General features: G+C 41.8%; 2 protein-coding genes across 3 annotated transcripts; one reads left to right on the forward strand and one right to left on the reverse strand.

Moving 5' to 3' along the window:
* Positions 1-1,821: 1,821 nt before the first annotated feature.
* Positions 1,822-32,329, reverse strand: NSUN2 (NOP2/Sun RNA methyltransferase 2). 2 transcript variants are annotated; one of them, XM_063085925.1, is made up of 19 exons: positions 31,978-32,329; positions 31,709-31,866; positions 31,024-31,128; positions 26,743-26,848; positions 24,206-24,277; positions 23,082-23,166; positions 21,478-21,670; positions 19,413-19,487; positions 18,283-18,413; positions 13,949-14,022; positions 13,112-13,242; positions 12,568-12,664; positions 9,016-9,200; positions 8,590-8,682; positions 7,621-7,756; positions 6,717-6,797; positions 6,269-6,407; positions 4,913-4,952; positions 1,822-2,792 (listed from the first exon to the last, which is right to left on the reverse strand). In XM_063085925.1, exons 1-19 carry the CDS (start codon positions 32,305-32,307, stop codon positions 2,510-2,512), a joined length of 2,514 nt encoding a protein of 837 aa, XP_062941995.1. In that variant the 5' UTR covers positions 32,308-32,329; the 3' UTR covers positions 1,822-2,509. The 2 variants fall into 2 exon arrangements, with proteins under 2 accessions (XP_062941995.1, XP_062941996.1); XM_063085926.1 differs by lacking the exons at positions 1,822-2,792; positions 4,913-4,952 and adding an exon at positions 4,973-5,077.
* Positions 32,330-32,392: 63 nt separating this feature from the next.
* SRD5A1 (steroid 5 alpha-reductase 1) lies at positions 32,393-57,946 on the forward strand. Its single transcript, XM_063085927.1, has 5 exons — positions 32,393-32,879; positions 43,222-43,388; positions 45,609-45,710; positions 50,333-50,483; positions 55,990-57,946. Exons 1-5 carry the CDS (start codon positions 32,599-32,601, stop codon positions 56,054-56,056), a joined length of 768 nt encoding a protein of 255 aa, XP_062941997.1. The 5' UTR covers positions 32,393-32,598; the 3' UTR covers positions 56,057-57,946.
* Positions 57,947-110,964: the final 53,018 nt, after the last annotated feature.

Raw genomic sequence — 110,964 nt, forward strand, 5'->3', positions numbered from 1 at the left:
AACACACCTACTACCAGACCTTGGTTTCTAACTACCAAGCTCCACCACAAAGAGCCAGGGCTCCAGGAGTCACCCCAGGATCTTTCTCAATGTGCCAGAAAGTAGAAAGATGGGTGCATATAGGACACTGGAACCAACTGTAAGCAGCTTCCACTGGACAATTCTGGGACAATTTGAGCATCAAAATAAATAATGATAATAACAGATTAGAACTGACTGAATAAAATAGAATCCTTGAACCATACTGCTAAAAGCAAATGAATAAAGGAATAGGGGAGAGGGAAGAGTGCTTAATGTATGTAGAATGCAAACTAATAATGTAGAAGAAATGATAAAAGTGGAAAATCAGCATTTTGCAGTTATCATGGTAAAAACTGGTTAAGGCAATAATTATCAAAAGATGCTAAACCTGGTAAAAGTTTGATGTTTGATGAAACAAAAGTTAAAAGTTTGATGAGAAAGAGGAATACACAGTCTTGAAATATCTCCCTGCAAAATACTCACTAATTTTTTGCCAGAGAAACATGGCAGGCAGACACTAACTTAAAGTAAAACTTGCCATCACCATAAGGAGGAAACCAACATCATGAGCCTGCTGACATGCTGCGGTGAAAGAACACAGCACTAGCTGTCATACTCTGGTCAAAAATGCATAAATCACAGGGACATCAGACAAACCAAAACTGAAGGACATTCTGCAAAGTAACTGGCCTGTGGCCCCCAAAACTATGTGTCACAAAAAACAAGGAACTGTTCAGACTGAGTAACTCAATGGACAAGACAGCCAAAGGCAGCACATGTCTCTCTGGCTGCAAAGGACACGAGTGCGCCACTAGCATGAGCTCACTGGTTAGATGGTGGCCTCATGTCAATGTTGATGCTGATGCTTGTACTGTGAGGAGTTCAGAGGCCCTTTGTTTTTAGGAAAGACAAACTGAAGTATTAAGAAGTAACAGAACGTATCTGCAACTTACTCTCAAATGCTTCAGGAAAAAATAAGACTAACATACACACACACAAGAAAGAAAAACGCTAATGTAAATGTGGAAAAATATCAACTGGAGAACTTACACAAAGGTGAAGAGGAGCTCTCCATACTACTGAGTGTGAAAGTATTTCAAATAAAGAGACTCTGGAGACAAACCAACCAAATGCAATGGTCTGTGGTCCATGTTTGTACAGACCAATTAAAAAATATAAGATGAACAGGCAAATCTGAATATTAAGTTACTTGGTGTGAAGTTATCTATGTTACTCTTTAAAAAGAAAAAGGCTCCTTATCTTTGGAAATGCTGCCGAATGAAATGCTAGTGTATCTGGGATTTACTTCAAAATATCAGGGAAGTGGGGTGGGGAAAAAAGCAAGGATGGTAATGAAATAAGACTGTTCATAACAGTTAGAGCAGGGACAAGAAAGCTCACCACTCCACTCTACTCTTGTACTTCAAAACTTTGAAACTGTCTTGATAGCTGTGTCACCCGCAGCCAGAAGCCATCAATAAGCATGATTGACTGAAATGGTCCTGCAGCTCCTACGTGATTAGCATCACCTACAGGCTCTCTAACCAGTACCTGAGAAAGCCCATCCCAGGACTGGAGACTTTCCTGTTTCCCCAGTCGGTTTCCTGCCCTCCAGGTGGCAGGAAGAAACTGCCCCAAGTGCTTCTCACCAGAGAGCTGACTGACCTTACTCAACAGCAGCCTTAACAGTCAAATTACTTTTGCCAGATAAGAAGGCTTTGATTCTAACGTTTCCATTTAGTCAAAAACCAGGTTGCTCTTTCTGCCTCAGGGAGCAAAAACAAGAGTCATACATATGTACACGTTATTTAATATAACCCTTTTATTTAAACATCCCAGACCCCATTTAAAAATAAAATTGCAAAGCACTACATTTAACAAAGCACATAAGACCCCTCATAATTAGCATCACACTTTGCAATACAGCTCTTACTCTAAGAACAGCCTTTTTTACCCTTTCTTACAACAGGCACAGAAGTCATCTGAGGCCTCAGACATTAACCCACTGCATGTTCTGTCGCACTCAAATGTACGACTCATACAATTATTAAAGCTTACAGTACAACTTTCCAAGAATTCATAAGGAGTTATAGATTCTTTCTATAAATAATTTTTAGAAATACTGGACCTTAAGACCAATATAAGCATAATGAAAGGGACCTGAAATTTCTGTAAGGGCAGTTTCATTCCTTGACAGAAGCATGACTTTAATGGTGAAAGTCTATTACCAGCAAGAGACACACTAGACCCAGCTTGGCCCAAGAAACAAAATAAAACGATCAATTTCTACGATGTGAAAAAAATACTAAAAGTTCCATGTTAAAGCAGTACTGATCAAAGACTTCCCCTGTCATCCCATCAGTTTTTGGTCTTTTAAAATACACACCTTTCAGGTCAGAAGTAGTTCTGGATACGACTTCGGACACCAGTGACCAAGGTGGAGGGCAGTTCATGTATGCGGGGTGTCTCCCTGGCTTCCTCAGCCTTCTCATGGGGACCGGTCAGCTCCAGCCGGGTCACAGCCTGGCGCTGTGTCTGGGCTGTCAGCCTTTTCTGTTCTCTGTTCCTCACTCACCTCGTCCTCCAGCTGCCCAGAGCTGGCTGCACTCTCATTTGTTAAAATAACCCCTTCTTTCTTCTTTTCTCCCAACACCTCTAGCCCCATCATCCTGAGATAATGAAGCCGTTCATTCTTGGGCACAAAAGTTCGAATTGAGGCCTTTCCCCGCCATCCACATAACACAATGGGACACTGAAGGGTATCTGGATTCCTAAAAATAAAAATGGTTTCATGTAAATATTAAATGTTCTCAAAATTGCATCTAAAGAGACATTGATATGCAATTTCTCAAACAAAGAAAGTCCCACAAAAAACCCCCAACTCCTGGGAGGACACTTTAGATTGAGGTCCTATGGTGGGTCTTCTCAAAGGAAGATCGGCCCTTTCTTCACGTCTTGAATAAGATCAACACCCTTGGGTTGGCCAGTTTTTCCTTCTGAAAGTTCACGACTAACCCCCAGATCTGCAGATTTCACAAACACCGTATGTTAGAATTTCTATAACCTTCCTCCTCAACTTTGAAGTCCTACGTGTGCCACCTCATCCTACTGAACAAGAGGCATTTCTTCACGTGCTCCTCAAGCTCACCCTGCACTGTCCCAGATGGACAAACTGAGGTTCCTCAGAGCCTGGTGCCTTTGCCCAAAGTAACAATGCCAATCAACAGAACCAGGACTGGGACCAGCACTGCCCATTCTTTCAGTACGCAATGCTCCACGTCATTTGGTCTCTAGCGACCCCTCGTCACGATCCAAGCCCTGCCGGGCACACTGCTTATTTCTGCTTCCAGCATGCCATGTTCTCTATGTCCCCACCTTCCCGAACCTGCTGGATACTACCGGCACCCTACCTTATGGTCACTACTTACAGACTCACCATCTGCCCCCCCCCCCCAGGGGGTGTCAACTCCTCCCCTAACAGAGACATATATTATTCAGATCACCTCTTACCAGGTACTATGCATACTGTTATTTAATTTCTTTCATACATGACTCTGGTCTAATGTTTAGGCTCCTAAAGGCTTTAACACAATGTCCCAAACCTACTTTATACTAGGCACCAGTGACACAGGCTGAAGAAGGGACACAGAGGGTTTTAAATATATTTTTAAAAATATACATTTCAAATATACATTTAAAAATAAACAAAAAGAAAAGGACCTGACCCAAGAAAAGAGAAATAAAACCAATAAAAAGAGGGTACTACATCAGTACCTTTCCATTTTTTCCTGCTATAAAGCAGACAATAAAATGATGAAAAGTCACAGGAAAATACAAGAAATTCCTAAACTCATATATTTTTCTTTTAAATCTAATAATTATTCCTGAAGCTGTCATCTCACCTGTGTACTTCAATTAGTAGAAACCAGTGTTTATATGTGGAAAAATGAAGCCATATCTTAAAATGTTTTCCATCTGGGCCACATGGTACCATTACTTTTAGAAAACATTTCGGGGTCTTCATTCAAACTGTGCTGTAAACAGCCTGGCAGGTGCTGCACCTGCGGTCCTCTTTCATGTCTTCCCGTCAGCACGCAGGCACGCCCTAGCCTCCCCATCTTACGCTTTCCCTGCCCCGGCGCCCTCACCCACAGAGCTCACCACTGCCTTTCACAGAGACCTCTCAGGCACTGCCCACACTGGCTCTCCCTGCGTGCCGCTCCTGGGCCATCTCCAATCAGTGCCCCCATCTCTCCCACTCCACTGACCGCCACCCGCCGTCACAGCCTTGGCGGGACGCCATCTGTTACTCCCAGCCCCCTAGAACCTGCTGCCCCTGGTGTCCTGGCTCCTCACTATCACTCTTGTGGTTTTACTCCTGAGGGCATCCATGTCGCTCCCATTTTCACTGACTTCTCTTCTTCTAACGTTAGCATCTCCCAGTGCAAGATCCTGAACGGCCTTCTCTTTTCTAAGTTATCTAATCAAGCCCATGGCTTTCTATAGGACCTATGTGCTCATGAATGCCAAATGTTTACAGCCGGGACCAACTTACCCCTGAATTCCTGATACTTCTATCCAGCTTTTACCCTAATGTCTACTTTCATATCAATTCAAGTATTTCAAATTTAGTATATTAGTTCTTCCTTGTTTCCCATTATAGGAGATGACAGATGCTCAACTCAAAAACCCAGATGCCCCTTCCCTGCCCACATACAATCCACCGGGAGAACATCCCAAGGGGCCCCACGTGCACTGCTCTGCCCCCGTCTAGCCCTGTCATCGGTACCTGCCTCCCAGCTGGTGTGTCTTTGTTCTTACACCCCTCACACCCTCCCCTCCAGATGAGAACACTACATGTCTAGTGACGACCAGGCGGGTACTGACTTACGCAGAATCCGGTTCATACTTCAGCACGATGCTGCCCTTCGCTGGAAGAGAAATGGACACGCATTTGCCAAGCTTTCCAGTTAGTGGCACATTCATGTGCCCAGCACTGTGTTAAGTATTTGAGGGAAGAGAACAACAAACAATCCACACTCTTGGTCTCAAGGATCTAGGTGGAGAAAAGAGGCCTGCTGAATACATGAAGGCAAGTCCAAAAGACATGGTGAAGACAATCCACAGGAGGACTGAGGCAAAAGCCACCTAGGGAGTCACAGTGAAGCTGCTTAGCAAGTCACTCTCAGAAGCACAGAGCCTAGGGATTAACTACTGATTAACTCTCCAAGTTCAAGATTGATTAAACTGCAGCTCCAATTCCTAGAAACAGCATGAAATAATACATAAAAGTTGTCAAAAATGATACTGCAATACTAAATGTAGGATTAGATGAAAAAAGTCCAGTCAGTTCCCTTATCCTCTAAAATCATCTCCACTTGAAACTGTGGTCCTTGCCTGAGGAGACAACAGGCAGAAGCACTCAGCTCAGCATGTTTTATAGCCTGTAGGCCTCCAGTTTTAAATATGTGAGAGATACGATTATATAACTACAATAACTGATTTGTGTAGTTCTCATCAAATTGAGCCAGAAACACTGAACAAGTTGTAAAAAACAAACAGGAATGAAAACGAAAGAAAAACAAAGTATAGCTTGGCACAATTACTTTCACGCTTGGGGGAAAACATCACTAGAGTGATATGAAATGAAGTGTCCGAAATATGAAAGCAACAGTGCAACATGTAATCTATTTTGGTTGGCTAGCAGAACAGCAGGAGCTGGTGGTAAGACTGTATTATTTTGATTTAACAAGGGTAGTTAAAATGCCAAACAAACCAGATACCTTATGTTAATTGTTCTCGTGCAGCTTACAACACAGATGAACCCAAGCGCCACAGACCTGCTTACACTTGCCCCTACCCCTGCCCCCGTCCAGAGCTGTGGCTGGTGGGATTGCTAGGCCTGCTCACACAGGCCAGGCCCCTCTCTAGCCCCACAAGCTGCCCCAAGGGGCTGCTCAAAAGAAGGCCAGCCCCAACCACCTGGTAGACTCACTGTGGGCTGCTGGGTAGCAACAAGGGACCTTGCGAGGGCCTGGGGAAGTAGAGCAACCCCAAAAGATGCCTTAGGTACCGAATATTTTGAGATGTCAATTAGGTTTCTACAAAGCCCTCTGGAAACTGGCACAGTCAGCAGAAATACATTGAAATAAATTAAGAAATATGCCAAAAAACAGAAACACATAGATTTTTACTGTCTTTATAAAAATAATACTAGTTACACCTCTCTGCAATTCACACTGCTTACCCAGGTCCTTGGCTTGACTATACGTCTCACTGCTGAGTTTTCTCAAAAATGGGTTTTCCTGGGTCAACAGTATCTTAACATCTTCCATTGTCACAGTAATAATTCTTGAATTAATAAATGGATACAACGTATATATTCCCTGTGGAAATAAAGAGAGATCACTGTAATGCCATTCATGAATGACAACAATCATCCACTCTCAGAGACCTTCTGTGTACAGTGTCCGGCCCTCGCCACAGCCCCTGACCTTGGGCAGGTGCAGAACCCACCCCTCAGAGGGCACCAATGCCCTGGAGGAGCAATAACTTGTGAGGGTCAGATGGCGAGCAGGTGCCAGTCAGCTCTGAGTCCTGCAGACCTCGTTTCACTGGCTAGAAAGCCCCATTTGCTCCCAACTGCTTCACATTTATTCATGGCCAGTGCCATTCAAGTCTACTTCCAAAATTACCTCCTGCGCCAACCGGAAAGCACAATCAAACTCTTCACCACTGTTATTTCGACACCAGACTTTTATCCCTGTGTTAATAACCTGTAAGTGAAAAAAATCAGATAGAACACAAAGACAAACACAGGATAATTAAAACGATCCCTTGTACTATAAGGAGGCAAGGCTGTATGTAAGCAGCTCCTGAAGGGGAGAGGGGAGGGAGAAACAGAAAACCTCTGAGAAGCTGCCTGCCTACAACGGGGGTTCTCAAGACTGACTGATACTCGAAAATGGCTTCTGTTCACATGGCTCACAGAAACAAATAATTACTACAGTAGAATTAAAACTGGGAAACTCTGAAAACACAAGAACACACCAGCACACAAGCTGTCAAGGGCAAAGATGCTGTCACATGTCGTGTGTCCCCCCACCACCCCTAGCAGACACCCAAGAGAGGAAAGTGAAAAAGGTGGATCACGTCTCAGCATCACTATGAAAACAATTCTCAGTTCATGAACCCCAGCTCATACTTGGCGATCTGCTGCACTAAATAAACAGGCGAAGGGGAAATGTACTAGAAAAGTAATGAAGTAAATAAAAAAAGAGGACTAAAAATGGCAAAATTTGAAGGAAAATGTTTGAAGGGATGAAATCACCAGGGCCCACAGGAGCAGTGGCAGTCCGGCCTCCAAACCCTCTGCACTTTCTCTCCCAAGAGGACCAGCTGTGAGAACTTCACTGAGGCTCACCCAGCTGTGAGAGTGGCACAGAAAGGCCACCAGATCCAGGACTCTGGGAGGGACTGCTCAGCCCTGTGCTGCCAACAGCTCTGAAACCACAGGACAGGATCAGGGACCCTCGCTGGGAAGCAGTCACCTGTCTGTGACACAGAAGCACACCAGTCACCTGTCTGTGTGGCTCATACCTTCATCCTCTCGCTATTATTCAGCAGCACATTTCTCAGCTCCTTAGAAACCATGTAGAGTTGCCTTTTCTTCCCTTCCGTAGTCCGAGTTAACAAATTCATCTTTGGGAATGAAGGATCCAAAGCATAAAATTTTCTGTGAACAAAATAGTGCTGTTTTAGAAGTTTAGTTCAAACTTTGGGAGACTGTCTCTAAACCCCTTACTCTCCCCCTACAGAATTCAATTTCTATTAGTGTGGTTTAAGGGTGGGCAGCTCTGCTCCAGACTCCCATCTTCTCAACCTAACCTACATTCACCTGAAACCTCCAGGCAATACCTATTCGGGGCCCAACTAGATCACGGACCTACACGAACAAGTGCAGCTTCTCCCCTCAACTGCCAGTCCTATGACAATGACCTGAGAACACTACTTTTGAGGCTTTTTAAGAGAGATTTTTTACAAATGTATGTAAAGAACCAGTTATCAAAAAAAAAAAAAAAAAAAAAGTGGCCATTTTGGTCAATATATACTAAAATTTAATTAGTAGGAAACAGATGAAGCTGAGACTGTTATTCTAAGCACTTTCCTCCCTGCTGTGCCTACAGCAATCCTAATTAAGTTGTCCCCACCCCAACCAGACCTACTATGCTTCACTTGCCAAACAGGAACTGAATTGGGCAGCCTCGGGCCACTGGTCTTCTCTAAACTCAATTGAGTAGTTTACATTTGGAATCACAGTCCGGAGTTTTTTCATCTCTATATCATCTTTACCTTTGTACAGTTTCTCTTCCAACATAAATTGGAAAGTTGACTAAACAATCTCTTAAGTTTCATCCTGCTCTAAAGGCAGTTAAAAAGGAAAAAAAAAAAGAGAAAGCTATACACAGTTAAATATGAAACAATGGTTAAATGTGACCAGTTATGCATTTATTACTCTACAGTCAAATTCTTTAAATAAAGTATTAAAAAGGATGAAATAATCCTTACTCAATAGGTGGAAATAACGGGTCATCTTCAGGAATAAACACAAATGGATCTTCTTTAAATCCAAATAACTTCATTTTCTTTGATGGAGGAGGACTAAGAAGGGAAGAAGGATGAGATAAATGAGTCTGTAATCTGGGAAATAATGTCAAAAACCAAAAGCACATTCCTCCATTCCACCCAAAGCTCACCCTAGACCTGTGCACCTGGGTTCTGTCCACGTCTCCTGTGCCCGGGCAGACATGGAAACCTCCTAACCCCCGCCACACACACAGCACTCGCACAGCACATGCATTAACACCAAACGCAGACTGTGTTCTCAACCCACCGTGCAAGACCACTACGGCAATGGCTCGGGGACCCCATTTAGTCACAGAAAGCCGTGAAGACACTAGATCATTAGGATCGAGATGGAACCTTTTTTCTCACCCACACACGCCATCTTTCTTATTGCCATTATTCTCTAAATTCTCGGTTGTCTGAATTGTTTCTGGATCACCAGTTCCAGTGACTGATTGACTGTCCAGCTCGGAAGTGTCTGTGGGTTTCCCTTCTGCGGCATCTGCAGAGATCATCTGTGTGGTTTCTCTGGTCTCTGCAGATTTACCCTGGAGCTGTCATAGGGGACAAGTCATTTAAACACAAAGAACATACTTTGGACTACTAAAAGAAAATTTAAAACACCAAGTTCACAAAAACAGTTATACAGTAGTCCCCCTTATCCAGTTTCACTTTCCACAGTTTCAGTTACCCATGGTCAACCATGGTCCAAAAATATTAAAAGGAAAACCACAGGAGTAAACAATTCTAAGTTTTAAATCTCGTACCATCCTGCTCGGAGTGTGAATCATCCCTTTTCCGGCATATCCATGCCATCCACATATGCTACCTGCCCTTTAGTCACTAGTGGCCTTCTAGGTTATCAGATCAGAAAAACACAGTACATTTGAGGTTCAGTACTATCCGTGCTTTCAGGCATCCACTGAGGGTCTCAGAACGTATCCCCCGAGGACAGGAAAAGATTACTACACTACACAGCATCATATACTCAAAAAGTTCATAGAAAGATTCATATTATATTTTAATCCCATTTTCCCACAAACTTTTTGAAGTGCCCATGTATATTAAAAAAGACAATAGATTTTTTTTTTTAATGTGTCATTTTAAATCCATTTGCTATTATAAATGAATTCATGAGTACTGTTTTCTCGGGGTTAAAGATCATTCTACCTTAATCCCATAAAGAGCATACCCAGGCTCTTTCTTAGTGGAGGCCTACATCATCAGTTTGTTTTGATCTAAAAATGCTGACTGTGCCTCTGCTCTGTGTAAGGGACAATAAAGGACACAGTCAAACATGAGTATTAAAGCATTGGGCAGGGGCAAAAAGACAAGTACATAAATAACAGCAACGTAAGAAAGGAAGGTGAGCACGGTCCCAGACCGTCTGGATGAACTGCTATGAATTAGGAGAAAGACAAAGCACATCTCCAGGAACCAAACACCTGTTGAATGAACTTCTGTTTTAGGGAAATAATTTGAATTTGGACTTGAAAATAAAATATTTTACTTACATTAAAAAAATCTTTGAAAAACATATGTCCTTTCTAACAGGTCACAAGATTGGTAAAAGCAGTAAATTTCCAGTCCCTATGAAATAAGTTTACAACCTGGGGTACTTCAGCACAAAGCAAGTTCCAAATTTTCCCCGAGGTCACAAACCTAATAAGTGGAGGAGCTGGGATCTGATTCACAGTCTGAGATACTAAGCTCTTAATACTATGCAACACTGCCTCCCAGACTATTTGTTCTATTTCTATGTTAAAAACAAACAAACAAAAAACAGAAGAGAAAATCTCAAGGCTCTGGACAAGGTTAGTGATGGTATACATCCTTACTATCCTAAGCTCTCTTCTCGAAATGTGGCCTTCTTTCACAGAGCTGGTCTCAAAGATTCTCCATGATGCTTTCTCTGTCCACCTCAACGATCTAATACTGCCTCCCTGGAAATACCAGAGGCACATGTCAGGAGGAGTCTCCCTGGCTTGAGCTGCAGCTGTGTATTAACCTGCCTCACTACTTCAACAAGATGATGGCACCTGAAGACCAAGACTCTTTCTGCGTTATCAGTAAGGCCCCCAGCAGCACAAGCTAGGCGCTAACACGCAGGGCAGGTGAACAAAACATATCTATTGAACTAAATGAACAGGAACTGGCATAACAACAGAAAAGGAAGAGGAAGTACTAACACGAGGCAGCTTCAAAAGTTATGGAAGGATTTGCATTATCTTTTAATTCGATTTTTCCACAAACCATTTTTTTTTTTTTTGTCTTTTTTTTGACCGGCCGCACCACGCTCAGCCAGTGAGTGCACCGCACCAGCCATCCCTACATAGGATCCGAACCTGCGGCGGGAGCGCTGCTGCGCTCCCAGCGCCGCACTCTCCCGAGTGCGCCACGGGGTCGGCCCTCCACAAACTTTTTTAAGTACCCTCACACTTAAGTGAGTAAATGACAGCAAGTTGTTCTAAAAAGTAAGACCACATCAGTGGCGAATTGATGGAAAAGTAAAAACCCATTTACACAGGTAGTAACCTGACAAAAATGTCAACGTAGTCCCAAATGCAAGTGAATCTAAAGTACTATACACACATATAAGATAGGCTCTGAACCTGTGCTATGCAGTTCTGTACCTACTGGCCACATGTGGTTACTAACCAATTAAAATGTGACTAGTGCAAAGTAGGATGTATCTTAAAGTGTAAAACACATGCTATTGTTAAAACTTAGTATGAAAAATGCAAATATCTCATTAATAATTTCTTATATTGGTTACATGAAAATAGCATTTTAAATACACTGAAATAAATAGAAAGCATTATTAAAAGTAATTTCACCCTTTTCTTAATGTGGCTGCTAGAAAATTTAAATTACACATGTAGCACCCATTCTACTTCTATTAGAAACCCTGCTCCTGATCTAAACATCCACAGCTCTACTCTTGAGAGGGAAGAGTGGGATTCACCAGAGTTAAGATGAAGAGACTTTCAGACTCAAACTAAAATGTTTTCTAATCTAATAGGAAAACCATGGTGACTTTGCACCACATGTGCAGTTTCTCCCATTAACCAGTTTGAGGCTGTACATTCAAATGTTAATCTGGACTAGCGGTGCCGTAGAGGACTGCTGGAGCTCTTTGAGGAATCGTTTCCTTTCTGTTTGTCCAAAGGCTAAGTGTTACTTGTCCTAATTTTCAAGTTAATGGAAATTAAAGAAATACAGCTTTCAGACTTTGGTTCCAGGTCATGTTCTACAACCATGAAAGGCTGACTTATGAGCAAATACAGTAACACCAGGGCTGATAAAGACGAGGACAGCACACGGTAAGGGGACCGTGTGCCAAGACTAGGAAGGCTGCTTTTTCTTACCCACTCTGCTTCGTGCCATCCTTAAGAAAGGAACCAGCAGGCAGGTTTGATTCATTACAAACAAATGAGGTCACAGCTTTTTAGCCAGGCCTGGATGCAGTCTTTCAGTACTCCTCATAGCCAAGGGGAAGACGGGCTGGCCCGAGGTCAGTAGAGTTCTGTGATTTTTTCACTAATACTGCCACAATCAGCTGAAATGATCCACCCACAAGGTACTGGAGCACAGAAGTAGCGGAGTAGGACCTTCAGCTTCTGAGCCGCAGAGTAACCTTTATGTCTTTTCAATTTGTATTAAATAATTGGATTTAAGATGTAGAGGGAACACATTTTCCAAATACCATCTTTTCCACTTATCTATCCCCTATGAGAAATTTCTGCCTTTTGGAAAACTCCAAATTTAGATGAATTTCCCCTTGTTCAGCCTCAGTCCTCTCTATCCCCACCCCACCCTGAAAACCTCTTTGCCTCTGCACTTCTACTGAACTCCTGTTAGCTTTTAACTTAAATGTACAAAAAGATCAAATATTATGTTATTTTGAGAAAAAAACCTTACCTTTGGTTGACGTTTATTCCATGGCATTGAAGATTTTTTCACTAATACTGCCACAAAGAACCCTCCAGTATTCTGATGATGTGGCAATATTCTAAGGCTAAAAAACAAAATAAAACAATATATATATATATATATATATATATATATATATATATATATATATATAAATTGATCCAAAATGCATTCTTTTAGTATTAAGGCAAATACAAAGATGATCTGAAAGAAAAGCCACATCTTATTGTAAATAGTAAGGCAACCCTCACTCACAGAGGGGCCAACATGTAATCTTTAAAAAATTCATGAAGTATCCATTTAGGTTCTAACCAATTTCACTACTTATAAACACTTGATGCCAGTGACTAACAGGCACCGAGAACGTCTTACTTGCTGGAAGGCTTCAACATGTGAGGTTGGCCAGGGTGCTGGTTAGGCCTTGCATCCACATTACCTGCTGCCTCTAACTCAAACCAACAAGGCCACTCAGCTCATCAGAGAACTCGGCCTTACCCACCTTCCCAAACCCTGGAGAGCCTCACAAACTTACCACCGCTCCAGGTGCATTGCCTGTAACTTTTCCAGGTCCTTTGGTGTGAACATGGTAGGTCGAATTTGGGTATGTCTGCTGTGAGGGACACTATCCCAGTCTGCAAACCACTGTCCATCTTTCGTCATTACCTGCAAAACGAGCGGGCACATTTCTACATTAACAGCACTACCTAATAATAAGAAAACTCACAGGGGACTAGTATAAATGCTCTCAAACATAACAAATGGTGATTCTCGTGCTCTCCAAAGACAGGAAAACCATGTGCAAAGATAAAAACGAAAACAATCTTTCTAGAAGTTCCCCAAATTACATATAAACAAAGATGAAGACATTTTCATTCCAAAAACCATGACAAATAAAAGAACATTTTCCACACATTTTTTTTTCCCCTTTCATACAAGCCTCTGTAAACAGAATTGTTTCATACTGGAATCAAAGCTTGAATCCCAGCCCACAAAAAAGTAAAGCTATACTTACGGGAATGAGAATAAGAAAACTGGCTTCTACAGGTGGAATAAAGGCAAAAAAACTTCCATTGCCAGAGAAACGCATTTGTATAATCATACCATTAGTCATTAAATATAATTTTGAAATTGATACTAAATTGCATAACCAGATGTAATATTTATTCAAGTTATCCAAATGTGAATCCTCTAAAATTTTTATGACTCTAAGTCTGTTAAGCTGTCCCTGCTCTTTTGAATTAGTTGCCACAGGCTGGCTGGTTATTAGCTCAGTTGGTTAGAGCACTATGTTTTAACACCAAGGTCAAGGGTTCAGATGCCCATACTGGCCAGCTGCCCCCAAAAATAAAAGTTGCCACAGAAAGATTACCTTCCACTGTGTGATTCCAGGCATCCATTTCAGTCCTGGCAATTCAGAAGACACATCAGCAAGCTCCAAAGCACCTATATAGCAACAACAAGAGGTTGTTTTTTTCCCCACAAAAAGGCATGGCCCAGTGAAAGAAACCAGACACAAAAGATCATGTATTACATGATTCCATTTATAGGAAATGTCCAGGGAGGGCAAATACAAGTACAACAGAAAGTAGATCACTGGCTGCCTGGGGCTGAGACTGGGGCGGTACATACCAGTTAGATGATTTGGGTCTTCCTGTCTTTATGTCAAACATCCCAGAACCAAAAGGCAACACTTAAAATGAACTTTGGAAATTTTTAAACATTCAGTTTTAGGTCCCAATAAGTTTTCTAAAACTGCCTATCAGGACACAGACCAATTTTAGAAGAAATGGAAAAAAGTTGTGAAAACCTTAAGTGTTTAAAACAGTGAAATTATAAGAATCTTCTAAACCAGCTACTATCACAGATACCGATTTGACAGCCTCACAGAAGAGGAAAATCCAACAAAGCTCCATGGACAAGCAATGAAAATGTGAACAGTTACATAAACAAAGCAAAAGAACCCTCAAGGTAGACATGGAACATTAAGAAACCTTTCATGCCAGTACCTTACTGCCTTCTATTATTTCTGAATATTCTTCCTTTTAAAAGCTAACATTAAATAGGAATGCAGGTACACAGAAACTGGTGTTTTCAACTAAACACTGCTCAGGGGCCTCATAAATGAGCAGGGGGGCCTCAGGAGTGACCTCCTGCCAGCACCTGGTTAGAAGCTGCCAACACTGTGCAGCATTTATAGACCACGTTTATCAGCTGATATTGGAATGCTAAGTGAAAAAGTACATTATAAAATTTGGAGAGACACAATCAAAACTCTTCAGCACAGTAAAGGCTAGAAGACAATGTTGCAAAAATCAATGCAGTTACTTGAAGGATAGGAATGCATAATTTTTTTCTAAATAAGAAAGCCCACAAACATAAAACCAGCTGGCCTAACAGTACTGCCTGATCTCTGAAACCTCCTCTGTGGAGGCAGAGGCAAGCCCCTACCAAGAACTCCCCCCAACAGTGACCCCTCATGGTATCTCCCCTGGGACCCTGGAGAGCTAAAATGATTCCTGAATTTGGATGAAGAACCTGGCATACTGTCTGCTTTCTCCACTTTCTCCTCCCAATTTTACAGGGGAGACTGCCCTTAGAACAAAGGTTTACCGTATACCACAGTCTAGCACTTCCTGTGACCTGTGAAGGGGAGGGAATAAGCCTAATTTGAAAGATCAGTACTTGAAAGCACATTTATCAGCTCTGTTAGTAACAAAGATGCAATTCTGGCCTTAGTCTGCCCTGCTCTGTTATCTTGTCAATTGGTTCAGAACCTGGACAGGGAAACAGAGTGTTATTTACTGGGCTCTCAAGACACCTTCCCACTTCTCAAATATGCACGTGGAGATAAAGCGAGCTATAGCCTAGAAATTCAGTGAAGTCTGAAAGATTCTCAAGAGTCCGCTCAGACAAACAGCCATAAGATCCTAAACATACAAAAAGGAAAAGCCAATCTGAGAATCAGAAAGACCAACAGAAATCCACAATTAAAAGAAGTTTTGGACAGGAAGAGGATATGCCCATCATCGCCACATGACTCTCCCAACATCTGCCTGTCCCTCCTCACCATCCCCCCACCTCCAATATTTTCACTTTCTTTCTGGAGCTGCAGCTCTCCCCCACTCCACTTTGCACTGGATCGCTCCTGCTCAGTCTTAACCTCTAACTGGGTGCAGCATGTGTGAGATTTTCTTTACTCACCCACCACACATCAGTGGGTTTTCAGGAGAATGATGCTTCCCTGCTGTTGCAGTAAACAGACCCACGGGACTAAGAACTAGAACTTGGATTCAGTCTACTTTTAGATGACACCCTCTTACCTAGGCTATTCTTTCAAAAAGGTGGCACCTTCAGGAAACAAATGATGATGGCAGAAAGCACATGGAGCTCCATAAAACAGCTAGCCCACGGAGCACACAGGTTTGTTCTCTGTTTGAGTGGGGACCATTTCGTGGAAATAAGGTATGTGAATGGCAAACATCTCAAATGTAAGAAGGCAGAGCTGGGCAGGCACGAGGTGGAACAGCAAGCAGTGCAGGCAGAGAACGCCGCCACCGTAAGTTACAGCAGACCTGGTGATGACAAGGGCCTTTTTTCTCCTAAGTAATCAGGAGACCTGGCCTTTGGCCCCGCCATAAGCTTAAAACAGAAAAAGGAACAACAATTACATAGAGTATTTAATCAGGCAGCAGAGACTTACCAAATGCTTAGAGAATCTACAAAAATTTTAAGCAAAGCATTCCAAGATGAGGCTATGACCATCTACTCCAAGTCAAGAAAACTGTTCACCAAGAAAGCAGAGGAAGTCATTTTTTAAAAAAGACAAAGGTCACTAGTGAAGAAAGCAGTTTGAGAACCCACAATACTGGAATTTGAAAACAGTAAGTGCACAGTTAATTTTCTGTTTCTCAGAGATGTAAGACCAGACAGTGGTGTGGCAAGGGATACATGAGATGTTTGTGTTGTTCAAGCTACCTGAAATCAAATTTTTCTACATTCCTAGCTAATGCAAACAAAAATCTGATAAGGATTCAATAGTTTTAATATCTGACCCAAAATACCTATAGGTATGATTTTATTACAGTTAAACCAACTATTAAACTATATCTTCCATAGTTCTCCTCACATACCTTTTGAAATAAAGGAGCACCCAAACCATGGAGATCACTACCATACAAAAAACATCATTCAGAAATCACATCTTTATGTAGGTCTATGTAAGCATGGGAAAATATAAGAATTGGGAAACAAAATAAACACAACATATAAATTCCAGTCTAAAGGACTCTAAAGGCATGAATAATGAGGGGGCTTACAGCAGAGCCCAGACCAGTCAGCCACTGGGAGAGCCTAACCTTCGGGACAGCAGGTGATGGACACTGCCTCAGGAAACACACCATATTTTCACTAGTTATGTTTCAACTTCCTTTACACACACGGGTGCAGAATATTTGGTACCATTCTATTATGGAAACACAGTAAGTTTGAAATTTCTCATTATTTGCTTCAAGGAGAAAAATTTCTCATTTACTTTAAGGAAAAGTTAACATTTCAGCAAAACATAAAAGGAGAAATAATATTTTGCATCAAAACATTATGAAAATTGCTGTTTCAGAACATTTTATACTATCTGTCTGGTCCCTCAGTATAAAACAGTGTGATAAGACCTCACACCCATTAGGATGGCTACTAACAACAACAACAACAACAACAAAACAGAAAATAACAAGTGTCAGCAAGGACGTGCAGAAACCGGAACTCTTGTGCACTATGGGTAGAAATGGAAAATGAAGCAGCTGCTATGGAAAACAGTATGGTGAGGCCTCAAAAAATTAAAGACAGAATGACCATATGATCCAACAATTTCACTTCTGGGTATATGTCCAAAAACATTGAAACTAGGGTCTCAATGAGATGTACACCCATATTCATAGCAGCATTATTCATAATAGCCAAAAGGAGGAATGAACCCAAATGTCCACTGACAAGTGAACAGGTAAACAAAATATAGTTTACACATACAGTAGATTATTATTATTCAGCCTTAAAAGAAAGGAAATGTTGACATATGCTACAACATGGATGAACCTTGAAGACACTATTAAGTGAAATAAGCCCGTCACAAAAAGACAAATACTGTATGATTCCACTTCTATTACCTAAAATAGTCAAAATTATAGAGACAGAAAATAGGATGGTGGTTTCCAGGGGTGGGGGAGAGAAAATGGGGAGTTTAATGAGTCCAGAGTTCCAGTCTTGCAAGAGGAAGTGCTCTGGAGATGAACGGGGTTGATGGTTACACAAGAATGTGAATATACCTACCTAACACTACTGAACTGCACACTTAAAAATGGTTTATGTTGTGTATATTTCATAGTTTATGTTGCGTATATTTTACCACAACTAAAAATTAAACAAAAAAACAGTGTGATAAGGATATGACATAATCTTTTAAACTTACAAAAACAAAAGTGGCAACGCTCTGTTTGTTTCCAAACCACCAAATTCCGAATAATTCACAAAATATGACAAGTCCATTATATAAACATGTTTTTAAGTAGAACCTCTGATTTAAGGAGCTATGATTACAGATTAGTCATATAAGCAAATGCCCAGGAAAAGGTTTATAGAAATACATACCACAGCAAAACACATTTTTGAAAAGCACACATTTTTATTAAAAGACTTGTCAAGTACGCCTACCTTCACTTTTTTCCAGTAAAGATGCTATCACTGCTTCATCCTCAATGGGGTTCAGCGAGCATGTGGAGTAGACCATCCTCCCACCTTCAGCCAGCTGTTCAGCACCCCGAGTTGCAATCCGTAGCTGTAAGCTAAGGGTTCACACTAGGTTACCATGAAACTGAACACATCCATACAGTACATAAAAGGAGACTTCAAAAAGTTCCTGGAAAAATGGAATTAAAAGATAATACAAATCTTTCCATGAAGCTTTTGAAGGCCCCCATATACTTGTAAGCACCTACTTATTGTGTCACACAGTTATGACAAGTTTTTATGACATTTATGTAAAAAAAAATCTTTAAGGCTCTAAGTTCAACTGATGTTCAGATACTGTTTTCATAAATTTTAACTCTTGCCTCTGTGTCACAAAAATGGTAATAAGTAATTAATAGAGAAACAAAATCTCCTGCTGAAATTTCTTGTGGTAAATATTCATCAGCACACTTTAGATCATCCAGTTCTACATTTAATGCCTAATTTCTCATGTTAAATGAAAAAAGAATACAAAGCTCTATAGACAGTACGATTGAAACTATTCAAAACAAGTATTTAAAAAATCCCTATAAACAGAAAAATCCTTACAACATGCCAAACATTAACAGAAGTTATGACTGCATTATGAGATTTACTTTTATTTTTTTTAATTTTCCAAATTTTCTTTAATGAGCATTTCTCCTATCATAAAAATGACAACCAAAAAATATTTCTAAGAGATCAAAATGTCATGCAAAAAAAATACTCAACAAAAAAGAACAAAAAAATGGGGAGGAAAAAGATTAGTAAGACATTAAGAAGTAAATAGTCATTCCATGGAAAAAACACGTTTGTAATGTTAACAGAAATTTTTACAGGAGGCATTTTTAATAAATGTGTATCTGAAATGCATACAATTTGCAATTACTACTCCTGAAAGTTTTAAAAAACAAATTCTGACATATAAGCAAACGCTCATAAAGGTAGTCATTAACTATCACTCTGATGTTTGTCATTCTACAATTAAAGACCTGGATGTTCAGTTACATAATTTAACAATAAATCTTTAGTTAATCTATTTGTTGCAGTATTATCAGTTATAAAGTTTTACTTACCCATGTAGCTGCAAGCTATTTAAGGTGGTCCACTTTTTCCAAACATCAATGTTTTTTCTCATAGTGCCATCTCCACTGGGAAGAAAGATATTTAAGAATTTAAAATTCTATACAAATACATGATTAAAGTTTAACAGATGTTGTAGTCAAGCTAAATTACAGAATAGGTAATATAAATACCACTTAGAAAACAATCTGAATTTTCACAAACTACAATCAATTCTCTTTGTTTTAGAAACCCTCAAATATATTACACTTTTTAATTATACTTCAATTTTCAACCAAAAAGAAAATAATAGACTTGAACAGGAAACCCCACTCAACACTTAAAGAGGTATTAATTTGCTTCCATCTGGGAAAAATACCAGCAAAATTAATCTGCAGACCCAGGACACAGAACTTTGAATACTACTATTTAGAAATTCAGTTAATCGACAATGATAATCTAATCAGATAAATAACTCTCATAGATGGTTTTCCACAGCAAATTCAATTAAACTAATGTAATACCTTTAACTAAATTTTCCGTACAGTCACAGTTAAACATTTTTCACTTTCTATATGAAAATTATTCTCATGTTTTTATTAACGGAAACTATTTCCATGTATATTTTATAATAAAGACTTGATTCATTAATCTTCTGTCTCTGTCTAATTTTATCTACCCGGTTTTTCCAGGAGTAATTCCTGCCTTTGTTGGCTTTCTCTGTAAAGTTTAATTTTCCTTGGCGGTCTGGTCACATATGCTTGAAGTGAAGAAGGATCCACAGGATGGAAATGTCCTATGAGATATAGTTCCTACTTTCAAATGACATCCCTGGCTGTATGCCATTGGCTTGTATGGTGAAAACGTCAACATAACTTCAGGAATTTCTTTAGCTTATAACCTGCTGTTCATAAGGTCACTTCATTCTCAGAATATGATACAACTAATGGGTTATATTTCTGATCACTTGAACACAGGGATAGGAAAGCATAGAACTCCAGGGAAAACTAGAAAACTGCAACCTAGAAAAAAAGGAATTTAGTTCATGACCTATTTTAAATTTTACTTTAAAAAGGAGTTTTTCAGGTATTTTAACACTCAGCCATATTCAGTGCTACCAGCTGCAATTTTTCTTTCTTTTTTGGCAGCTGGTGGGTACAGGGATCCAAACCCTGGACCTTGGTGTCACCTACACCATGCTCTAACCAACTAAGCCAACTAGCCAGGCCTACTGGCTTCAACTCTCAGAGTTCTGCCACACACAATAAATCTGCCACTTGTTTAAATAAAATGGAATTCTTCCATAATGAGGTACCATTATCAAAACACCATGTTTAGTCCTAACAAGTTTTGTGGCAGTTTTTGAACTCATCCCAACAAATTTACTTTTCAAAAAGTATTAACACCTGGGATCACCATTCATGCACTGCCTCTGGGAACTAAACAGATGTCTTAAGCTGTGTTTTTCTTTTCCTTTTGGAAAAACTGTTATTTAGTTATGCCACAAAATTCTTTTATACATACACTCTAAATATTTAAAATTTGTTAATTATAACTTGAAGGTATAAACACACAGATAAAATGAGTTTCTCAAAAGTTTAAACTTCTAAGTTTCTTTTATTATACTAAATAACATAAAACTTATCACAAAAACCCAATGTGATTATGAATTATTCTATGACAAAGTTTTTTACATACTCATTGAAAGAACAAATAGAAATACCTGAGATACACAAACCATTCGAAGCAATAATATCCTGAAATCCACCACAATGAGAGTTTACAATTCTGTTTTCCCCTCAGGTATTTTCTTTATATCTTTTTTAAGACTATCTATCCAATCATTCCTTTCTGTATCTCGGTTCTGTATCCCATGTCTGCTGGGCCATTTATCACTAAATCTCTGGGCATCCACTTGCTGGCCAGGCTCACCATTTCTCCCTCTTTGGACTTACCTGTGGCCACAGGAATCACCTGTACAATTATGCATGTATTTGTGCACAGCTTTACTTTAGTCTATGTCTGAATTGCTTGCCTTAGTGGCTTTTGGGCTTTCTGGCCTCTTAATAATATAAATACCTGCAAGGAACATCACATAAAATTCGATCATAGAAAAGAATCTCCTTCCTTCCGTCCACATCTATTTGGAGTCTCGGTATGCTGGAAGCATCGTGGTTTACTACCATGATGCAGGGACTACTTAATCTCTTGGCCTGATGAACGAGCAGATAGCAGCGCTTGTTGTCCACATCATTAGCAATAACAAATCCCTCTGAGAACATAAAATTGCAGTGTGAGGTGAAACAGCACAAGTGGAATAATTTTCTGAAACACATAACCTCTAGGTCAACAAGTGAGAAGCAGCAATCCACCAAGCTTAAGACCCAACATCAAGATTGTGTAGAAATCCGTAAGTGATCCAAAAAAAGGAACCAGTTGGCTCTGTACAGATTTTATGGACACACAAAATTTCAAGACCTCAAGATTCATCTGTTCAACAATTATTCACTTTGTACCAATTTCTGTGCCAAAAATGTGCTTCATTAGTAACTATCAATTACAAAGGAGGGTGAAAAGAGAAAGGTGTAGAAACGACAGAATTGCCTGAGAAGTGTTTTAAAATACTGCACACGTGCAAGGGCTCTGTTCTAGACTGTGCAGATACCTGGGGTAGGGTGTAAACACCTAAATATGTCAGCTGTTCCTCGGAGACTCTGATTGGTCCCTTGGGCTAAGAACTACTGCTAGCAAGGGAAGTGTGTGATGCCTCTGCTCATTTCTGGTTCCTCTCACACCCCCAGCAAAAAGGGCAAATATGTTTATAATATTTTTGATCAAGATCACTCCTTGAAACAATATGAAATGCAAAACATCAATTATACAAAGAGGAGAAATTTCTCCTGCTGGGAAAACAAAACTCTTTACTACTGATTTGGAGAAATAATTAAAAACAGGAAAAAATAAAGAAGGTTGTTTGACAAAGATATTACCATTAGGTAATATAAGAAAATAGGACTTTAGAATAGTTGACTTTAAAAAAAAAAAAGGAAGAATGAGATGAAGGCTGACTCTAACACACACTATGGACAGCATTTCTTTTCACTAAATAGAATCCCTACAAAGGGGCACGAGTGACATTATAATCAGCTGTCATTTTCTGAGCATTGTAAAGTCTTGTAATATCCCCACAAGGTAGGCACTGATACCCCATTTCATATGTGATGTTTAATACCATCACATGACTTGCCTATTAAATGGTGGTGAAATTTGAACTTAGGGGGTCTAACATCAGCTTTAACAACTACATTCTAGAGCCTCTCACATAAGGCACTTAAGTAATCAAAAAGGGGAGAGGGAGGACTAGGGGGAGAACTGTTACTACCGAAAATTCAAACTGTGAAATCTATCTGCTATACGTAGGCTTGATAAAGAAACACCATTTGCTTTTACAGAAAACACACAATGCTAAAATATAGGGACCCCAAAGTATAAGGGTGTTGGCTTGAGAACCATTGATAATAATGTGCAAACATGTCCTGTTCTACTTTCAGTAGATAGAAAACCCATCTGATTGTCACAGGAGACTTCAGACCCCAATTAGCAGGAAATGTTAGGATCTCATCCTCATCTACAACGCACCAAAGCAGCATTCCTACCTTTCCAAAAACAAGTTCAATGCATACCTGGAAAAGGGACATTCATGTCAGCATGTAGCATTTCAATTAATTGTGTGGTCTTTGAGCCAGGTGCTGCACACATATCTAGGATCTATTAAAGCAAGAAAATGTTTGATGTTTTTAAAAGTTAAATATTCTACATTTAATTTAAAACAATTCTTTGAATCATTCTAGTTCTCTGATTTCTATTCCTAAATATATTTCCTAAATACATTTCCTAAATGTATTCCTTAAGACCTAAATACATTTCTTTATAGAATGAATCTATAGCAAGACATATTTTACTTACAGGGATCCCATAGTATAGTATATAATGCCTCCAAAATCACAGAATGATAAAGGTAGTTTCCACAGGGGTTGGTAACAGAACAGCAACAGAAACCAGTGAAAGCCACAAATTTAGGGATGAATGAGCAAGTACTGTGACAATGTAATGCTAAGGGACAGAGCCATCTGGGCTCCAATCTCAGCTCAGCCACGTACTAGTTCTGTAACCTTGGGCCAGTTACTTCACTTCTTTGTTTCCTTCTCCTCAGCTGGAAAAATGAAAACAGTGATGGCATCTACCCTCAGAGGGTTGTGTGGATGATTACATGAATTAATTCACACAAAGAGCATAAAACAATGCTTGGCATATAATGAGCTCTCAATACATGTTCACTATGATTTTCAACCTGATTCATCCAATTAAGATCACTAAAGATAATCTGTATAGTAAACAAATTAATAAACTTTAAAAGAGGAGAAAATAGTTATCTTAATTATAAACATTTAATTCGACAAAAATGCAAAAAAAGAACCTAAAATAAATCGTTCTCTATCCAAATTTTTTAAAAAAAAAGAGAGAGAGATTAATTTTTTTGTGTGTGTGACCGGTAAGGGGATCGCAACCCTTGGCTTCGTGTTGCCTGCACCACGCTCAGCCAGTGAGTGCACCGGCCATCCCTATACAGGATCCGAACCCGCGGCCGCAGCGCTTCCAGTGCCGCTGTGCTCCCAGCGCCGCACTCTCCCGAGTGAGCCACGGGGTCGGCCCGATTAATTATATTTTTAAAAAAAGGTTTCAACAAAACAAATAGGACACTGATAACAACCAGCCCACCTCCACATCTTCATTTAATATACGCTACCTTATGATGAGGTTGAACATTAAGCAGCAGTGGTGGGATCATGCTAACAGCTTCTTGACGACTGATATTTCCCTTGGAGGAAGAAAATCAGCAGCAATAATAACAAAGAATTTCAATACTGGGCATTATTTCAAGTGCAACAGAAAAAGACCATATAATCTTACATGGAACAAAAGAATTTGTACCATCACACAGAATACTAAATGAGTACAGATTTTAATACTAGCAGATAAATGATTGCTACCTACTGGCTAGTTAATTTAGGATGACCATTAACACGAAAACTTACCATCAGAATATTAAAAATTGGGTTACAATACTGAATTTCATAAAAAAAAGGGGATTTTAAGCATATAGAGTCCCAACTCCCCATCTTAGGAAAACACAGAAGTTGCAGGAGCATCTCTTGAAGGTAGACATGCTATTTAAGCACCATCAGCAGTAGGAGCAATCAGATTAGCACAGGACAGGAAGTCACTGTCAGGCAGTTTTTCCATCTTGACTAAAATCCTAACCAGTTTCTCAGTTCTCCTATGTTTTCAGGAACAGCCTGTGTCCACTTTCTGCTCCTCACAAGTGCCTTTCAGAGAGGGAAACATCAACCACTGCTCCCATCTTTTGTTCTCTGGATATTCAATATCTAAAATTCCTCACTAAATTAACCATCCTTTACATCTTCTCTAGTGGGCCAGGACATCTGTTAAAATGTACAACTGTTCAGATTTAGACAAAATTCTCTCGATGTACTCCAGCACTTGCTTCAGTCACAACTCTATTTTAACAGCCATGAAGCTATAACACACCAGCTCCCATGAGGCTTTGCTCATGACAAACCCAGTGTTTTGTACTTGAACACCCATCCCCTATCTTAGACTCACACATCTGATTGTCAGAACCTGAACACAGACTTCTACATTTATACCGGTTAACTTACAGGGTTTTTGGCCAGCAAGGAGTCCATGGTGACTACCTGAATCTTGATTCACTCACTAGGCATGGTAATTCCAAGCTCTAGGGTTGCACGTGTGATCCTGATATGCCTGTCGTGTTTCCAGCCATGTTTTCAATTAAAGCATTAAGTAGAATGGGGACATCAGACTCTCGATCACAGACATCCCAACGGTTAGTCACTTGATCATAAACACCCTTTGAAGAAGTTTTGCAGCCAGCTTTGAATAACCTGAAGGTTACTGCTGTTAATCTTCAGAGCTCTAATAAGGCTGGCTCCTGATAAGAAACCTAGACTGGCTGCCTACAATATCCACTACCAACACTAAACTCCCATCTCCTCCACCTTTTCAAACCTGGCTCTGCAAACCTATCCAAGTATCAGACTATTCCCCACAAACTCTCTGCCCTAGTCAAAGTGCAAACCTGAACTTTTCTCTAAGTCTGTTTACCCTTACTTGACCTGCCATCTAAATTAAAACCTGAGCAAGAGAATCCTTTCTTGTGGCCAACAAGTACAGAACAGGGTATATGCCAGCACTTAGTTCTTAGTTCTTGTTACTACTCGGGTAGGAAAAATCAGGCAAACAAGAGCCCAGTTTAGCAAGTTACCTAAATAAACAGAAAGCCACACTGATAGAAAACAGCCATGAGATGAGTAGGGATTAGAACTGAGATAGGTCAAGTGTTTCCAAATTTGATTAAGGATTCAGAGAAGAAACATGGAAAGCACACTATTTCTGTAAGTTCAGACTAAAAAAGAAATAAGCATAATCGGGTGACACACAGAGGTTTACTTGGTTAGAAAGTAGCTTGGAAAATAGAAAGGAAGAAACTTCTGATTTTAAGTGTGAGGTTACAATACTCAAATTTTATGGGCATTTGTGTAATTATTTATTGCATGAGAAAACAGTTATTTTGTTGGGAATGGTTTAATGCTAAAGGTAAGAAGTTCAGCAACTGAACTGCCCTCAAGGAATAGGGGGTAGCAAAGAAACAGAGAAGATGAAGATAGCTATCTGTGAGAATTAAAGTTGTATTTAGGGGACCCATTTTGTTGGAAAAGGTAGAATACAGGTGCAATGTGTTGCAAAAAAAGAGAGATGATAAAAGTAAAATTAAAAGTTTCATTTTATAAGATAAATTAAAAAAACCTAAACTCCACTAACACTAACATGGTCTAAAAAACATATTACTTTACATGTACAACAGGCATCTGGAATGTGTGTCTAAGAAGGAAATGACAATAGACTAAGTAGCTATCTCCCAAATAACACTCTATCAAGCAAAGTGCTGTGCTCACCTCAATTCTACAGCCACCCAAAGTCACTAGTGAGAGAAAACAACAAATCAAACTGACAGCTTGGACTGATATCCTCACTAAATTGCATGTTTGGACAATTTCATGTTTAGGTAGCACATTTACAAATAGTCAGAAAGTAAAAGTGGTGAGTACACTTACAGGTGTCCTTACTGTGTGCCTTAACTACCTATTGATTCCAGTGACAAGTATAGTATACATAGAACCATCATACATCTGTGCATTTAAAGCTTTTAGGAAAGCAACATATCTGAAGAAATCTACTTACAGATTCAGTTTCGCTAACCAGAAACTGATGAAACTTTTCCAGCTGTGGAGACTTTCTCAAAATTTTTCGACTTAAATTCGTGTGCCAGGCAAGTTCTTCAGGATACCTAACCAAAAAGAAAGTAAAACATTTATGGATTACATATATAACAAAGGGCCTTCTTGACAACTTGTTTATAAAGGTCATATACCAAACAAGACACCCAATTTTGTTCTACTTGCTTATATCCAGAATCCTCTCAAGTAGTCAGCAACACTCAATAATGTCCCTGGGGGCACAAGGAGCACCACTCTATTAACTACGTCATGGCTCAGTCAGAAATGGGGGAGTGGGGGGGGGTTATAAGAGATATAGGCATATGACGTTACTGTAAAACCATGATGATGAGATGTTCAAGATCCGATGAAAAAGTGGAGACTCCTCTGTGCTTTACTATGGTAAGTGAACAATGCCATAGTTTCTTTTCATTAGAAAAAAAGACATAAGATAACAAGTTACTTAAAGATGACAAATTACTTAAAGAACTATAATTGCAGAGAATCAAAATAACATGCAGTAGGGCAGGTGTTGAAATGCTTGACAAACATTTGGTTAGAATTTTTTAAAAATATATTTTTCATTATTTCTACAACAAACCAGCTTAATAATGTACTGAAATGTCTCACATACCAAAAAAAAAAAAGCCCTTGGAAACCATCACTCCATGAGTGAATTAGTTTGGGCTCAAGGTTCATTGTCATCTACACAGATCTAAGAATGAAGCATCTCCTGCCATTTCTGTGAATATATTTGAACTCTCCGTGGCCTGTACCTATCTACTAATCTGCAATTGAACAAGTGAATACAATGAGGTGATTCATGGCACCTCAATCAATTAATCCAACGCCTTTCTAAGCATCACATGTCACACAATGATAAATCTTACTGCAGCTTTAGCGTTCATCGTTAAGTCTAAGGTGCAGTAATGATCTCAATTTAACAATGCAGGGTCAACCTTTCCAGAAATCAAATTGTAGCTAAAGTGTTCCGGAATCATGAAAATAAAATTGGAATGTTTGGAAAACATAAATACATTTGAGTGTTTTGAAACTTTGGTTGATTATCTGACAGAAACAAACTCAGGCCTTAAATGTTTAAGACACTGCTCAAGAGTCATAATAATATTACAAGATACATTTGAAAAGTATTTTCTACCAGATGATGATTAAACTGCCTGAATCTGTTCATGGCCACCCTCTCAAAGTCCACAGTGCTTTGATTCTATTTCCTATGCCTGGCTCCCTCTTCAATGTTTAACTTGTTTAAAAAATATAAAGTCAGAATAAAATCATATTTATCAGGCAACTTAAAACAGAATTTAGTGTAGTAGACATACACTCAAATTCGGCTTTCCACTGTAGTATTCAGCAAAATCTGCTGTACCATTGTGACCTCTATTTGTGAATAGCCAAATGGCCACTTTCACATAATTTTTGGCAACCCTGAACTTGCCTGTGATCAATTACAGTACCATCATGGAAGTTACTACCTTACTAAATCATCAAAACATCAATATGAATACCGCATGCCACTTAGATTTATTGTAAATAGCTGAATTTTCATTTTCTTTTTTTTTTTTTTCTTTTTTTTTTTTGTCGTTTTCTTGTGACTGGCACTCAGCCAGTGAGTGCACCAGTCAGTCCTATATAGGATCCGAACCCGCGGCAGGAGCGTCGCCGCGCTGCCAGCGCAGCACTCTACCAAGTGCGCCATGGGCTCGGCCCTGAATTTTCATTTTCAAATACAGCAGTCTAGTTTAGTTCATTCAAATTTAGCTTATGAGTCTTATTTACGACTTTTTCAAGCATAAATGTACCACTGTCACCTTTGCACATCAGAAATTCTCAAGGGGAAAAAACACTTTTACACATCTGTAAGATCTTAAATCCAGACATTAAAAAGAACATGAACAGAAACCCAATAAGAAACTGTGGTCTCAACAACTGACTTTAAAAATAAGGCTTTTATTAGAATACTCTAGGACAATTCTTTACCGTTTTGAGTCTATGGAAAGAAAGGAAAAAATGAAATCTGCCTGAGCTATGCGTAAAACAGTTCTGAAATACACCTTCCTAAATTATATTCCACTACGTACCAATGGGTTAGGAAGAATATATGATCTGTTTTTGCATTTTGAGCAGTACAGACCACCACCAAAAGTCCTGGAAAGTTTCTGCTTTACTTGATTAAGAGATTTATGAGTATTCCACAACTTACAAGATAATTTGATTGAATAAATGTTTATAGAAAAAAGCTGTCAAGAAACTCAGTGACAATGAAAAAAGTTGAGTACTATATTGGGAACTGAAATCATATCATGTTTTGTTCACACTCATCAGTTGTGTGTTCAGAAAATTAAAGCAAAAAAATAATGTACGAGTCACCGGCTGTTGGCAGAAAGTGACTCAGTTTCATTCTCCAACTACAGACAACCTGGGATTTGGAACTGCTTTGTCAGGTACCCATGCATAAGGTGCAAGAATATGGAAAAGCAGCTGTTAAATGTTAAAAGGCTGATCAAAACAAAAATTTAACTGTAGTTTGCAGAGAATAAAAAATGGCAACTTATTAACAACCCATGGCTTCTCAGATTTTTGGAAACTGCAGAAGAAATTGACCACAATAATGTGCCTGGAGAGCATACCTCTTTCCCTACAGATGCGTGCTAAAACGCTCCTATTTATCGGCTGAGAACAGAGGACAGAAACTTCCTCTTGCCTTCCTTACCTCATCACTGCACTTCTAGACACAAGGTTAAGGAACAAATGTTTTCAGGTGATTGTCTGAAGCAACAAATACATGCAAAACTACTAGAAACAGAAATATGCCCAAGGACAACCTTAAACCTGCTTTTGAAAATATCAGACATCTACTTCAAGCAGCTCACAAGCATCAGTACCATCCATCAAATCCTCAAACCAAGACATTCAAGAGGAGATAAATCTACAGCAGTTACTACAAGGGAGAAAAGCTTTAACCCAAAAGGCCACCTCATCTCATATGCAGCAACCACAGCAGCTGAATAACATCTTCCTTTTCCACTGAACTCAGTACAGTGGACATGCAATTAGTAACCACCAACAAAAGCAAGCACCTGAGTCATTTCCCTGTAATGTACCTTTCAAGCTTTTAAAATCTGAATAAAATGTGTAATTTAAAAAGCCATCATTGAATTTTTTTGCAGATTTACTGTTGTATCTCAAAAATATATTGGGTGACATTTGGGTTCAATCTTGGCTGAATTTAGTGTTTGACCACTCAGCATTCACTCTAAATGTATACGCTGTGCATGTCTGTGACACAGACACTGAAAATCTAAATGGGCAATGAGAGAAAAGCAAATTTAAGACCCCAGGATTAATGAAACCAAATCTTGCTTTGTGATCACTGAAGGGTATCTAAAAAGGAATGATAATGTCATGAAGTGGAATAATCAAAACCTCAAAAGCTACCAGAAAATGCTTTGCTTCTTAAATTTACCTTTTTATAGCAATTACTTGAAGTAATTTCTTTGTGTGAGAACTTTCAATCCCTCAAGGTTAATCATCTGAAATATGGAACTAACACAATTTCCTTCACTGACTTTTATGTTTATGTTAACTGAGGGCTTGACATCTCCAGCCTGTGCTCTAGTACTCCTGGCATTTTACAAGATAGCCTCTGCAGCCGGCACAAAGGAGACCTTCACACAACTGACACTTGAACTGGGCCATGAGGAACAAACAGGTAACCTAGAGGACACCTCCAAAACAGGCAAAGAAAAGGCTAGCATGAAGAACAGGGATATGCTTGGGTTCTGGAGACAATGAAAAGAATCAACCAGCACACTCTGAATGAGGAAGTACTGGGAGATAATCTGCAGAAGACTGGGGGTACCCTTTTTCAGGTTGGTTATCCTTTTGCTGAAGGTAGAGAAACCATTCAGCAAGTTTTGATGGGAGAAAACGATGGCTGTAAACGGAAATGGCAGAAGTGATAACGTCAAAGAAGGAAAGATCCTGGATCCACTAGGAAGAATTAACTGAACTCAGTGACTCAACACAGAGCTACAAAACATATACAAAAACTTACATGCAAACGTTAATGTCGATAAAAGCACTGTAAAAGAGCATTAGGATGTCTAGTACATGCATTCAGGCTCTCTCAAGCTAATAGCAAATGAAGTATCAGGAAATATGTTCAAGTGACAAAGACTAAAATCCCAGAGAAATGTCCAACATGATGAAGCGCTGTGGTACCTACCAACTCAGTGGCTGTGGAACTTCAACTTTCTGCCCGTCTACCTCCAGGTCTTCCAATTCCTTGAAATACTTGTTTTTTAAGCAATGGAGAATCTCTTTTGCATGGCTATTGAAAAATAAAAAAATTTCAAAACCGATCTAAAAAGCTAATTTCATGCATTTTATCTTTATTATCTAAACTGCAAGTGTTTCAAAACTAAAACAAATTTTTCATGGAGATAAGACGTTCCTTAGTCAAGATCTTTTTATTACACTACTTCAATAAATTAAATAGTCCTCCTTATCTGATTGCTAAAGAATGATAAACAACATGCAACACTGCACTCCTTCCCTCCTAAATATACCTAAGTTCCACTTTTACTTGCAACTCATCTTGGAAAGAGGTAACTACAACGACTGGGGAAAATAAAGACCCACGGGCTTTATGCAAGTTTGATATCATAAATTCTCTTATATTTTCCAAAATGTAGGATCCTCAGCTCACCAATCCGCAGGAGTCAACCCTTTCTCAGACTGCATTTGCATTTCGTGTGCTGGCCTCCCAGCTGCACGACCTTCCTCGACTATTTCACTGGACCCCTGTCGCTCCGTCCTCAATCCTCTTGAGTCCATACCGATGAAGTGGAGCATTAACCATAGATGTCCTAGCCCCAACTCCCAAAGAAATAAAAGCACAGCTCCCCCACCTTTTATAACCAGTAATTCTCAAAGTGGCCGGGAGGGGCTCCCTGAGGGAGTCCATGAACAGGTCCCACTCGCCGTCGGGCACGATCCCGAGCTCCTTATAGTAGTGCTCGAACAGTTTGTTCTCCTTGACAATCTCGGGGTACCCACCTTCCCAGCCCTGAGGAAAGAAAGGGACGTGGGACGCAGGCCTGAGCAGCCGCCCGTCAGGCCTCGGGTCGAGGAGGCCCACGCGGGGCCCCTGGCCCGCCCGCCGCGCCCCGGCTCCTACCGCCCCGCCGCGCTTCTCGGAGCCGTCCTCCGCGCCCTCAGGCCGCTGCTGCTGCTGGAACCGCCGGCCCCGCGACCGCCGCCCCATGGCCCACGCGGCCGCGCACGCTGCGCGCAGACACCGGCCCGCCGCGGAGCGGCCGCCCGCGGACTTCCGGCCGGAGCCCAAGGCCCCTGCGTGTCCGGGCGCGGTCCTTTCAGGGACCTGCAGGGACCGGCGAGGAATAACCCTAATGCGCCACAACACGCCCTCCCGGAAAATAACGAGCGAGGGAAAACCGCGGACAGCCCTGAGGGGGAAAGCGGCTCCAGGGAGCAGACCCCCAGGCATCCCCGCTCGACGCGCCCCCGGTTTCCACGCAGGCTCAGGCAGCTCCGCGGACAGCCCGAGTTCTGCGCGTGCGCAGGGCGGCGCGCGGGGGAGTGGCCGCCCCTGAGCCGGGCACGCGCCCCTCCCCCCGAGAGCCGCCGCCCTGCCAGCGCACGAGGAACTGGGGTCCGGGTCAGGGGGTGTCGGCGGCCGAGCGGTCCTCAGGTAGCCGCGCCTCCCGCCTCCACCCGCCGCCCTATATGCTGCCCGCCGTGCCCGCCGGGCCATGGAGCGCGCCGCCAGTCCCCGGGGATGGAGCTGGCCGAGGAGCACCTGCTGGGCACGCTCGCCTACCTGCAGGGCCTCCTGGGCCTGCTGAACTTGGTGGTGCTCCCGAGGGTGGGCTCGCCCTACGGCCGCTGCACGTCGGCGCGCTTCGGCCGCCCGATCCCGGCGCGCGTGGCCTGGATCGTGCAGGAGCTGCCCGCCCTGGCCGCGCCTCTGTGCGAGTGCGCCCGCGCGTCCGCCCAGCGCCTCCGCAGCTGGCCCAACGGCGTCCTCCTGGCCATGTTCTTCGTCCACTACGTGCAACGGTACGGCTGCCCCGCCGCGTCCCCTGCGCCCCGGCACCCGGCCTCCTCCCCTGGCCTTCCCTCGGTCCCCTGTGCCCTCTCCCAGCGGTGTCCCACCACCCAGGAGCCCTCCCGGCCGGCCTCTCCGCGCCGCTCCCTACCCCTCAGTCCTAGGTGTCCTGTCCCTGTGTCCCCTGGGTCCTGGGGTTCAGAAATAAGTAGGCATGAGTCTGCAAAAGGCCGGAGACGGCTAGAAGGGACTGAAAGGGGGGATTGAAAAAGAATCGTGAAACTTTGATCTGGAAAGTTTTAGCGCTGCTGCAATCCTGGGTTTTGTTCCCATAGATCAGGACCTCAGGGTCCAAGAGATAGAAGTTGATTGCTCCTCTTCTACCGTTTCCCCCGTGGGGATCGACTGATGATGGAGCTGTTTTCTCACGGGCCGGGTGACCCACCCAGCCGCAGCTTGGAAACTTTGTCTCCTGAAACTGCTCTGTGGTTTCCCCAGAATGGACTTGCTCATTTTCGGAGACTTTCACCTCCACATTATGCAAAGGGCCCCAGGGCTGTGGGGTGGTTTGCCAGGCAAAGACCTTAAACGCAAGCTGAGGTCTTAACGATGACTCTGAAATCTTTGGGGGCGGGGGGGTTCATAAAGATTTTTTTAAATGGCTGTGTCTGAAATCTTAAAGTATTCTAATAAGTTGGGGCTCTCTCCAGTCCTCATCCTTTGGGTTTTACATAGGTGAAGTAAATAGCTGACCTAAAGTTTAAAATCACAATTTAAATGTTGAGGCCGGCCAGTTAGATCAGTTGGTTAGCTGGGTGTTCCAAGGTTAAGGGTCTGGATCCCCATACTGGCCAGCTGGGAAAAAAAAAAAAAAGTAATTTTTTAATGTTTTCATTCAGACTCCAAAAAGCTGCACAGTTAAAAAAGTTATCTCTGTATCTCAAGAATTTGAGCTCACTGGGTGTGAGAAAATGGGGAGGTTACTCTACCTATCTGATTTTGAGTCCCACCTTAAAACACCCACTTCCTAGAAAGTTAGAAATTATTAAATTTGTGTATTAATAAGCCTCTCTTCTCTCACCCGGTGTCTTACATTCCAATGAGGAGAAAGGTCAGGCTTTGCAACTAGGTTCCCAGAGCGAGTGTTTGGGACCCAGTATGGTCTCAGTTACATGAGTTACCTGGTTATTAGCACCTTACACCTCCCCTGGCACAGTCTGCGTCCCCAGTCTGCTTTTATGAAGGCACTTTAAATGGGGGCAAAGTCAGTGTTCAATACAGGCTTAAAGAGTATTGTGTACCTGAAACTCTTTTAAAGCGTATTTCATTAAGCAAAGTTATTGTCACACTGCTTGTAATGTGACTTACAGAAGTTGTTACTCAACTTGGATATCAATCAGACTCCCTTGTCTATATATACTTCTTCATACGTGCCAAACCTGTTTCTCTCTGTCTATCTTGTAGCTACATCAGACTGCTAGTTGCTATCACAACCCCATCAATCATGACCTCAGATAAGTTACTAAGCTGCTCTGTATCAGATCCCCCCCCCCCCCCCCCCCCCCCGCCACCTGTAAAATGGGTGTGGTGATGGTACCACCCTATGGGACTGGCGTGCCTATAAACAAAGGCAACTTCCTAAAATGCTTGCATGTTGCTAGCACACCTGAGTTCTGAGTAAGTGACAACTAACACCATTCTGTATTGCTGTGTGTATGGCCATATCCACGTCCGTGCTGTGTGTCATTTGTGCACACTGCTGCCAGCCTTGAGTGCCAGTAAACAACTTTGAAGACATGGCATTGAAAACAAAGGGAGCACTTTACAAAGTTTTGTCTGAAAGCCTGAGTTGAAGCTTTTTAACATAAGGCAGCATGTTTAATTGTACCTAGGCTCACTGAAGTGGAAGAATGAATACAGCCCCCCAAAGGGCCAGAGTCATCTCTAGTGTGATGGAAATTGAATAGATCATTTTATACAGATGAGAGCTCTGAAAAATAGCATGCAGTTGTTTTACCCAAGGCTGTTGGTTGAGGGATTGGTGGGACTAAAACCCCTGATTCATAGACCAGTGATTTTAAAAATTGTCCCAAGAGGATTTGCTGAGTCAGGTGTAGTTTTCAAAACTGCTGGGCTATTTTCTTTAAAGTTGTACATGTTACTGTATACTGAGTGTGGTTTGTGGGCATTTTAAGTTTTCCAAGTAGAAAAGATAAACATTTTCCATCTTACACGAGTAACTAATTTATTAAACGGTCATTTGACCTAAGTTGGTGAGCACTTGGAAGAAAACCAGAGTGGAAACAGCGTTTGCACTGGTGATAAACCATCCCAGCAGATCCTGTAAGTGTTGTGGAGCCCCCTCACTCATCCAGGCCACTGCAGATGACACAAGACCAAGTGGGAGAGGATGTTGTACAGATACAAGCCGGAATCGGGCCAGTGGCAGGAGAAAGCCAAGTCTGGGAAGGCCCTGGCGAGGCCCAGCTGGTGGCACCTTATAGAACTTGGCCAGTGTCCACAGAGGTCCTACACTGAGCTACGAAGTTGCACAAGAGAGAGGCACGGACCTGCCCTGGGGGAGTTTGAGCCTCTGTGGGAGGGTGAGGACCAAAGTCACGTCCAGGAACTTTCCACAGTCGGGAAGATGTGAAGGCGACAGCAGAATGACAGCTGTTCCCAGAGCAATTGACAGTCCAGGGAGCAATGAAGACGGGCAGCTAGCTGGAGGAAGGGGGAAAAGGAAAAGAAAGGGTGTGCGTGCTTGTAGGATACAAGAGACCTGTGTGTTTTTATGTGTTTGTCCAGCAGCATTTACTGAGGATTGATTTACGGACCTGGCACTGTACTGGGGACATAGAGACAAGATATTCCCTTACATAGTTGAGGCATGGAAGACAGGCTGTGGGCCTAACTAGTTCCCCCAAGGAGGGCAAAGGACATTCTCAGGAATGTCTTTAACCGATGACAAGCACCGAGGCAGGGTTGCCTGCATCCTATCTGCACTGATCCCAGGGTGTTTTGGTTCCTGAGGGCACAGGCAGCATTTCTCTCTCCAGCCTTAGTCTTGCCACATGTGGAGCAGTGGCCGCCATGCTGCCAGCCAGCCAGCCAGCCAGCCAGCCAGCCAGCCAGCCAGCCATCCCCTCAGCAGCAGCCTCCCATACTTTTACCCTGGGTCCCTCCCTCTGCCTTGTGCCTTTTTCTCCCCTCTGCTCTCCTCGTTACCCACGTCTGACTCTGTGGTTACAGTGACTCTCTCTTTGCCTCCCCTGTGTTCGTCCTGTTCCCTGCCCATCATTTGTCCCCATCCATCTATTCTGTTCTGTCCCCATCATTCTTTCCTGGGCTGGGGCCTCGCCCAGGTGCTCCTCACCCACTTTGGTTCTTGCCGGGCTTCCTCCCTCTTCCCCCCTGGCCCTTCCCTCTTCTCATTTTCAATCCTGCTGTCCAGTGTTGGGGTTCCTGGTCCTGGGCGTGACTCCTCAAACTGCCGCCTGACCTGATGCTCTGCACTCTCTTCAGCCGAGCAGTTCATTCAGTATCACCTGCCTTTGCTCCCAGTGTTCCCTTCCCACTCTCAGATGTGAATTTGGGGGTGATTTCTTCAGTGCTGGTCAGTACAACAAGTAATCACAAAGCACCGGAGCACAAGGCACCCCTTGCTGCAGGGCCTCCGTGAGGCCTCTGTGATGACCAGGGTTGTGGGGGGCGGGTTGCAGAAGGACATAGTTGCATGACCCAGAGCACAGCCCTTCATGTGCCTGTGAGGGCTGCTCTTCCCAGCACCTGCCCCAAGGTTTGTACTCAGCCACATCCGTGACCCTGTGTGATTTTTTTTTTTTTTTTTGGTGTGGGGGGTTGGAGCTGGTGAGTACTGGGATCCATACTCTTCACCTTGGTGTTATAACACCGGGCTTCAACCAGCTGAGCTAACCAGCCAGCCCTCAGTTTGCTCATGTAGTAACCCAATGTTCTGGAGCCATCTCAGCCTAATGACCTTCCAATTAATTTTTTTTTTAGCAAGGGCATACTGAATTCTTGGCTCCTCCCTTGTCAATTAGAATACTAGAATCTGAGAAAAGAAAAACTTTTATGCAAAAGCGTAGAATGACGGAAAGTGAAATATTATAACCATAATGTTGCCTGAAAGAGCAAAGTGCTTATTTAAGCATGCAGTTTTGTTGGGGTCTGTGCAATTTGGTCGTTACTGCAAGAGGGTCTCTTACAGAAGGAAAGATGAGAAAAAGGAGCAGATCCAAACCTATGAAGTGCTATAGATTTCAGTGGTCTCAAATTGTTGAGAAAAAATAGTAAAGCCAATTATTAAAATTAACCACTCTGAGTTTTAAACATTTAAAAATGATTAAATCTACCATGGCCTAAATTATTCCCAAATCACCAAATTAGACATTTCATTGTTCTCAAACTTGGGGTTGCAACATTATAGATGGTCCTGGGAGGTGATGGCCCATTGCTTTTGAGAGTCAGGTTACTTGCCAAACGAATGCCTTATCTGTCATTGCAAGAAAATTGAGGCATTGCTTTTGTAGTTTGTGGCGAAAATATTTTAAGGGATAATTCTTTAGTTTACTATGTGAATTAAGCAGGCATGGAACTCCTGAGGTTACAAAACCTGAAAATCTTAGTTTGAATGTTTGAAGAATAGTGAGTCCAAGGGGGTGCCTGCATTTTGACCCTCTGGAAATGAACACTTGTCCTCGAGCCTTTCCTCTTTTGAGCAGATCACATCCAGCAGATGAGCATGGACAGTTAGCTGATGAGCATGTACCAGATAGCTGAGTTCAGGATCGCCATTAATCCTGCGGGTCTGAATAGTCCCATAGTCTGAGAAGCAGCTGCAATGCTGCTCAGGAGGCTGAGGCTCAGAGCTCTCGCTGCCCCTCTTTGGTGCCAGCCTGCAGCTCCTGCCAAGAGAGCTGACTTGTAGGCTCACTGTGGTGATTTTGTTCTTCTCAATCATCCATTTTTTCTTCCTCAGTTCTTATCGGGTACTTTTTTCCCCTTAGATGCAGAAGCTTCCCACAGGTGATCTTTGTGTTTGCTTGTTTACTAATTTGCCTGATTCTCTCTGAGCCTTTTCAACCAGCAGTTGCAGGTCTTCAGCCCAGGAAATATAATTTCTCGTCTCGCTCATCCAGTCTGTTTTGAGTGTATTAGGTGCCAGTACTTAGGATATCGCATGCAAACAAACCTACAGTTGAAATACATGCTCGTAATACAGAGGAATTTAGGGAAGACAATAAAAATCACCTGTAATTCCGTCACTTAGAGATAATGCTATTTCAAAATATCCTTTTTTCTATGTCTTTCATTGTTCTTAATAAGTATTTGATAATTTTTTTCTAAGCACTAAAGATTTACTACACACACACAAACACACTCAAAATCTTGTAACCTACTTTTGGCACTTAATGTAATAAAATAAGTATACTTCTGACTTAGTAGAAACACTTAATAAAAATGACTTCTAATGACTATTTCATATGCCATGGGCCAGACCTTCCTACTCCTCGCCGGGTCCTTGTGATGTGATGGAGGGAGCTCCTGGGAAGGTGATCTTGCCTTCCCACCCTTCCACTCCTGTGCAGTCTCCATTGTCACGCCACCTGATTCCTCTGAGCCTCCCTGTCCTGACCTGCAAACAAGAGAAAAATGTAACAGTTTTGAAGTGTAGAAGAAGGCATTTAGTGTAGGACTAGGAATTATTAGAAACACTTTTATCAGGGACTATTAGAAACACTTTTGTGTAATGTCTAAGCTTATAAACTCAACCAGAAGGGAGAGAGATAGCAAATTGTCCTGGCCATCAAAGCACCAAAGAGATTCTGGCTTCATAAAGCTCTTGGTTTATCTCTATCATCAAACACATCCCACATTCCTGGTTGCCTCACAGATGCGAAGTTTGCAGTTTCCCTGGGCAATAAAAACAACTTGATGGAAACTGAGTCTTGCTTCTTTACATAGAACAGAAAGAAAAGAGAATAGGAAAATTGGGACAGGACAGAGAACAAAGTGTCATATTTAATCTTACACTCATTAGTTGCAAATCTTGTTAGTTGCAAAGAGAATCCCCTTGTAGCTCCCTGGGACCTGACTATTTTGTATCTTTTAGCTTGTTATCAAAACAGCAAATGGATTTATAACACATAACTGAATGAAGTACTTTTTAGTCCAAGTGTTTCATAGTTGCTCTTAAAGATGGCTTCCATCTTAAGGGATTTTCAGCTTTTTCTTCAGTGGTTTCCCACAGTTCCTGTGTGGAAGGGAGATTGTGATATGGGAAAAGGCCTCTGGCTGCTCTTTTGCTCAGCTCCATTGTAGCTGAGATGTCCTGGGCCCCAGACTGCTGTGCAGTCTAGGTCCAGGCAGGTGCACCCACCTTTCTTACTGTCTGAGACTGGCCCCACGTTCCTAAGAGAGACCCTACAGTTTACCCTGATAAACTGCCTGATGTCTGCTGCAATCTTTGAGGTGCTATTGTCCCTCTAGACTCTAGACGAAGACTCACATAATAGCCATGACCAGAAATCTCCTTCCCTGACCCCCATTCTAGTTCCAAATTGGCCCAAGCCAAAGAAAAACCTTTGCTGACAACAGGTATGTAGATTCCTAAGAAAGGAAAATAAGTAAAGCTAAAGAAAATGATCCAGAAGGAGAAACATAATCCTAAACATGCCAAGAGGGAGCTGAGTGCTCCCCTGTGGAAGGCTTGTTGCATCTGGACTGCCTGCCTTGGTGAAGCCCTCAGCCACTGTGTCTTTAGTGCCAGCAATGCTTGGTCTAGGTCAGCGCTCTCGGGGGGAGGCAGATCTCCTCTTCAAGCTTTGAGAGCATAAGCACCCAGCAGACATGTTCTCCTGTGGACTTGAGTGGTTTTATGGGCCTGTGGGCATCAGGGTTGCCGCTGTCCCCTTCTAGCGCAGAGATGAGAGAGCAGCATAAGAGGCTTGCACCAGTCTTGACAAGGCCAAGTTTCTAGTCCCTGCCACTTTTCTGATATTCACATTAGACCAAAGAGAGGGGCAAATCTCCCGAGGCACCTTTGTGACCGATTTTTCTGCGTTCCCCCAGGGCACACACTGGAGCAGAAGTCATTCTGTAACTAGACACACAGAAGTATGTCCTCACCCCCAAAGCGCAGCCAAGACCCAGACTGCAGTGGCTGCCTGCAGCCTAAGTGCTAGCACCCTGAGCATGAGCATTTTCAAAGGAGGTCAAGGTGATCTTTCCAGAATGTATCACCTGTTTTAATCTAGACAAATGGTTAATGAACTTTTTCTGGAAAGGGCCAGATAGTGCATATCTTCAGCTTTCTGGGCCAAGATTCTGTGTAGGTATTTATAACAAGAAAACAAATTTTTGCAAAATTTTTAGTGACTGAATTCAAAATATAATATTTTAGTGCAATTTTTGTAAGGCAGGTCTAATGAGGAGAATGGATTTCTTTTTTTGGTTGAGGCCAACATTTCGCTTATTGGGGTTCAAAGTTAGTGTTCCTTATTATCAAAATCTATTATAAATGTTCATCTCTTGTGTTGATCTGCAATGAGACTTTATGTATTTTATCTTTTGAAATGCAAATATTGATACCAGTCCACAAGTATATGATTTTAACTGAGCACATTCATCACTGGAAAGGCTCTCGTGGGATCCTGTCAGAGTCTTGTCTTGATACTTGCCTTTCTTTCTTTTTTTTTTTTTTTTTTTTTTGTCTTTTCCGTGACCGGCACTCAGCCAGTCGAGTGCACCGGTCATTCCTATATAGGATCCGAACCCGCGGCGGGAGCGTCGCCGTGCTCAGGCTCGGCCCGATACTTGCCTTTCAATGTGTTGTTATGTTGCTGACTAATATCTTCCTCTTGAAGATTAGGTTGCAACTTCTCGATTATACAGTTAAATGGATTTTGAAATATGGAAATCCAGGTTCACAAACCCCTGATGCAGCTGCGTAGTTTGAGCTTAGAAATTATATCCACTGCAAATTTATGGGAGAATGAAGATTTCACTTTTTCTTCTAATTTTAACAGCACAGAAAGTGCATAAAGCAGTTTTGACATGACTTGTGATTCCAACAGTGTTATTGGTCATTGAAGTGACTCTATCACAGAATATGTTTTACACATAGGTGCTGTTTTGCCTTGTAATTTTAGGTTGAATTTATTAAAATACATTATCAAGTCTACAGCAAATTCTACTTCCCAGAGCTCTTTAGAACGCTGTAATAGTGTTCGAGGGCAGTTCTTGTTTAGAAGTTTCAGTCTCAGCTGTGAGGTCAAAATAATGCAATAAAACCTTACTAAGTCATCAAACTGCTGTGTGGTAGGACAAATCAGAATATTTAGCTTATCCCTGACAAAAATGTACAGAACTGATGTTAATTTCATGAGAGGGATTGTTACATTCATTGTTGACACTAGTGATTCAATCATGTGCAGTAGTTTTTCTGCAAGACACCCGCTGATACCAGGAATAGCTTTATTTGCACAAGCTTTGCAAATTCATAATTTGTCCCTTTTTCTGTTTCATACATTTTTACTACCATCAATTGTAACATCTTATTTCATTTCGGGTTAGTGCTTTCTCAACTTTGAAAATATTCTCACCTACACTTGTTCCACACAGGCTGTTTAACAAGCCTAATTCTGTAGTTGCATCACCCCTGACTGACTCCTTGAATAAACACCAACTGATTGGTATCAGTAACATCCATGGGTCCACCACGAGCCAGGGAAGACTGCTCCATCATTTGCCTTGTTTCTTAATCAAGTGTCGATGCTGCTCCAAGTGTCCTTACTCCTCAAGCAACTGTTTTCACCAAAAGTCTGATGGTCTCAGACAAGTTTATATTCTGTGGACATGCTTCTTTGGCTGCTGCAATTAATAAACTCACCATTGATATACAGCTTTCCTTCACAAACAAATGAACCGCTTGAGAACTTGCTTTGGTTGCAGCCTAATTTTCATTTCCTTTGTGAAGAAATTCTGTGACGAGATTGTCTTAAATTTCTAAATTTTCTAACCATTGCTTTTCCATGAGTTGGGAATATTGCAATGAGCACTTAGTCTGGTGATAGCAACCTCTGTTACATTCTTTTGGCAGAGCTCTAGTGCCATTGCATGCTGAAGAATACTTTGCCACCTGTTTCAGTAACAGCAACTCACACTCCGCTGTGCTTTCAAAGCGTGACATTCAAAGCCCACTTCTCTTGTTCTGACATGATGCGTATGCACTAATAATAAAATAAAATAAAATTCTCTTGGTCCTCTTTTGCCCCCAACTCTTGTTTTGCCTTTTCTACATTTACAAGTCTAAACTCTATTTCAAAATCAAGTTATAAAGCAGTAATATTCCCTTAGAAGTTTCCCTCCTGCCTCTTTGCAGTTAATCCCCCTCCCCTGAATCTAGTTTTGCCTTTACTAGAATCTGATAAATCTAAATTAATTTCTTACATCAGGAAAGTCCTATTCAAATTGTCTATTTCTTTTGGGGTCAAGTTTGATCATTTGTGTCTTTCAAGGATTTTGTCTATTTCACCAGGTTGTCAAATTTGCTGGCATAAAGTTGTTCATTGAGTTTCTTATGATCCTCCAGAGATCTGAAGGGTATGTAGTGATGTCCCCTCTTTCAATGTATTACACACCGATATTAAAGAGAAAATTCAAATGCAAAATAAAATTTTGTATCCCTTTTTTCTTTATACGTTTCTCATTTCTTGTTCTTTTATTTTCTGTCTTAAACCTTTGGAAGGGTGCCAGTGGAGTATAACAAAAGAACATGATCTTTGAATTGCCCAGAATTACACTTAAACTCAGCCACTCACTAGCCCTGTGACCTTGAGCAGATTACTTAATCGCTCTCAGTCTTAACTTCATCCTCTGTCAAGTGTGGGTAGCTGCACCTCCTGCCCAGATAGCTGGAGGCCTTGCAGGTGGTAGTGCTCAGAGAATGGGAGCCATTACAGTGGTGATGGAGGATATGGCAGGGTGCCCCGAGTCCTAGTGCTCAGGCTAGAATGAGTGGAGGGTTTTAGGAAGGTGGAAATTTTGAGATCCTTTTGAAGCCTCTAATTGTCTTTCACTCACTCAATGTATCTGTCGCACATTCCATATAATTAGACTCTTCAGTTTGTGCACTGTAGTGTACATTATTGAACCATGGTCAATTCTTTATCTAAAAATTCTGCTTTGGGGATAGATACAGTAAATCAGTACAAGTGTTACTGAGGATGACATTTGTACAAGGAAGTAGGATTAAAAACCCAAAACGTTTAAAACTAGAATTGCAGAAATGATTTTTTTTTTCATTTTTTTCTATTTCTTGTTTCTAAGGTCCTTGATTTTCCCATTTCTGATTCGAGGAGGAAAGCCAATGCCACTGTATTCATGTGTGGCAGCATTCCTGTTCTGTACCTATAATGGCTACCTGCAGAGCAGATTCTTGAGCCAGTACGCAGTGTATTCTGATGACTGGGTGACAGACCCCCGTTTCCTAACAGGTGAGTGTCCCCAGCGATGAGCTCCACCTGGTTCTAATCATCACTTTTGTTTTCATGTCCCAGTAGTTTCTGGTTAGGAAGCCCAAACTGCTTGAAAGAACACAGAGTCTCTGAAGATCCCTGAACTCCCCAGGGGGGAGAGTGGCAGGGGGTCCAGAGCCAGCTGGAGGGAGAGGCAGGCAGTCTGGAGGCAGCTGAGGCGGAGGTGCAGCTGCAGGGTACTTTCGCCCCCTCAGGCACTGAAGCACAGACTGCCTGCTCCTGCAGAGAACCTCAGAAGGCAAGAAGCTCCAGCAGAAGGAGCAGTGGACTCAGACTGAAGATTGACTTCGGGGCTCATTGCTTGTCTGGTCTAAGATAGTCCTTAAACCTACCGCTGCTTCTGTGATATGAGAAAAAGTCAGCATTATCTTTCAATAATGCAATTTGACTTTTATGATTATACTAACTTGAATAAACTTTTAGATTTGTGAAGTTTTTGAATTTTTTTCTTTGTATCAACTAATATGAATTAATGCACGTTTTCAAGTTTTAATGATAACCTGACAAGTTGTGAGCAAAAAATGAAAACAAAACATTAGCAATCAAAAATATTTACAAGACTATTAAAAATACATAATCTCGGGAATCTTGTATATGTAAAGTTCTTCTATATATTTATTTAGTCTTCCCTTCTTGCATTTAGACATTGTAGTGTGTTCAGATGTCACTTACTCCATGGTGCAGACTGAGACACTGTAATGGCCCACCCGGGTCTCACGCAGCCCTGCCATACTTCACCTAAGCTTCATAAAGCGACCTTACATTTCATTCTGTTTTTCTCTGTGTGTGAATGTGTAATAATAGAAAAAACTAATACTTTGAAGCGTTTGAAAATGAAAAAAAAAAAAAGCCAATTAGGAAACAATCTGTTACCATTTTTGTATTATATTTATTTCAATTTATTGTTTTTGTGAGGAGACAAACTTGAAATTACCTGAGTAATTATGATAGCTTTGGTACCATGAAGAGCTAAGCAAGTAATAATAAAATTCTAACAAAAAGTTTTCCATAACAGTAAAAGTAGTTAGCCTAAAAGATTTTATACAGAGATTTGAGATCCCTATGAATGCAATTAAATTTTTAGCTTAGATGAGCACAAATACTAGTTTCCTTCCAATCTAAACAGTAAAGGAACTTGTCTCCTAGCTAGCTGTGAAAAATTATTCAGTGTCACTGGGATAAGTGATAAATCAATAATATTGTTACCCCAAATGTACATTTCTTTAATATTGAAATGAACACCACCATTAAACACCATCTGCCTTTCACAGTTTTTACTGTCTCAGAACAATCAAATTAGCCTCTTTTTGTCAGAATTATTTCTTTTATCAAACACCGCTTTGGCATTTTGCTTTCTCTTGCTGAAATTCATTGAGGTGATATTTAAGTGATGAAGAACCCTGAAGATCTGTAAACTGGGTGAGGAAACACTGGGGACACCGTGGGATTTCAGAAAGAGCTGGCAGCCGGCAGTCATTTCTGTTGGGAGCTGAGGAATTCTGAATGATGAGTTAGCAGGAAATCAGCAGTGGGGGAAGCCACGGTTAAGGTGTTCAGATGAGGTTGTAAAAAAGAAGAGAAAGCACGGAGATGAGGTCCTACCACCTGCCACCTGCCACCTGCCCACGGGGCTGTGCCCAGCAGGGAATGAATGAGGAAGCAGGAGCTGGAACTCCTCTCCTGGTCTGGTGTGTGGGATGCTGCTGGAGGCATTGCCTCATGCAGTGTTTGTGAGGAGTAAGATAAGCACAAGGATGTTTCGCAAGGTTCATGGAAAAATAAAATAATAAGATAATGCACATCTGTACATGAACTGTTGTAGTGCCCTCGTGTATCTGATGGACTCATCCCCAAGTTCCCACAGCTTTTCATAGAAAGAATCCTTGTGTCAAAGTTGTTAAGTCAGATTCCTGATCATGACTGTCATCCTAAGAACAGATTGCAGCCATCAGGTCCCAGTATTTGAAGTGGCTTTGGTCACTTATTAGGGTTAGAACAACAAAGCCCTATTTAGTATACCTGACAGCAGTGCTTAATGACTTTGGTACCAGGTGCAGCTAACATGTTGCACCAGTAATGATACCATGAAGTGACACATTAACACCATTCAGTCAGCCTTGGGTTTAAAGGTCGTAGTTCATTAGCCATAATAATCTTGTTTTTTTTTTTTTCCTTTAGGTTTTATCTTGTGGTTGGTGGGCATGCTCATAAACATCCATTCAGATCATATCCTAAGGAACCTCAGAACACCAGGGGAGACTGGATACAAAATACCAAGGGGTATGTACTGGAACTGTGAAAGTGAAGAATTTATTTCAAAACTGCATTGCATGGTGCCTTGCTGTCTTAGTTTTGCCAGTTCCAGTAAGTAAAGCATAGTATTTATTAGCTGCAGGTTATCAGCATGGGTCAGTATTATTAATAGCTGTCACTATTGTTATTATTTTATTAGAATTACAATGGACCCAATTCTGGCTAACTAAATCGTTAACAGGCAAAATGGAAACTACTACCCTGTGTTTGGAAAGAGGATGAGGAAGAACTTAAGGTTTACAAGGAGTGTCTGATACTTCTGCTTCTAGTAATGGGATGTAATTGATACCTTAACTGACTCTCCCTTTGAAAAGAATTTAAAATTTTGGATGAAATTTGTTAAAAATCTTCATAAATGTATCAGTATACCACCAAGAAAGGAGAAATCCAGAGAGTATCTCATGAGAATTTGTAGCCAGTAGCTGACCCTCATGCTGGCTTGTAGCCCAGATTCGTACTGCTTAGATGGTCTGAAAAACCTCAAGCCATTAACTTCCACATGGTCCTGGGGAGGTGGTGGCCCTTGGCACCTGGCCAGGAAAGCTCAGATCCCCAAAGGGACCCCCCTTCAACCCGGGCTGCAAAGAACCCAACAGACCACACTCCACAGAATAAGAGGCACACCCAAACGTCTCAGAACCCACAAGAAAATATGGCACCATGAGTTAGAGTAAAATAAAACTTGAAAGATTTCAGATCTCAGAATTAATAGAAACATTATAAAGTGAGTACTATAAAGTATTTTTTAAAAGGGAGGGATCTCGGGCCGAGCCCGTGGCGCACTCGGGAGAGTGCGGCACTGGGAGCACGGCGACGCTCCCGCCGTGGGTTCGGATCCTATATAGGCCGGTGCACTCCCTGGCTGAGTGCCGGTCACGAAAAAGACAAAAAAAAAAAAAAAAAAAAAGGGAGGAATATCAATTATGAGTAAAGGAGTAATTACTATAAAAAGGATTGAGCAGATATAAAATAAAACTGATAGCACTTCACTTCTGAAAATAAAAAAATGTGGTAGGTAAATCTAAAACTTTCACAGAGAAGCACACGACATCAGTTGGTCTGGGCTCCTTTTACTTATGTTCCTGGAAACCATTCAAGAATAACAACAAAACCACACAAATGAATAAAAAAACCTTCAAATCTCCAATTACTCAAACTGTGGCCCTGAGAACCTGGAACTAGCAGAAGCTATCTGCAAAAGTCACAGTCACATGGCAGAGGTGGTGAGAAGGGAGAACAGGAGGGTTGTCCTGGAAGGTGGCAGCGGCTCACTCAGCCCCAGGACGGAGTCGAGAAGCAGTACCTGTTGGCATTCAAACTGTAAGCTGACAGCACCCTCCGGTGGTCATCAGAAAGCATCCCTTACTCCAGAGGGTGCAGCCGCTCCCAGAGTACAGGGTGACGGCCCCTCCCTCCCTGACTCTTGTGTGGTGAACGCCATAATTCCGAATTCCTCAGCAGGGTTTCATCCCCAGAAGGAGAGGGCCCTGTCCCGAAGAGGAGCCACCACGAGCCACACTGAGAAGGGAAAAGGCACAGGCCCCAGGGATGCAGAATGAAAAGCTGCAGAAGATGCCAGCCACCACAGAATGGCAGATTTGAGAAATGCCACTGAAAGAGAGCATCTGCAGAGAAAGCAGGATCCCAGTGGGAGGGACCTCCCTGGCCAGGTTGGTCACAGAGTGGCCAAGAGGTGCTGTATGTGAAGGAGCCTGTCACCCAGACCACAGCAGCAGAGATGCCACAAAACCATCTCCTGCTGTCAGTGGCTGATCCATGTTCTAATACAACATATTCAGATAATGAGGAACAAAACAGTAATAATCACAACACCATACGAACACACTGTAGGAGAAAAAACACAAAAGCAGCAAAACTTGTCTGAATGGAAACCTGTTTCACAAAGCAGAAGAGAATTGTAATCAGAATTCCAGCATGAATTTTAACACGTGAACGAAACAGTTGCAGTGGCAGCGCCCATCAGTTACAGAGTTCCAGGAAAGAGCCTGCTGCCTACACATTTAGCTTATTGCCTGCTGCAGTATGGCCCCTCGGTGTGCAGCCTCCTTCCTGCAATGAGTACAGACCCGCCTGCTGATGCTGGGCATGTCCCTGATGGTCTCCAGCCGCTGGGCAGCCCTGAGGACAGGCCAAGCAGAAATGCAAAAGTTTGGCTGGGATCCCCAGACGGTGGGACATGATGACAGACAGTGGGTGAAGACAAGATGGAAACCATAGATTTAGGGAAGAAACCGCTTTCAAAATTCTGTATTTTAATCATTACATTAAAAGGCACACAAGGGAGAAAAAAAAAAAAAAAGACACCATAGAAATGAAAAAGCAAAGAAAACGGGGCCTAAGAGCTTTTTTCTTCAGTGATAGCTGGAGAAGGCAGGGGAGGGAGGCTCATCGTGTGCACACTGAAGTCCCTGAACAAGAGACACAAAACACTGGAACAGAACACGTTTTAAAAACTAACTCAAGAAAGCTTTCGAGAAGTTAAGCAAGACTCAAGTCCGCTTTTTGAAAGTGCACATATTATAGCAGGGGAAGTCAACGTGAAAGTCACCAGCAAGAACCCTCTGTGCAGTCAGCAGTTTGAAGGGAGAGTTCATCAGATACCCGATGGCAGACTTCAGTGCCAGAGCTCAGGAGCAGCACCGCAGACCATGAGGAATGTGGAGGCTCCGAACATTCCCTAGCAGGGCAGTCCTGCCTATGAAGCCCAGTGCTGGTCTCGAGGACTCGGGAGTGTAGGGAACGTGGCTGCCGCGCTCTGCGAGGGTTCCGCTGGGTCTGCTTTCCAGCTGGCCACCTCTGCGTGCTCTTGCTTTTGGATGACATCCTCACTTGACACCCACGTCTTCTAACCCACAGGTTGGGCCGTCTATGCCCAGTGACTGTGTTACATCTTTCAGAAACACTTCCCAGAACTCTGTTAACATGGCACAACAGCTTAGGGTCAAAGGAAGGAGGTTACAGAATGATCAGATTCAGAGAGTAGATGCCCAATCACCAGGACACATAGCCTGAGTTAGGGTACAGGACAAGTGCCATGGGCCTTGTGTGACAGTATGGCTCATTGTCTTGCGATGTGGTGTCCTTAAGCCACCCTTGTGTTAAGGTGGCATCTTTTAGCAGATTGGCATCCACCAAATAATGTGCTGTCCAAACTGGACACCTGAAGGGAGAGTTCACAGATTAGGATGCAGACAGAAAGACAGTTGTCCCAGCCCCCATGCCCTGGCCTGAGGCTCTCTGCCTGTGGGTTGACAGGGCATTTGCAGGACAGGATGCAAATGCCCTCCCACCGCTGGGATTCAGATGCCCAGGACCCTGAGGAGATACAGACAATAAGGACATAATTATGTAGAGAACTGGGACAGTCACAGAAATAAGGTAAATAAGAAGATGTAATTGACCTAAATTCTAAGGCTTAGAAGGAACACATCTTTGAATACTTTGGGGAGCGTCCTTGCAGACACTTCCGCGGGCACACACACCACACGTTTCCTACGAATCATGTTAAGTTTATTATGCATTGTGTTTGATACTTTTACATTTGATATTATAAAAAAGTTGGAAAGTGAATATTGGCATTATTTTTACAGTCTGAATTATCTCAAGCTTACAGAAAAGTAGTGAGCACATTTTTACAAACATCCATGCACCCTACCTTCCTCAAATTTAAAAAAAAAAAAAGGTCTCAATAAAACCGTTTTCTTTCTTTTTAAGTAGTAAACCATCTCAACTCCAGCCAAAGCCTCCAAGTACTTCAGTTGCTGTGTTCCCAGAGATGCAGTCTCTAGGCTGTGCTAGAGGATTTGTTGAAACATGGGCCAGCCACTGCTCCCTGGCTTCAGGACATTTGCTGCAGCCCCTTCTCCTGCCCAGAGCACTCCTGCCCCAGTGACTGCTGGCCCAACAACCATCTGCAGCCTTGGGTGGACCCTCACCTTCCCAGTGAGGCCTGTTCCCAGCCTCCCTCCACCCCATGCCAGCACCCAGCCCCTTGCTCTGCTCTGCCTTACAGCCCCCCACCCTCTGCCTGCCATGTGCCCTCCTTGTCTATTACACTGGAGTTCCTGGTTCTAGACATGGGGAGGGGTCTGTCTGAATCCCCAGGCAGGGCCTGGCCCATAATACAAACGATGCATTTGTGAAGATTTGGTAAATGAATGAATTTTTGCCTGAAAATATTTTCTTCAATTGTTGGTCTAGGGTTCTACCTAGGTTGATTGTTTTAAGCTAGTTCATTGTTGTTACTCTGTCTTCTCTGTGCTTTCCTAGGTTCTGTCAGCGAGTGAAGTGGTATATTAGAGTCTTGCACTGTAACCGGAGACTCATGTATTCAGATAAATAGACAGATATTGATGTAGATTTGTGATCAACTACCAGAAGTTGTGATATAAAGGAGTAAAATTTGCAATGTTGAATGTGTCTCATAGATTAGCATTCTATAAATGCTCTCTTTTTCCATAGTTGAATTTGTGTTCTACAAGCGAGTATTCACTAGCACCTCTCAAGTCAGTATTTCATTAGGTATCATTTTGTAGTAAATGCACACTTTGGCCTCTGTTTTCTTCTAGGAGGCTTCTTCGAGTATGTATCTTCAGCCAACTATTTTGGTGAGGTCGTTGAGTGGTGTGGCTTTGCACTCGCCAGCTGGTCTGTCCAAGGTGCAGCTTTTGCTCTGTTCACATTTTGTTTTTTAGTCACTAGAGCAAAACACCATCACCAGTAAGTTTTAAAACACTTTTAGTTTTTTTAATTTGTTTTTTGACTTTATTATAACAATTTTCAGGTTAGATTTGTGAAATGTTAATATTAATTGGAATTGCTAAATCCCAGTTTATACCATGCTTTAGTTAAACAAGTACAGAACCAAGCAAATGTCTGTAGAATAACCCAGCAATAAGGAGTTATCAGATCCACATCAGCACAACTGTCTTCTTTACCATGTGCTTAGCCTCTTTGAATTTATTCTGTTGGACTCATTGGTCAGGTTAAATTATCAAGCAGAGGATTCAGGGATCTGAATTGGAAAACACTGATTAAAATTGAGAACACTGGCTGAGCTGTAGCAGGGCTGTGAACACTGTGGTTAGAGGAAGCCCTGCAAGTGGAGGTAAATCCCAGAGGCAGTTGACACTCGCAGAACTCACACATGCAAGAGCTATCTAGCTGGGTGGTGGCTCAGACCACGGCTCTGAACCTAGGGTCCCTGAGGGGCTGCAGGGGTTCGCTGCACCCCCGGAGATAACATCATTTTCCAGAGAGTGAGTCCCAGCTTTTTGAGATCCCCAAAAGGGCCTGTGATCCATTTGACAACAAACTCATAAACAAAATCAGAGCATGTCCAAGCTGAAATGAATTTAGGGAACAGTGTTCTAATACAGTAGATGAAGAAACTGAGGGTCAGGGAACAAGGTCCCAGGCTAGTCAGGAGGCATGTCTACTCACGAAGGGAGAGATCTCAGCAGCAGGCGAGACCCCTCACCCGCCCTGATGCCGGCACATGCCCCAATGCCAAATGCTGGAACTTTGTCTTAGTGAGCGGGTTAGGCTGGTATGCACATTTATCACTGGTGTCTGCTGTGCTGGAGAGGCCACTGTGTCACTTGCCTGGCATCATGCACTCAAGACATTTCGTGGAAATCTCCAATGATAATGATGTGAGGAGGCACATGGAAATGTACACCATCGTCCCACTCACAGAGTTTGTCATCTCCTTTGGGAATAAGGATGGGATGAAAAAGCTAAAAGAAGAATAGATTGATATCATGGTGTAGAGGAAAAAGTACAGTAGTCCCCCCTTAATCTGTGGTTTCAGTTACCTGCAGTCAACTGTGGTCCAAAAATATTGAATGGAAAATTCCAGAAATAAACAATTCAAAAGTTTTAAATTGCATACAGTTCTGAGTAGCGTGATGAGATCTTTCACCATCCTGCCCCTTTCTGCCTGGGATATGAATCATCCTTTTGTCCAGCAGCATGAAATTTTATCATAGGTATGTATGTATAAGAAAAAACATAGTATATGTATGTAGGGTTCAGCACTCTCCACGGTTTCAGGCATTCACTGGGAGTCCTGGAATGTGTCTCTCTCAGATGAAGGGGCTACTGTATAGACTTTTTAGAGTCAAAATACCTAGGTGTACTTCCTAGCCTTATCATATATTTAAAGAATCAAATCATTTTATTCTATTTATTTATTTATTTGTTATTTATTTATTTATTTATTTTTGTGGCTGACCAGTGTAAGGATCAAGCCCTGGACCTTGGTGTTATCAGCACCGTGCTCTAGCTGAGCAACAGGCCAGCCCAAGATGTAAGCATTATTATTGGAGATGGTGAAGGAGAAAGATCATAGCTGGAGTGTTTATATGACTAATGTTTGAAGAAATTATAGTGTAAGCATGAGAGTTGATGAGATTCCTATAAGAAGCACCCTCCGTTTTTTTGAGACACTCCATTGTGCCAGTGAACTTAGTATTTTTACTTGTAGACAGTGAGGAGAGGGCTAGATTGGAGAGCTGCGCCTTATCTGAATCTTAGAGCTGCTAACACAGGTGGAGGAGTATGAAGAAAGTCAGGCAAGTGCCAGAGACAAAGGGGGCTTCCAAAAAGGGGCTGCAATGCCAAGAGTGGCAGAAAACACTGGAGGTCAGGGACAACTTTGCTGGTGTAGGTCAAATCGTGTCCACCAAAAGGACATGTTGAAGTCTCACCCTGGTACCTATAAGTGTGGCCTTATTGGAGAATGGGATCTTGGCAGGTGTAATTAGTTAAGATGAGGTCATACTAGAGTAGGGTGGGCCTAATCCACTATGACCAGTGTGCTCATAAAAAGAGGAATTTGGACACAGACACAATACACAGAGGAGAAGACCGTGTGAAGATGGAGGCAGACATTGGAGCCGTCCAGCCACAAGCCATGCATCACCAAGGACTGGTGGCAGTGCTGTGACCTAGGAAGAGGCAAGGAAGGAAACTGCCCTGGAGCCTGTGGAGGGAGCATGGCCCTGCCAACACCTTGATTTCAGACTTCCAGCCAGCATAACTGTGAGACAATAAAATGCCACACAGTTTGTGATCGTTTGTTATGGCAGCCACGGGAAACTCACACACCAGCCTTTCAGCAGTTCTACACTGACTGGGCCTTAGGCAAGTCGAGGCCATGAGTATGATTTTTGAAGCCCTCAGCGTTTTCCTCTGCAAGATGCTCGATGCTAGATCACAGGCTTGGGTGAAATAATATGTTACCACTTTAAAGGAAATATACGTAACACAGTCCTAGAAAATGAATGAAACAAAGCTTGGTTTCATGCCATAACAGTGACAACAAGAGCCAGCTAATCTCGGCCACCTGGGGATCCTTGGGGATCCTTGGGATCCATCCTCCTCCTGCTAGCCCCAGCACCAGCTGCAGGCAGCCCACAGGGACCTATGGCCTTCTTGTGGCTGTCATCACCTCTGGGCTCCTTTACATTCATAATATTTGACGTGAAAAAGTGAATAGCGGCTCCTTTCTAATAGCAAAGACAGATGAGATAACATGGATATTTTTAGAAACTGAGTCAGAGTAGATTAAACAGGAGCACAAGTTGGTTGTAAAGACGTTTTCTCAGATGAAAGCAAGGAACAGGAAAATCCTTCTCGAAATTTGAATATGTGACATACAGAAATGGGGAAGAAATAATTACATTTTCCAAGTGAAAGCAAGTCTCTTAGTGAAAACCTGAAGGTGTTCTTTACAGGAGCATTCACGAGCTGAAAGGGCTCTTTGTTATTCATTGGCTGTTCTAAATTGGTGTCGGTGTGAAAATAATTTTAAGTCCTGAAGAATTAATCAATTCAGTTTTGTGGAAGTATATTCAGAAATGTTGGATTTACAAGCTGAGGACAAAGTAAAAACTATCCTTTTTTAAAAAGTAATCCAGTAATCCCAACTAATTAAATCATCAGATAAATTGATTCCAAAAGAAAACACTCCGTAGAGCTGTTCCTTGGACTGTATTTGACTTATTATAATGTTCTAGAAGCAATATTGTATTACAATGAAATTCTATAACAACTAATATTTAAATTCATAAATGGTGGTATTGATGGTTAAGCTCTTGGTCAGAAACATTGGAACAACTGTGTTGGGTTGCTGACAAATATTCTCTGCTAAGGGAAGAATTTGAAGGCATTCTAAGGAGGAGTGTTTCCATGTTGAGGTCTTCCTGCTGGCTTCGAGTGGCCACGCATATCTGTCTCCTTGCATGACGCCCCCGCTGCCAGCTCCTGGGGAAGCTCCCAGCAACTTGCTGGTGACTCATGGCCTGGGTCCCTGGCAGGCCCTTGGAAGCTTTCAGTGGCAAGCACATTGGTGTGTCTGTGGTGCATGTCACGCTCTTCACGCCAGCTGTTGTCGCAGCCACCCATGTGCTGGGCATGCTTGTGTCATGCTAGTGTCCACGGAGCAGCGCCGAACCCTGCCCCTGTGGCTACAGAAACTGCTACCACTGCCTTCCCAGAGTTTTTCTTCTCCTGTGCCCTTTGGGGTCCACAGAATAGCGTGAATACCAGCGTCTGGTCCGGTGATTCTGAATTTGTGGATGACCTTGTTAGACTTGTCTGAACTGGCAGGATTTTGCTAACTCCCTTTCAGTCTGTCGTCTTCCTACATTTCCACCATATTAACAAATAGCTCCTTGCTTTCTGTCATGGCTTTTGGTGTGTTTAGCATTCTCTTGTGCTTGTGAAACTCCTTTTTTCTGACTATTTCTCCATCTTGTCAAATTATTTTTAAGTTTTACTCCATCCACTTCTTTGCCACCCTTCTCAGCTGGCCATTAGTCCAAAACAAAGGATTGTGCCTTTGCTGGAATAAGTTATGTCCAAACTGAGAATGCTGTTTTTTCTGAACACGGGGCTGAATTACAGACTCCACCTACTGTGTTTTCCCAGATGATACTGAATCCTCGTTAAGAGCTGACCAAGGACCCCTGGCACATGATTAGGTTCCCATTCTATAGCCCCTGGGTCCTGTTATAGGGGCCATGCAGCTCCTGGCTGAGGCTCCCCAAAAGAGACACCAAACTCACAGGTCCAGCTCCCTGCCCCCAGACAAAAGCAAACCACTTAAAAGTCACATGTTGGGGAAAAATGGAAGTCAGCTTTTATTCAGGAATACCAGAGACCTGAGGAGAATGTTAAGCTAACCCATCTTTCCGATAAACCTCTAGGAGAACGGCCAGACTAAAGCCATCTCCCCATGGTAAACCTGAGGAAGAGTGGCAAGGCTAGATCCATCTCAAAGACTCTGGTTTACTGAGGGGCTTTTAAAGGGGGTATTGAGGGGATGGAACATGCGAAGTGAAAAGCAGTAGAGAAGGAGACGTGAGCTACAATGGGTCCGTGTCTGTGAGTCAGGTCCAAGGGCTCACCAAGGGCTCATCTGGTTTCTGTTCTCATCTTCGCTGTTGTCTCGGGACCCCATAAGATTTTGATTTGCTCCAGAGTAGAATCAACTCTTCTCAAAATCTTTTGCGTTTTGTCACTTTGCAGAGCTCTGGTTGACTTGGCTGGTGCCCGAGGTCAGCTTCCAGTCATTCGACCTTGATCACTTCTCAAAACTCTATAAGTCTCAGAGAAAGAAATATTAGCCTTGGCCATGTACTGATTAGCTTCTCAGCCTTGTTTTCCTATTTAGCAAGCAAGATAAGAAAGTCAGGGGGTGGGAAGAAAGAGTGGAGAGAAAAATAACCATCCTTTTTGAAATCCCCCCCACAATGCCACCCCATAGCCCAGGCAGTTTTAGGTCCCAACATGGCTTCAGTCCTGCTCACTCCATCAGTCAGGCCGGTAGTTCTCTCCTGGAGACTGGAGAAAACTGTTAGGGTCAGAAGAAGATGCTCAGGAAACACCTCCTCAGTCCCTGTCCCCTCTCAGTCTGCATACTTCCCCTGCGTTCTGGAAAGATTCCTCCCCAGTCACGTGCCAGTAATTTTCCTTCCCAATAGAAAGATGGATTTTATGGGTTACTTCTTCTGAATCACACTTTATGATTAGATATGTTTAAGCATTCATGATATAGACCAAATTAAACTGTATCTGAAATTCCAGCATTTTTATTGTGACTTTTAAAAAGCTCAGTATTCTTTTAAAATGAAAAATATCGTCACTTTTCTTAGCATCTGCTAAATGTTTAAGTGACAAAACTATTTCATTCTTTTAATTTTTTTTCTTCTTATTTTAGGTGGTACCTCGAGAAGTTTGAAGATTATCCAAAGTTCAGAAAAATTTTAATTCCATTTTTGTTTTAAGTGCATCGTCCGTGAAATTATTTCAGCTTGGAGTTTTTCAATGATGTTTCTTAGGGACTATGTAAATGAATTATCTCTGTGTGATTTTCCTGCTACTTTACCGTTTTCAAGATATTCTCTAGGAATATCTTGTAAGCTACCTAATAAGAAACTAACCAAACCGAAATGCAGGTTGAAGTACCATTCTACACACGTGGCCAGAAATTTCCAACTCTAATTACTGCTGACGATCTTTCTAATTTTGAATTTACTGCTTTTGGCTATATATAGCTATGTGTATAGGAGACCAGAATTTACCGTCTCTTTCATGCCCTCTATGGAACAACAAATTTCATTGTTTCTTTTACAGCCCCCCAACAATGATTCGTTCAAGGTCAAGGGCAGGTGGCCCCTCCCTCCATAGAGATGTAATCTGTCTTGGAGCTCTCCCTTGTTGCACTAAGCCAGAGGGGCCTGGGGTATTCCTGCAGTCACGGCCTGGGATATTCTTGTAGTCACGGCCTGAGGGCAGCTTGCCACTCTCATATCAGGTGTTTTGTGTAGAACTTGGGGGCAAAGAAGAGAGCTCTGTGAGGCCCATCAGGCTGGGCAAAGGCATCTGACACTTGTTCCAGCCTAGCTCCCTGGGCAGGGCAGGTGCTGGTGGCAGTTTATAAGGCACAAGCTGTTCCGTCCCCATGCAAGGGACTCTCTTGAACCCTCAAGTGGGAGCGGGTCGCTCTTCAGTGTTCTTGGGTCTAATGTGGTTTTTTCTCCCCCCTTTAGTCTACATGGAACTAGAATTTTCTAAGGCACTTTCTTTTTTAAGGTACCTCTCATATCACAAAACAATATCTTGAAACAGAATTTCTTGCCCTTTTTTGGTTTTTTGGCGGCTGGCTGATATAGCGATCAAACCCTTATCAGCACCATGCTCCAACCAAATGAGCCAACCGGCCAGACTCAGACTTTCTTACTTCAGATGCACACTAAAAGTCCATGGAGATAAGTGGCAGTAATAAAATTTACCACTTAAGGAAATAAAGATACTGCAGAGAAATGTCCATCCAGAAGGACGCCAAATCGTGTTGCCGTTCAGAGAAAATCTCATGAGCAGCCATAAGGGGCCCTTCCCGCCTGGAACAGTGCTGCCACCTGCTCGGCATTTGCTCGGCGTGTGCCCGAGCAGGGCGGAACCAAAGAGGAGTGGAGCGGGAGAGACACTGTGTTTCCTTTATGACCCGCTAATGGTGCTGGGGAGGCCTCCAGAGCACACCCGCAGTCACGCCGGACCCTTCCCTGCCACCTGCCCTCCCAGGCCGGCCTCCCAAATCATGCATCAGGGCTTCTTCCCTCCTCAGCTTCTATATGTAAACTCTAGCCTCTGTCCTAGTGGGCTTTAGAGTCCCTTAGATTTTAGAATAAACACAGAAAACTTTGCCTGCTATGGCTGTTTTACTTTAACAAAAACAATGGTTTTACAGAGGAATTTTATTATTAAATGAACTTTGGCCCTTTCTCTGACCAGATAATTACTTCAAACCTTAAGGCAGTAAATATTTTGGATCCCCTCAGGAAAACTCAGAAGCTTGAGGTAGTCTTGACTGACTTGGGCCCTGCGTTCTGGAAGGCCTACCTGGCCACACGTGTGCTTGTCTGAGACCCAGAGAGGCTCGCTGCCATTCAGCCTCTGCTGGTGCCTCCTTGGTGCCTGGGCGAGCCACGCGTGCAGAAGCTCAGGCTGCCTCGAGGCTGGACGCCCTGCTGCCGTGGCCACACTCCGGAAGAGTGATCACCATCGGAAGAACTGTTCTGTCTCATATTTCACTGCCCTGCATTGCTTAAGAACCGTAACCTTTTAAATTGTGTTCACTGGGACTATTAAGGAGGTTAATAAAAGTACAGTAAAAATTCCAGTCTTTTTTGTTGGTTTCCAGGGTAAGTCACAGTGACTCCACTCTAGAAATTTGGACAGTCTCATGATCTTCAGCCCTGAAATCTGTGGCTCACCCGCGTCTCAGGGTCGGTATTCTTTCACCATTCTCAGTAGAGCCGGGTAGCATTCTTTGTATAAATCTTGTGCATCATCATTGAAGATTATTTTTAGATATTTGGTAATTTGTTTATTGTGAGTGAGAATTTGACCCCTAATACATTTAACTAGGATAGCCCAAAGTTACTGATGTTTGTGTTTTTGTTTTACCTAGCTATGCTACTAAAATGATTTTAGGAATTCCAACCTTTTTCTTTTGTTATTCTTAGGATTTCTAGCTTTGCAGTCATAATCATTTGCAGATATCTTACATTCATGTTTTGCAACATTTGAAGCTGTTACTTTTGGTGTTTGCTTCTTACAGCAACAAGAATTTTGAGAACAATATTGAATAATAGACATGATTATCAAGATTCTTGTGTGATTTTAACAGCAATGCCTTTTTGGGGATTACTATTTTGAGCATTCTTTTGTTTTCTTACACGGTTATTGGTCAGTTTTCTACTTTAGCCACTGGGATCTTTTCTTTGCCTTTTTATTTTTTAAATTCTTTCTTTCTTTTGAGATTTTACAGTGTACTCTATACAGATCAGAAATGAGAGAGCTTAACAACAGGTGTAGAGGAGATGGAAAATTACAAGAATATGTCCACTCTGACATTCTGATCTTGTGGGTTATATTCTTCATTAGATTTTCTCAAAGTTTATCTTTTTTGTTTTAGTATAAGCTAACTTTTAGTCTGGTAATTCCCTTTGTATCATCTAACTTATGTATTTCTGCTTTTATCTTATTGTCACTGTTCTAATTTTGGGTGTATATTTTTGTTCTGTTCATAACTGCTTGGGAGAAGTACTTCATTCATTTATTTTCCTAGCAAGCCCATCTTTAGGTTTTGAGCTGCATATTTCTTCCAAGTAACACTGACCATTTTTCCCTAAGTTTAATAATATTCCCGTAGTTATCATTCTAAGTAATCTCCAGTTGTACTTCTTAGGACTTCTTCCATTTGGGGGATTTTACTTAAAGGTTTTTTGTTCTTTTTCTCATGTGTGGATATAGTAGAGATTATTTTTTATAAAATTTCTCCTTTGCCAATTTTGAGATTGGTAGCCTAAAGAATAATCACCTTTTATAACAACAGCAAGACCACTTTTTAAAGTTTACCCTTTTTGTTTTTTGTTAATTCAAGTATTAATTATAGTGTTAAAAATCTATGCAACCTCATTTTTTCCATGTCTAATTTTTCTTCTATATATAATATTTTTTTGCTGCACGTTTTGTTGCTGTTGCTTTGCAAAACTTTTCACCTTATAGTCTGTACCTGTTATCAATATGAAATAATTTTCCTGTTGAATGATGTGCTTTTTTTTTCTTTTCTTTTTTTTTTTTTTTCTTTTTGGTGGCTAGTCAGTCAGTAAGGGACCAAACCCTAGACCTTGGTGTTATCAGCACTACGCTCTAACCAACTGAACTAACTGGCTATCTTCTCATTTGAAGTTTTTAAATGTCATTTGTTTTCATTGTTTTTCACAACATAATAAGTGGACCTTGTCATTTAATAAGTTAATTCAAATTCTTTTACTATGCTACCCTGAAATATTATTGTTTTAAAAAAATCATGTTTTCTGTTTTTATACATGTATTTATTTTTGCAACTTCTTTTGCTTATTATATATAGTGACTTGGAAAGAAGACTTTCTTTGGGAAAAAAAAAACAGGAATGGCTTTGTTAGCAGCCTGAATGGACTAAGACAGGATGCTCTTGAGAGCCTCCAGTACTTAGAAGTACTCTTGAGAGCTTCTAGTTAAATATGATGAACTGAACATATGTTCTTACTTCTCCCCTCCCTGTCCTGACCCCTGTTAAAATCACTGTGAAGGAATTTGGGGTGGGAAGAGGATGGATGGCCCCGCAAAGAGAAAGTCATGATTGCAGATTAACCGCAGTGCAGGAGGGAATGTGGGGACTGACATGGCCAGGCAGGGGAGCTGCGAGCACGTGGCCTTGCCTCGTGGTGGGTCCTAACCACCAGGGCTGACTGAGGGCGGAGCTGGACCAACTGAATGTCAGGACACAGAGCAGACTGCAGGGTCCCTTGCACTCCCACTGCCCACAAAGAGCACGTAACAGCCCAGAAATGAGCTATATCCCCTTCCCAGAGAAAAACAAGGTGGGCAGGGGGTGGGGGGAAGGGGTCTTTCCTAAAATAAACATTAACTGGGGAGAACCAGGGCAACCAGATGTTGGCATCCAGAAAAAAATAGTCTTCACATTTTGGTCTTTAGGGATCCTGCCCCATGCCGCAGAGAAGCCTGGGGTGGCACAGTCTCCCCACAATTATAGGCTCCCACTCAGCTTTTCTTGTCCTTTTTTAAAATATGAACTAAGACCAAGAATCACTGGATACTTGGAAAAGTCTGCATCATGAAAGAAGAATAAATGCTTCAGGAGAAAATATCATTCCAGAAACCAAAGCGAAATTTTTTTTAAAAATTGTAACTCCCGGGAGATTCGGCATCAACTATGACACATCCTAGTCTAGAATACTACTCAGCAATGTGAAGGAAGGAACCATGATGTGTATATACAAATCACATATCTAATAAAGGTTTAGTATCCACAGTATGTAAAGAACAATCAAAATTCGATAAATATTTTTAAATGCTTTTGTTAAATGGGCAAAAAAATCTGAACATACACTTCACCAAAGAAAACATACTAGTGGCAAAGAAGCACGTGCAAAGATGCTTAGAACATCGACAGTATGAGAACACCGGTCAAACCAAGTGAGATGTCACTTCACGTCACTCGGCCTTTCACAAAACTCTGTGACGTTAAATGCTGAAATCCATAAAAATTCATCCTTAAATGTAAAAATCCCCCAAATATGACCATTTTCTCAATAATATTCATAAGTCATAACTTCCCTCCATTAAGTATTGTTAAAGGGGGTTTAACCCCCCCCCCCAAAAAAAACCTGCAGGTCTACACACAATGGCAGTGCTCCAGGTAAAGTTCACACCCATTTGACCAGAGAAAAGCAAATGCTATTAACTAAGAATACAATCATTACTAACAGAAATCAACCTTATTTTATTCATTTTTTTTTTTAAAAAGCTAGTCCAAAAATGGTCTTACTTTATAAAAATGCATCTTTTCCTTTTTTTTTTTTTTTTAAAAGATGACCGGTAAGGGGATCTCCACCCTTGGCTTGATGTTGTCAGCACCACGCTCAGCCAGTGAGCTAACCGACCATCCCTATGTAGGATCCGAACCCGTGGCCTTGGTGTTATCAGCACCGCACTCTCCCAAGTGAGCCACGGGCCGGCCCTAAAAATGCATCTTTTCCTAATCATAGTGAAAGAGACCAGTAATTTTCAATTTTATTTTCTACTCTATATCCTAGAATTCCCTCACAAAATTGCTCTGACACACCAGAATGGCATCTGCAGAATGTGTTATGTCGACAACAGCATATAAGGCTGATTGTCAGGCACATTTTCAACAAAAGCAGGAGGCGGATTGTCAACATATTAAATTTTTCAGATGTTCAATGGTTGCATGCTATGCGTTTATGTAGAATACTGATTCGCTAACAAAAAATGCACAACAGCAGCCAGGCAAATACCTGGTTCAGTGTTTAAAGAGCTAACTGTTCTTCCCATTTTCTGCAAGCAAGTCCTTTATATTTAGAACTCTTATGGCCCGTAGACTCTGGCATTTTCCCAAGGTGTTTGCCAACAGCCCACAGGAACAGTAGATAGGCTGCAACGTACGACTTTCCCATTTATCTACACCGATTGGTGCCCAAGAGGCTGGGGCCAAGGATCAGATGGGAGCGCACGTGCATACGCAGCGAAGTGAGGGGCAGCTTGGCCTGTGTGGCTCACCTTGTACTTCTACTGGACAGCACCACCCTAGACCATGTCTTGCCAGAGGGCAGCGACCACATCTAGGACGTCTGCCACCATCCGCCCTGAGACCTGGAAGGAAACCCAGGACATAGTCAGGACTCAAACATGTTTGCTGATCAAACAAAAAAAAAAGATTCCCATGTTGCTTCTCACTCAAGAGAAGACCAAGATAGAAAGAAGCTCCATGCTTTAGTGAAAGTCCTGACAGTAAAACGCAGCCTTGGGATCTGGATCCTGAAAAGGAGCCTGCTATACGCGTCATGTAGGGAGGAAAGGCTGGAAAAGAATTTTGCCTGTTACTGTCTCAGGCTAAATGACACTCAACTCCATGTTCCCAAACATAACTAGCCTGTGTATTTTCAGATCCATAACAGTCTTGTAACTCTGTCTCCTTGGAAGTGAATTAGTGGGTGCACCAAGTGGCCTGTGAGGTGTCTTCTTAGGGGGCCATTCGGGCAGAAGCTACTTCCAGAAGCTAAAGCCCCCCTCATCTGGTTTGGCATCCGTGCATCTGCTGCTCCACTGTTATTTGATCTTATTCTCAAAGTGCTGACTCAGCTCTAGCTAGCAGCACCAATGATGACATTTGGGAGTATTTTGAGATTCTGATAAAGTCCAAGATTGCCAAATAAATTGTGATTTTAGAACCAGTAGCTTAAACCTGACCCAGTTGTCTTGGGTTTCTCCAGCCTTCTTTTGTGCCTTCTGGTGACCATCCTGTCGTAGTCCATTCAGGCTGCTAACAAAATACCATAAACTGGGTAGCTTATAAGCAACAGAAATTTATTTCTCACAGTTCTGGAGGCTGGGAAGTCCAAGATTAAGACCTGGCAGATTTGATGTCTGGTGAGGGCCTGCTTCCTCATTCGCAGATGGCACCTTCTAGCTATGTCCTCACGTGGTGCAGGGGGCAAGGGGTATCTTTTGGATCTTATTTATAAGGGCACTAATCCCCTTTATAAGGGCTCTATCCTTATGAACTAACCATCTCCCAAAGGCCCTACCTCCAAATACCATCACAGTAGGGATTAGGTTTCAACATACAAATTCAGGAGGACACAAACATTCTGTCAACCTGAATAACAGAGAGAGACTCTCTAAAAGAATAATGAGTTTAATTGGGAATAGAACATTGCAATGGGAATATGTGTTTCATAGTAAACTATGTGCATGTTCAGGGAGGTAAAGGAAGAGACAAAGGTTTTTATTATTTTTTTTTTAATTTTTATTGAATCAAAATTGATTATACATGTTTTGGGGGTTCAACATTGCGATATGTTGATCGAATCAATATTACTAGCATATATATTGTTACAAATCATAATTATTCTTTATGCCCCTTTTCCAGTATCTCCCCAACCCCTCTCCCTCTCCCCTCCCCCCTCTAATTACCCTACATTTCTTCTCTCCTTCAGCAAGAATAATGGTTACTCTGTTCATTTGTTGCCTAGATGATCTGTCCAATGCTGAGAGGTGTGGTCAGGTTCCCCAATATTATCATAGAGCAGGTGCTTCTTCTGTCATTCTGGAATGGGCTTTGTGGAGAGAGACATCCTCTTCTTTTATCTCTGCTGGTGACTCTCCTTATGTCAGTGCACTCCAGTGGCAGGTGGACCATCGGCGTGGTGTTTGTGGTGTCTAGCCACTTTCACGTCAGCCATAGTTATGGTGGTGGCTGTGGTGGGCCACCCACATGGAGGTGATGTTTTTGGCATGCTCCTTGGTGCTGGCAGTGTGCCTGGTTGTGGAGAGTGTCTGGTCCCCAGATCCATGCCTCGGGTCCCCGGGCAGGCCCTAAGGTGCTGGCACAGTGTGCCTGGTTGTGGGAGGGGGGTCCAGTCCCCGGCTCCATATCTTGGGCCACCAGGTGGGCACCAAGGCACTGGCACAGTGTGCCTGGTTGTGGGAGGGGGGTCCAGTCCCCGGCTCCATATCTTGGGCCACCAGGTGGGCACCAAGACACTGGCGCAGTGTGCCTGGTTCTGGGAGGGGGGTCCGATCCACTTCTCCTTGCCTCAGGTCCCCAGGCAGGCCCTGAGGCACTGGCATGGTATGCCTGGTTCTGGGAGAGGGGTCTGGTCCCCTTCTCCCCTGGGCGAGCCCTGAGGTGCTGGCAGTGTGCCTGGATGTGGGAGGGGGGTCCAGTCCCCGGCTCCACGCATCTCCTTTGGCGGGCCCCAAGGTGCTGGTGGTGTATCTGAGCCAGAACTAATTTTTTGTCCTTTGCTTACTTCTAAAATGGGGAACTTCCTGTGGGAACCAGTACTTGAGCTGTGTTGTTGAGCTATATTGCTGCTTTGCTGCTGTTTCCCTAGGAAAGGCTTTTTGTTCAGCTCAGGGTTTAATGGTTGACTTTATAGGTACTTCTGGCTCTTCAGAGACCCGATGCACCCAGGTTGTATAGAAACTCTGATCTGGGCCTGAGTTTCTTCATCAAACTGCACCCCATGCAATTCTGCATTGCCGACCAGTCTCCACTGAGTGGTCCTGTGCTGATTGGGGGGCAGATCAGCTGTCCTTGCTGTGCCCCAGTGTTCTCCTGGTGGGCCTGTCTCTCCCACTGTCAGTGCTCCAAACAGTTCCCATGGGACGGGCCCTGTGCCAGTCCCTTGTGATGACTCACTGGCCTCTGAATGGCTCCCTTTTATAGCTGTTCTGGCTCCTTGCTCCTGCGTGGGTCCATGGGAACCCTATTAGTGGTCTTGCTGACCTGGGGGCCACTAAGGCCCTCTTCTCCCCTGCCACTTCCAAGTAACTCCATCTGAAGGGCACAGCTGTGGCTTCTATCGGCTCCTGCTTTGTGTGCTCAGCAGCTTGAGCCTTAAAGCGGCAGTGGCCTGAAATGCTCCGAGCAGTTTTTTCTTTCATCGTGGTTTCTCCCACCTTCATGAACTCCATAGGTCTCTCCTCCTCTTCCCCTGAGCTCCAGTGGCCCCAGCTTGGCTATTGTTATATTTTTATAGTTGTAAATTGGTTGATTTGTGGGAGAGAGTGACTCTGAGGACCATCTATTCTGCCATCTTGACCGGAACGCCAGAAGACAAAGGTTCTTAAAGGCAAAAGAGAAAGTACACATAATTTGTTTTGAAACACAGAGAACACTGATTACAGGGATTTGCCAAAGGAGTTGACTCCCATTTGATAGTGAAGACAGTGTGTCAGGCAAGTATTCTTGTGTATCCAGCAGTGTGGTCTTGTGACTCACGGAGCAAGCTGCAGTTTGAAAATTCCTTGGCAAAATTTCTTATTATGGACACGTGTGTGAGAGACCTTCAGAGAGTCTTTGTAATGGTTCTTATCACAGGCGTGTGTGCGAGGACCTTCCTCAGTGTCCCAGCTTTCCCTCTTTCTTTATTTGTTAGGGTTTTGACACAGCAACTCCATTTTTATTCTGACAACTTTTACATTTTCCCCTTTTGAGTAAGATCTTTCTCCAGAAGCATCACCGATCAATAATTTTGTAGTTAGGTTACTTTTGTGTTTTGTCTTTTTGTTTTTGTAGTTAGGCTTTGATTGTCCCTCAGCACCAGAAAGGACCTGTCCTGGGTGGCTGGTCTGGCCCCACACAGGAGGGAAGTGATGAGGAGTCATTGTCAATACCCTTTTAGCCATATTTGAGCAACACAGAGGTTTTGAAGGAGTGCTTTTCAGGCTAAGTCTGTCTGATGTTCATTGCAAAGTTCAGTTTTGTCAGTTCCAAAGGGGTCTGTTATCATTTTGAAACACTGGATCAGCATTACTCTGTTAGGAGTTATACTTCTACAAAAATTTAACAAGTGACAGGTACAAATTTTGAAAAGGGAAAATATAAAATAAAATTAACACAAATTGAATAAATCAAATAACCATTATCCTGCCAAGTAAAAAAAGTAGGCATTAAGAGGGGTGAGAGTCTCATTATAATATGGAGTCCTAATCTGACATCTTGGGAAAAGCTGTCTACAGCATTAAACCATTGACTTATCTTGGTTTGCAGTTGGAATGTCTCTAGTTATGGCATCATTTTGTGAACTTTCTCTGTGGCCCATATATCAGGAGTGAGACTTGCTCCTTAAAGTTCATCTAGTTTCAGCACATAGAGCTTCAGAACAGAGCAGTCCCCGTTTTTAGTAATTCTGTGGAAGAAAGTTGGATTGGAAAAACCTAGATGAATTTAGAATCCAGTCCAGTCTACAGGTAGATTTTAAAAATGGCAAGTTCAATGCACAGGGCTACAATCTTAATGAGTGTATTATAGGTATTTTTAAAGACATAACTTTTTCTCTCTACATTGATCCCATAGAAATCTCTGATTTGTATACCCCTTCAGGGAAGGAAGCCAAACCAAGTCAGAATTTAGATTTTACTTACAGTCTTAAGGATCCTAGGGCTGCCAGGCAGTAACTATTTTTATTCATTCACTGCAAGGCTGGGAACCCTTGAAGTCAGGCATTTTATGCACATTCTCAAATATGACATTTCAGTCAAAGCCTTATAGTAAAACCAGTATTTCCAATTGTATTTTTTCAAAAAGACAACAGATTGATATTGATCTTATGTAAGCAACTATATTGCCATAAAAATTTAAGAATGCTCATGAATAGTTTCTGAATTTTCAAGAAATAAGACCAGGAGAAAAAGTATGTTATCACCTTTTTTCACAAAAATACATTTTGCAAAATTAATATAAACCGTTGTTAGCTTTTAAAAAAAAAAGTTTTCTTAAATCTGGAAACAAAACATTTACATAAAGAACTGACAATGTTTTAAGTAAAAGTCATTAAAACATGGTCTTTATCAGTTATTCCATCTCATGTACTTAATTTTTGTTCTGTTTGATTTTGATTAGCAGTTTTCTGAACCCATCAGTTTCTTCATTAGAGTTTTGGGAATTTTTGATCTTAAAGTTACTAGAAACCTGTATTTAAGAGTACTTATTGGAGTCTTTTTCATGAATCTGGTTGTAAATGTTTTTAGAGAAGAATTAAAATGGTGGATGACAGAGACTTGAAATAGTCATGGTTAAAAATCTGATGAAAATGTATAATAATTGTCAACTGACAAGGAAACCCAGTTGTTTCTGTTGCATATAGGATTTCAGTTATAGTTGTGACTAACAATGTCACGTCGGACCCATCACACTTCTATAAATTTCACATAATCTCACGTCAATGACATACCAATATGAAGATAACTTTGAAGATGATTTACTGTAACAACTGAAATTATGATAATGACATATTAGCTTCTTAAGAATTTTGCACAATTTTGTAACATTCATATCAATAACATACCCATAAATGTAAATGAACAATTTAGGATGACTTATCATTTGATGATGCTTTCCATACCAGATAAGCCTAATTATTCAATACTTCTACAAGATGAGGGAGACATCCTTTGATGCTCTCCAGGGGCCCAGTGGAAAATCCCAAAGTAAATTTTAGGTTCAAAAGACTTAATTTAGAATTTTGATACTGGAGAAACTGATCAAAGATGCCAAAAGGTTTAAAGCACTTGATTAAAACGGGATCACAGGTCACTGTGGAAATAATAGTCATTCATTTAAACAAAGGGATAGACTTTAAAAGCAAAACAGAAGGTTAAATGGATGTAAAAACCTTAACCCACACTTTTAAATCTCAGTTTTCCTAATTAATCAAAAAAATCTCATAAAGACAACATGAAACACAGAAAAATACAAAATTTTGTGTTTTAGGCCAGTTACCAAAAAGATAAAGAAAAATCTCCTGCAATGTGATTGCCTCTTCTTATGGGAAGCCCGTTTAGATAACCTGAAAGTCAAACCTGGTGAAAAGAATACTAGGATTTAATCAGACACAGAAGAAGGTGTCCAAAGTTAAAGAAGTATACCATATTGTACAGAAATGTGAACAAGAAAACTAGCACCTTGAGCAGAGGAATACATGGCTCCTAGTACAAGCACGGAAAGTTTCCTGGTGACATGGAACAATTCAGACACATGAATAAAAGCCAAGAGACAGAATCAAGTTATACTCGAGGAAAACATTGCTTTTCTAGGTCTTTAAGACAAAACATTTCAGTGTCAGGTCACAATAGCAGAGTTAGAACTAGAGGAAAATGTTACAGGAACTGAAGAAAAAGCTGAAAGAGCGAGTTATCATCTCAGAGCTTATAAGGGAAGAAAGAGCTGAAAGCGATGACATATGACCTGCAAATCACACACAGTAAGACATAGCAAAGCTAAACTTCCAAAAGACAAACCTGAGAAGCTTCGAGAGGAAAGCTCTACCTCAAGAAATGATAATACCATTTTAAATGAAGATAACATTCCCAATCTGAAAGTAAAAATGGATCTCAGGAAGAGATGTGGCGGAAATAAAAAGTGTCTGCAGTTTAGAAGACAGCTGATAAAGAAACAGATTTTAGAATTCAAAACCAAAGCCTTTTGTAATTTTACTATGAGTAGAAAACCTTGTTCTAATATGGGGGACCATGTTTTTAGTTTTGCATCAGAGTATTTTTAATATCAAACTCAATATGTAGAAAGACATAATTCCCTTCTAATCATAACCAACTTTATCACACTCAAAGTTTCCTTCATAAATTCATCCTTCATGGACCTTATCCTGACTCACTCATACCTTTGACAACATGTTTAGGACTTTCTGCTTTGTCCTATCCTTCCTTTTTCTGGAATAACAGGTCATTTTATTTTAGGACAAAAACTTATACCACAAGATTCTCATACAAAAATATTCTTTTTTTTTTAGACTTTTTTAAAATCAAAAATACATCTTTACACTCATAACTTTCTTTACATCTCTCTTCTCTCCTACTTACTGACTTCTTTATTGTGAATTTTTCATTTTCTTCCTAAATATATTTTGAAATAATCTTTACATAACCTTCAAATTAGACAAAATTACTCTTTTTTTCTCAGTAAAGAACACATTTTATGTCTTTCTTATAATTTTTCTCATCAAAAATACATCTTACTTTTTTGGTACACTTTGTATACAGAATTGCATATATTAGACTTTTAAAACTCTTGGTAACCTTAATTTTCAGTGAAAACCTGGAAAAAAAGCAATTTTGAACTGTCTGTAACATATCAGTATTTTACCTTATTTGATAATGACCCAGATATTTAATGATTATGTATCATTTAATTTGACATAACTTTAATATTTCAAATTACATGAAACTTTTCTTTATAAACACTTACCTCATTTACATTTACCTAATTTATTTTTATCAATTATACCTAGATTATTTACGAAAACAGAGATATCAGACAAAGCCAGTCATCAGTACAAGTTATTTTCCTGTTAACTAGTTTCATGCCCAGTGAATGAGTATCAGGTGTTTGCCTGAGAAACTTAATGTTAAATACATGGATATTTTGCTAATAACTCAGAAGATGCAGCTGTTTTTATTTACTAAACCAACAGTATTAAATTAATCCTGCTTATCAAAGAGTTACACAAAGATCATTCTGTTACAAGCTGAGTTCATAGTTATATGACCTTAAAACATCTAGCAGAGACAAACATAAATCTGGCTGATCAGTAAACCCAGACAAAAATGTATGTTGACAATTTTGAAGACATTTCTATTTTGTTTTATTAAGAAATTTAAAACCAGCTTATTTATCAAATATTTTCCTAAGTCGCATGAACCAAATGGCATTTGGGCTAATATACATTTTACCAATTTTTTTATGAACACCACTTATTTAAACCAATTTGAATAAAATTCTTTAAGGGATTTCTGGCTGACTATGCTGTATTTTACCATGTGCACACAACATACAACATGTATAAACACGCATACACACAAACAAAGATCTTATAACTTTCATTATAAAATTTTAGCCACAAGACAGTAAAACATAGTAATACAAACTCACCAGTTTATAAAAGACAGTGGATCCAAATTGTATTTCTGAAAAAAAAGGGGCCTGTTCACATGGCTAACCTTTATTTGCCCCACTAGATAATCTAATAAAGGCTATGGACCAAATTTTGAGTAAAGCGGTTTCCATAGCAGTTTAAAATAAGCCTCTTTTATCCTTTATTTTCTTTCTTCAGTCTCAAATGAGATTAGGAGTTAGTTCCTTGGTATTTACATTTCATTAGAATGTCACAAGAAAAACAGATGGGCTTTGCCCTGTTTTTGTTTCAGTTTATAACTATAGGGACAGTTGCAACAGTAGTTTTTATCTTAATATAAATGGGGGAAAAAAAAGGTCAACAGATTCAGAGTAGTAGATTCAGAAAAGAAAAAGAGAAATAGATTAGAAGCCTCTACAGGTCAGTGTTTCACTCAGACTTTTTAACCCTATAGTTGCAGTTTCTTAGAGAGTTTGAATAATGGTGATTTGAGCCCTGAATTTTTTTTTTTTTTTTTTAAAGATGACCAGTAAGGGGATCTTAACCCTTGACTTGGTGTTGTCAGCACCACGCTCAGCCAGTGAGCCAACTGGCCATCCCTATATAGAATCCAAACCCATGGCCTTGGTGTTATCAGCACCGCACTCTCCTGAGTGAGCCACGGGCCAGCCTGAGCTCTGAATTTTTTATTGATGTAATGTGCCTATTCATTTAAAAATGTTCATGGGCCGGCCCGTGGCTCACTCGGTAGAGTGCGGTGCTGATAACACCAAGGCCCCGGGTTCGGTTCCCATATACGGATGGCCGGTTCGCTCACTGGCTGAGTGTGGTGCTGACAACACCAAGTCAAGGGTTAAGATCCCCTTACCGGTCATCTTTTAAAAAAATAAATAAATAAAAAATAAAATAAAATAAAAATGTTCATAAGCATGGACAGTAATATAGCTGGCTGGAGTCCCCAAAAGAAAGGTTTTTGTCATGCCTTAATGTTTAAGAATCCCATTCCATTTCTTATTAATCTTTTGAAAGCAAAGAAAATCCTGTAAACCCTGTCCAGAGTTTGGACTGGATTTTTAGATGGTGGCAACCACTCTAATCACCTCTGCAATTAGCCATCCTGTACCTACTATTTAGAATGTTTATTTTTGCTCTCAAAAGATTTTAATTAAAAGAAAAGAGCTGAATCATTTACAGACGCGTGTAACCAAACCAAAATGAAGCCAATATCAGAGTGCTCACAAAAACTTTAGCCCAGGCATGCAGCTCAAAGAGACTAGTAAACCAGGCATGCAGCTCAAAGAGACTAGTAAACAAGGCATGCAGCTCAAAGAGACTAGTAAACCAGGCATGCAGCTCAAAGAGACTAGTAAACCAGGCATGCAGCTCAAAGAGACTAGTAACCCAGGCATGCAGCTCAAAGAGACTAGTAAACCAGGCATGCAGCTCAGAGAGACTAGTAACCCAGGCATGCAGCTCAAAGAGACTAGTAAACCAGGCATGCAGCTCAGAGAGACTAGTAACCCAGGCATGCAGCTCAGAGAGACTAGTAACCCAGGCATGCAGCTCAAAGAGACTAGTAACCCAGGCATGCAGCTCAAAGAGACTAGTAACCCAGGCATGCAGCTCAAAGAGACTAGTAAACCAGGCATGCAGCTCAAAGAGACTAGTAAACCAGGCATGCAGCTCAAAGAGACTAGTAAACCAGGCATGCAGCTCAAAGAGACTAGTAAACCAGGCATGCAGCTCAAAGAGACTAGTAAACCAGGCATGCAGCTCAAAGAGACTAGTGAACCAGGCATGCCGAAAGTAAGTGAGTTCGCCAGAAAAGACATGACTCACAGACAGCACATAAACTCTGTAGAAATCAGAGTGCTCTAACCAAAAGTATACGTGTTTGTTTGTTTCTGTTTTTGTTTTTGCTTTGCCAGAAAGAACATGCTAGAAAAGATAAAATGTCTCTTATCATCCTTGGAGGAAGGTAAGGCCTTTATTTAAGGCAGCCTAATAACCAAACCAGATCTCAAGTAAAGTAAAAAAAATTTTTAAAAAAAACTCTACCAAAAGGAGTGAGGCTCACCCTGAGGGAATATTTACCAGGGCAGAAAGGGCAAGCTGTGGAAGTGGAGAGTACAAAGGACTCAAATGAGGACTGCACACCAGTTCCAAGAATCACCAGTTCCTTCCAAAGGTGATCGTGCTTCAGATCCCACTACTGACACCATTTATGTCAACCTAAATACAAACAGAGAAGGACTCTCTAAAAGAATAATGAGTTTAATTGGGAATAGGACATTGCAATGGAAATAAACATGCCATAGTAAACTATGTGCTCATTCAGGGAAGTAAAGGAAGACAAATGTTTTTAAAGGCAAAAGAGAAAAGTACACTCACTTTGTTTTGAAGCAAAGAGAATATTGGTTACAGGGGCTTATTGCAGGAGTTGATGCCACTTCAGTAGTGAGATGGTGTGTCAGGCAAGTGTTCCTGTACTTCCAGATAGTTCTCATGACTCATGTAGCAAGCCATAGTTCGAAAAGCCCTTAGCAAAAGTTCTTGTTATGGGCATAGGTGCATAAAAGCCCTTTAGAGAGTCTTTGTAATAGTTCTTATCAGGGCATGTGTGCGTGGGGCCCTCCCTTCTCAGCCTCCCAGCTTTATATGTTTATTATTTTGTTAGAATGTAACTCCATTTTGATTCTGACAACTTTCACAACTTAGACATCACAGGCTCACTGTCTTTGTTTTTCCCACCTGAAGGTGTGTCCCCCACCCTTGACCATGGCCAGCTGTTAGTTATGAATTCATTGTGGGGACCCTGGCTCCACCCATTATTGCATAGCAGTCTTGGCCAGAGGCCACTCCACACAGAAATGGTCCTGTGTCACTAGGGCTGAAGCCTGTTCCTCAGGGAGACCAAGGCCTAGCCTCTCTCTGCCCCTCCACAGTCCTCCCTCGTGGTTTGGGGTCCTCAGGGAGCTCCAGGTGCTGAGCCCCCAGGACTTGGCCTGGCATGTGAGCCCCTGGCCTCCTTGCTCCAACTCTGCATCCTTCAGAGCTGCCCTCAGGAGTCTGCAGGCAGCTTTGGGCCTGCTGCCTCCTCACACACAGGTCCTCCCTCTGCCTGTCCATGCCAGGGATGAAATTGTCCTGAGCTGGCTGTCCTGGGCTGGTATAGAGTCAAAGTGCTCCCCTCAAGTTGTCTAACCCTCTTCTCCTTCCTAGGCCAGAGTCAGACACAGGAGATCCAGGTCCAGTGTCTCACTTTCCCCTCCTCCCCACTGTTCCACAGGACTCCCAGGGGCTGGCTTCTCTGTCCTCTCTTGCCTCGCTGGGACTTCTTTCTGATGCCTGTCTGACCTCAACCTTGTGGTTCAGCCTTGATGTTGGACAGAGTTCAGGAGTCAGAAGAACTAGCTTAGCAGGTAGAGGTTTAAATCAAACAGTTTTCAGAAAGTGTAATCTTGCTGCAATTACCAGTTGCCTTAAGCCCAAGCACTCTCCCATCATCCCCTGATGGTCTCCTCCCTTTATTGATCCAGAATTTCCTTCAACAACACACCAGGGATCAATTCTAAATCCTCTCCCTGCTTGCCGTGGTTACGATCGGCCCTCTCACTGGCAGAGACTTCAGGGATGCCGCACGTCACTTCTCCTCTTTTACCTGCCTTTCTCTCAGGCTTCCTCCTTCCCCGTCTCCTCCCTCAGACTGGCCCCGTGCCTCAGTCACCAGAGGCAAAGAACTTATGGCTGCACCCATCTCCTCCTTAAAGTAAGATTCTGCATGGCCAGAAGTGCACGTATTTGTTTATTCAGCAATATTGACCAAGCACTTACTGTGTGCCAAGCATGGTTGTGGGTGTTGGGGACAAATAGAAGGATGAAGCAGTCCCTGCCTGGGTGGAGTGACAGATAAGTGATAACTAAGCAGCTAAAATAATGTCAAGTAGAAAAAAATGACAAAAACAGAAACGAAGCAAAGGGAGGGGACTCTGATCCTCAGTGGGGTCTGACAGACATAGCCATAACCTCCACCACAAGACACTGCTGTGACCAGACGTCACCCACTTTCCCAGACATTGATCAATGTATTCCAGGCCCTCAATTCACCATTGAGCCTCTTGAGGAGCTGCCTTCAATATCCTGTCCCCCTTGCCTGTTTGCAGCAAACACAGGCATCAGCACCATGCATTCCTGCTAAACTCCTCCAGCGACGTCCATCTCCAGTGGGTCCAGGGTGGGATTCTGCCCTGGATTCCAAGGTACTGCAGGTTGGATCACCCCGCCCCGCTGATTCCACCTCTAGTACCTCCTGTCCTGTTGGGTAGAATCGTCTCGATGTTACAGATCAAGAATTACTGGAGGGGCTGAATGTCAGATGCCTCTGATGTGGGGAGGCTGTCCCCAGCAGGCAGGTCCACTCTCCTCTGGCCAGCCTTGGGAGGGGAGGGGTGTCCCTGCTGATCAAGCCCACCCCAACACCCATTTGCAATCTGGGCTCTGAGATTTTCAGTTACCATTGGGAGTCACAGAAAGGACTTTCAGCTCTAAATAACTCATTTGAACCAAGTCTTTACAAATTTCAGATTCTATAAGCAATCAAATCCAATTATTTAGAAATCCAAGTGTATTTTAGAATCACTAGGGGCAAGAAGAAGACATCAGATATGATGCAAATAAAAACGTGAATTCATAAGAGATAAACTTGCTTCTTGCTTTTTTTCTAGAGATGTCTGGGGCTGTTTTGAAGGACCCAGGAGAACTGGCCCTCTGAGGGTATGCTGCTCAGTGCCTTTAGCCAAATTTGTCACAAGTCAAGGTGTCGTGCCTTCCTAACTTGGCCATCCTGATGGAGCTTGCATTCTGTAAGCCTCTGCTGCTGCCTGCGACCAAGCACTCTGATAACTGGTTCCTTTGTCCCACAGACAGCACAGTCATCTCATTCTAATGGAACTGCTCGGTCTCCAGGGGTCTGGTCACCTGGTACTGCCGGTCCCAGCTCCTCGCACTGGTCACACCTCTTCATGCTGTTCCTCACTGGGGCTCCACAGTCCTGATAAAATGCTTCTACTGCCACCAGATCACCACCTTGTTTTTCCCCTGTGTCCCAACCTGCCCAGTCATTCTGAGTTTCAGGGAGCATGAATAAACTTAATTAGAGGAGACCTCTCCCCCACCTCTCCCACCACCAGCCTCAGCCCCCAACTTAGTGTAGAGTGATAGGACATGCAACAGTTCAAAGCAATCACCCAAATCCTCAACCAAGTGACCTAAATATTCTGTGCCTCAGTTTTCTCATTTGCAAAACAAGAATAATGATAGCATTGACCACCTGGGGCAGTTGTGAGCATCAGGGGAATAACATTTAGAAAGTTCCCAGACACTGTCTGGCACATGGATGTACTTAACAAATGTAAAAAATAATAATAATAATAATTGCTTTGTAGGTGCACTCAACCCTTATAAAAGGGGTTTTCAGAAAGTTCATGGAAAGATTCGTATTATCTTTTAATTCCATTTCTCCACGAACTTTCTGAAATACTGTCATGTTGAATACATCAATATAGTGCATTCAACTCTACCCCCATATACTACTAAATTCACGCGTTTATGAGAAAGATACTCTACTGTCCCATGGTTTTAGCACATTGATTTCTTTTTAAATGTATGGACACCTTCACCTTATCTTGTGCTTGTAGAGTGACACTTTTCTGTGTATAAGTCGAGATCTGATTTATAAGATATATTATTGTAACAGACTGAATCTACAGTGGTCCCTGTGACCCCCCCACCTCCTGATGTTCACAGTCTTGTGTGACCCCTTCGTGGCAAAAGTGACAGGACATAGGTGATAGCGATACAGACAGTTGTAACATGCAACTTTCTAGGAGATGCTCCCTCCCTGGCTTTGAAGTAGCCAGCTGCCCTATCCTGAGCTTCCCTGTATTGCTGAGGATGGCCTCCAGCGAATACCCAGCATGAAACAGAGGCTCCAGTCCTGCAACCTCAGGAGCTGAATGCTGCCGACAACCACAAGAGCAAGGATGCAGACCCTTCCCCAGCTGAGCCCCTGATGCGACCAGACCCCTGCTGACACCTGGATTGCAGCCTGGCAAGACCCTGAGCAGAGGACCCAACTGAACTCAGAAGTTATGAGATCACACTTGTATCCATTTTACACCTCAAAGTTTGTGGTCCTACTGATATGCAGCCACATATAACTAATACAACAATAAAGAGTATGATAGGTTGCTTTGTTTGAAAACCACAATTGACAGGCGACAGAAAATGTTTCAAAATGGCCAAGACAAATATCCATGTGTCAGGACATCAGTTTTACCTCACAAAGAACCAAATGACTTTTATTACAAGGCCTCCTCGGGTCTGTGTATTTGCTCTAACCCCGAGTGGTGGGAAAGTCCTCCGGAGCGTTATCCTAGCTGGTTTAGGCCATTTCAAAACTCATCTTGTCAAAAGAAAATAAATGGAACTGCTAAGTCACTGAAACAGTTTTCCTGAACTTCTAGAACCTTTTTCTAGAGTGATAAAATCTAATTAACACTACCAATCAACTGTGAACCAGTTTAGAAACTGTTAAAAATAGAGCACTTTCCCAGGTTATATTTTTTAATGATATTTTCCACTTTTCTCTGAAGAAAATAGAGCTAGAAAGTCCTAACTATATCACTGGTGACTAAAGGAATTCAAGAGTAATATCTCAGAACATTCACCGTTCATTTATAAAAACTTTGTCTGTGAAGTGAAATACATATGAAATATTATATTGTTACTTCTTCAATTCCTGGCTCTCTGCTGTAGACTGGATGCCCCACCCCCTTCCCCCATCTCACTGAGGCTTAATCCCCACTGTTAACTGTTGAGGGTGGGAAATCCTGTGGGGCCTTGAAGAGGTGATTAGATTATAGGACCATGCAGTAGTGAATGGATTAAAAATGGTGGTCAGGGGCGTGGTTTTAAAAGGAGAGTGAATGAGGAGGTTAGTCTCTCTCTCTCTCTCTCTCTCTCTCTCTCACTCACTCACTTTTTGCTCTCTCTGCTTCCTTTGCTTCCACTGTCTTGCAATGTGAGACCCCTGGATCACTGTCACCACTACCAGATGGACTTTGGGATTATTTTTGATAAATTATTTTTTCTTTCTAAATTACTCAGTTCCAGATAGACTAAAACACTCTCCTAAAGCAGTTTTTATAAAACAAATATGTATTTAATGGAGCAATATAAATACGCCCCAGCATTTAGTGGTCAGTCTGGACATCTGTGAGCATATGGGTAGGTGTCTGACTATAGAGCAGAATTCGAAGAGTTAAACACCATTGACCTGATTTCTGGAAGGATGGTGGTCCTCTTTATCCCACTGGAAATGAGAGGGAAGGGCATTCAGCAGGTAAAACAACAGGACTGGTCCACCTGGGCTGCAGCAGGGGTGGTTGAAGGAGAGCATGAGCATTAAGATGAAGACCTGAAATTTGCATCTTCTGAGCAACTACCCCCCTTATGAGGCACTGTTTCTGCTCCACATGGAAAAAAAAAGGAGGTATTCTCCATCTCTCGGGGACCATGTCTATGCAGCCCTCCTGGTAGGAGAAGGAACCTGCCCACAGGCACCCTTTTCCTAGTTTACTGTCCTAACTTGGCATTCCTTCTAGGAAGATGCTAAAAACCAGATTACTTTATGGATTATGCTGGAAGAATGGGTTCTTCAGTGTCTACAAATGAACTGGTTAAAAAAGAACAACTGAGATTATTAAAAACTATATTTTAGTGGAAATATTTGCAAAGCTTTATGTGAGACTCAGAGCTGAGTGACACTGAAGTAAATGAAGGGTTCTTGGGCCAAATACAAACACTAGACGGTGTTAAAAGACATCTAACTTCCCATCTCGCTCCTTAGGGTGATGCTAATAATAGATTGGCCCGAATTAAGACGAAGAGAAACAAATTTCATAGTTGAGCTCGACACAGAGTGAGTGAATTTAGGAAGAGTCTGACCCGGACTCCTGAAAATATTGACTGGAAAAATTTTAGAGATGTGGAAGCTCATTATGTCCTAATGCCTAAGGAAGAAAATAATTGAAGGTGTAAATCAGGAGAGACTTGACAGACGGTACTGTCCAATTCACTGAGTACTGCACCCTCCTGTTTAGGATCTCAGGCTGACAGACACCAGCCTCTGTTCACACAGTTCCACCAAGGGCAGTTCCTTCTTTAGGGTGGCACATTTCAGAGCATACAATGCTAGTCATCAGTGTCAATCTGCAGATTGAGAGAGCTCAAGTGTCATGGGCAAGCTGGACATTGAAACTCCTGGTTGTCCCATTATTTTTGCAGGTGCTGGTGATCCTTGCCGTTGTCTGTCTATCGATCCTGCCTTCTCAACACAACTGTAAACTCCTCAAGGTGAGGAGTTTAAACTCCTGCTCTGTGGCTCTCCTGCGGTGCTTGACATGGTTGCCTTAAGATATATGTTCATTCCTATGTCTTAATAAATATTGGCTTAGGGAGAACTTGCTGGAGCAAGTACAGACACTAAATTTTAACTACTTCAGTTTGATAGAATTAAAAATAAGCTGGCTCTCTCAATGAGATGATGATTTCCTTTCTTAAAATCTAGCTGATTTGGTCCCAAATACACTCATGGGAGGAAGGATTGGAGAAATATCTCAAATTAATTAGTGTCTAGATCTTTGCAAAGTATTCAACAGTCAGGGCTGGTTGCTTTCCCCATTGCAAAGCAGCAAAATTTGGTCTCAACGGCACTATGTGGCTGGGAAAACTGTGCTCCCTACTCAGACCCTCTGGAGAGGGCATCAATTGTTACATGTTGATTTTAGCACTGATTGTGCTATCTAATTTGAAAGCATCTAATAAATGATACTTGGCAATAGTATCATTCCCATCACTTTTGAAAGATGTGTTAAGAGAATGTTGGGCCCGTTCAGTCTAGAAACGTATTTTTCCTGTAACTATAAGCCAATTTTTATTTATTTATTTTTTGCTTTGAACAGGAAACATCTCCGTTAGGCCATGGGGGCTGGGGATAAAAACAAAACTGAGTGAACAAGCATATGAAAAGAGGCTCAATATCATATGTCATTAAGGAAATGCAAATTGAAGCAGCAATGAGATACACAGTTATTAGAATGGTCAAAACCGAAAACTGATGTCATCAAATGCTGGTGAGGATGTGGAACAACAGGAACTGTCATTCACAGCTGGTGGGAATGCAAAATGGTCCAGCCACTTGAGAAGACAGTCTGGCAGTTCCTTACAGAACTGATCATACTCCTACCATATGATCCAGCAGTTGTGCTCCTAGATGTTTACTCAGAGGGGCTGAAAACTTTCGTCTACACAAAAATCTGCAAGTGAGTATTTATAGCAACTTCGCTCAAAATCAACAAAAATTGGAAGCAACCAAGATGTCCTTCAACAGGTGGACAAAAGAAACTGTGGTACATTCATACAATAAACTATTACTCAGAGACTTTTTAAAAAGAGCTATCAAGCCACAAAAAGACAAGGAAGAACTTTAGTGCATGTTGCTAAGTGAAAGAATCCAGTTTGAAAAATCTACATACTATATGATTCCAACGATATGACATTCTGGAAAAGGCACTGCTGTGAAGACAGTGAAAAAGATCAGTGGTTTCCAAAGTCTGGGTGAAGGAAGGGATGAGCAGGCAGAGCACAAAGGAATTTTATGGCAGGAAACTGTCCTGAATGATGCTGCAGTGGATACAGAACATTATGCAAAACGCATAGGATGTACAACATCAAGCGTGAACCCTAATGTAAACTATGGACGTTTGTTAATAATCATAATATACTATTATTAATTACTTTATCAGTAATTTATTTTACTTTAATTATTATTTAACATTTTATTTAATTATCAGATTTAAATGTTATTTGATTTTTACTTGATCTTAATTATTATCATTAGATTATTAATATCATCAATTGTAACAAACGTACAACACTAACGTAAGATGTTAATAGTAGGAGAAACTGTTGGGGAGAGGCAGGTATATGAGAACTCTGTACTTTCTGCTGAATTTTTCTCTAAAGCTAAAACTGCTCTAAAAAATAAAATCTATTAATTAAATTAAAAATAACTAAGTGGAAAGAGAGTATTTTGCTCATTTGACAGACTTTTTGTCCATCCATGTGATGCAGTCAGCGTGTTGGGCGTAAACCTGCAGAAGGCGCAAGAAGCCTCTGGCAGCCTCAACCCTGAGGTCTTCATCCTCCGATGCTCTGTTTTTTTTCACGGTTATGCTCCACTGCCTCCTGCTAAAGTAATTCAGTAAGCTGCTTCTCAGTGCCTTTGAGTTGGGCAGATTCTCAAAGGCAGGAGCAGCAACTACCACCAGAGGCCAATTTCCCAGGAGTCAGACTTCAGTCCACATGAGTCACCCCTCCCACATTTGAATCCTCTCCCAAAGCTGGCTCCTGTGTGAGGGGAGAGTCTGACTTTGCTTGTCCCCTTGGCTGCAACAAGCTCAGGTGGCATCTTGGTGCAAATGATAAAAGACCCTTCTGTGAGACACTTCACATCTACCTGTCAGAGACTTGTCACAATGTTCTGATTTTTTTAGACAAGACACTTCCATCTGCTAGGAAACTGCAGATAAATACACACCTGTGATGTTTGTCCCTCTGACGGTGTCTCTAGACGTGGTGTGTCCACCTCCACCCGGCCTCCTGGGAGCCAGTTCCCTCTGTCTTCTCTACCCCTGCACATGACCCATCCTTAGGATCCAGCAGATCCCTCAGATAACGTTCAGAATCTCTTTGTGCAGCCTCATCACGAGTCCTTTGTTTCTTAGAGTAATAGCGAATGAATGGGTTATTGTTCCTCATTTCTATGTATGCCCATCAGTTAATTGGAAATAGTTCTGCCTGAATAGGAAGGTTTTCTATTTCGGGCTCCTTGAATAGACAGGCCTTGGAGCATGATCCTAAATCATCCAGGGAGAGACTCCGTGCACATCACCCTCCCAGTACTGAATGGCAACAGGCCCTGAGATGCTCCATTGCCCATATTTTAAGGGCTTTTTTCTCTATTAAAAGTAACAATTTCATTCAGGACAAGAGGTGTTACTCAAAAATGTATAATTAATAGCCTCTACTGAGAACTTTCATTGTGTAGAGAATAATACACTGGGAAATGCTAAACCACCAAGTGAATGCCAAGTACGGGGGCTGGGGAAGGAACAGTTTTCCCCCTTGAATAAATGGACAAGAATAATGATGCTTTCATTTTTATCAGGAAATATGTTGTATGATAGCCCCTAATTTTTCTCTTACTGCAGGTTGAGTATGCCTTATCCGAAATGATTGGGACCAGAAGTGATTCAGGTTTAATTTTTTTTTCATATTTTGGAACATTTGCATAAATGACTACTGGTTCAGCCTCTCTAATCCAAAAATCCAAAATCCAAAATGCTCCAATGAGCATTTCCTTTGAGCGTCATGTCAATGCTCAAAAAGCTTTGGAGTCTGGAGCATTTCAGACTGGGAATGCTCAGCCTGATATAGAGGAACCCCATCCTACTCTGTGGACAGGACAGACTCTCAGGATCCGTTCTTAGCTTGGCCCCTCCCATCTCAACATTCATTCTACAAGCATCCATTCAGCCTGGCGCCTGGTACTGAGGCTATAGAAACAAATACAGAATAGTTATTAACCTTGAGGGGCTCACTGCCTGATAAGCATAAAATAATTTTTAATGCAACATGGTAGGTGCTACAATACAAATTATGTACAAGACACATGCCAGTGGAAGGGAAAATGCCTGATTCTACATGGAGGTTTCCAAGAAATCAGATAATACTTTATATGGGTCATTATGGCAGAAATAATTCAGAAATAATTCTAATTACTCTCAACCTTTTATTTCTGTTCCTGGACACCCAGGAGGATGACATTTACCAGCTCCCTTGTGCTCCAGTGCAGCCATGAAACTACTTCTGACCAATGTGGAATGTGAGCCAACGTGACACATGGCACTTCTAGGCTAGCCCATAAAATATCTCTCACACCTGCTCCTTTCTCCTCCTGGGGCAAATTTGGAGTCATATGTTTAGGGTGACAATATCTGAAAATGTAAGAAGCCTGGATTGCTGAGTCACTGCCTGGAGGAGGATGACCTAATTGGAACATTCCTAACTGGAACATCTTCATTGGACATCAGCTGAGTGAGAAACAAACTTTTATTTCACTGAGTCACTGAAATTTGGGGGTTGTGTGCTACAACTGACATGATTTACTTAATTGCTATGGAAATCAGTATCATAAAATGGGTTGCTGCTGTAGCAAGCAATATGTGGCCATTTTCTTAGCAGTTGAGCAAGAGGTGGGGAGGAAACTTAGCATCTTGGGTGGCTGACATCTGTGTTATATAGTGACAAAACACTGGGCAAAAATGGTCGCCCACAGAGACTTGGAAGGCAGACCCCATCACTATAGACTCATGGGGGAGTTTCTGGAAAATGGAATGTTAGAAGTATGTTTTAACTGGAATTGATTCTGTTTGGAAAGGCAAGAATACAAGAAAGAGATGGGCTATTTTGTAAACAGAAAACCAAAGGTAGTAGAGAATCCAGAAATTCAGGGCCTTGTAGGGATTGTAAGAGGTAGCTGCTTCTAGACCCCAAACAGTAAAATATGGGAGTAAAGAGTTACTTGCATTGACAGAGATCTAGGGATCTTTCTGAGCTAATTGAAGTGACTCAGAGCAAAGATGTGTGTAGGGCTATAGACTTCCCACTCCAGCCCAGTGGCATCAAAGAGGCTGCCGTTATGTTGAGAGAGAGGAACACAGTGGTGAGGAGTCTGGAAAACTGAGGAAATTAAAGAAGAAAGTCCAGAAAAGGTCTTTGATATGGTTACTGGTACATGATTTGACTCGAAACAAATAGATCATGAGTCACTACAGTTTTGAGAAAATAGCACTGCCCCAAATACCGTGAATCTGCACACACACAAAAAATCCTTTGATTGTTTGACACTTAAAAACAGTTTTTGAGTACCTAATCTTTCCTAAACAGGAAATGAGTTCCAAAGCTGCACTGCCCCAAGGAGAACACACTACCCGACTTCTATTCCTATGTGGCTGTGGGTAATAAAAAGCAAGGAAGAGCCCCTAGAAGGTGAAGTCTGGGGCCAAAAGAGTGGGGTCCCTGAGAGCAGAGTTTTCCTTGCAGCCAAAGCGAGGAACCTCACCATGCATGTCCTGCAGAGCTAAGGTACAGCTGTGGGCTAGAGACACACGTGAGACATCCATTCTTTCCTTTTCCAGATGGGAGGATTTCATGTAGTTCTGCCCTTAATCCACCATCACATATGGGAAACCAGGGAAGCAGGGTGGCAGATGATGTTTATCTCAGATCATAGGAGACCAAACCAAAAGGAGCTGTTCTGTTTCTGGTGAAGAGGCCTGAGCAGTTCAGAGGCTGCATGCTGTGATGAGATGGGCGCTGTGTTCTCTTCCTTGGGAAGAGAGTGAGCAAGTTTTATTAAATGGGAAGAAAAATAAAGCAACCTGGTGGCTAGAAGGGTGGCCAGCGGCAGAGGCAATGCTATGTCTTCATTAAACTTTCATTTTCTTCCTGGAATCCAGGAGACATTTCCTGGTCCTGTTGCATATATATGGGTGGGACCAATGATTAGTTTTGACCAATATAATATGGGTATAAATTATACGAGCCTGTAATGTCTTGTGCTGTAACATGCATGCTTCTACATGTAATCTTTCTCATCCTTCCCTTCTATAGTGATCTTAGAGGTCATGTTTGAGCATGGCAGTGTCCCAAGACAGAATGAGCTTAGATCCCCAAGTCACCACTTGGAGGAGAGCTTCTCAGGAGAGCCACCCAACCGGAAGCATCTACATGAGACTTTGCGTGAATGAGAAATTAGCTTTTATTGGGTTAAGTCACTAAAACTTGGGGGGTTGTTACAGTTTCTAACACACTTGTACAAATAACATAATATTGAATAATGATTAGAATTTCACAAGGTAGACAAGGAGGAAGAAAGAAAAGTATTTCAGCTGCAGTAAGGACAAAGATGCTTGAGTGGTTTGTTAGAGGGAGTTCAGGATGGCTGCAGAACTTGTTGACAGCAGAGGCCACATGGAAAAGAGAATGAAAGGACAGCAGGGATCAAATGATAAAGAGTTCATGTTTCCCGATGGGAATTGAGGATACTGTTTTGCAAGTGATACAGAAATGTGGATTTTAAGCCAGAAATATTATTGCATAATATTGTCTTTTAAAATACTTCACAGGACCCAAAAGGAGAGACATTCTTAAATACCTAACCAGTATTCTTCAAATATGTTAAGATCATAAAAAATTAGGAAAGGGTGAGAAACATTCACAGATTGGAGGAGGCTAAGGAGACAAGACAACTGCACAAAATGTGGAATCCTAAACTGTATCCTGGGACGGAAAAAGGATTTGTAGAAAACTGGTTAAACCTCAACAAGATCTGTAGTTTAGTTAAAAGTGCTGCACCTATGTTAATTTCCTCATTTGATAATTACACTAAGGGCATATGGAAACTATTTTGCAACTTGTCTATGGTTATCTAAAACTACTACAAAATAATAGTAAAACAATAAAAAAAATACATTGCAAGGTGTATTAGTTTCTGTTGCTTATAGCAGAATACCTGAAAATGGGTAACTTTTTAAAGAAATAGAATTTACTTCTTGCAGTTTCAGAGGCTAGGAAGTCCAAAGTCCAGGGAGACACATCTGGGCTGGGCCTATTTTCTTGGTGGTGACTCTCTACAGCAATGCAGGGTATCACATGGCGAATGGCTTGAGCAAGAAAAAGCTAACCTTTCATGCTCTCCTTATAAAGCCATCAGAATCATGCCCATGACTCCACGAACGAATCAACCCATTCATGAGGGTACAGTCCTCACAATCTAATCACCTCTCAAAGGCCCCACCTTTCAATTACCATAATAGGATTTTCCACCCTATTAACACCGTGATAGTGGTGATTAAGTTTCTAATACATGAAACTTTGGGGGACACAATTTGACCCTTAGCACAAGTCATAGGATGAAATTGAAAATTGAAATAGATATCAAGAATTCTGTCAAAAGGACCCCTGTCAGGAGTGGGGAGAAGGGCCTGGTAAGATGAACAGGTAGATGAAGGTGGAAAGTAGAGTCCAGACCATCAAAGCACCACACAGCTTACTACAGCGCAGACTCTGGGGCACCGGGTACCTGTGGACACCTAGAAGGCTCGAGTTCAGACTCAAGCAAATGTCAAGTGTGGCTTGATACTCAGTCTTGAATATTCGGCTGGTGCTTCTTCAATCCTTTTTGTGTTCAGTCATGGAGCTGAGACATGGCTAAACCTGGAGGTAGAGATCAGTAAGGTAAAGAGGAGAAAAGAGGCTATCTCTAGCCAGAAGAGGTTGAGAGATGGTCAAGACTCCATATTTGCAACATCTGGAATCTGGTCCTGTCAAGCTGTCACCAAGTGGGTAGCCCGAGGAAGATAAATGCATAAGCATGGGTATAGGACACTCTTTGGGACAAACTGGAATTTTGATCCCAAACCTGTGAGTGAGCTGGGCCCAGCACTGAGTGCTTTCCTTTTCCTCAGCTCTTCCCTGGTCCATTTATGCAGTAAGTATCCATGTGTCAGGCGTTAGCTAGGTTCTGGGAATAGAGAATGAGCCGTGCAGACATGCAGCCGTGTTCATGGAGCTTAGAGTCCAAGAGGGGAGATAATCACTGAACAAATAGTTGTATAACTAAGGGCCTTGCAACACTGCCACAAATATTTTCTGTAAATCCTTCTCCAAGCATCGCCCAGAAGGACCAACATCCATTTAGCAGGACAAATGTGCAGGGGAGAAAGGAGAATCCTCAGACTTCTGAGGATCACTAGACAGTGGCTCTGAGCTGATGTTGATTCAAGGGAATAATAATGCCACTGTGTTTCACCAGTCAAAGGAAAGGCTTATGTTGGTAAGATGATAAATGGGTTTTGGCCTAAGTCCCACAGTGGGTCCAGTGGCCTGTGGACCCACATCGCTGTTATTTTCCCAGTGCCTGACAACATTAATTGGAATACATGCAATCAGCAACCAGAAGACTATGCACGCTGGCTTCCTGATGTTTGGAATAAGAGCTAGTATGACAGGAAGGAACAGGTGGAAATTTTCGAGCTTCTCTTTCCTTCCAGGACAATAAGCCAAAACCAATTACCACATTTCTGGGTAGATTGCAGAGATTAGTATGATTATCAAAGACATGAAAGATGTTAGAGAGATGGTACTGGTAGTATTTCTGCAGTAAACTTTGACCAGTTACTTTCTTTGAGTAATCTGAAAGATGACTATGTCCCCATTTAACTTTTCTTTTGGACCTTTTCAGAGGTAACTCAGCATGGGTTACCATAAACTTATTTAGATGATGACTCCAATAGTACCTGCTTTTCCACACATTGGACCTTTACTGGAAAATATCAACATAGCTCCTGGTACTTGATATGCAGCTATTGATCTGGCAAATGCTTTTGTTTTCTTTTCCAGTTTGCAAGCTCCAGAAGAAGTTTGCTCTTACCAGGCAGTGCTTACAATATGTCTTCACAGTCTTGCTTCAGAGTTAGGTTCACTTTCCTTCACTCTGCCATAATCTAGTCTGCAGAGAGGTTGATTTCTCATGATAGCCTTCTAAATATCACACCAGAGTCCTGGACTTATGCAGATCGGATGTGATGATCAGGAAGTTACAAGTACCTTAGGTGCTGTATTAATCTGCGTGGGTGGCTATAACAAAATATCACAGACTGGGTGATTTAAACAGTAGGAATATGTTTATTTTCTCACAGTTCTGGAGGCTAGAAGTTCATGATCAGAATGCCATCAGGCTTGGGTTCTGGTGAGGGCACCCTTCCCGGCTTGCAGTCAGCTGCCTTCTCACCATGTCCTCTCCTGGTCTTTTCTCCATGTACTCACAGAGAAAGTGAGCTCTGGTGTCTCTTCCTCTTCTTATAAAGACACCAATCCTTTTAGATTAGGGCCCCACCCTTACAACCTGATTTAACCTTAGTTAGCTCCTTTAAGATCTTATCTCCAAATGCAGGCACATTGGGGGTTAGGGCTTCAACATATGGATTTTAGGGGTGTTGGCAGGGGGAACACAATCCCATCCATAACAGATGCCTTAGTAAAACTCATGTACTCACTCCCTTGATAAGTTCCTGGGTATCTAATGATCTGAAACACATCAGGATATTCTTTTTTGTTTATTTTATTTTTAATTGACAAACAATAATTGTATATATTTATTGAGGACAGTGTGATGTTTTGATACACGCATACATTGTGGGATGATCAAATCAGGCTAATTGGCATATCTCCGGCTTGATTGGCATGAAATAAGGAGCAGGTATTCTCAAAGAAGGCGTTGCTTGGCTCTGGAAAGGCTGTGTGCCCACAGAGCTTCCTTTTTCCCTTGGGTGACACTAGCTTCGTCTCCTTGGATTCCCTTTCTGACCTGTTCTTTCTTTATATACGTCCTTGCCCAGCCATGGTTTTCTTGTCAATTAGACCCCAGTAATAGGAATGTCCTCTGATTAGCCTGACTGGTACTGGAATTTCCCAAGTCCCCCCAGCCCCATAGCAAATGCAAGGTACATTTACTCACCCTTCATTTATGCACTCAACAAATATTTAACATGGACCTACTATGTGCATGTGCCAGGCATTGTCCAGATACTGAAAAACATCAGTGACCAAAACTTATACTCTAGTGGGAGAAGACAGAAAACAAGCAATATCATAAATAAGTGAATTTGATGGCATGGTAAGGAACAACGGCAAGTCGGAGTAGAGCAGGACTTGGGGGCAGGAGTGCAAGGAGAGAGAGGATGTTGGTGAATGGGGTCATCAGGGTGGGCTCGACTGAGAAGGTGAGACATGGGCAAGTCCATGGAGGTGAGGGAATTAGCTTGGGGATGTCTGGGAGAGGAGAACTCCAGGCAGAGGGAAGAGCCACTGCAAAGACTGTAAGGTGGGAGCATGCCTGGAGGTTCAGGGAATAGTGAGGAGGCTGAGGTGGCTGGAGCTGCATTAGCCAGGGGAAGGGAAGGACAGAGAGAGGCCAGGATGGGCTCGTGCAGAGCCCATAAGGACCATGGGCACAGTAAAGACTGTGGCTTTCCTCTCCACCAGTTGGGAAACCACTGGGGGGTTTTGAGCAGAGAAGGTTCTTGATCTGCCACAGGCATTAATGATATCACTCTGGCTTCTGTGTGGAGAGTAGACATGGGAGGAGCGAGGTTTGGGTCAGGGAGACCCAGGAGAAGCCTACTCTGGTGACTCGGGGAAGAGATGGTGGCATCTGGGATGTACTGGGGGAGGCTGAAAAGGGTTGAGCCTTGTGCCTAGGGAAGGAGAACCAGAAGGTCTCGCTGATGGTATGAACCAGAGAGGAATAAAGAATGGCTCCAAGGTGTTTGATCTGAGCAACTGGAAGGATGGAGGTGCTGTTGATAACAGAGATGAGGAGGCTGCAGGGACGGGGACTGGCTTCCAGGAGGACCAGCAGCTCCGGTTTAGACACGTGGGATCTGAGGTAGCTACTTGTGGCTGGTCTCGCCTGCTTCGCTTGATTCTATATAGATTCATTCACAGAGGGGAACTTTATCTCCAAATCTATAGACCCCTCTCCAATAATAATGCAGGATGTTAATTTTCTGCATAAAACTTCACTTTCTATAATACAAGGAGTAATCAGATTTTTCATCTGCATAAGCAATGTGAAGTTAAAAGTCATTTATTAATACTGTTGCATATCAATAGCTTTTTATAAATAATCGAACTATATTTATAACACATAGCCAAGTAATATTAATTATCCATTCGTAACTTAATTTAATCTCAGCCAGGTTTCTGAGGTGTAAGAAAAGCAGAAACTAAAGCAATTTTCCAATGGATTTTTTTCAGTTGATACAGAAAGCCAACCAAGTAATTCCATCAAAAAGTATGTTCCTTATACAGGTGTATTAGTATTTTGATAGCTACATTATGTTTTTAAATACGTACCTGTGTTAGTCATTTTTTTTTTAGAGAAATAGAGCCAATAGAAAGGATGAAAAGATAAATAGATAGACAGAGATTTATTTTAAGAAGTTAGCTCGCTCAGTTGTGGGGGCTGGCAAGCCTGAAATCTGCAGGGCCAGCCAACAGGCTGTGAACTTGAGCAGGTGTTGATTCAGCAGTCTTGAAGCAGAATTCCTTCTCAGGGAAGCTTCAGTTCTCGCTCTTAAGGCCTTCAACTGATTGGACAAGGCCCACTTACATTGCAAGAGTAATCTCCTTCGTTTAAAATCAATTGATTTTTCAACAATAATGACATCTACCGAATACTTTCACAGCAACACCTAGATTAGTGTTTGACCAAACAACTGGACACTGTAGCCTCACCAAGCTGACATGTGAAATTAACCATGACAGTAAGCTTCATAAGTAAGTGTCCTACCCTTTTCAGAAAATTCAGAACTTGAAAACATCATGATGCATACAAAAAAATTCGCTAATTTAATTGGGAGTAATTTATAATAAGAGTTTATAACACTCCTGGGCAGGCAGGGGCATTGGGAACATGCAGAGACTGAGCTTAAGGCCTGTTGGAGGTGGCCCCAGTGAGGCAGGCAAGCTTCCTCTGCAGAGGGGACAGTGTGGGATGCACACAGCTCAGTGCTGGGAGCTGGGGTGAATCACACAGCCTTTCGTGGGTTTGGCTTAGTGCCATGAGTTTGGAGTCAGACAGGAGAGGAGCTAACTGTTAAGAAGGCAGCCTTCCTGCCTTCAAACCCCGCACCTGTGCCACCCTTCCTTTCGAGATGGATTTATTCCACCCTTCATATTTATTGAGCACCTACTGAGTGCCACCCTGCAGTGGACCCTAAAGAATGAGGAAGCCACATGTTCTGCCCCCACAGAACCCACAGTTGAAGGAGGTGGCTGCCAAGCAAAATGTGCTCATCACCCAGGGAGGCATCATGGGGATAGGTTAGTCTGGGGGCTGCGGTGGGAGGTCTGGGGTGAGGTGTGGGAAGGGAGGCAGGTCAATCCCACACCTCGGGAAAGTCAGGGAAGGCTTCTGCGAGAAGGTGACCATCAGCATTCTTGAGAATCCTTCAGTAACTTCACAGATAAAGATCAGACCATAAATATCCCGAGGCTGTTAGTTCAAAATAATTGTAGTACCAGTGCAAGGTCTCGAGAAGGAAAGACACTGATCCTTAACACTTTTTCTGCAGGTAAGATCTATAAATAGTCCCATCCAAGTGTCATCAAGTCCTAACAGTCCTCCCCATCCTCATGTTTCTGACTTGGGGTCATCAGGAATTATCTGCAGGGGTGTTATAAAAATCTCTTTGAAACAAACACATTTGGTTTGTAATATTAAAGGCAGCTTAAAATTGAGCAAGTTGGGGGAAAGCGACTGAAAATCAAACAAGCAACGATGATATTTAATGCTTCCAAGAGGGATGAAAATCACCATTACAGGCATGAGGCAGGTTTGACATCATCTAAACCAGCTGTGTGCCTTTGAAAAATCAATCAAGATGCATTGAGGTGCCAGAAAACTGATTAAACCAATGGGGATATTTTTGAGTGTACATTTACTGTTTCAGCCTTTATACCTGAAGGAAATTACTAGCTTATTATCATGCAATGGTTATTTATTGAGTGCCTTCTTCGCAGAGCAAGCAATGGTGGTCTCTGTTGACATGGAGCTCTTGTAGGGGAGAACCAGTGAGCCAGTGCACAGGAAAATAAATGTGTGATTAGAAGTCTAATTCATACATGGGTGAAACTCACAGGGCACGGTGGCTGGGGAGGAGGATTTACCTAGGTGGGGAGAGGAGAATTTACCTAGGTGGGGGTGGAGGGAGCATCAAAGAACGCCTCTCCAAGAAGGTGACTGCTGTGGTTTGAATGTCCCTCCAAGCTCATGTTGGAACTTAACCCCCAAAATGGTGGTGGAAGGTGGGACCTTTAAGAGGTGGTTGGATCTCGAGCACTGTGCCCTCATGAATGGACTGACCCATTCATGGGTTGATGGTTTAATGGGTTGTCATGAGCTTGGTTCTGATGGCTTTGAAAGAGAACAAGTGAGAAGTTAGCTCTCTCTTGCTCTTGCCATTTCTGTCAATGTGGAGACCCCGTAGAGAGTCATCACCAAGAATAAGGACCTCACCAGGCGTCTTCCCTGGACCTCGTAATTCCCAGCCTCCAAAACAGTAAGAAATAAATTTCATTAACTTTATAAATTATCCAGTTTCAAGTATTCTGTTATAAAAAACAGAAACGGACTAATACAGTGGCACTACGGCAAAGGCAGGATGGGTGAGGAAGGTGGCAAGGACCAACCATGGCGGGGCTTCCAGAGAGGAATAGCTAGGAGCTCCAGGCAGGAGGAGCCCGGTCTGGGGCTCCAAAGGGGGTGGGCTGGAGAGGGAGCTGGACCAGGCCTGCAGGGCAATGCTAAGGGGTTTGGGTCAAGCTTGATGGAAAAAGGAGGATCTGGTATAGTTTTAATCCAAAAGTTTTTCTTACTTTCCTGGTAGATACTTGCTATTAGGCTTGGCAGGGTTGGATGCCTGGAATGTTTTCTTGGTCAAGTACATTTGATAGGAATTCCTTTCCATCCTCAAGGTCAGCCCCTCCTCCCTTAGCCCCAGGCCAGGTCAGCCACACAGGTGCACTCAACTGGTTGGGTCCAATTTTTCTCACTACCTTAGAATTTTAGTTTGTGATGGCCACACTCTCTTTCTGGGCTTCTATTTCTTGCTCTGAGCCAGAGGTACAGCCAGGCCTGTATCTTGATGGGGGCAGGAAAAACTGGGTCCTGTGGCTTCTTGACACTGGCTCTGCAGCAAAATCACTGTAGACACTAAAATGTTTCTATAAAAGGCTGTGGCCTGACCCAAACCTTCCTTTCTGGGCTTTCCTGGCCCAGCTGCTCTGCTCAGGCCCTTGGGTGTTTTAAAAAAAGCACCAAGGTCAACCAACTTTCGTGCCAGCAAATGGCCAGATTTCTTCTAGGAAAGTGGACATTTTCTTCTCTTTTTCTGTGAGTCCCAAATTATGAGTAGAAAGTTGTTCTCTGCTGTGAGCACACAGCCATTCTGAAAAGCAGAAAAACGTTCTCTGGTATTCCGCGCGATGATAAACACCATGGACAGCGCCACTGGGTCTTTGGCCAGATTAGGCTACCCAGTAAGATGGCAGTACAGACTACAAAGCAAGACGGGTTCAGAAAAACCGAATTCAGAATTGCTATACATGTGAATACATTTCAAAACAGATCACAAAGTCTAATGACTAAAATATAGAGAGGAGATGAAAGTGTGTTCGTTGAAGTTTAAAGGCTGTCTCTGTGGATAGCAATTATCTGCACGCTTGGCACAGCTGAAGAGCCAGCCATGAGGGCACTGCCTGGCACAGAGCAGCAAAGGGCTGGAGCGCAGAGGTGCTGGGACAGAGGACAGCAGGCCCGGCCAGGGCTCCGGGCGGCAGACACAGCTTTGGGCCCTGAGCACCCACGTTTGGAATGTTGGCAAGAGCATTTGACCACCTCAGCCACGTTCTTCTTGCTCATGAAATGGAAATGCTTCCATCTGGAGTTATTGAGGACCACAAGCACTGTGTATAAAAGCCTCCATTAGCTGTCGATTGTTAAATTATGTACAGTTTAAATTTTGTACAGTGATCATGTGTCCCTTCACCATTTTTTATTTTAGCTTTTTAAAAAATAAGATGCTTCTGAAATGGAGCTATTTCCTTCTTCTCTGAACACACAACCCTCCCCCAACATACACACACTCATACTCACCCACACATTCACACACTCATTCACACACGTGTTCATGTGCACACTCACATTCATGCACTCACACACACGTGTTCACGTGCGCACTCACACATTCACAGACATGTTTGCACACACATTCACACACGTGTTCATATACACACACATTCACATGCTCACACACGTGTTCATGCACACACATTCACACACACACATGTTCATGTGTGCACACATTCATAAATGTGTTCATGCACACACACACAGTCATACACATGTTCGTGCACCCACCCACACATTCACACACTCATGCACATATTCACGCACACACTCATACTTTCACACTCACACGTTTTCATGCACACATACACACATTCCCATGCTCACACACGTCTATGCGCATAACCACATGCTCACACGTGTTCATGTGCACACTCACACATTCGCACACAGGTTTTCACACACACATGTTCATGCACACACATTTACACACTCACTCACATGTGTGTTCATGCACACACATTCACACACACATGTTTATGTGTGCACACATTCATAAACGTGTTCATGTACACACACTCACACAGTCATACACATGTTAGTGCACCCACCCACACATTCACACACTCATACAAGTGTTCGTGGCACACACACACTTTCACACTTACACGTGTTCATGTGCACATGCACACATTCACAGGCTCACACAGGTCCATGTGCACACCCACATGCTCACACACACGTTTATGTGCACACACACATTCACACGCACGGCTTCATGTGCACACACACACTCACACACCTGTGTTCATATGTACATCCACACTTTCATACATTCACATGCACACTCACACTTTCACACACACACATTCATGTGCACACTCACACTTTCACATGCACACTCAAACTTGCAGCCACACGTTCACACACGTGTTCATGTACACATGCATTCACTCACACACACGTGTTTGTGCGCACACCCACTCATTCACTCACACAGTCACAACAGGTCCACGTGAACATCAGCTCTTCCCACAACTCTCCTGCCTCTCAGGGACCAAACACAGCTGTCTGTATTGATGTTTGGAAAATTTGAGAGATTTCTGCCTTCGGCCATATTATTATTTTCTACCCCTTTTATATTTTTGAGTTTTATGTTTTTTATTAGAAAAATGGTGTGTGCTCATTGGAGAGAGAGAGAGCCTGGAAAGAGGGTTTAAAGTGCCTCTCCCGACTTCAAAGCTCTCACCTCTGAGATAGCCACCGGTTTGTTTATGTCGTTCTTCCTAACTGTGGTCAACTGAGTAATGGCCTCCAAACACGTCCTCGTCCTAATCTCTGCAAATTATGCATGTTACCTTACATGCCAAAAGGGGTTTCGCAGATGTGATTCGGTTAATAATCTTGAGATAGGTGTTATCGTGGTTATCCAGGTGGGCCCAGTGTAATCACAAGGGTTCTTATCCGAGGGAGGTGGGAGGGTCAGAGTCAGAGGAGACGGCCACGTGAGCATAAAAGCGGAGGGTGGGGTTGTGCTTTGAAGATGGAGGAAAGGGCCAGAAGCCCAGGAACATGGGCCACCACAAGCTGAAAAGGAGAAGGAAATGTGTTCTCTCCTTGGAGCCTCCAGAAGAAAGCAGCCCTACTGACATCTTGACTTTAACCCAGTGAAACCGATATTGGACTTCTGACCCACACAACTGTAAGACAGTAAATTTATGTGCTTTTAAGTCACTAAGTTTGCGGTAATTTGTTACAGCAGCAATAGGAAATGAACACACCACATTTTTTCTATACTACTTGTGTGAATGTGTGTGTGTTTCTTGTACTTCTCTTTTTGACCCAAATGGAATCATACAAAGTAGACTGTTTTGCACATTGTGGATACCAGTTTTCATAGTTTTCTTTTTAAAGGGCTTTGTGGTACTGCTTAGTATGGGTGAGCATATTGTCTTTAAGCCATTCTCAGCATATGCATACTCATTCTCTCCACATTTCCACTGTTTTTCCACATTGATGCTGCAGCATACGCATGCCACTTTGGCCGCTTGTGGCTGTGCTTCTGTAGGATAGATTCCTAGCCTTGGTTTGATGCACACTGTCAAAAGCTTCCCACACTCCTTGCAGTGCAGGAGCATGACCGCTTCCCTCGACCTTACCAACTGTGGAGAGCATCATTCTTTTGTCTATTTGTTCTACTGAAAATGTTCACCCTTTCTTCCTGTTGATTTGACAGGATCTTTATATATTAAATATATGACTTAGGTGTCAGATAAGTTGCAGCTATTGTCCCCTTTATGTTTACCTTAGTATCTTTTGCTGAAAAAACGTGTTTAGTTTTTATGTCCTAGAGGTAGAAATGGCTTTTTTAAAACCCAGAATTCAACAAGAGAAAGTTTACCTAATAAAATATTCTCCTATAATTAATTTTATACTTTGTAGTTTTATTTTAAAATATTTTAATCTCTAATACATCTCAGATGTTTGTGTGTGTTGAGAAACAGGGGTATAACATTTTTTTTTTCCTAAAGAAAAGCCAATCCTTCGTCTTTTCTTTAGGTGTTTGAAATAGTACCTCTTTTCACTGTCAACCTGAATAACAAATTGAGAGAGAGGCTGTCTAAAAAATAATGAGTTTAATTGGGAATAAACAGGAGAATTTGCAAATTCAGGATATGTGGGCAGTGGGGACAGTAGACATATATGAGGGTACTTTTAAAAAGTGTGTGGAAAATTAGAATGAAAAGATAATACGAATTTTTCCATGAACTTTTTGAGGTGCCCTCACACATTCAGCCAGCTGTCCTTGTGACCTGTGTAGCAAGCTGCAGTTTAGAAAGACCTTGGTGAAAGTTCTTGTTATGGGCATTTGTGCGCCAGAGTCCTACAGGAGTCATTCTACTGCTTCTCATGGGTCGTGGGTGGTGTGCCCTCACTTGATAGCCTCCTGGACTGACTGATACATTTTTGTTAGGATTTGTCACAAGTGTCTTCATTTTGATTCTGAGAACTTGCACATCATTTACTAGATTGCACATCTATCTGGGTCTGTTTTAGTGTTCTCTATTTTACTTATTAACTTACTAGATACAAGCTTCTTGGGATACTATATACTCTTACAGTGGTTTTGACATCTGGAAGGAGAAGTCTCCCCAAATTATTTTTCTTTGAAAATTAAAAAAAAAAAAAACTGTTTGATGCTTTCATTTATTCTATTCTTTTATATCATTTAAAACTTATTCTACTTTAATTTTAGTCAATGGAAGTAGCCAAAACAACTCATAGTACACTTTGCACATGTGTAGCAAATAGTCAGGTTTTCTTGACTCAGAACACTGGAGTGAGTTCCGTGAAGATGTGCTCCTGCTGGCTGAGAGATAAAGCAGAAGCCAGCCTCTGAGGATGAGAAAGGTATAGACAAAACTGGCAGTGAGCACAAGACTGTTAGAATATAAAGAACAAGTTTATTCTCAAAAGAGATCTGGAATGTAAAAAATAAAAATGAAATTAAATGGGTGCATATGAGATGCCAGATTACATTAAACATGTGGAGAAGTGGATAGGAGAAGACAGAATTAAAATCAGTGTGGGGTGTGTGTATGAGCATGTGAGTGTGTGAGTGTGTGTGTGTATATGCAGGTGAACGTGGGGGGTTGGGTGAAATGGAGCACTAGGTGGTAAATCAAAAAATAACATTTAAATCAACCCTGGAAATTAGGGAACGCTAGGTCATAACTGAAATTAAAAATCACCAATATAATCATTTCTAGAATTAAAAGCCAAGATATATAACTTTCAAAAGAACAGAGAATATAAAATGCTTCCTCTATGCCAGCAAATAATAATAATCAAATAATAATAATTCTTGTATTAAAAAAGTAGGGAAGAAACAGGAAGTAGAAGATAAATCCAAAGAACAAGATAATAGAATTAAGCAAAAATTTATCAATTAGAATTTTTAAAATGGTATAAATACCCCAAAGTAAAAAGAAAACTTGTCAGAAAGTTCCTTAAAGCAAAGCATAAACATGAGCTATTTGTAATTCATGCCTGCAAAAAGCTGATGCTAACAGATTGAACACTGAAAGAAGGTATTAGGAGCAGAAGGTTTCCAACTTTGTTCTTCTAATTCAAGATTGTCTGGGCTAACTTAGCATTTTGCATTTCCATATATATTTAAGAACTAGCTTGCCAATTTTCACAATAATATACATGCTAGAATTTTACTTAGGATTGGTTTTAACCCACAATTCAATTTGAGAGAATTAACATCCTTAACAATATTGTTTTTTTCCGATCTATGGAGATGAAATATTCCTCCATTTACATAGGTCTTTTTTAATTTCTCTGAAGAATGTTTTGTAGTTTTCAATGTAAAGGTCTTGCACATCTTTTGATATGTCTATTTCTAGGTATTTTATTTTTATGCAGTTATAAATGACATTTTAAAAATTTCATCTTCTACTTGTTCATTGTTCGTATATAGAAATACAATTGATTGTTTTGTGTATTGACTCTGCATTCAGTAGCCTTGCTAAATTTGCTAATGGATTTGAATACTGTATAGATTTCTTTGGATTATCTGTGTACACATTTGTGTCATCAGCCAATAATGTGTTTTATTTATTCATATTTCTTTTGCCTTTATTTATTTATTTGTGTATTTATTTATTTTTCTTGGTTTATCAGACTGGATAAAACCTTCAATGTAATGGTGAATAGAAGTGTGATAATGAACATCCTTGTCTCATTTCTCATATTATGGGAAAGGTTTCAATATTTTATCATTAACAGGTTTCCTTTAGTGGGTTTTTTTGCTGATGTTTTTTGTTAGATTAAGGATATATCATTCTATTTCTGATTTTCCAAGAGTTTTTTTTTTAATCATAAGTGTGTGTTAAATCTGAAATTATCTAAATGACTGTGTGATTTTTCTCTTTTCTATGTTAATGTGAAACATTACATAGATTTTCAAATGTTAAGCCGATCTTATATTGTAATAAACCCAAATTAGACCTGGTATTATTATCATTTTTATATATTGCTAGATTTAGCTTATATTTTATCTAGTTTTGCATCTACATTCATAAAAGAGATTGGCCCATAATTTTCCTTTCTTGTAACATCCTTGACAGATTTTGGTAACGAAGTTATACTCGCTTCAAAAGTGCCTTGGAAGCTGCACTCTCTTCATTTTCTAAGAGGGTTTATGTAAGATTGATGGCCGCAAGAGGTGTAGCAACTTCCCTTTTTTTCTTCCTGATATTGGTTGTATATATTCTCTCATTTTCCTTTTTCTTGATCAATTTTATTAATGTCTTCAAATAATGAGCTTTTTGCATTGTGGATTATCTCTATCGTATGTTTGTTTTATATTTGATTGATTTCTGCCCTTGTTTTTATGTATTCTTTCTTCTGTTTTTTAAATTTGCTATTCTTTTCCCAGTTTCTTGAGATTATGATGAAAACTTACATTACTCACTTTCGTTCTGTATTTTCTTTGTAATATATGATTTCAGGCTATAAATTTTTCTTCTAAGCATGGCTTAAAATCTTTACCACAGATTTTAATATGTTATATCATCACTATCATTTAGTTCCAAATATTTTCTAATGTCCCTTCTGATTTTTTCTTCTACCTGTAGGTTATTTAGAATTGTACAGCTTAATTTTCAAACAGCTAGGGATTTTCCCATTTCTTTTTTCCCTAGCTTATTGTACCATGGTGAGAGAATGTTCTCTTTATTATTTTGATTTTTTGAAAATTTTGAAGCTTAGTTTATTGCCCAGCCATGATCAATTTTGGTAAATGCTTTGTGTGCATTTAAAAAAATGTGTATACTGTGGGTTTAGACTGCAGTATTCTATGTATGGTAATTAGGTCAAGTTTGCTAATTGTACTATTCAAATTGTCTGCTTTGAAATAAGTGTGTTAAAATCTACCATTGTGGTTGTGAATTCATCTATTTACCCTTTACATTTTGTCAATTTTGCCTTATATATTTTTAAGCTCTGTTATTAAATGCATATAAAGATTTATGATGTCTTCATAATGGGCTGACCCCTTATCATTTTCAAATGTTTATCTCTATTAACTTTTATAGTTTGGATATAATTGGCCCTCCAGAACTCATGTTGAAATTTGATCCCCAGTGTGACAGTGTTGAGAGGTGTTTAGGTCATGGGGGCAGATCTCTCATGAATAGATTGATGCTCTCCCTGGAGAAGGGTAGATGAGTGAGTCCTCTCTTTCTCTTATTATAGCTGGTTGTTAAAAAGAGCCTGGCATCTCCTGTCCACCCCCTAGCTTCCTTTCTCACCGCGTGATCTCCTTGCACATGCCAGCTGCACTTTAACCTTTAGTCACAAGTGGAAGCATCCTGAGGACTGCGCCAGATGCTGCAGCTCCAGAACTGTGAGCCATCTAAACCCCTTTTCTTTATAAATTACCCAGTCTCAGTTATTCTGTTAGCCAAACACAAAAACTGACTAATGTGGTAACATTTGGTGCCTTAAAGCTGACTTTGTCTGATATTACTATAGGTACGCTAGCTTGGGGGTTATTTTTGTTTTGTTTTTTATGTTTTTTGGTTTGGTCTTCCTGCCAGATCTTCTCCCATCTTTTAACATTCAACCTTTCTGTATCCTGATATTTAATGTTTGCCTCTTATAAACAGCATATAGTTGGGTTTTTAAAGTCTCAACTGACAGTCTTAATATTTTTCTTGAAGTATTTAGATTATTTATGTTTAATGTAATTACTGATATAGTTGTGTTTATATCTAGTATGTTACAATTTGCCTTTTATTTGACCCACCTGCTTTGTGTTCCTTTTTTTGACTTATTATGGATTAATCAAATATTTGCATCACTGGGGGCTGGCCAGTTAGCTCACTTAGGAGAGCATGCTGCTGGTAATACCAAGGTCATGGGTTTGGATCCCCATACTGGCTCACTGCCAAAAAAATAAATAAATAAACAAAACAAATATTTACATCATTTTATTTTTCCTATATCAACATGCTGGTTACACATTCTTCTACTATTCTTATAGTGGTTATCTAGAGAACTTATTATTTTAAGATTAGAAGAAGATCTATTTAAACGTGTATTGAAATATGCTCCAAGGCAAAGCATATCAAAATGCAAGTGGCAATTACAAATTAAAACCAAACAAAATATGATTTGATGTGTGTTGGTTTATGTTATATGGTGAAGGCTGAGGACTACATTTTCCCAGAGCCCCCTTCCCTGTATGGTTCTGGCTAGAGTTGACTAAGGGAGAAGTGCATAAGGTTTGGAAGGTAGAAATCATTAGCCTTGGAAGTAAACAGTCACTAATCTTAGAAGACTGTCACGGTCAGATGTAATGACAGACAGATGTGGAGATGCTCCCTTACTCTGGATCCAACTCATCTTTTTAACTGATGGCCCTACTGACCAACCATGTCCCCAGGCCCCCACCAGGCAGGTGGCTGTGGATCTGCACAGGTTGCAGTTAGTTACTCAGAGGCAACATCTCCCAGAGGCAGTGGTTTCCCTAGACCTCATGATGGGTTAGCCCTCTGTGGTCTCACTTCTCTGTCTAGATGTGCAAGCTCCCACCCACTTATCCACCAGTTCAGGTGAGCAGGTGAGTGACTGTTTCCCTGATCCTACACCTCCCTTTCCAGACCTTCACTCTTTTAGCTCCTCCCATACCTGTGAGCTCTAATTCCTAGAATAAGTCCTATGTTTTCATAATATTGATAGTGGCTCTGTGTTTCTGACAGAATTCTGACACATGAGGCAAAGAGAATTGAATAGAGCAGAGAAGGACATTTTATATTGTTAAATTGTACAGTTTATAACTAACACATAATTGTAATGAATCGTCAGTTACCAAAAAAGAGTGCTTCAGAACAAAAGGCAAAACCTATTCAGAAATCCAAAGAAAGCTGACAAAAACAGAGCTTTATGGTATGTAAACATAAAAATCCCAATGAAGTGGATGTTTTGTTAGGAAGATGCAAACAACTCAGATGGACTTGATAGGAAATAGAACACCAGTAAAGAGTTCTTGAAAATTTAAAATTCATCAGAAATCTGTCTTCAGTGTTACTGTGGCCAGATAATTTTACAAGTCATTGTCATGAAATTGTTAAGTAACAAATGCCACTATTTAAACTACATAAGAGTATCACTTATAGATGTGAAAACTTTAATAAAATATTGATGTATATTGTCTAGTAGTATATTCTAGTAATACATACACTGTGCCTAAGTAGATTTTATTGCTGGAATGTGAGGATGATTTAACATAAATTAAGCTGTTGTATAATTCTAGAATGAATAAATAGGTCAAGGGAGAAAGACTGTAGGATATTTTGATAAGTATAAAAAAGAATTCAATAATATTCATTTCTGATTTTTAAAAAAGCTTCTAGAACTAAGAATAGAATGTCATTTTAAAAATCTAATAACCTATTGGAAACCAGCAATTAAAGTTTACTTAACAATGAAAAATATGGGTACTCCTATTAAAATTGAGAATAAGAGAAAGTTACTGCTACCACTGATACGGTTCATCATTGATTTATATCAATGATTTTAGACAATAAAATAAGATGAGAGAAATATGAAGCTGCATACTATAAAGCAGGAGACGATATTATCTGTTTTTATAGGTGATTTGATTGTCTACCTGAAAAACCCAAGGGAATCTACTGATTAAAACTACTTTAATTAATAACAAACTCTAATTGGATGGTTGGGTTAGAAATCCAATACACAGAAATCAATATTTTCCAACATAGCAGCAATAGCTAGTAAAGTTTAAAAAAAAAATCCACGTATTTTCAGTAAAAAATATGAAGATATTAGCAATAAGCTTAAAAAAATGTGCAGAGTCATTGCACTTTACTTCAAGACATAACATTTTTGAATAAGTGAAGACAGCATTCTTCTGGGTAGGAGATGTATTAATTTTGATTTATATTTAATACAATTTGATAAAATTATTTTATAGTATCTAAAAATGTAATAGAATTTAATGTATTTTAATTTGTAGAACTCCATCAGGATTTTGGTTTTGAACTTACCAAAATTATTCTAAGAATTATCTGGAATAATACATTTTATGAAATGTGTAAGATATGTTTTTGTAAAATAACATTTAATTTTGGGAGGGGGCACCCCCCACACATACCAGATATTGAACATCTCGATTTACAATCTAGTATTTAAAACATTATTTTTTGGTCAAGCAGTAGACAGACAAATTCACTGGAACAGAGTAGAAACTTTAGAAACATACTCACATGTTTTAAAGAATTTATTATGTCATCATCTCAATACTTAGGGAAATAGTATATTGAAATAAGTGAAAAATTGTTTAGAAAAAAATAAATTAGATTTCCTGTCTTATGTTTTACACAAAAATAAATTCAAAATGCATTAAAGTTTTAAGTTTAGAATATAAACACAGATGGTGGAAATAAATATATGTTTTTGATTGGGTAAGGAAATTCTAAGGATGACTCACAGTCGTTAAAAATATTCTACAAAGAGCTCTTCCCTTCACTTTGGCTGATCATTATTAAAATATCAAACTAAACTACTGTTTATTTATTTATTTTTATTAGCTCCCACATATGAGAACCTGCAGTATTTCTCTTTCTTTGCCTGACTTATTTCACTTAACATAATTTTCTCTAAGTTCATGCATGTTGCTGCGAATGTATAAACTATTGAATTGTTGTTTTATGTTTCATGATCCACCAGTTGGCAACAGTACAGTCTCAAATCAGTCTCTCATTAAAAAAAAAAAAAAAAGATTTTGCCAGTAATGGGCCTAAATTCACTATAAATTCAATTTGTTTTCCCCCATGAAATTAGAAGTCACATTTAGACATGAGGAGACTTCAGGTGACTTTAGGCCCTAAGAGGTCATAATTTGAACTTAAACTCATCTAGTTTTTAAAAATTCTAACTAGCAGAATATCAGCAATGTGCTAGTGTTGGCAATAGTTGTTGACAGTTATTTTAAAAATTTGAATTCTGGAAATGCCTTTCCCTCGGCAGCATGTTTTGTTTGCTTTAGGCATTTTGCAATACAATACTTTCCAAAAGAATACTGTTCCAAAAGAATACTTTTGGAACAGATCTTTCTACCTCTCCCTGAAATAATTTGAGAGCCACCCCCGGGGTTTTGAATTTTATTGTTTAGACTTCAAATGGATTCATCTATCTGTCATTAACCAGGCCTTTATTAACTAATAATATAATAACAGCATTTATGCATATATTTCCTATGACACTCCAAGCCCCACAAACTCCTCAGAAATTAGTGGTAAAAGGAGGTGAAAGTTTCTCTCTGCAATAGCTGTGTACCTTCTGGAAAACATGTGCTATGATCTTTGTCTCCAAAATATGCTGAGAGCATTGTCCTGAAAAGAGTCAGCTCTGGAAAAACACTTATCCAAGGTCACTCTCTCTGTTCCAGTTGAATAGCACATGTTGTGTTTCAAAAGGAATGGCAGTGAATTTAGAAAGATTACATTGCCGAGCTGAAGATGAAGACAAAGTAAATTGACTATATCTTCTCTTATTCTAGGGGACAGTTTCTTTGAAAGTTTTAAGCTCGTGAATACTCCTGAATGGGGATATAAATGGGTAAGCCACTCATTTCAGTCTTTGAATTTTTACTTAACAACTAACTGCTTACATTTTCAAACAGGTGTGAGAAACCTATGTCTCGTTCTTCTCTAAGTTGACCTCTTCGTGAAAGCAGGCTGGCTCAGAGCCCGGCCCCTTGGCATGGAGTGGTTACTCCTTAAATATTTACAGACCTGAATGCTTTTCTTGTCCTCAGACTCATCCTTTTACTGTTGGAGCATTTGAAAAATGACTAATGTCTCTCTCATTTTAGCTTGGGACTTACATAGTATTTTTAAAAACCCGATTGCTGTTAGGAAATTTTCTTCCCTGTGACGCTAGGGAGGCCTGTTGCAATCTCCTAAAATTTAAAGGAAAGGTGAAATTTCACAGAGCCCTTTTCACAACAAGCAGCCCGTGGGTGGACAAGCAAGATCCACAGTCATCACTCATGTCTGTCTTTCTGGCAGCGGAGAATTCACTGGAAAGATCTTGGCCAGCAAGGCTCCATGTCCAGCCTCTGTCTGTGTCTCTGAGGCGAAAATGTGTCTCCCTGGCTGCCCAGTGGGGCTGCAAGGTCTTGGCGTCATGAGAAAAGAATCCACAGGTCTGTAAACTTGCTATTTTAGCCCTTAGTGGACTTGAGCCAGTTTTCCAAGTGTAGTAATTACCCAAATATTTTATTGAATAGGGCCTTGAAAAATCACAACACACGCCTTAAATCTACTTGGAAATTTAAACAGGTTTAAAATGCCATGCAGCTAATTCACCGAGACAAATGCCAAGCCTCCCCGCCCCCCAGCTGCTCCCACCCTGCTCTGCTGCTCTCGTCCACACCCTCCGGGTGAGCTCACCCAGTCCTGCCCCGTGAAATGCCAGCCCTGTAGGGTTTGCTCCCAGCCAACCAACTTCTCTTCTAAATGCAAGCCTTGTGTGTCCAACTGCCTCCTGGGTATCTCCCCAGGAATGCCCAGAGCATCTGGAACCTAACGCTTCCTAAAGGGAATGTGTCCTGCTCCACCCAGTGTCCCCGGTCTCAGCAAAGAAGACTGTCATCCATTGCTCAGGACACTGACCTGGGTGAACACTTTGCTCTTCGTCTCACTCCCCAGTCATTCCTGATGGTTCTACTTCAAAAATCTCTGGTGTACCTGACAATGGCCCCCCCCTAGCCCTCCCCTCTCATCTCTCTTCCTGTGGCTCTGCCATAGCCTCCAACTATTTCCTTGTCCCAATTCGACCCCCTCCCAGTTACTTTTTCATGTAGCACATAGAGTAATCTGCAAGAGAAAGTCAATTCCATCTTGACTGCTTGGCTCAAAGTTCCTGAGGTCTTCACGACCTCACCCGGCCTGTGATGGAGATGCACAGGTCTGTGGGTAGCTTGGGCTGCTCTTGTCTCTGGTTGTCAAATGTCATGTATAGAAGCTAATAACTCGACTGAATGATTTAGCAATTATTGGAAATAGAGATGCCTCCAGCCTACCCCCAAAGTCCCAGCTTGAACAATAGAACAAAACATACACGCGGAGTATTTGGCAGGGAATAGAGAACAGTTAGAAAAGTAGAAAAATTAATTAGTTCATTAGAGCTGGGGAGCAGTAGAGCTATTCTTTTCCATTAATGGGGAAGTTGGAACCTGAACCAAGAGCAGAAAGCAGGGAGAAGATGCCACCGACTGACTCTTCCCTTCAATTAGAGGAAGAGGCAAGGAGATGAGAAGAAAATTCCAGCTTCTTTAAGAATCACAGAGAAACAGCAGTTGCCAACACACATATAGGACAGGTACTACGTGCTGGTCATTCTTGTAAGCTCTTCACGGATATGGATTCTTTTAATCTTTACACAATGCTACTCATGAGTTACAACTATCGTCCCCATTCTGCAGATGAGGAGAGTGAGGCCAGCAAGGTTAATCGACGTGCCCAAGGCTGCACGGCCAGGAAATGGCAGCGTGACAGCACAAATCGGGCAAACTGGCTCCACAGCCCCTGTTCTTAACAGAAAAAGAGATCTGAGTTTGAGAATGGGCTCTATGCCCTGTTTGAACACTCTTATGACAGAAAGAAAATTCTGCAAACTTTCCCTGAGAGGGACAATGTGGATTGGTTGACCTAGAACTGCTCACCTGTGTAGAGCCACAGCTTGCTAACTCCTTGTGCTGGTGGCAGTGAGGCTCGATACTGGCTGTCGGTGACCTCAGCTGTGGGGTACAGCTGCGTAGGACGACTTAGCTGCAGGAGCGTGTGGGGTGGCCGTGCCTGCGGGGCTGGGTGTGTAACAGGCACTCAGAAATTGCTTCTAGTTGTGGCTTTAGGCCCAAGCCCGAGAGTGAGGAAACAAAGAAGAGAAGGGGTCTTCAGTAGATGAAAAAGACACAGAACCACAAGGATTTTTCTGTTTCACTTTCAAGTGATTTGTTCTTTTACACCATGGATTTATATCCATCTTGAAAAAATAAACAAAAGAAAGCATTTTTCCTATAAATAGAATGCAGGTCACACAGTAAAAGAGCTGGTAAATGTTAAAGTGTTCTAAAATAAAAATAAAATAATTTTAAAAAGAGAAAAAAAGAAAAAATCTCTCAAGAAACAAAATGTTGAGTGTTCTGCGGGGCTTTTAAAATGAACCCATCGTCTTCCTTGCTAAGATCGTTGCTCCTGGGCTCACCGTCCCAGGCATCCTGCCCCAGCCTCCTTGGTGGAAACCTGGAGGCTCTCCAGACCGTCTCCCTCTTCTTCCTTCACTCGGAGTCAATTATGGAACCCTGATGATTTTACTTCCTAAACATTTCGTGGCAGAGTCAGTGCTGTGTGTTTGCGAGACCCAATTCCTTTTTGTTTGGGGCTCTCAGATGGTCTTCGTTTTCCAGCCTCCCTCAGGGTAGGTGGGGCCACATGCCTGAACCTGGCCGCCAAGATGTAAGTGCAACTGATGTATTGGCCACGCCCAGGGCTGACCCCTAAACCTCTTGCAGGATCCCCTATCTTATTTCTTCACTCCCTCACTGGCCCTCTGCAGAGAATCAGCAGAGGACCCCAAAGCCCCAAGGAATGGCAAAACGTGTAAATCAAAGGACCTGGATCCCTGAATGACTGTGTGGAGAAAGGTCCTCCTTCCCATACCACAGGCCCCACTGCAGACCGACTTTGGACTGGGACACAAATAAGAAATAAACCCTTAATGTGTCACACCACTCTGATTTGAGATTGTTTCTTATAGCAACTACAGCTACTGACCCTAATTGATCTTCTCCTAAATAATCCTTTCCACACCTAATACTGTGCCCATTACTGATTTTCTACTTCTCTCAGCAGGTCATGTCCCCCTATCCTTTATCCCTAACACTTTATCCCTGTAAGTATTGCCCCTCACAATTCCACCTATTAAGACACAGTGAGCTTCTTAAAACACATGTCAGATGGTACTACTCTTTGGTGCAAATCTTTTAATGGTGCCCCCAAAGTGCTCTAAGGTGGCACACAGTCTTCCTGTGCCTGGCTGACGGTGTCAGCCTCAGATTAGATTTCTGCTGCCATTCATGGCACCTGGTCACTGAGACCCTGGGCATTTCTGTCCGCAAGGCCATTTCTCGACATGCCTCCTCCTGGAATGTCCTTCTGCTGTTAGGCTAATTCTCTGCATATTCTAGGACCAGTCTAGCAAGATCTCCTCTGGGTTCCATGACCCTGTATTCCCCCAGGAACCTGCACATATGAGCACACCACACATGTCTCTGTGCTTTCTACACTGGGACCACCCCTGGGCTCTCACAGAGAGACTGTGTTGGTTGGCTGTGTTTGCTTGGTACTCAGCAGTGGTTCAACAGCTACCTACCAAGCGTGACAATCAAAAATGTCGTGAGACATTGCCAAGTTTCCCCTGGTAGACAAAATCAGCCCCAGTTGAGAATACCTGCTCCAGAGTGATGTGGGAGAAGAAGCTGTCTGGGCATCCCAACCAAAAGCAGGAGGGCTGCAGTATCTTGGTGGGGTCACTGTTCAAAGTAGATCTGAAAACTGGATCTTGTCAGAAAGAGCTCTCGGAAATAGACATACGAAATAAATTCAAATGAGATGGGGGGGTGGCAGGCATTGAGTCTACCTGATACTCACCACCTGCTTCTTTGCTAACAGACCCCAGTTTTTTCAACACAGCCATATGCCCAGCATGAGCAGTGGCTCACAATTGATCTACACCATTCATAACTGTTCTGTGCCTCAGTCTCCCAGCCTCTTTTGCAGTTAGGGGTGGCCTTATAATCGGTTCTAGTCGAAGAGATTTAAGGAGAAATCAAATGCAAGGGTTTCTTGGAAAATGTTTACTTTTCTGATTAAAAAGAGTCACATACAGAAGACACGGCCCCTCCTCCTGCCTCGAGTGTGGACCTGAGGGCTGGGGCAGCCACGAGAATTGCAGACACCTTGGAGCGCTGGACAGCATGTCAATGGACTTCTATCTCCAGATTTCTTATTATGATAGCAAAATAGCTCTCTGTGTTGTTTAAGCATCTGCAGTAGGTTAGATAGATAGATAGACTTTTTGGACTCCCAAAAGTCATGTCTGCCGAGAACTTCAGAACATGACCTTATTTGGAAATGGGGCCTTTGCAGATGTGATTAGTTAAGGATCTTGAGATGAAATCATCCTGGATTTCTGGTGTCCTTATAGGAAGAGGAGAGAGCATAGAGAGACTCGGGGAGAATGCCGTGTGAAGACAGAGGTAGAAGTTGGAATAATGCAGCCCCAGTTGTTCTCCTTCTGGTATCTCACGCCCCTTGCAGTGTGACTGCAGCTCCTTCTATCAGGAGGTGGAGACCTCTTCCCCACCTCTTAGCCCTTGTCAAGGCCTTGCCACTGGCTTTGGCTCACAGGGTGGTGAGGAAGTGATGGCACGCTGCTTTTGAGTCTCGTGCGTGTCTGCTTGCTTTCTTTAAACCCTGTCCAGCTGCCCTGAGAACAAGCTGTGGCTAGCCTATTAGATAAAGAGAGGCTTATGGGCCAGTCACCCTGGTGCTCCAGCTGCCAGCCAGCCATGTGAGTGTGGCCATGCTAGACCAGCCAGCTCAAGTGACCGGCCAGCTGACCACAGCAAGACTAGCCATGTTTGACCCAGTGCAACAGAACCACTCAGGGGATCCATAGATTGTGAACAATACTAAACACTTATTTTAAGCCACTGACTTTGGGGGTTGTTACCCAGCAGTAGCTAATATACACATACTTTAATTTTTTCTGTTAGTTATGTTACCTATTCAGTGCCTGTGAGCAATTGTTTGGGAACTCTGGTTTAGGCAGAGGTTTTCAAACTTCACTGTGCTCAAGGTATACTCAGGGAATTTACTTCAAATAGAGATTCCTGGGCTCACTCATGGAGAGCTTCAGTGGACTGGGTGAACTCCAAGTATCTGCATTTTGACTTGTGTTGCTGATTCTGACATGGGCAGTCCACGGAATACACTTTGTAAACCATTTTTTAATGGGAACAAATCATTAAAACCATAGTATCATCTCTAATATTACCCCTCCTCCAAAATTGAGAAAGAGAGAGAGAGGGATAGAGAGAAAGTGGGTTTTGGCCCAAAAGGGAATATGAAAGGGAATGCGCTGGGCTTATCTGTGGAAATTGATAAGCAATGAGAAAGATTTCCCTTGCCCAGGGTGTTAAGGATTACTTGATTACCTTTTACTCTCAGTATTGTTTCTTGATTTGCATTAAGAAATATATTGCTAATTTACATAAAAAGATGTATGATCAAAAACATAAATAACACAACCCTGGCTCTAATTACAAAAAGTTGTGTGGGGTTGATCAATCAAATTAAGGGGGATTAGCTAGAGGCAAACTGCAAAGACAGAGCATGAGGTGATAAGGAAAAAAACTTAAAATGTTGAAAGAGGTAAACAGAACCTGTGCAGTAGGTCCTGGAAGCTGGGCCGGGGCAACCACTTGCCCTCTTTCTCCCTAGGCCAGTCAGTCAGCTTTTGATCATTCTGCCAGTGCTCGTTGAGGACCTAACATGTGCCAGACAGTCCTCGAGCTGGTGCACAGTAGGGAAAAGGACAGATAAACATTCCTCTCCTCATGGAGTTTACATTCTAACGGGTTGGGGGACACACTGATGATAAATAAGATACATATTAGACAGTGTAGTGGGTAGAATTGTACCCCCCCCAAAAAAAGATATGTTGAAATCCTAACCCTGGGTGTCTGTATGACCTTATTTGGATACAGGGTCTTTGCAGATGTAATCTGATTAAGATGAGGTCATTGGGTGGGCCCTAATCCAATACGACTCGTGTCCTTAGGAAAAGAGAAGAGACCCAGACACAGTCACAGAGAAAAGGCCATGTGATGACAGAAGCAGAGGAAGGAGAGATGCGTCTACAAGCTGAGGAATCCAACGTTTGCCAGCAACAACAGAGCTAAGAGAAAAGTATGGAATAGATTTTCCCTTAGAGCCTTCCGAGAGAGCATGGGCTTGCTGACACCTTGATTTTGGATGCTTAGCCTTCAGAACTGTGAGAACAAATTAGTTCTTTTAAGCCACCCAGTTTGTGGTATTTTGTAATGCAGCCCTAAGAAACCAATGGAGATAAATGCTAAGAGAAAATTAAAGCCTGGAGCGGGAATGGGGGACTTTGAGAGTTAAGTTGGTAGTTTAGATAGAGACTCTTGAAACTCCTCACTGAGATGTGAGAGGGGGAGAACCCTGTGGACATCTGGGGATGAAAAGGCCAGGCAGATGGAACAGTAAGAGCAAAGGCCAGGAGCGTGCCGGCCATGCTTGTGGCTGGTGCAGGCTGCTAGGGTAAGAGCTGGGAGATGAGGTGGAGGAAGAGGGAGAGGGCCCTGACCGTAGAAACTTGCAGGTCATAGTAAGGCTGTTAGATTTTGCTGAGTGAGAAAGAAAGCCACTAGAGGGTTTACAGCAGAATGGCATGAACGGAGTGAGCAGGACTGAAGCCATGTCGGGACCTAAAACCGCATGGGCTCTGAAAGATCTTTCAAAAGGATATTCTTTTCTCGGCATGAATTTCTCTGAGTTCCCTCTTCTCCCACGGTTATTTGGTATTTCAAACCTTGGTTATGGGGCAAGATGGCCTTATTTATAGAAATGTAAAGTTGTTTTCCAGCAAGCCTGAAGCCGCTACTTGCCACAATACATGTACTACCCAGACCCTGAGATAACAGCAAGGACGGGAGCAGAAACCAGACGAGACTTGGTGAGAGTTTGCACCTGGCCCCTTGCGCATCCACCTCCCTCCTGCCTTTCATTTCCCACGTTCCATTCCCTCAACACCCTCTTTAACCCGCCCCCCCCCCCCCCCCCCCCCCCAGTAAACCTGAGTCTTTGAGATGGCTTTAGTGTGGCCACTCTCCTTCAGGTTTACCAGAAACATGGGTTAGCCTAACATCTCTTCAGGTCACTGGTATTCCCAAATAAAGGCTGACTTCTATTTTCACCAACATTTGACTTTTGAGTAGTTTGTTTCTGAAAGGGGGCAGGCAGCTGGAGCTGTGCCCTGTAAAATTTTGGCAAGCCGAGCCATAAGTTGAGTGGCCCTGATATTAATCTGATTTTTAAAGAGTAACTTTTTTTTTTTTTTAAGGATCATGCAAACCGTTGTTTGGAGAAAGTTCTAAAGG

Source organism: Cynocephalus volans, chromosome 2 (genome assembly GCF_027409185.1).
Source record: "Cynocephalus volans isolate mCynVol1 chromosome 2, mCynVol1.pri, whole genome shotgun sequence".
Lineage (NCBI taxonomy): Eukaryota > Metazoa > Chordata > Mammalia > Dermoptera > Cynocephalidae > Cynocephalus > Cynocephalus volans.

What these genes read in the sequence shown, in the direction of transcription:
- NSUN2 (XM_063085925.1), bottom strand. Translation starts at nt 32,307, where the DNA reads ATGCCTGGGGGTCTGCTCCCTGGAGCCGCTTTCCCCCTCAGGGCTGTC. An exon ending in GTTCCACAGCCACTGAGTTG is followed by an intron (nt 26,849 to 31,023) that starts GTAGGTACCACA and finishes CTTTTTGGTTAG; the next exon opens with GTATCCTGAAGAACTTGCCT. An exon ending in AAGTATGAACCGGATTCTGC is followed by an intron (nt 2,793 to 4,912) that starts GTAAGTCAGTAC and finishes TTTTATTTTTAG; the next exon opens with GAATCCAGATACCCTTCAGT.
- SRD5A1 (XM_063085927.1), top strand. Translation starts at nt 32,599, where the DNA reads ATGGAGCTGGCCGAGGAGCACCTGCTGGGCACGCTCGCCTACCTGCAG. An exon ending in TTCGTCCACTACGTGCAACG is followed by an intron (nt 32,880 to 43,221) that starts GTACGGCTGCCC and finishes CTTGTTTCTAAG; the next exon opens with GTCCTTGATTTTCCCATTTC. An exon ending in TGGATACAAAATACCAAGGG is followed by an intron (nt 45,711 to 50,332) that starts GTATGTACTGGA and finishes GTTTTCTTCTAG; the next exon opens with GAGGCTTCTTCGAGTATGTA.